Source organism: Asterias amurensis, chromosome 8 (genome assembly GCF_032118995.1).
Source record: "Asterias amurensis chromosome 8, ASM3211899v1".
NCBI classification, from domain to species: Eukaryota; Metazoa; Echinodermata; class Asteroidea; order Forcipulatida; family Asteriidae; genus Asterias; species Asterias amurensis.
Genome location: NC_092655.1, coordinates 9,662,672 through 9,806,850, shown reverse-complemented (window position 1 = coordinate 9,806,850; position 144,179 = coordinate 9,662,672). Strand labels below are relative to the sequence as shown.

At 38.2% G+C, this 144,179-nt stretch overlaps 3 protein-coding genes and 1 long non-coding RNA gene across 5 annotated transcripts; 2 read left to right on the top strand and 2 right to left on the bottom strand.

The window, feature by feature from the left end:
• Positions 1 to 8,710: 8,710 nt before the first annotated feature.
• LOC139941218 (uncharacterized) lies at positions 8,711 to 22,229 on the bottom strand. Its single transcript, XR_011786570.1, has 3 exons — positions 22,145 to 22,229; positions 10,164 to 10,272; positions 8,711 to 8,828 (listed from the first exon to the last, which is right to left on the bottom strand). It is a non-coding gene; the product is annotated as an uncharacterized lncRNA (long non-coding RNA).
• Positions 22,230 to 29,877: 7,648 nt separating this feature from the next.
• On the top strand, positions 29,878 to 38,441 carry LOC139940701 (ribonuclease H2 subunit A-like). Its single transcript, XM_071937066.1, has 8 exons — positions 29,878 to 30,093; positions 31,759 to 31,830; positions 32,693 to 32,819; positions 33,796 to 33,883; positions 34,472 to 34,609; positions 35,035 to 35,122; positions 35,689 to 35,812; positions 36,317 to 38,441. Exons 1-8 carry the CDS (start codon positions 29,967 to 29,969, stop codon positions 36,450 to 36,452), a joined length of 900 nt encoding a protein of 299 aa, XP_071793167.1. The 5' UTR covers positions 29,878 to 29,966; the 3' UTR covers positions 36,453 to 38,441.
• Positions 38,442 to 39,899: 1,458 nt separating this feature from the next.
• On the bottom strand, positions 39,900 to 56,782 carry LOC139940700 (rho GTPase-activating protein 19-like). The gene is made up of 12 exons (XM_071937065.1): positions 56,430 to 56,782; positions 53,703 to 53,920; positions 52,977 to 53,075; positions 51,862 to 52,071; positions 50,749 to 50,999; positions 44,386 to 44,478; positions 43,447 to 43,542; positions 42,813 to 42,974; positions 42,057 to 42,170; positions 41,365 to 41,436; positions 40,666 to 41,049; positions 39,900 to 40,013 (listed from the first exon to the last, which is right to left on the bottom strand). Exons 2-12 carry the CDS (start codon positions 53,911 to 53,913, stop codon positions 39,921 to 39,923), a joined length of 1,785 nt encoding a protein of 594 aa, XP_071793166.1. The 5' UTR covers positions 53,914 to 53,920; positions 56,430 to 56,782; the 3' UTR covers positions 39,900 to 39,920.
• A 534-nt stretch (positions 56,783 to 57,316) lies between these two features.
• Positions 57,317 to 143,465, top strand: LOC139941003 (nucleoplasmin-like protein ANO39). Of its 2 annotated transcripts, XM_071937415.1 has the most exons (12): positions 57,317 to 57,515; positions 63,849 to 63,961; positions 66,661 to 66,783; positions 74,555 to 74,645; positions 77,337 to 77,476; positions 78,160 to 78,255; positions 79,610 to 79,692; positions 81,761 to 81,848; positions 107,420 to 107,491; positions 112,289 to 112,348; positions 141,519 to 141,593; positions 142,679 to 143,465. In XM_071937415.1, the coding sequence occupies exons 1-12, from the start codon at positions 57,494 to 57,496 to the stop codon at positions 142,724 to 142,726; spliced, it is 1,011 nt and encodes a 336-aa protein (XP_071793516.1). In that variant the 5' UTR covers positions 57,317 to 57,493; the 3' UTR covers positions 142,727 to 143,465. The 2 variants fall into 2 exon arrangements, with proteins under 2 accessions (XP_071793516.1, XP_071793517.1); XM_071937416.1 differs by lacking the exon at positions 78,160 to 78,255.
• Positions 143,466 to 144,179: the final 714 nt, after the last annotated feature.

The window sequence follows — 144,179 nt, the reverse complement described above, 5'->3', positions numbered from 1 at the left end:
CAAAAATCAGACAAGACGAACGTTTGCTACTAAAACATCCAGGACAAAGATTGTTCTAATGGTAGCAATAGAAGCTCGATACCATCAAAGCTGCTATCTGCAAGAGTTGACCTGTTTCGCTTGTTCGATCTTAACTAGTGCGCCATCAAACAAGTTCAACTAATACAAGAGGGAGATCTTGTCAGTGCACCTAAGGCCTCAGAAATAACCTTGTTTGGTCAACCATGACAAGAGGCCCTTCTTGAAGAGGGGGATTAATGATACAAAAACCTTCAAAAAGTCCAAGATTAAGTCCAAGTACAAAGAACATGTATGCAGGGATGCAAGTGACTCTTTCCTTCAGAGCCTAAATTTTTTTGCAGCGCAGAGAGGGGGTCATAGAGAGTTTTTTTAACATACCTCAGAAAATCCAGACTTCTTTTAGTTAGTTGATACATGTACTGCAACAAAGGAACAAGGCAACTTACCCGAGCCACTCTCCGGTAACATCAATCTCTAAGTGTTCTCCAGTGACCTGCAACAGGAATGATCAAAATGTGTACACATTATTAGTCTCTTAAAACACATTTTAAAAAGAATTAACTTCAGTTATAAATTGTTAACTTCAGTCATTAATATGTCACAAAAATAATTTTCTTCTCAGGAGACGATTATTATTTTAGCATAAAACGTAATTTCATGACATTGTTTTACTCATTTCTCAAAGACTACAGAACCTCAGCAAGTAATATTTTAAGGTACGCTTTCTACTTGTTACCTTCATACTATGTAAACCTGTGGACAAGATGTTTCGTGTTACAAAAGGCACCCACATCCTTTACAGACTAACTAATAACATAAAACTTCATCGGCAACAAAATCGGATGCAATGAATTGAAGAGGACAAGCCAATTACAATAATGTTATGAAATCCAAGAAAGTTACGAATGAATGACTTCAATAAACAACCTTGGAGGAGGTGACTAGAGCTACAGGAAAGTGAAAACCTATTTTTTAAGTCATGGGTCAACAGTTCATTTCTTGATTAGTTGCGATAATGTAACCCTCCTCCTGACGGTAGCCATTGGGAGGAGGGTAGGCTATCGCAACTAGTTCTTGATGATCTTTTGTTCAGCAGTACATTTCTTTGTGGGCAAGCATTTTTTGATTTACACAATGCAAATTACCAGACAAGCTTCAGAGATGAATAAACTAGAGCCCTATTTGATAAGGTTTATCGCTTTTCAGAAACGCAATGCATTGTGGGAAGGGATAACTTTCCGTATGGCGCCACCACTTTTTCACGCATTTTTACAAAAAGGGATATCTCATTGAGGTAAATTAGATACTATATTATTTCATATCGAATGAAAAAGTGGTGGCGCCATACGGAAACTTTTCCATGGGAAGGAATATGGGGCGGTTTCTATGCAGTTTCTACGACTCGCGCACGCAACGCCTATACCTTTGTGTGGGTTCAACAGCGCCCTCTCTTGATATTTTGCTATTCGCAATAAACCTTATGGTACAAGGAAATCCAACAATATGATATTGCTCGAATTTTCTACCACTGCTGCATGCCTATATGAAGTGCCTCCTGCTGTCTCATCATAAATTCAATGGCATAATGCTTACAAATTAAAATATTGACTGCTTTCAAGATTGAATTTATTTGGATAAAAATACAGCAAGAAGATATCAAAACCCAACAACAGGAGTAAAGACCAGGAAATAAGATATAAAATAAAAACACAAGATAGTAATACTGCACAAAATTACTCAAGGACATACTCCCCCCCCAAAAAAAAAAATTAAAAAAAATAAAATAAATAAATAAATAATTACCCGCCAAAAAACTTGGTGAAATTTTGTTGTTTGGGTCAAAATAATGAAGTTGAATACAATACATGAGAGTTTGCTTACCATGTTAATGGGTGCAAGTTCACCTCTGAATAAGAATGAGATAGCGTGGTGGAACAGCTCAGTCTTCTTGCTTGTAGAATTCAAAGATGATTCGACCACTTCACCTCATTCCTCTCCTTCCTTGCTCCCACAGCCGGTCGCTTGCTGTGGGGCGCAGAGGCCATGACACGTTGCCAGACCTCATGGTATCAGCCTCGCGGTGTTCCTCCAAAAGTTTCCCGTAGACTTTCGGACGAAGCTCTGCATCCCTGCTGTCTGTGCTGCTGCGCTGGTGCTGCTGGATGAAGGCCGTTGCTTTTTTCTAGCTACACGGCTTCAATCAACTACAGTTTGTTAGTTCTGAATTCAGGCCGGTAACGACGACAGAGAGAGTAGAGACAGCATGGCTATACCCCATGGTAGTTACACTACACTGCACACAGCAGAAACCATCATGAAGTTTAGGACCGTGTTCGTGGAAGAGTACCTAAGTAACGAGTTCGTAACGGCCGCCACCAAACCGAAGCACAATGCCAACCCTTGCGTGCGGTCCGAGCATGTCCTTGCTCTTCCGTTCGTCAAGAAGACACATGTTTATCGTTCCACGTGAATAAACGGTTTCAATACATGTACACTTCAATAGACGTGAATAACCGGTTTCATTATTCGTCGTAAAGTCAATCTGACATTCCAACCTGCAGCCATGTGGTGTGCAGCGTGGATCATGTGTAGTGGCCGGCGTGTGTGAATCCATCCATCCAGGCACGTGTGACGAGCGCCCTCTGCTGTAGGAATTTGGGACAGCCAGTTGAGCATTATTTTTAATGGACTTAGTTTTGTCATGGTTTTGTCCTTCCCTTGCTCTATGGTTCTTCACATCAAACTTTGATTCAAGACACAGACAATATAAGTGTGTGATTTAAAACATAAGAAAGACTAACTTTACACAGAGACTATTCTTCGACAGGGTGAATAATCCCCTAGGAGATTCTGCCCCCCCCCCCCACCCACCCCGGACTATTGTGGCACTGCTTATTTTAAAGTTTGAAATAAAAGAAAGGAGCTAGTTACTTACACGCATAGGGCCTAAGGGATCTAAATTAGACAAAATGATACTGTGCATGTGGATATAAAAGTATATTGATTAAAATGAATAATAATAGGAGATAGACTATTATTGCTCCATGGTTAATATGATATCAAAAAATAATTGTTTGCCTAAAAACTTACTCGAAACGAGCACGAGAGTTTGTTAGTATAAAATGAACGGCTCCCACTGAAGTGCAAAGTTTTTGAGAACGAAGTAATTACTCGCGTAAGTAATTGAATTAAATCTGAGACCTCAGGTGAGGTCTCAAACTACCTAAAAGCACACAAATTGTGTGACAAGGGTGTTTCTTCTTCTCTTGAAACTTCTATGACCAATTGAGTTCAAATTTTCACAGGTTTGTTATTTTATGCTTCTTCCTCCTCAGATACACAAAGTGAGAAGCCTGGTCTTTGAAAATATTACCAAAGAAGTCCAGTCCCTTTAAAGCATAGGCCTGTTGCCCCAACTAGCACACAAGCCGTATAACAGTATTGCCAGCTGTTCAAATGTAGGTATTTTGGAATTTCAAATTGTGGTCACGAGAAACATACGGAACAGTATAAGGGAATGCTGAGCATCACAAAACACTAGTTTTTCTGGTGATGGCACCGGATTGGGACTTGAGTCAAGTCTAACTGCATGGCAAATTCAGACTGAAGCTACACTTTATTGAGATTGCGGTATTCCTCTGCATCAGCCATTAAAAATGCCCCCACAGATGCTATCCTGCGCACCAACTCGCAATGGACGGAGGTTAATCTAACCATAGGAGAGCACTAACTCAGGCAACATTGTTTACATGAACAATAATATTATGGTCAACATGACAGCCAAACCATGTCAAATCTCTATGCTTTAATGGTAAATTCTCCGTTAATTTTAAATCACCATTAAAGTGAAATGGTCACCTTTTTTCAAAAAAATAAACTTTGCGTACAAAAAAAACCCAATCTATTGGAGCTTTGGAAGTGCCAACCAACTTGTTGAGATCATAGAGCAAGGATTTCAAGATGCTGGGTTAATTTGATGACACTGGACACTATTGGCAGTTGTCAAAGACCAGTCTCCTCACTTGGTGTATCTCAACATAGGCTGTGCATAAAATAATACGAGTAAGATCTTGTTACAAAATTACAGTATGAATAATTAAAGTTGAACTTTGACATCATGTACAGGATAAAATCATTTCAGTATTGTGTTTTTTACTTCATTAAACATTACAAAACAGTCCTGCTCAAAACTTTTTAAATTTGAAAATAAACCCACCTCTTCTTGAAAACTACACTAGATGTCTTTAAAATATTACTTTTAAAGGATACTAATCTTTAAATGTTAAAAGACCAGCTCTCACTTGTTGATCCCAACGTCACTTTTGCATGACAATACCAATTTTTTGTAAAAATTTGGGCACAATTGGTAAGTGAAGTTAAAGGAAAATATTGAAAGAATATGACAACCTATTGCTCCAACTACAAACACCTGAGCAGTTTTCAAGCGAGGTCACAAAGGATTTTCAGCCCACCCTCTTCTCTAAAATCAAGTCTCAAGTAATAATTGTGTTGTTTTCCTGAGAAGTTAACAGTCAAAAAGTTTACTTTATCAGTATATTTGAAAGGAACATCATCTTTCAGTCACTTGAAAGGAAATTTCATTAGATATTGCAAAAGGCCATATATATGTGGTGATAAGCAGTTTGGAAACTTTAGAATATAATTGTTTCCTCCACACTCTTTATTGTCCTGCGTTTTTAAAACAACAAAAAACAAATGTAGTACTGGGCTGCTGTAATAGCAATAGATGTTGCCATATCCACCCCCAAACAATTTATTTTTTAAATACTGAAATTTTCCAGTAGCTTCAGGTACGTGTGGAAATAAAAAAAAAGCCAATTATTTTGTAAACAAAACTGCAAAATAGTAATAAAAAGAACAAAAACAGATCTTGAAAGTTGAACATAAGGCACCTCACGAAACTTAACTCTTCAGTCGTCATGCACCAATTTCTTTTCTTTTTATCACGATGCAATTTGTAACTCACAAATCCTGAACTAAGCACCAGTGGAATCAAACCACTCACATCTGCTCTCATGGTAGTAATACAAGAAATTGCTGCTATACCGAGAGAACTGTGTGTCAATCTGAAGTGCTTTGTTTAGTTACAAAACAGTGAGTTTAACAACAGACAAGTTTGAAACATGTTTATGGGCATACAATTGTGTTTTGTTTAAATACCAGTAGGCCTAGACCTTTCTCATGATGCCTCTATTTTGGTCTTGTTCCTCGTATCAAATAATAATATTGAATGCTAATAATCATTTTGCAAATAGGAACCAGACTATTTAGTTCTTCCAGCCTCCGTTCGGTAACATTGATATCAATGGGAGAATTTCAAGATGGCTGCACCACGATAAAGGTCTATTCTCACCCGGTGTATAATAATAGATGCATAAAATAACAAATCTGTGAAAATTTGGACTCAATTGGTCATTTAATTTGCAAGAGAATAATGACAGAAAAAAACACCCTTCTGCCCCAAAATATTTGTGTGGTTTCAAGATGCCTAATAAAAAGCTTCATCAGACATGAAGTCTTTTATTATTAAGCAAGAAATGTTACTTTACAGGGAGCTGATTCTCAGAATGTTTTACGTTATCAACAGCTCTGCATTGCTCTTTACCAAGTAAGTAAGTTTTTATGATAGCAACTATTTTGAGTAGTTACCAATAGTGTTCATAGTACCTTTAATTTACAACTTGCAGTGGAAGAGCATTGTAGTGCTGCAGGGTAGGAATACTATGGTCTGATGTTGCTTATTGCTACCTTCTTTGGTTATGCATGTCATGATGGGCATGTGCAATCTGTATAGGGGCGACTTCTTCATACTTTGGATACTTTGCAGTGAGGGAAGATGGTTGGGACAGCAGTCTGCCTAAGTAAACTTTCAGTCCTTTGGTCGAGGTTCAAATTGATCCTTGTCAAAGTGCACTTGTAAACAAATTGAACAAAAACGTAACCATTCATAAATATATTTGAAGGAATAGCATGTTGCCACAAAAGCTTTTGATAACATGTTTTATCTTTTCCAAATGCTCAAAAGATAAAAGGTTACCCTATTTGTTTCCAATATCAAACAAGGCAAAGGGGCGCATGGCTTCTGACTGGCAACTCCCAATTTCTCAATTTGTAAGGATTCTGAGGATCACACATCAGAAGTTCCACCCAAAGTTTATTTAAAACAAAAAGTCTTTATGTTTAAAATTTACAAAATTATGTATGTTTACAAACATAATTCAACAATGTTTTATTTTACTCAAAAACAAAATGCGTACAGTGACATTGTTGGTATCTTTCAAATGCATGTTTCAGTGGCTTGCTGAACAAAACCCTAAATGCTTAAAGTGGTCTTAGAATATGAAATGCATTGTTGAGCAGTTCGGTACAGTGTTAACCATCACTTGTCTCCAATTGCCGTAAATTTGTTGTTGAAAGTTTAGTTTTTAACTTACACAGTTTGAAAGTAAATGACAGTAGAAAGCTTCCCTTGAAATAGTTACTTACTGAGGTGCTGTAGTTTTTGAGAAATGAGTACAACAAATAATTTTCGTCTCAGTTTTTGCATTTTAAATAGTTTTAACCAGTTATGCTATGTTTATGGTATAATATCAAAACTGGTTAATGGGTTTTTACATGCTAAAATAATTTTCACCTCGCTGAGAAGTAAATTTTGTGACTTGTTTTACTAATTTTTCAAAAATTACAGCACTTCAGCGAGTTATATTTTATGAGAAGCTTTCTATCATCATTATCTTCAAACCCTGTAAGTTTAATTTAAAAAAAATGGCTGGACCTTTTGAAAACAAAATTGATGCTTCAATTGAAGGCTAGTCTTTGGCAATTACCAAATACCAATAGTGTCCACTGCCTTTAATATCACACTCAATTGTTGCTATCAATTGACCATAAAAAAAAGTGTTTCAAGTTTACTTTAAAGGGACACGCTGCTTGGGTAAGGCAACTTGGTGCATAAAAAGCGTTTATGTTTTTTTAATGAAACGCATATGGTAAAAAATATATTTTATAAGTAGAATATAATGAGCCACAAGAATATGCCTCCAAATCGTGTGGTTTCCTTTAACTTTGCAAAATTACATGTTCAACCGATGCTCGTCCCGCTAGTCATGGGGCATAATGTGCATGATTATATTCTACTTTCAAACATATGCATTTTATAAACGGTTACAAGCGCTTTTTATAAGATCAGTTATATTTTGAAGTTAAATGAGAATGTTGTCTCACCTCTATTTTCTCTATGAGCAAATAAATAGCAGGAATGTCAAAACAGAATCCTTTTCCCGTTGTCTTCTTACTTCCTAGTAACTGGATGATGATGATGAACCTTGACATGTGACCTGAAAGTAACAAACAATACTTCTCATTAAGAACGCTCTCGTCAGTGACAAACTGCGGATATGGTCAATGTTTTTTGGGCAAGTACCGTCATTTGCTTAACTTCAAACATACAACATATCGCTCATGCCACAAAACGACCACAGCCAAAGCTCAGTGTTTTCTGAAAAAAGGTGTGTGAAGTTTAACTTTCAAACTGCTGTTTTAGACCATGCCTTTTACTGTAAACATTTTTTGGTCATCGTACTTGAAAACGATGAAAGAAAAAATAGCCTTGTTGCAAAGATTGTGTGCTTTCAGATGACTGAAAATGGCTTCATGCCCCTGAAGCCTTTGTACTTTGTACAAATTGAACTTTTTGACAAGGTATTTAGGCTGGTAACCTTTTTCTGGTAGCACAATTTTGTTGTGCTTAGCTAGTTTTTGTGCTTAAGCAGCTTTATGAAACTTAGCCCAGCACTGTGCATGCTGCGGGGATGGAGGACACATTATTTTATAGTTGGCTTTACAGATGAGAACATGGGTCGAATATCATTAAACTAGCTGTTAATAAGCAGAAAATACTTCTTTCTCAGACAAACATCTTTGCTCGGAACAAATTACGCAGTGTAAGTGGGGCGCCAGTCACAGCAACTTGACTCATGATTTGATTTGGTTTGCTTTATGCTTTATCTAACTCATGCATACTATTAAGTCTGATAACTTACTGAGCATGACCTTGCCTCAATGTCACAACGATTGCAACTCACAGTAGATGACACTTTCCATTTAACAATCGTATTCTGAAATGATTTTTATACACTTCTTACAAGATTCTGAAGAGAAAAAAAAAATATAGCCTTGCCTGTAGTGTCGTGTTGGGTTGCAATGATGATGCCAAGCATAAAAGTGAATCACGGCAAACAATAATATAGGTTATTATTACATTCTTGTTGCTATCAATTGACCATAAGAATAGTGTTTCAAATTTACTTTAAAGGGACACGTTGCCTGGGATTGGACTTAGTTGGTGTTTAGAAATCGTTTTTTAATTTTTTTTTTATATAATATGCATATGTTAAGAAGGATGTTTTAGAATACAATGAGCCACAAGAATATGCCCCAAAATTGTGTGGTTTTTCTTTTACTTCGCAAACTAACATGGCCAACCATTTTGTGGAGTATAAAATTTGACTCCACAAGCTGGCGTGTCATGTTAGTAGAGAACATTAGAAAAACTGTGCAAATGCTGGGCATAATGTGCTTAGTTAAATTCTACTTTCAACATTTTATAAACGGTTCCAAGCGCTTTTCATAAGATCAGTAACATTTTGAAGTTAAATGAGAATGTTGTCTCACCTCTATTTTCTCTATGAGCAAATAAATAGCAGGAATGTCAAAACAGAATCCTTTTCCCGTTGTCTTCTTACTTCCTAGTAACTGGATGATGATGATGAACCTTGACATGTGACCTGAAAGTAACAAACAATACTTCTCATTAAGAACGCTCTCGTCAGTGACAAACTGCGGATATGGTCAATGTTTTTTGGGCAAGTACCGTCATTTGCTTAACTTCAAACATACAACATATCGCTCATGCCACAAAACGACCACAGCCAAAGCTCAGTGTTTTCTGAAAAAAGGTGTGTGAAGTTTAACTTTCAAACTGCTGTTTTAGACCATGCCTTTTACTGTAAACATTTTTTGGTCATCGTACTTGAAAACGATGAAAGAAAAAATAGCCTTGTTGCAAAGATTGTGTGCTTTCAGATGACTGAAAATGGCTTCATGCCCCTGAAGCCTTTGTACTTTGTACAAATTGAACTTTTTGACAAGGTATTTAGGCTGGTAACCTTTTTCTGGTAGCACAATTTTGTTGTGCTTAGCTAGTTTTTGTGCTTAAGCAGCTTTATGAAACTTAGCCCAGCACTGTGCATGCTGCGGGGATGGAGGACACATTATTTTATAGTTGGCTTTACAGATGAGAACATGGGTCGAATATCATTAAACTAGCTGTTAATAAGCAGAAAATACTTCTTTCTCAGACAAACATCTTTGCTCGGAACAAATTACGCAGTGTAAGTGGGGCGCCAGTCACAGCAACTTGACTCATGATTTGATTTGGTTTGCTTTATGCTTTATCTAACTCATGCATACTATTAAGTCTGATAACTTACTGAGCATGACCTTGCCTCAATGTCACAACGATTGCAACTCACAGTAGATGACACTTTCCATTTAAAAATCGTATTCTGAAATGATTTTTATACACTTCTTACAAGATTCTGAAGAGAAAAAAAAAATATAGCCTTGCCTGTAGTGTCGTGTTGGGTTGCAATGATGATGCCAAGCATAAAAGTGAATCACGGCAAACAATAATATAGGTTATTATTACATTCTTGTTGCTATCAATTGACCATAAGAATAGTGTTCAAATTTACTTTAAAGGGACACGTTGCCTGGGATTGGACTTAGTTGGTGTTTAGAAATTGTTTTTTAATTTTTTTTTTATATAATATGCATATGTTAAGAAGGATGTTTTAGAATACAATGAGCCACAAGAATATGCCCCAAAATTGTGTGGTTTTTCTTTTACTTCGCAAACTAACATGGCCAACCATTTTGTGGAGTATAAAATTTGACTCCACAAGCTGGCGTGTCATGATAGTAGAGAACATTAGAAAAACTGTGCAAATGCTGGGCATAATGTGCTTAGTTAAATTCTACTTTCAACATTTTATAAACGGTTCCAAGCGCTTTTCATAAGATCAGTAACATTTTGAAGTTAAATGAGAATGTTGTCTCACCTCTATTTTCTCTATGAGCAGATTAATAGCAGGAATGTCAAAACAGAATCCTTTTCCCATTGTCTTCTTCCTTCCTAGTAACTGGATATGTTGAACCTTGAAATGTGACCTGAAAGTAACAAAGAAACAATACTACTCATTAAGAACCCTCTCGTTAGTGACAAACTGCGGATTTGGTCAATGTTTTTTTCTTGGTACGTACTGTCATTTGCTTAAAACACACCTCTGCCCACTGTTCTAAACAGGGATCGGCACGGGAAGCCGGGCAGTAGGAGTTTGACTAGGAGAGGCTATTTGAGACGCTGGCCATATAGAATGTTTCATGAGTGAGAAGTTGCTCAATACTTCACACACATTCTTGGCCGTTCCTAGCCCTTTGATCCCCACGATAAAAGTAACCGGCCAACAAATCTGATTAAAAACACAACAACATTTAAATTTATTTAGTTACACAGGGTTAAGAAAAGGGAAATGATAAATAAACCAGCACAATCTACACACAAACACAAAAAATTAAAACATCAAACATAGGTAAAAACTGGTAAAACAAGTAATTGAAAATAAAAGATTCTTAAAAAAAAAAAAGCAAGAGAGTGCCAGTCTACCTACTAACCACTGTAGGTTCTCTTGGTGGATCGAGGGGACTTCTCGCTATTAACGTCGCTAGCTCGGAGTGAGTTTTTATTATTTTTCATAATCCCAAATTTTCAAGCCCTCGCATCATAGGGTTTGGTTAGGTAGAGTGCCTGTCTACCAGCTACTACCGCAGAGTAGGTTCTCTAATGGATCCAGTGGACTTCTCGCTCAGAACGTCACTTCCCTGGAGTGAGTTTTTATTCCTTCAATATATTCCCATAATCGCTAGTATCATAGGGTTTTGTTAGTTAGAGTGCCAGTCTACCTACTACCGCAGAGTAGGTTCTCTTAAAGGATCGAGTGGACTTCGCGTTCTTAACTTTACAGAGTTAAGATAAGTGGAATGAACAATTAACCGGCACCATCTGCACACAAACACAAAAAATTGTTGTTAAGGGAAATTTTAAAAAAGGCAAAAACTGGTAAAAACATGTCATTAAAAAAAAAAAAAAGATTCTTAAAAAAAAAAACCAAGAGATTGCCAGTCTACCTACTACCCACTGTAGGTTCTCTTGGTGGCTCGAATGGACCTCTCGCTCAGAACGTCACTGCACCGGAGTGAGTTCTTATTCCTTCAATATGTTCCCATATTCGCAAGTATCATAGAAACTTGTTAAGTAGAGTGCCAGTCTACCTACTTCCGCACCATAGGTTCTCTTATTGGATCAATCAGACTTCTCGCTTAGAACGTCACTGCACCGGAGTGAGTTCTTATTCCTTCAATACAATCCCATATTCGCAAGTGTCATAGGAAATTGTTACGTAGAGTGCCAGTCTACCTACTACCGCAGAGTAGGTTCTCTTATTGGATCGATCGGACTTCTCGCTCAGAACGTCACTGCACCGGAGTGAGTTCTTATTCCTTCAATACAATCCCATATTCGCAAGTGTCATAGGAAATTGTTACGTAGAGTGCCAGTCTACCTACTACCGCAGAGTAGGTTCTCTTATTGGATCGATCGGACTTCTCGCTCAGAACGTCACTGCACCGGAGTGAGTTCTTATTCCTTCAATACAATCCCATATTCGCAAGTATCATAGGAAATTGTTACGTAGAGTGCCAGTCTACCTACTACCGCAGAGTAGGTTCTCTTATTGGATCGATCGGACTTCTCGCTCAGAACGTCACTGCACCGGAGTGAGTTCTTATTCCTTCAATATATTCCCATATTCGCAAGTATCTCAGGAAATTGTTACGTAGAGTGCCAGTCTACCTACTACCGCAGAGTAGGTTCTCTTATTGGATCGATCGGACTTCTCGCTCAGAACGTCACTGCACCGGAGTGAGTTCTTATTCCTTCAATACAATCCCATATTCGCAAGTATCATAGGAATTGTTACGTAGAGTGCCAGTCTACCTACTACCGCAGAGTAGGTTCTCTTATTGGATCGATCGGACTTCTCGCTCAGAACGTCACTGCACCAGAGTGAGTTCTTATTCCTTCAATACAATCCCATATTCGCAAGTATCATAGGAAATTGTTACGTAGAGTGCCAGTCTACCTACTACCGCAGAGTAGGTTCTCTTATTGGATCGATTCGGACTTCTCGCTCAGAACGTCACTGCACCGGAGTGAGTTTTTATTCCTTCAATAAAATCCCATATTCGCAAGTATCATGGGAAATTGTTACGTAGAGTGCCAGTCTACCTACTACCGCAGAGTAGGTTCTCTTATTGGATCGATCGGACTTCTCGCTCAGAACATCACTGCACCGGAGTGAGTTCTTATTTCTTCAATACAATCTCATATTCGCAAGCATCATAGGAAATTGTTACGTAGAGTGCCAGTCTACCTACTACCGCAGAGTAGGTTCTCTAAGTGGATCGATCGGACTTCTCGCTCAGAACGTCACTGCACCGGAGTGAGTTCTTATTCCTTCAATACAATCCCATATTCGCAAGTATCATAGGAAATTGTTACGTAGAGTGCCAGTCTACCTACTACCGCAGAGTAGGTTCTCTTATTGGATCGATTCGGACTTCTCGCTCAGAACGTCACTGCACCGGAGTGAGTTTTTATTCCTTCAATACAATCCCATATTCGCAAGTATCATGGGAAATTGTTACGTAGAGTGCCAGTCTACCTACTACCGCAGAGTAGGTTCTCTTATTGGATCGATCGGACTTCTCGCTCAGAACATCACTGCACCGGAGTGAGTTCTTATTCCTTCAATACAATCTCATAATCGCAAGCATCACAGGAAATTGTTACGTAGAGTGCCAGTCTACCTACTACCGCAGAGTAGGTTCTCTAAGTGGATCGATCGGACTTCTCGCTCAGAATGTCACTGCACCGGAGTGAGTTCTTATTCCTTCAATATATTCCCATATTCGCAAGTATCTCAGGAAATTGTTACGTAGAGTGCCAGTCTACCTACTACCGCAGAGTAGGTTCTCTTAGTGGATCGATCAGACTTCTCGCTCAGAACGTCACTGCACCGAAGTGAGTTCTTATCCTTCAGTACAATCCCATACTCGCAAGTATCTTAGGAAATTGTTACGTAGAGTGCCAGTCTACCTACTACCGCAGAGTAGGTTCTCTTAGTGGATCGATCGGACTTCTCGCTCAGAACGTCACTGCACCGAAGTGAGTTCTTATCCTTCAGTACAATCCCATACTCGCAAGTATCTTAGGAAATTGTTACGTAGAGTGCCAGTCTACCTACTACCGCAGAGTAGGTTCTCTTATTGGATCGTTCGGACTTCTCGCTCAGAACGTCACTGCACCGGAGTGAGTTCTTATTCCTTCAATACAATCCCATATTCGCAAGTATCATAGGAAATTGTTACGTAGAGTGCCAGTCTACCTACTACCGCAGAGTAGGTTCTCTTATTGGATCGATCGGACTTCTCGCTCAGAACGTCACTGCACCAGAGTGAGTTCTTATTCCTTCAATACAATCCCATATTCGCAAGTATCATAGGAATTGTTACGTAGAGTGCCAGTCTACCTACTACCGCAGAGTAGGTTCTCTTATTGGATCGATCGGACTTCTCGCTCAGAACGTCACTGCACCAGAGTGAGTTCTTATTCCTTCAATACAATCCCATATTCGCAAGTATCATAGGAAATTGTTACGTAGAGTGCCAGTCTACCTACTACCGCAGAGTAGGTTCTCTTATTGGATCGATTCGGACTTCTCGCTCAGAACGTCACTGCACCGGAGTGAGTTTTTATTCCTTCAATACAATCCCATATTCGCAAGTATCATGGGAAATTGTTACGTAGAGTGCCAGTCTACCTACTACCGCAGAGTAGGTTCTCTTATTGGATCGATCGGACTTCTCGCTCAGAACATCACTGCACCGGAGTGAGTTCTTATTCCTTCAATACAATCTCATATTCGCAAGCATCATAGGAAATTGTTACGTAGAGTGCCAGTCTACCTACTACCGCAGAGTAGGTTCTCTAAGTGGATCGATCGGACTTCTCGCTCAGAACGTCACTGCACCGGAGTGAGTTCTTATTCCTTCAATACAATCCCATATTCGCAAGTATCATAGGAAATTGTTACGTAGAGTGCCAGTCTACCTACTACCGCAGAGTAGGTTCTCTTATTGGATCGATTCGGACTTCTCGCTCAGAACATCACTGCACCGGAGTGAGTTCTTATTCCTTCAATATATTCCCATATTCGCAAGTATCTCAGGAAATTGTTACGTAGAGTGCCAGTCTACCTACTACCGCAGAGTAGGTTCTCTTAGTGGATCGATCAGACTTCTCGCTTAGAACATCACTGCACCGAAGTGAGTTCTTATCCTTCAGTACAATCCCATACTCGCAAGTATCTTAGGAAATTGTTACGTAGAGTGCCAGTCTACCTACTACCGCAGAGTAGGTTCTCTTATTGGATCGATCGGACTTCTCGCTCAGAACGTCACTGCACCAGAGTGAGTTCTTATTCCTTCAATACAATCCCATATTCGCAAGTATCATAGGAATTGTTACGTAGAGTGCCAGTCTACCTACTACCGCAGAGTAGGTTCTCTTATTGGATCGATTGGACTTCTCGCTCAGAACGTCGCTGCACCGGAGTGAGTTCTTATTCCTTCAATACAATCCCATATTCGCAAGTATCATAGGAAATTGTTACGTAGAGTGCCAGTCTACCTACTACCGCAGAGTAGGTTCTCTTATTGGATCGATTCGGACTTCTCGCTCAGAACGTCACTGCACCGGAGTGAGTTTTTATTCCTTCAATACAATCCCATATTCGCAAGTATCATGGGAAATTGTTACGTAGAGTGCCAGTCTACCTACTACCGCAGAGTAGGTTCTCTTATTGGATCGATCGGACTTCTCGCTCAGAACATCACTGCACCAGAGTGAGTTCTTATTCCTTCAATACAATCTCATATTCGCAAGCATCATAGGAAATTGTTACGTAGAGTGCCAGTCTACCTACTACCGCAGAGTAGGTTCTCTAAGTGGATCGATCGGACTTCTCGCTCAGAACGTCACTGCACCGGAGTGAGTTCTTATTCCTTCAATATATTCCGATATTCGCAAGTATCTCAGGAAATTGTTACGTAGAGTGCCAGTCTACCTACTACCGCAGAGTAGGTTCTCTTAGTGGATCGATCGGACTTCTCGCTCAGAACGTCACTGCACCGGAGTGAGTTCTTATCCTTCAGTACAATCCCATACTCGCAAGTATCTTAGGAAATTGTTACGTAGAGTGCCAGTCTACCTACTACCGCAGAGTAGGTTCTCTTATTGGATCGTTCGGACTTCTCGCTCAGAGCGTCACTGCACCGGAGTGAGTTCTTATTCCTTCAATACAATCCCATATTCGCAAGTATCATAGGAAATTGTTACGTAGAGTGCCAGTCTACCTACTACCGCAGAGTAGGTTCTCTTATTGGATCGATTCGGACTTCTCGCTCAGAACGTCACTGCACCGGAGTGAGTTTTTATTCCTTCAATACAATCCCATATTCGCAAGTATCATGGGAAATTGTTACGTAGAGTGCCAGTCCACCTACTACCGCAGAGTAGGTTCTCTAAGTGGATCGATCGGACTTCTCGCTTGGAACATCACTGCACCGGAGTGAGTTCTTATTCCTTCAATATATTCCCATATTCGCAAGTATCATAGAAACCTGTTAGGTAGAGTGCCAGTCTACCTACTTCTGCACCATAGGTTCTCTTATTGGATCGATCGGACTTCTCGCTTAGAACATCACTGCACCGGAGTGAGTTCTTATTCCTTCAATATATTCCCATATTCGCAAGTATCATAGAAACCTGTTAGGTAGAGTGCCAGTCTACCTACTTCCGCACCATAGGTTCTCTTATTGGATCGATCGGACTTCTCGCTTAGAACATCACTGCACCGGAGTGAGTTCATATTCCTTCAATGTATTCCCATATTCGCAAGTATCATAGAAACCTGTTAGGTAGAGTGCCAGTCTACCTTATTCCGCACCATAGATTCTCTTATTGGATTGATCAGACTTCTCGCTCAGAACGTCACTGCACCGGAGTGAGTTCTTATTCCTCCAATATATTCCCATATTCGCAAGTATCATAGAAACCTGTTAGGTAGAGTGCCAGTCTAATTACTTCCGCACCATAGGTTCTCTTATTGGATCGATCGGACTTCTCGCTCAGAACGTCACTGCACCGGAGTGAGTTCTTATTCCTTCAATACAATCCCATATTCACAAGTATCATAGAAACTTGTTAGGTAGAGTGCCAGTCTACCTACTTCCGCACCTTAGGTTCTCTTATTGGATCGATCGGACTTCTCGCTCAGAACGTCACTTCACCGGAGTGAGTTTTTATTCCTTCAATATATTCCCATATTCGCAAGTATCATAGAAACTTGTTAGGTAGAGTGCCAGTCTACCTTATTCCGCACCATAGATTCTCTTATTGGATTGATCAGACTTCTCGCTCAGAACGTCACTGCACCGGAATGAGTTCTTATTCCTTCAATATATTCCCATATTCGCAAAAATCATAAAAACTTGTTAGGTAGAGTCCCAGTCTACCTACTACCGCACCTAAGGTTCTCTTATTGGATCTCTCTATAGTTCTCTCTATTAACGACACCGCCTCATAAAGAGTTTGTATCCCTTCAATATATTCCCATATTCGCAAGTATCATAGAAATTTGTTACATAGAGTGCCATTCTACCTACTACCTCAGGGTAGGTTCTCTTATTGTATCAATGGACTTCTCGCTATTAACAGCACTGCCTCATTAAAAGTTTGTATCGTTTCAATATATTCCCATATTCGCAAGTATCATAGGAATATGTTAGGTAGAGTGCCAGTCTACCTACTACCGCACCTAAGGTTCTCTTATTGGATCAATGGACTTCTCGCTATTAACGTCACTGCCTCATTAAGAGTTTGTATCCCTTCAATATATTCCCATATTCGCAAGTATCATAGGAATTTGTTACATAGAGTGCCAGTCTACCTACTACCGCACCTAAGGTTCTCTTATTGGATCAATGGACTTCTCGCTATTAATGTCACCGCCTCATAAAGAGTTTGTATCCCTTCAATATATTCCCATATTCGCAAGTATCATAGGAATTTGTTAGGTAGAGTGCCAGTCTACCTACTACCGCACCTAAGGTTCTCTTATTGGATCAATGGACTTCTCGCTATTAACGTCAACGCCTCATAAAGAGTTTGTATCCCTTCAATATATTCCCATATTCCCAAGTATCATAGAAACTTGTTAGGTAGAGTGCCAGTCTACAACTACTACCGCAGGGTAGGATCGAGTTGGAACAACCTGTTTTGGGAATAAAGTTTTGTTAACATTGCATATATGATAACATAGGTAACAGTGTATAAGATATATAATGCCCACCTAACTAGAACCGACCAGTTCGCTTAGCTGCGCAGAGCGCTCCATACATCAAAGGGCCTCGTCCTGATTGACAACAAAAAGAATACAGTTAGTAACCAGGGAAGACGAGGGAGCTTTGGATCCAGGCAACCTGTTAAGGGACTAAAGTTTTGTTAACATTGCATATATGATAAAGTAGGTAACAGTGTATAAGATATTTAATGCCCACCTAACTAGAACCGACCAATTCGCTTTGCCGCAAAGAGCGCTCCATACATCAAAGGGCCTCGTCCTGCTAGACAACAAAAAGAATACAGTTAGTAACCAGGCAACCTGTTTAGGGACTAAAGTTTTGTTAACATTACATATATGATAAAGTAGGTAACAGTGTATAAGATATTTAATGCCCACCTAACTAGAACCGACCAATTCGCTTTGCCGCAAAGAGCGCTCCATACATCAAAGGGCCTCGTCCTGCTAGACAACAAAAAGAATACAGTTAGTAACCAGGCAACCTGTTTAGGGACTAAAGTTTTGTTAACATTACATATATGATAAAGTAGGTAACAGTGTATAAGATATTTAATGCCCACCTAACTAGAACCGACCAATTCGCTTTGCCGCAAAGAGCGCTCCATACATCAAAGGGCCTCGTCCTGCTAGACAACAAAAAGAATAGTTAGTAACCAGGCAACCTGTTTAGGGACTAAAGTTTTGTTAACATTACATATATGATAACATAGGTAACAGTGTATAAGATATTTAATGCCCACCTAACTAGAACCGACCAATTCGCCTAGCTGCAAAGAGCGCTCCTTACATCAAAGAGCCTCGTCCTGCTAGACAACAAAAAGAATAGTTAGTAACCAGGCAACCTGTTTAGGGACTAAAAGTTTTGTTAACATTACATATATGATAACATAGATAACAGTGTTTAAGATATTTAATGCCCACCTACACCTAACTAAAACGGATCGATAGCCTTGGCCGCGTAGAGCGCTCCATATACGAGGGGCCTAATGGTTGACACCACTAAGAAAATGGTTATCAGTGTTTCAAGTTCATACGTCCATGGCCATTAATAGATGAGGTGGGTGACTTCGGCATTCCAAAAGTGTCGTGGTTGGAGAGGAGAACGATCCATAGAAAGTTAGTTGATGCTATGCAAACAGATGACTGTGATCCATAGAGAGTTCTCTAACAACGTCATCACCACGTAGGACTCAACAAATGCATCGAATTAAAGGTAATTTATTTTTACTATTATTATAAGGTATTACATGAAATCTCACAATGCTTTACATTCACAAGGTTACAGGAAAACCAACAAATCAGTAAGCAAATAATGAAGCAGTTATATGAAAATGAAGAAATAATCCAGGGTCATATAAAAAAGAGATTGGCACAATGTGTTTTTATTGTTCAATTGGCTGATGACATAAATACACTGAATTAGAACCAAATAAAATGTTTATTTAAAAGCGAAAACAGTGGATAAAAAAACACACAAAGCGAATACAATACTAAATTTGTCTGAAACACGAGTTCAAAATTTTATTTCACTCTGTCAGAACCAACCCACAAAAAATGACCAGTAGAGACTATTTAACAGTGACAGTTACAAGGTTAACCAGTTAACTGACCAACATCCGCGTAACAATATTTATTTTTGACTGTTCAGCTAAATAACGTCCGTCGATATATCGAAAATACTTAATACACAACGTTTTTTTGAGATAGATACCGCGGATGTAACATTTTTAATCATATCGAAATATAGAAAATGTTGATATATCACAATTTGTTCAATATTATCGGCAATTTTGTTTAAGCAAAAACCTGGCATGCAAACCTCCAGCGGAATTTTTTTTCCCACTGCTCGCGTGTACCGAAGCTAACCATTTGTCTGGCTCCCCCAACATACCCTTATAAATACAAAAAGGGAATAAAAAATACAGGAGCCAGACTAAGCCAGTGTAGAGGGTATGCTAAACGAGGAGAAATGTGTCCTAGCCGCATAATGGGACCTTTACGCGTCTGGTTCCCCCTCAATTGCCTTACACATCGAACAATGAAAACACTACAGAGCCAGATTGTGCAAAAATAGTGTAGAATGTATGCACATTGAGGATAATCGTGTCCTAGCCCCACAATGGGACATTTGTGTTTTAGACAAACTACCCGGCGGGAGCCGCAGCATGCCTAATGCAGGGAACCCCAGGGGTCGTTACCTCTTGCCTATAGCAAGCTGTAGCACCAATGGTAATCACATCTTTTTCTCATTGTTCTAACAAAAAATACGTCTAACAATAAGTGCGAAGGATGAACGGCAGTGACATCAGGGGGGCCGTTGCCCCCCCCCCCCACCACATTTGAAAAGGGTCAATTTGGCCCCCTTACTTTATACTGAGCTTTTAAAAACACACAAAGATTTTGCTGACAACCCTGTTTGTTTAATATAATACACCTTTATATTTCTCAAGATAACCTTATTCATATAACAAAAAACACCAGTTTACGCCGATCGTTTGCTCGATTGGTCAGTGCGCTGGTTTGTGCGGTGTGAGTGTGTCCCGCAGATGGCCGCGCCATACACCGCCACGCACGACGTGTGTCTGTGCATACTACAGTACACTGCCCCGTGTACAGTTTACAATTTCATCAAAGCAGAGGGTTGGTTTGTAAAGCCATTCTATCAAAACGTTAACATTTACATGAATATTGAGCCAATAAAAGACTGGCACGCCCTACTGACTTGGTGTTCAGTTCGAACATCTCTTGACATCCCAAGGTTATAAAAATATCCAAGGTGACCCAATAAAGCTTATTTCCATTGGGGTCCCAATGAAATACCTAATGTGGTCCTTAAAGTACACATAGCACAGAGGTACACCGCGCAGAGCAGCACGCTACTATCAAGTTGCCTATACAATTACTATCATTAAAAATATAAACAGGCCCTGCAGTCGTGTTATATTTACAAATTGAAACAGACGATTGGAACCAAATGTCTTCACTGACATCTAGCAAACTGACTCAAACAAGGGAGTCTCTCTATGAAGAAACTCATGTAAACCAATATACGCTTATAAATATTAACAGCGACTTTTTTTTATTAAATAACACAGGTAGACCAACAAGAACATGTTTGCACCAATGACCATGGTAGAACAAATTTATTATCCACTGATAACAGTTCCTTAAAAACATCCCACAAATGAACATTTATTTTTCAGGTCGACAATAACAATTTAAGCATACACTAGAAAACAAATATTTATGAACATAAAAATGAAGGACGGATGCAATGTATACAATTTGAAGGGAATAACTACAGATATTAGGATAATTTCTACAGACAGACAAGGACTAGGATGACAAGGACAAAAAACAAAAGCAACCAAAAACAGAAAGTAAAAAAAAATAAAACAAATAAAAAAATAAAAAATGACACGGACCAGACTAATCAATAAAAATACCTATCGACACCACAGTCTTTGTACAATTAGTGTATATACTACAATTACATACCCTGCCGAGAACAACATTTTGATTTGATTTGATTTGTATTTATTCAGATAAAAAAAAAAATTCAAAACACAAACACAACAATAGGAGAAAAGACGATGAAATAAGAAAATTTAGTTTAGAAACACAATAAAAATAGAACACCAAAATAAACAAGGATAACCAAATAAAGCCAATATCTGTGGCTTAGTTCCGTTGGGCTCCTATGAAATACCCAACTTGGTGCTTAATAAAGTACACACAGCACAGAGGGAGACCGCGCAGAGCATGCCAAGCTACTATCATTGACTTGGTTTGATTTGATTTGAATTTATTTGGATAAAAACATGTCAAAAATACATACACAGCAATCGGAAACAGACGATGAAATAAGATAAATTAATTTTGAACACAATAAAAATAGGACACAAAAATAAACAAGGATAACCCAATAGTTAGACAATATCTTTGGCTCATTTCCGTTGGGCTCCTATGAAAAACCCAACTTGGTGCTTAATAAAGTACACACAGCACAAAGACACCGCGCAGCATGCCAGGTTACTATCAATCATTGACATAACTTGCATTTGATTTGAATTTATTTGGATAAAAACATGTCAAAAATACACACACATCGCAATCGGAAACAGACGATGAAATAAGATAAATTAATTTCGAACACAATAAAAATAGGACACAAAAATATACAAAACAAGGACAACCCAATTAAGCCATTTTTTATCTTTGGCTTATTTCCGTTGGGGTCCCTATGAAATACCTCACAATTGGTCCCTAGTATTTATATAGCAAGAGGAACACCGCGCCGAGCATGCCAGTTGCCTGTCACTATACTTAGTCGTGCTATGTCATGTCAGATACATGTATACGTATGATCGTGCTAATTTACAAATTGAAACCAACGATTGAAATCGAACGTCTTCACTGACATTCACATCCCTATCTACAACACCATAGTAAGCACGTACATGTATACAATATAAGTGAATATTAAGGTTTAAACATACTTATTTTCCATTTCGTATCCGGAAATATGACGATTGAAATCTCCACAAGATGTATGACGTTCGCACTTGTCTTGAAACCCCGCCGTCGAATGAAGCTATCGGCGGCGGGAAAAGGCGCCCGCAATAAGTGATAACCCATTCCCCCATGGTTCCCTACACGTTCTGTGTACAAAATTCTTTCAAGACCACAGGGCGCAACTTCATAGCTCTGTTTATCGCCAAATTCTGCGATAATCGTAGAATTGTGGACAAGTCGTTTATGGTCCCACGCAGTGAGATAGTCGAGTTGCAGTGGGTGCTCTCTGCTGGTTGCGCGACTACTGCGCGCTGCCCGACTCTACTTCCCATAATGTAGAGTAGAAGTCGGATGCCACGGGCATCTTCCGTTTCTTGCGGTGTATGTGTGTTTTGCCTGTTGGTAACCATGTGATAACCGTGAACACACACGGACAAACTGCAAGAAAGAAAAACCCACAGCATCAGATGATATTGAAGATGATAAACCGGGAACCCATCTCTATGCACCGAAACAAATCTGACCCAGAAGAAACAAAATTTAGTTATAGAAACCGACACAACTACAGGGTCCCCCATCTACACATTATTGTCAATTAGTGTTTTCCTTGGGGATGGAAACATGCGGGGAAATTTGCATGAAACAAAATAAAACCCGGCAATTCATGCTCCTTCGCTTTGCTTATACGCATGAAAAATACTTTTACTCTATCGGACGACATAATAATAACACTGACACATCGATCTGATTTCATAAGTATTTAATATTCAAAGCATGGGTAGCGGTAGCCCTGGCGGCCTTACACTTTCGTATTGTACTGTGTACTAGAGGAAGAGTCCTATATAGGGCTAGGGTAGCGGCCGCCTTGACCAAAGAGTTACACATATTTTCGATCATCATGTTTTTATATAGAGTAGTAACCAAGTTCGTAATAAATTAGCCACACTTCTGCTCTACTATTAGAGCACTGCCTTTAAAGCCAGTGGACACTATTGGTAATTTAATTACTCAAAATAATGGTTAGCATAAAACCTACGAGTAATGGGGAGACGGGTTGGTGGTATAAAACAATAAAACATTGTGAGAAACAGCTCCCTCTGAAGTGACGTAGTTTTGGAGAAAGAATAATTCTCCACATATTTGATTTCGAGACCTCAGATTTAGAACTTGGGGTCTCGAAATCAAGCATCTAAACGCACAAAACTTCGTGTGACAAGGGTGTTTTTTTCTTTCATTATTATCTCGCAACTTCGACGACCAATTGAGCTCAAACTTTCACAGCTTTATTTTATGCATATTTTGAGATACACCAAGTGAGAAGACTGGTCTTGAACAATTATACCAATAGTGTACAGTTTCTTTAATTTAGGCTCTCGGACACTTCAGTCCGTCTTGGTAGTTCGTACCTTCCATCTTTCCCTTATGTGTTTAAATCTGTACACTCAACCTGCGATATTGATGTTTGGCTCACGAACACCCTAATGCACTTAAAAGGATATAACATGAGCTAAGCTTCCCTTCACCCGCTGGGTATGAATCTTTGGGTGAAACTATTTAACAACAATCTCTTATGTTGAACAGAACTAATCGGGTTGTCTGATGTCCAAGATGTGGTGTATACATTAGCGTGTTGTTAACAACCACACCTTGTGTCAGAGCCTCTAGGCACCCTACAGCATGTCTTCAGCTGTTAAAATGCCCAAACGAGTTCGTGCATCACGGGATTCGATAGAGGATCTTCTCTGTGGGAAGTTTTTTTGACACTGACATGTTGAGATTGGAACGTTCTCTTTCACATCTAAAACTCGTTGCGTGTTATTTTTGTAAGACGTTTGGCTTTCTTGTGATGATGAGCGTCAATCTGTCTTGCAAGATGGGTGACATCGTTATAGTCAGCATTTACCTTGTGGGGTCCGGGCCCGTTTTGCGGCCCGGGAAAATATTAGGTCGTAGATGCTCTCTGGTGCAATCAAGGTCTTTTCACAGACAACTTTTGACCTTTTAAATTCATCTGAAATGATTTAATGTTAAATGCAGTACAATATACTTCAAAGTGAAACGATGCAAAATGGTTTAAACATGCTTATGTAGGCTAGGCGTCCACCCCAAGTAAATTTGACCGCCATTCATTTTAAGGGTGGTTACCAAATACCAATTCCCCCTTAAAACTGGACACTGAACTGAGGTGCGTTTTCGCAACTGTAATCGATAACTCTTGCAGTCATTGGTCAGTGATTATCTAATGGTCAGTTCAACCGAAACAGTTATTGGTTATGAACATGACCGCCAAAACGCACTCCTGAGTTGAGACCAAAACACTTGCATGATTGTGTCCATCGTTACATTTTGATTTTGTCTATTGATGCATGGTATATAGTGGTCTAATGAGAAAACACTGATAGGTGCGATCATCCGAGAATGAAAGGAGGAAAATTAAATCAGTCGACACGGTGTACTGAGGACATTCACACGGTGGCCCAGTTTTAGCAAAGAGGAATTTAGACTGGTCACTGTCTTTAACCGCATGACGGGCACTGGTGGTCTAACAGGCCAAATGATTTCATTGGATAAACGTGCTGTGACGTAAGCTTTCCGTTCGTTTAGCTTCCCTGGGTCGACCCCGGTGTGTGGCGTGTTTTTTTTTCCAGGACGAATGTGGGTAATTATCTGCACACGTTCGTCCTGGAAAAAAAAACCGCCACACACCGGGGTCGACCCAGGGAAACGAACGCACCCATTATCGAATGTGTTATTGGGTGCGTTCGTTTAGCTTCCCTGGGTCGACCCCGGTGTGTGACGGTTTTTGTTCCCAGGACGAACGTGTGCAGATAATTACCCACGTTCGTCTTGGAGAAAAAAAAACCGCCACACACCGGGGTCGACCCAGGGAAGCTAAACGAACGCACCCATGGTGTCAGCTTGCACTTTGCATCGTCTGCATGCAGAGTGTGCCCAACCTTGCGTATACATTAGTGTTGTTTTATAAACAAGTGGTCATGATTTATTGGGGACCAAGGGCAAAACAAAAAGGATTCTAATAGTAATCATAATAATAATAGTATGTATTTGTAATGCGCCAAATCAATCTTTACAGATACTGACTTGGTGCATTATACTTTCGAAAGGATTCTGGTGGTCTATTGGGACTATGTTGATATGTACAAAGAAAGGACAAAATAATGCTCCACGAAGGATGCAGTTTTTAGTATGTTAGTACATAAAGGGTGAATTGACTGCGCATCTCCGTGTGAAATGAGTGCCAGATCAAAGAAACATCTGGAAAAGTTATCGGGTCAGAAGGTATGGCTTTATTCACGAGCCTAGAAGTGTGACGTCAGATGTTCAGGCTACAGCGAAGTGTTCCATTTGGTATATCGATTCTGTAACTCAAAGTAAACCACTCATCCTAAACATAGATGTTAACTTCAAAAAAATTGTCATGGTATTTTCAAAAGAACATGATTAATCATCAACGTTTCATTAGCGAAGTGGCAGCTGGTACAACATTATCATGACAGCAGCATTTGCAAACAGTCATCAACAATAAGAATCTGAGTGTATGATTCGTGCATGAATCGTTTCTCAGATTCGAATAAACTTCGATGAACAAGAGTCCATTTTCTTTTAAAGATTTGTTTTGCAAGTTGGGATAGACCAAGTGAGAATATAATCGTCTTTGACAATTTACCAAATGTGTCGAGTACCTTGAAAGATAGTAGCTTCCAGGCTTATTGCTTTAAGAAGCGATACTCATCGCTGATCAATCTTGTAGTTTCCAAATGGAATCTATTTGGGGATTGTGTATCAATAAGTATAGAACCAGCGATGTTTACCATAACGTGATTCAATTAGACATGACGTCCGCACTCAGCTAAAAATAACCTCACAGCAGCTTTGTGAATACAAGACGTATTACCCCCCCCCCCCCCCCCCCCCGTCCACTAGGGATGCCACCACTACATAGAAATACAGCTCTATGGTATCCACTATACAATGTCTATGCAAATCCTGCAGCATTATTGCCTATACTTCACTAAATAAACTCTCTATGTAAAAAAAGTGACCGTTTCACTCTCTTGTCCCGAGTGGTGTAAGTTTCACTCTTTTGGGAGTGAAAGTCAATCTGTCTCAATCTTTTTGAGATACATTGGAACGATTTTCACTCTAAATCGAGTTGAATGTACCCGTCTTTCACTCTTAAAAAGAGTTGTCCGCCATAAAAAGTATGGCTCTTTGCAAGAGTGGTACAAAACGAGTGTTTTCACTCTTTTACATTTTAGACGGTGCAAATCGACCAAGTTGAGCATCCTGAACAACTTTCTTGTGTGGAGGCAAAACCTTGGGAATTACAACTTTTTGGTGCAAAAGTGACGTCATAGTTTGACCAAAAATCGTCGATTACCGCCAAAATATAACAGTGACGGGGTTCAAATTTGCACCGGCACACTCGGGTGAGGTATCCGCAAGAAGTAATCACGCTAATTCGGCTTTTCGGCGGGGTGGCTCGAAAATTAAAAAGTTTATTCCCCGGGCAGGGAAAAGGGAAGAGCGGCCATCTTGTTTTTTCTAATAGTCAACTCTGGAAATCGCGTTTTGACGGTGCAAATCGACCAAGTTGAGCGACCTGAACAATTTTCCTGTGTGGAGGCATGCAAAATTCGCCAAACCTTGGGAATTACAACTCTTTGGTGCAAAAGTGACGTCATAATTTGACCAAAGATGGTCGATTACCGCCAAAATTTAACAGTGACGGGGTTCAATTCTGCACCGGCACACTCGGGTGGGATATCCGCAAGAAGTAATCACGCTAATTCGGCTTTTCGGAGTGGCTCGAAAATTAAAAAGTTTATTCCCCGGGCAGGGAAAAGGGAAGAGCGGCCATCTTGATTTTCTAATAGACCATGGGATGATCGCTAGAATTGTTCAAAACCGTAGTCCCCACTTTTGGACCACGCAATTTTTGTATGTAGGTATGAAATAAAATACAGAAAGTCCATTACTTGCTGTTGCTTGGCGAAAATCCTGCACCGAATCCCGAAAAGAAACAATTACGGCGACAAATAGTGATCTACAAATCCTCGGAAGCCTGCGATGTGGGTGACGTCATTCGAAGCATTATCGTGTTTCGTTCCTACACTGTACCATTATAACATACAGAGTATTTCTTCAAACCCCTGAATAAAAGGATGCCGATTTACAGGCTCGTTCGACAAAACTACAAGTTTAATATCACACAAGCGCGAGTGGAATACGAACAAAATAGTGCGCCTGCGTCCCACATCTAACTCGGCCGCGCGCGTGATAATACAAAATGTAACACACGCACGTCGTAGCAACGAAAAACAAATGGCATTGTACTTGATGTTCAGTCAATAAAAATCAAGAGTTTTTGTTGTAGGCCTTTGCATGTTTATCGGAAAGAAAAGGGGAAAATTTACATCGTTCACATTAAACACTTGGAAAAGGTTCTTGCACTGCCGTGAACGATTGGTAAATAGTCCCAGTGTATACAGACGTTATCAAAAAATACTGTATTTGACCTAAAATGACCCAAAAATTGGTCTGTTCACGAACTGTGCAGTTTAAGAGCTTTGCAACAACCAACTTCGGATTCAGTACCATTGAAAACCCTTGTGCGTCAAATTTCATGCAGTTATCCGGAGATGGGGACCACGAAACCCCCAAAATAGGCCCGTTTTTAATACCCATCCCATGGTCTATAACAGTCAACTCTTGAAATCGCGTTTTGACGGTGCAAATCGACCAAGTTGAGGATCCTGAACAACTTTCCTGTGTGGAGGCATGCACAATTCGCAAAACCTTGGGAATTACAACTTTTTGGTGCAAAAGTGACGTCATAATTTGACCAAAAATCGTCGATTACCGCCAAAATATAACAGTGACGGGGTTCAAATTTGCACCGGCACACTCGGGTGGGGTATCCGCAAGAAGTAATCACGCCAATACGGTTTTTCGGGGTGGCTCGAAAAATAAAAAGTTTATTCCCCCGAGCAGGGAAAAGGGAAGAGCGGCCATCTTGTTTTTCTAATAGTCAACTCTGGAAATCGCCTTTTGACGGTGCAAATCGACCAAGTTGAGCATCCTGAACAACTTTCCTGTGTGGAGGCATGCAGAATTCGCAAAACCTTGGGAATTACAACTCTTTGGTGCAAAAGTGACGTCATAATTTGACTTGGCTTTGTAATTGCCCATACCTTACGCTTATTCTTTGTATATAGCACAATGTACAGCGTATAGAGTACAACAACTCGTAAATTCTTCCTTGAATAAATTAATTGGGCTGAGCTAATTAGCAGACTTAACAAGTTGGGGCGCTAATCTGATATAGCCAGGGGTACGAGGAATAGATTTATGAAATAAAAATTAATAATATTTTCCAATTAAGATGGAACTCTTGGCTTTGTAATTGCCCATACCTTACGCTTGTTCTTTGTGTATAGCATAATGTACAGCGCATAAAGTAGAAAAACTCGTAAATTCTTCCCTTATTAAATTAATTGGGCTGAGCTAATTAGCAGACTTAACAAGTTGGGGCGCTAATCTGAGTTAGCCAGGGGTATAAGGAATAGATTTATGAAATAAAAATTAATAATATTTTCCAATAAAGATGGAACTCTTGGCTTTGTAATTGACATTACTTACGTGCTTGTTATCTAAGTATAAACAGCGTAACAGTATAAAAACTCGTAAATTCTTCCCTTATTAAATTAATTAGAATGAGCTAATAAGCAGACTTAACAAGTTGGGCGCTAGTCTGATATAGCCAGGGGTCTGGAAAATAGATTTATGAAATAAAAATTAAAAATATTTTCCAATTAAGATGGAACTCTTGGCTTTGTATTTGCCCATACCTTACGCGTGTGTTTAGTATATCATACAACGTATAGTAAGAAATTCGTGAATGATTCTCTTGATTAAATTAATTGGGCTGAGCTAATTAGGTAAGGTAACACGTCGAGGTGCTAAATTGATTTAGCCATGGGTATGTGGAACAAATTTATGAGATAAATAATATTAATATTTTCCAACTTAGACGGAATTCGTTTGTTTAGTTGTTGCCTATACCCCACGCATGTATTAGGCATAATAGCGTATAACTACAGTACGAAATTCGCAATTTCTTCTCTAATTGGATTAATTGGGCTGAGCTCATTAGAAAACGTTACACAATGGGGCGCTAATCTGACATAGCCAAAGGTATAAGGAACAGATTTATGAAATAAAACTAATAATATTTTCCAATTAAGATGGAACTCTTGCCTTTTTATTTGCCCATACCTTACGCATACAGCGCATACAGTACAGAAATTCGTATATTCTTCATTGACTAAATTAATTGGGCTAAGCTAATTAGCAGACTTCAAACACTGGGGCACTAATCTGATATAGCCAGGGGTATGAGGAACAGATTTATGAAATAAAAAATAATAATATTGCCCAATTAAGATGGAACTCTTGGCTTTGAATCTACCCATACCTTACGCGTGTACAATCCTTCCGCACTGTCTTCGACGGGTTATGACGGTCGTTGACAGTTACATCGAAATTTGGTGCTAGCACCCAATTTTTTTGCCATCACCAAATTTGGTGTTGGGCCCAAATTTGGTGCTCACTTCAGCCTGGTCTTTCCATGTTACACTAAAAAGACGGTCAATGCGGACAGCGCCCTCAATAGTCCATTTCCTTCTACTCTGTCTCTGGATGTCAACAAATCAAGCGCGCGAAACTCATCAGACGATCAAAAGTTCATTTTCAACGATTGGCTGACATTTTGATTGAGGTATAATGGATCTTTCAGATTTTGCCAGTGACAACAGTAAAAATATAGTTTTAAAATCCATTGTTCCTCAAGTTTGTAGAGATGAACCATGTTGTTTGGGAATAGATGAAGCTGGGAGAGGACCCGTTCTAGGTGAGTGAAATTGCACGTTTATTTTGAGCGCAATAATAACGCAACGGGATTGAACCAAATGCCAAGGCTCACGGTTGTATTAAAGTGCTCAAACTGCAGCGCAAATTGAGGATAAGCTCAAACTGTATATTTTGTTGTTGATTGATGGCTCGTAGAGTAGAGGAAACTCAGCTCAGCAGGCAGAGAGTGAGTGACAGAGTGTGGGACAGTGACACATATACCTCATAACGATGTTGTAAAATATAAATGATTGACAATAAATATGAATATTATTATAAAGATAGCGACTAATAATGATTGATTTGATTGATCTCCCTTTGCTTTCTTTGCTGATGAAGAAAAGTTTCAAAATCCTGCCACCGCTTTTTCATTTGTTATTTATGATGAAATAAAATAGTAAGTAGGCCTACCTTGGATAACTTTCCGTATGGCGCCACCACTTTTTCACTCATTTTTACAAAAAGGGATATGTCAATCAGGTAAATTAGATACTATATTATTTTATTTCAAATGAAAAAGTGGTGGCGCCATACGGAAACTTTTCCCCTACCTTACCTAATTAATTAATAAATTAATTAATTACCTAATTAATTTACCTATGGACCCATTTCACCTGACGTCATCATCAAAAAAGTCTTGAATGCGCCATACTGGTGGGCAATTTCACTGTGCGTTTTTATATATATCTCTATGATGTGCGTTATGCAGTGAAAGTGCGCGTTTTAGGCGATGCTGCATTAATACATGTAAACTAAACTAACTTGCCCACCGACATGATGAGCGCGGATCAGTCGCCGCGTGTGATGCGCGTGCAAGAGGCCAATAAAATATATTGAAAAGTTTCCGTATGGCGCCACCACTTTTTCATTCGATATGAAATAATATAGTATCTAATTTACCTCAACTCAATGAGAATATCCCTTTTTGTAAAAATGAGTGAAAAAATGAGTGAAAAAGTGGTGGCGCTACACGGAAAGTTATCCGATATATTTTTAGGCCTACGTACGTAGCCATGCCTACTAATAAATGAGATATACTTTTATGTAAACCCCTGATTGGGAACAGGGTGTTGAGGTTGAAACAGATGTCCGGTCTCCGATAAGGGGGTGGGGGGGTAGGTGGGTGCCGGGGTGATAATTGGAGTCTGATAATTGTATTCTTGCAGTTAATAACTAAAGGGTGAGGAAAGGATTGAGGCATTTACTTAGAAACTAAAACAGCAATATAAATAAGAAATGTTCCCTTAATAGTTTCAACATGAGAATGAGGCAATCATCAAAACTTCAATAAAAAAATCATCATTACTTAAATTAATCCACCTGTTATTTAATATCAGATTGAATGACTGTACGTCTAATTTAAATGAATTGTGGGAATGTGTGGGGCTGCTTTTGTGTTCTACTCTAGTGGATGTCTGGAATCTATTCTGTTTCTGCTCATTCAGCTAGCTGACAATCTTTATCATCAACCACCAGTGTTTTCTCAGCTCCAGGCTAGTTCCCTGCAACTCTGCATCTTCTGCACTGGTTCCCACTGGTCAGCTCTGACTAAATGACTGCATTTGTGGTTGATTCATCCGACCAGCGAGTGAACAAAACTTTAAGGACAGCCCCTGGTAATTATGCAGACTAAATTGCTATTCTTTATCTTTGCCTTTATTTTCAGGCCCTATGGTTTATGGAGTTAGTTTTTGCCCGGTGTCTTGTAAGGAAAGGCTGGCTGACCTAGGATTCGCAGGTTAGTGTTGTATTATTAAACGTTGAACATTCAAATAACCAATCCATGTAAACACACTTCTTCTGCAAAAATTTTTGTAAAGCTGTTAAAATGGGTTCCGTTGAGACCAACTTTGCTAAAGACCTCAAGGCCTAACATCCTATTCCAGAGGAATAAGGAACTTCAACTAATGGATATTTTGTTTTGCTAATGGACACTGTAGTTCAACATCGGACTATGTCTCAGAGCACTGATATAGACTTGGACTCAGCCTTTGGATTGCGTAGGCCTTTGCATATTGACCACAGACTTTATTTGTTTTAACCGCACATGTCAGGGTTTTCAAGTCAGTGATGGCAGTTTATGTCTGGCTGAAATAATTTCCTTTCTTGTTGAACCTTCTGTTCAGCCCTTTGCTCGAGTGATGACAGAACAAAAAATAGGCACAATCTCAGACTTGAAACAGCAGCAGGTCAAAAGTCTGTATTGCATGTATTCAAATAGAGTTTCCTACATGGTGGGACAAATAAAATTGAATTGAATTGACAGTTGGACTCTCTTATCCGGTCATTTTTCTGACAAAAACTGTCTGTATGATCAACGGTAACGATTATTGCAGTTAATGTTACATGGACTTGAGGGACTCAGAATCAGACAAAGGGGACTAAGACTGGATGAGGAGAACCTGGACTCATTCTCAGACACGAGGGACGGGATTTCAGTACACAGCAAGCAATACACTTTAAGTTTCCAATATTGGTTAAGGCTAATAGTAAGGATGAAGTCTGAAATTAAATCAGTTATTTTTTACAAAATGGTCAAAGCTATTGCAACTAAAGAATCCTTCATTACAGTAAATTTCAACTTCTTGTTTGTTTTCTAGATTCTAAGACTTTGACTGAGGAGCAGAGAGATAATCTCTTTTCTAAGATCAAGCAAGCAGATGATTTTATTGGATTTGAGGTGGAAGTTCTCTCCCCCAATTTCATATCCACAGCAATGCTGAGAAGGTATGTGAGGGCCCTTGATGACTTAGCCATTTGCTTGTTAAAATTAATTACATGACTTGTCCCTTGGTCAAAAATAGTTTGCTGAGTACCTCAGGTTAAACGCATATAAGTGCTATTTCACATGGCTTGGGAAAGATTTTGCATAGCAACCTTCAGATTGGCAGAACCAGGACACTCTTTCATGGCTAGAGCTGCTTACTGCCGAATTCTGCACTTACGATCACCATTCTCTGCTTACTTGCAAGCGCTGAATTTCTGCGCTAGCTGTGTAAGCGCAGAATGGATAGTAACGCATGGTAACATGAGGTACACACGCACATGAGCCAAAATTCCCCACAAACCTGTGCTGAAGAAAGTGAAATACGCTTGACGTAAGCACAGAATTCCCTGCTTCCGTAAGCCCCGATTCTTTGCCTATGGTAAGCAGAGCCATGAAATTGGGCCTTGGTTTGTTGCTCAATATACATACCGGTATATAGCTACACTCTGTTAGTATAGACCTTGATTGAGTAAATCATTAAATGTTTCTGTAGGGCAGTGGAAATAGCGTCTTCATCCACTGATCAGTGCACTGCGCCATATGAGATGCACAGTGCAGTGTTTTAATGCAATTTGAACCTTTTTTTCTGTTGATCAAAGAAAAATTAACTAGAATGAACCTGCATCCTCTGGCTTAATGGGCCAACTGTGCTATTAAGCACTAATTGTTTGCAATCTTGCTATTGTGTTCAGGGGTGCTAGTCAGAACCCATTCAACTTTCAACTACCATATCATGACCTAGTTTATGGTACAACCTGGGTTACAGAGTTCCACTTAAGTTATGCAGCTTTTTATTAGAGTTCAAAATATCATACAGCCGCAGGCCTGCTTTGACCATGGTGGCAGTCCCCTCTTAATGTGGTGAAATGTGTATGTACAGTTTCTGTGTGTCTTTTGTAATAATTAATACTGTCTTGTGTTATTTTTCCTGTCCAGAACTAAGTACAGTTTGAATGCAATATCTATGGACTCTGCCATTGGTTTGCTGAATCTAGCTATACAGCAAGGAGCTAACATCAAGGAGGTTTGTTTCTCACTATTTTAATCTGTTCAAAAAGCTCTTATTTAAAGGTATTCAACAGAAGACACAACACCAGTATTGGTTAGGGTTTCAAAATGATAATGGTGTCTGAAATTTTCTTGAAGCTTGTCCAAAGTCAAGTCAAAAACAACTCTTTTGTTTATTTTCAAATAATACATAAAGCATGGTGTCTCATTTTAAAACAGTGGGACCACAAAGACAGCAAGACACCCTATTGCCTCAAACCATTCACACACAGGAACAACATCATGCAAAGTGTCAACTTGTGGGTTGTTGAAATGTTGGTTTAGTTCCCTGTCATGTGGCTTGAGCATCTATCATTTTAATTGCATCAATCCACCTACCTAAATGGACAATATTATGTTGAGTTGAAAGTCAAGTAAAACTTTTTCTGTTGCACAAAGGAAGTCTCTTTTCAGTTTTTGTCCTTGTATGGCGACACTTTCTAAAGTGAATAAGGGTTGATTAAAAAAGTGATAAATTGAAACTACTTTGATGATAATCAGCGGGGTAAACTAGAGAAATTTTTGTCTAAGATTTACCGAGTGAGTTTGCTATGAATCTATGCAGGTATATGTTGACACAGTTGGAGATTCTACCAAGTACCAAGAGAAACTTCAAGGATTATTTCCTGGTTTAGATATCACTGTTACACCCAAAGCTGATGCAAAGTTTCCCATCGTCAGTGCTGCCAGTATATGTGCCAAGGTATTTACTGTTTATCTTTGCTGTTTGATTTTGTTACTGTTGAAAAAAGTCAAGTTTGTTTATAACTTATAACAAGAAAAACATCTTCAGCAGGGAAAATAGTGGGAAAATGTGTGTATCCTGCAACCACTTTTCACTCATTTTTACCAAAAGGAATATCTAAATTGAGTAAATTAGATGCATCATAACGAAAGAAAAAGTGATTGCAGGATATTGTAGGAACAAATGTTTTGTTTTGTTTAGAAAGAAACCTATATGGGTGCAATGTCTGCAGGATGGAACCTACAGGTTGTGTAGGTCAAATCTAACGGTCATGGTGACTTCACATTTGTTTGTAGCTTCACATTTGTTGAATTCATTTACAAATTATTTAAAGTCTTATTCTTGTGTTATGATGGTTATGATGCATTAACGTTTTTTTTTAGGTGATGCGAGATCAGGTTTTAAAGTCTTGGACATTCAAAGAAGGAGACGATATTGTCACAGGAAACTATGGAAGTGGATACCCTGCAGGTAATTTTCTTAGAAGAAAAGCGAGCTATGGTTCTTCACCAACAGTGTAGTGCTAGACCAATGGTCAGGTTCTAGACCTATATTGTATTCTGAAGTTCCAATCTAATTGTAACATGATTGACAAGTGGTATTGGATCAATCATAAACCACTAGACCAGGGGTCTGTTCTAAACCTCAGAGTAGGCTCAAGCTCTGACTCTGGCCTCCGTTTGATGTTGTAAAATGTACTGCTCCAAAGTTGGCGATGGAGCCGGAGCCAGAGCCCAAGCTGAGATTTGGGAAAAAGGTCTCACTTTTTAGGCTTCCTCTACAAGGTATTGATTTTTATTTTTTATTTTTAAATGCATAACTATTTATCCAGTATTTTTTTATACAAATTGAAGGTGACATTTTCTTTTGAAATGATTCAATCAGCTGTTATTTTTTTTAGATTGCAAAGTGTTGTCATCACCAATGTACATGGATTGGGTTTTTCAAAAGATACACATACTCTGTGGCAGGGTCACAATATTTTGATAAATATCTTCACTGTGATGAGTTTGATTGATAAAATAAATTTATTACAGATCCATCAACGAAGCAATGGCTAATGGACAACGTGGATAAAGTGTTTGGATATCCCCAGTTTGTACGCTTCAGCTGGTCTACAACTAGTACTATTTTAGAGAGCAAAGCCCATGCTGTACACTGGTAAGTACACTACCAACAGGATATCACAAACTTTGTCGCAAGGTTGCTATGGCCTGTTCTTTCTTTCTTCCTTTGTAATGTTGGGCTTTGCAGCCCGGCAATTCTTGAGGGCTTGATTGATTTGTAGACAACATCAGTGGCAGTCTGGTTCAGTTGACCAAACTTATTGGATAGAATGTTGTCTTTTACTAGAGAGGGCAGCGGATATTTAGTGCAGTTCATACTTCCAGTTTCTTAAAGAAGTAGATTGTGGCGGCCATGATTTACTTATAGTTACTCAGGTAAATGTGGCTTGAGTATGGGTGTGGGACCAAGAAGGTTGCGACACTAAAATTGTATAGTCTCAACTAATCCCTTCACCAGATCCTTTGGAGGGAGTTATTCAATTCAGATTTTAATACATGGTGTCAACCTGCCTGAGCCTCTCATTGCACGTTCAACATGCAAACCTCCAATTAATTCTGAAGGACTAATAAAATGTTTGTTTTTTTGTTTTGTATTCAGGGATGATGATGAGGAAGACACTGCTAAAGGATCAGCTTCTTTATTCTCATTCTTTGCTCCTAAAAATGCCGACCCAAAAGACAAACAACATTCCTTCTTTGAAGAGAGGCATCTGAAAAGAGTTGTATCATTCTGATTTCTACATGAAAAACAATGTTTCAATCTGTGTCATCATAAAATGTTAACAAACTCACTCTCACGAAAAACTCCTCTTTGAAGAGAGGCATCTGAAAAGAGTTGTATCATTTTGATTTCTACATGAAACACAATGTTTCAATCTGTGTCGTCATAAAATGTTAACAAACGTACTCTCACGGAAAACTCTTCTTTAAAGAGAGGCATCTGAAAAGAGTTGTATCATTTTGATTTCTACATGAAACACAATGTTTCAATCTGTGTCATCATAAAATGTTAACAAACTCACTCTCACGAAAAACTCTTCTTTAAAAAGAGGCATCTGAAAAGAGTTGTATCATTCTGAGTTCTACATGAAACACAATGTTTCAATCTGTGTCATCATAAAATGTTAACAAACTCACTCTCACGAAAAACTCTTCTTTAAAGAGAGGCATCTGAAAAGAGTTGTATCATTTTGATTTCTACATGAAACACGATGTTTCAATCTGTGTCATCATAAAATGTTAACAAACGTATTCTCACAGAAAACTAAAAAGGCCTTCCATGCATCAGGACTTGCTAAGGTGATCCTTATGGGCGTTCTGGTGTATAGCCTTGCCCATAAAATTCATAACACTGCGCACATCTGCTGCCTGCCCAAAGATTTTGCCACTTTTGGGTTCAAAGCTGGTATCATGTTTGTTTGTAGTTTTAAGCATTTGTTAAGATAGAAACTTAAATTTTGAGAAGACTTTTGTGATTATCAAAGAAAAACTCGACTGAAAGGAACTCCCATGGTAATCAGTGAAGCCAGTTTGTGTAAAGTGGGCATGGCCTACAGTGGAATAATGTCATGCAGCACAACCGTATGTTTTGCCTTCCTTTGATGTGTACACACAAAATCATATAGTTAAGTTGTTTCTTGACCGGCAGAGCGATGGGCCATAACGATTTGGTCTTTTCCGTAAAATAGCTCACTGTAAAATCAAAATCTGTAAACTGTGATGAACTGATTAAAGATACACAAATCTTTATTATTTTCAATTAGTACAATTGCATTGTCATCATTGACATTGTAACATTCAGCGTACAGAAAATAGTGTGGTTATAATAAAGGCAAAAAGATTAAAATAAACTAAACATTGATCACTATATATTGTAGTTTATATACCTATGTACAGAATGGTTTGTTGAGATTGAAGAACGCTTCCTGTGTTAAACACAGTGGCGTAGCTCAATGAGTAAAATAATTACAAAATGTTTGCTGTTCAGAGGCAAATTTTGAAAAAGGTAAAACAAATAAAGGCTATATTATTTGATTATTACTACGTTTTGTTCTGACTGCTAATTTTTCTGCCAATGTTAATGTATATGAAATAATAGGTGCATAGATGCTCCATCTTACTACAGTGTCCCAGATCATTCGTATAGGCATATCGACTAAATCCACATTTGTTTCCACACTTCTTGTATTGCCTGTGTCATATCAGAAAGTTAAAGTTGTGTTAAAATGCACCAATTTTCCCCAAAATTAGTAGCTTGAAATCATCAGTCAGTTAATGTCCTGAACATGTTGAAATAGCACTTGACTAGAGGTTGTCATTTGCCTATGCCTCATAAGGCTTTGTGCTTTTACCAACTAAAAGATTTGCCTCTATATTCAATCATCAATCAGAATTGGCGCAGATGGCAAGAGCTGCGAGGTTGGCAATTATTAAAAAAATCACCCAAAACAAAAACATCGATTTGTGCTTTACATAAAATAAAATAAAACATGAAATAAAATAAAAAAGATTATCCTTTTGTGAATTTAAAAATTAGTTAAGATTGAAAAATGATGCAAAATTAACCAACAAAAACAGTGTAGCCTTGCCATGACAATAACATTGTTTACCTTTTGTTAAGACTCATTTGGCTATTTTGTTGTGGGAATTAAGATTTGTCACAATATGTCACAATTGTAAAATATCCATGCTATGCCACTGGTTGAATAAAAACTGGTACTTTATATACAGTATAAATGTGTTCCCTTACCAGCAGTGAGCCTGAGAGAGACAATTAGGGCAGTTGCCTCCACTGGTCAAACTTCAAAATATTCAACTAGAAATTAAAATTCTGAAAATCCTACCTTGCTTTTCAAAGTACCCGGAGCAGTATTGTACAGGAGTTTGTACGAAGACTATTAATGTACAAATTGCAATAAATTGTTTTATATTTCACCTCCGATTTAACAAATCTGATTTAAAATTCTGAAAACTCATAGGTTTCTCAGCAGTGCTTTAACAAAATGAACAGGGGTGGATTTCACAAAGAGTTAGGACTAGTCTTATCTCGAGTTAGGACCAGTTACTCGTCCTAACTTAGGACTATCCATGCAATTTGTATATCTCCTAGGACTAGTCCTAAGTTAGGACTAGTCCTAACTCTTTGTGAAATCGACCCCAGATAATCATGTATGATAGGCATGTTGGGATTAAAAATACTGGAAAGTGTGATGCTTCATGTAAACACAAGGCACTTCTTACCATAACTTGCTACTCAAATACTGTACATGAGATGACACCTACTCGGCCTGTCATGTACATATTTATACATCAGGCTTATCTTTACATTGCAATTTACCATTTTACTAATGTATGGACATTACATTAAGTAACTGGATTAGTATTGCTTGCACTTTGTAAATCATAGCTCATTAGTGTGTAGCTGTTGATATTTCTTTATCATTTCTTCACTACAAATACCCCCAAAAATGCATCTTATACCACTGTGAGTGAGGGTCCACCAAAAATCTCTCAAAAAACAAAGTTAAGTCTCTGTACAAATTTTTACAAAGTGTCTTGCTGGACAGTTCATAGTTCAACTTGTGAGATTTTTATTTGAACAAATCCAGCAGATATGGGTGTTGCATTGGGAAATTGGGAATGAAAAAAAAACAAACTGATTCAGTAAATCTATATTACCTATAATAAACTTCAGAACCTACATTTGGTCTGTCTTTCTGCCGTTGATAGCCAAACCTCTTTCAAGAAAGTTTGGAAGCCAGGATCAATCAATGACAATGTATATACAAGTTTGTGATAAATAATAAAGAAAACAAAGTCAAAAAAGTATGAATCAATACGGGCATACCTTGGATAATAGAAATGTTCTTGTACCTGACAAGTCATGTGAATTTAAACATAACTTTTGAATCAGATTCATAAAGCAGCATAACTAAGCAGGGGATGACTGCTTATAAACATGCTATACTTCTTAGCAATATTTTCTGCTTAACAGTGTATTATGAAATAAGCAAAAATGAGCAAGAAACCAGCCTTTATAATTGCATGTAAAAACTCTGTATTTTGGCTAGTGAACTTTTCTAATTGCAAAATGTTGTTATGCTTACCTTATCTTTTGTGCTTCAGCAACTCTATGAACATTACATCTTAACTTGACCATCTACACATTTATACATTTGTTATGTTTGTAGAATGAGTGTATTCTATACCAGACTATTGAGCTCATGCTTGTTGGCTTGTCGTTGTTGGCGGCGGTGATGATGGCTGGGCCGAGCAGGCATCAATGGACTGTTTTCCTGCATAATGACAAAACAAATTTACATTTATTGGAAGTTGTGTTTTCATCAATCTGAGAAGCGATTCATGCATTGATGGATGAATCATTTCTTATATTAAAAATATTATTCAAACCATCACAACAAGGGCAACCTTGTCACCCAATATTCAACAATATCAACAGCTGCAGTGCTTCTCACCAAGTTAGTTTGTATGGTTATTATTTTGTTGAGTACTTACTAATCTATGACCCTACCATTAAACCCTAATCACTCAAGTGTACTTCCTACATGTTACACAATGCACCACCATATGAGCCACCATGAACAAATGCATGCTGTAACAATCCAAGCTTGTTTGTATTTTGCATTATTCTAAAAAGACTTTTCTCTGACATAATCAAGCCAAAGATAACATGCACAATATAGCAAGGATTTAACCGGCAGTCTCAGCTTGTTTGTGTTTTGTAATATGCATTTGCAGTTGAGATTCTAGTCAATGCATGCATTGGCAGCTGTCCCTAGTTATAAAGACATGCAAATCTATTACTACAACAAAAAAAGAACCCCAGGATGCAAAACTTGTACAGTGTTTTTCAGTTTACATTGGCACTGAAATGAAGAAAAACAAGAAACATAAATTCAGCTACATACTGCATGGTGATAATAATACCTTGACGATCCTTGGCTTTGGTACTGGTTTGATTTGACTTCTGCCAGTAGATTCTGTAGGAGTATCTGAAGGTTGCCCATCACTTCTACGCTTCCTGGTCTTTATTGAGGATCTCACTGCAGGTACAGGCTTCACCACTTCAGTCTTGGGCGTTGTGGAAACTTGCCCAAGTTCTTGAAGTTGTTTGGGAGTGAGTGGAGCTTGTCGTTTCTGCCGTGTAGTAGAAGTTGGGGTAATGGATTGTTTAGATCGGTGGTGATGAGTAGCACGAGGACTCTGGTGTCTCTCAGTAGGAGGAGTTTCCCAGGACTTGGCACAAGTCCTACGAAGTTGATCACGCATTTCATGCCTTACATCACGCATGTATCCTCTTTGTTGTGCAGTCTGTCAAAAAAAGAATAGACAAGAATTACTTTACGTGTCTTTCACTGGTCATTTTGAGCAATATGCTTACCTAATGCCAGTATTTGGGTAGACATCTTGCAATTGGTGTCCTCATATAATATATATTATGCAATTTGAAAAGCAAAATTGTAATAATAATAATCACAGCCATTACGTGCGTTCCACACAGTTTTCTGAGGATATTGTATTCAAGCTGTACATTGGTTGAACTATAGATCTTATTGACTAAATAGAAGTAGAATGTAAAAGAAACCAGACCAAGATTGATAGGGATAATCAGTCAAGATAATTTACCTCTTCATGTTCTGCAGGAGGAAGTGGAGCTGGTCTTCTTTTCTTCATATACCCAGGGGTGGAAATATGTTTCTGTTTAATCAAACACACAAATATTAGTCTTGGTGCAAGACGCTTCTCGTTTTCCTTTCACGCACAGCGCGGCCAAATCACCAACAGCGCTCGCATCTACTCACCTGACTTGTCCCACTCAAGTCAGGTGAGTGCGTACGGGCGGTCGATGTGGGCGCTGTTGGTGAGTTGGCCACGCTGTGTGTGAAAGGAAAACAAGAAACGTCTTGAACCAAGACTAGACAAATATGTACATGTATTTACATAGACACTTTTAATGCCTGAAATATTGATTTATCTAGTCTCATCCACACAATAATATGTTTGAAACACAATATCACAGGCTCATGGAGGAAATTTGAAATAAATACATGTACATTATTAACTGACATGGAGTCAATTGTGGAGGTGTATTCAGAGATTGCATCTTGTGTTGAATAATGAAAGAGCACAGGTATGTTTATATACAAACAATGAACAGGACAGGCAAACAAACAAACAAAACATAGAGCATACAGCATGTATGTACTGAAAGCTGGAGCAAAACTAGAGAAGCTATCAGGAGAGAGCAGGAAAGCATTGACATGCATCTATATTTGAAGCCATTTTGTTGTCCATTCCTGTAACCATCTGTAACTTACAACAATAACATCTCCAACTGATTTGCTTCGTGTGTGCTTGCGTTGCCTACTGTTTACAAGCACATCTTCTTTCACTCTTGTAGGTGTACCTGGCATGTTGCTATTCTTTGCAAACTGTTGATTACAGAAAAAGCATTCGTAATTGTACTTTGCACTTTAATGATTTTGCTAAACAGCATTGTATATTCAATTCCAAGTTCTTGGTCCAAGTCCTTGAGTGAGATTGAAACTCATGGCCCTTCGTGTTCTCAAGTTGTAATGAAGAATGTTTTTAATTGAACACATCTTGAAAAGGCTAAAATAGCATGTCCAGCAGAGAGCAGAGGAAACTGTGCATGGCTTAGTGCACAATGTTGTATTTTGAAATTATCAAGCTGAATTTTGATTTACCATTTCCCAGATATTTATTAGCTACTGAAGAAAGCTTAAGCATAACTTATGAGTAATAAGAGCATTATGTCTATAATTCATTTATGCATTCTTGTTGAGAATTATGCTATTTGATTACTGGACAACTTTCTGCTGGAATGAATGTTCTATGCTGAGTGTATGGCATGGGGGAAAAGAGTCTTAGTCCTTCTGCCAAGCACACGACAATGTGACTTGATTTTAAGAAGCTTGATAATGAAAGTGTTATTCCTCCTTCCAGATTATCTCGACAATAGACAGACAATGTTTTATAGCTGAATAAGTGGCCAGCATGACATGCTTAACAGAATGTTACATTAGATGTAGAACCATGAGCTTGTCACTAACCTGTTTCATAAGCTTTCTCTTCTTGGAACTAGGAGGCATCTCTTGGACGTGAGCATAGAGTTGAGCTAATGCTGCCTCCGTTTGTATCTTCTCTTTCTTGACTTCAACACTAGCTGTCTGAGGAGCACTAATGACTTGACCTCTCTTACTGTCACATTCATCCTGTTGGGTCAAGATAATCATTCAAATCAATTTGACATACTTGTCAACTCAACTCACCCAATGAAGTCCATGTACCTTATAAAAAAAATACCCTTCACACAGAATCAACTGGATGTTTCATGGTAAAAAAATACATGGTTGCATCTCATTGAAACAATCTGAAGCAGCTCACACTGGTCAATGAAAACCTACATTGATTCTCATGCATGAATTTAAAATAAGACTTCCGAAGTAAACCTTAGCATCAGCGAAGGTGTTCATTATAAATGAGATCGCAAAAAGGGATGGTCCCATACGTAAAACTTGTCATGAAGTAGCATGCAGAACATGGTCCAGTGGTTAGGACTTGCAATCACAAAAGTTGTGGGCCCGAATCCTACCAAGCCAACTACCAATTTCAAAATGACTAGATTAAATTCTGCCGTCTAGTTACAGAAATCACAATTTCTTGATGAACCAATCAAGGTGTTACCTTAGATAGTTTACGAGCAGGTTTCTCCTCTTCATCTTCAGTCAGCTTGCCATACTTAATATACTGCTCACATCGTTTTAACATCTTGGCTGGAACCTACATCAGTTTGGTAGAGGATTAACAGTTTAAGTTGTATAAAAATGCTAATTACCAAAAATGCTAATTCCCGGGAGCTATTCTACTTGTTATGCTCATTACCATTGTGCGACGTCATCCCTGGGCGCTATTCTACCTGATGCGCTTTACGATCGTGGAACATTTATAACAGATGAAACATTAATACGTGAACGATAATGGACTGAGCTAGATCCAATGCATTTTTATTCATGAATCACATCAGACTCAGTCAGTTTTGGTGTTCATAAAGTACAGAAAAAAAGAAAGAAAAAAAAAAGTGAGCTTTTATTTATTTCAGTTGTCATAGTGAAACAAATAATAACATGGTTTGAGGGTGACTAGTCGATTATTAGCTCCCCTCGGTATTGGAAGTTGACAAACTAGTTCCAATACCTCGGCAGGGGTCGAAATTAAGTGTATTTTCATGGTAGTCAGCAGGGCTAGTAACCAATAATTTTTAGTAGCCCTGATGAGATTTTGGTTGCCCGAAAGACACATTATGTCTCGCGTCACGGCTCAAACTTTATAATACACCATAGCACAGTTCTTTGTTGTTTGTAATGATGATTTTTGCATTGTTTTTCCACTAGCCCGTCGGGCTATCAAACTGGAAAAATCAGTAGCCCGGCTGTAAATCTGGTAGTCCCGGGCTAGCGGGCTAGTGGCAATTTCGACCCCTGCTCGGGGAGCTAGATATCGACCAAACACCCCCAAACCATGTTATATTTGTTTATTATGTCCACTTATTTGAACATTGGTATAAATGGCATTTGAGACATACACCTATGTGAAAAAGAAAAAACGAGGAGGTTGAAAACTTACCTTAAAAATTTTGTGAAAATGTGTGATCATGAACTCCACACCACAGTTGAGTTTATTCACAAATACCTGATCCCGAAGATCATCTGCAGTCAACTGAAAGTAAATGAAATCTTTCACTCATTATCAAATACTTGATGATAACAACATACTTCTAGACATTAAGAAATGTACAGTGAATTACAGAATATAGGCCGAGGAGCTCAATGTCTGCTAATATTAAACAAATTTCAATACATACAACTGATGGTTAAAAGAAAGCAAATGTGGAAGCTAATTTGTAGAGAAAAGCTCATACTGTTCATGGGAGTGCTAGTGCATTAGGGAAGTATGAACCAGTCATATCAGGGGTTGCCCTTAACTTTTTTTTCAACTGGCCAGCAGGACCAGTTGGCTTGATTTTTCACTGGTCCGCCAGGTTTTTGACTGGTCCGTCAAATTTTTTATATGTTTTTTTAACTAAAAAAAGACTGTTGTATACCAACTGCTCGATTTTTAATCGCCGCTATTTCAAAATTCAACATGAATTGCAACGTCAACTTAACTGCACTGGAAGCCATACTTTATTTATGTGTACCAAGTTATTGTGTTCGTAAGGGGGCTCACTAATTTGAGAGTATTTTTTCTTTAAAAAAAGTAATAACAATAATCTTATTCAAATTAATTTAAAAACAGGTCAAATTATTTGTGAGAGCAAATTGGAAAATTTAACATGATCTTTATTTAGGTAATTTTTTAGTCTACGGTTTATTGTAAGCATTGGACATCGATGTATTCTCAAGTACGAAGAACATTTGTATGAATTTGTTTTTATTGTTTTACTTAACAAAAAAAAACACTTTAAAACCGACTGTTAAAAATATTAACTTTTTATGTATTGCCTTCAAATCTACAGTGGGGAGGGTTTACGTGCGATCGCTTAAGTTATTTTATCATGTATAAACATTGCCTGTTTGTACTTTTAATATTAAGTATTCATAAACACAATACATCGTACCGATAACCAAAGTTCCCAAAATCTTCCCACTTTCGTCCAGAAAAAAACCAACAAAAAGTAGACATCAAAATAGTTGCAACATCCATGGAGAAGCATAAGGCGTTTTACGGTATTTTTTTAAATATGTGTACGGAATGGTCGGTGCCGGCGTCTGTTTTGTGAAGAAAAAATTCATTTAAAAGCAGCAAAAACAACTGCGCCTTTGTTAAACCATGGAGGTGTTGCATTCGAGAACCCAAGTATTTCTTGAAATTTGAACCCGCAAAAAAAAACCCGAAGCAACCGCGCATTATATTTGACCAATAAAACCATGGAGCAAAACTAGATCGCTCACCGATCGCCCGCAAAAAAAAAACAAGCCCCAAATAACAAAAAAATTAAGCAAAATCAGGACGGAAGAACCATACTATCCCAATTAAATACTCCTTTTTGCTCATCCAGAGTATCCTAACTTTGTAATTTTTGTTCAATGAAGCCTCACCGTCTCGCTCGTTTTTCGTAAACACGCTAGACTCTTTTCCCCACACGGAAATCTGCTCCGTTGACGACGACCATGTAGTCCAGCTGCTAAGGCCCATATGTGGACAAATTGTGCACTTTGTGGTAAAAGCATGAAACTTCCTACAGTTGTTATATACACCCTAAAGATCATTTTGAGACTTGGACCCATCTTGGATCTCACCCGTTTTAGGGGTGGGGCTACGTTTTAAGAAAGTGGGGGGTAAAAAATTTAATATGTCAGTTTTGACTATTTGAAAAACATTTCTGCTAATTTTTTTAGACTAAAATACATGATAACAGTTCAATAGTTATTTGAAAATTAATAACTGTCTTGAATTCTGCCCATTTTGTGGGCGGAGTCATATTTTTAAGAAAGAAGGGGGTAAAATGTAATAATGTTAATTTTGACTAAATTTACTTTTCTCTGCTCTTTCTTTTAGACTAAAATACATGATGACAGTTCAATAATTATTTAAAAATTAATAACTGTCTTGATTTCTGCCCCTTTAGTGGGCGGAGTCATATTTTTAAGAAAGTGGGGGGCAGAACAAATGTAATAAGTTAATTTTGACTAAATTTGCTTTTCTCTGCTCATTCATAGCTTTTATACTAAAATACATAATAACAGTAAAATAGTTATTTAAAAATTAATAACTGTCTCCCCCCTTGTGTGGGGGAGTCTAATTTTTTGAAAGTGGGGATACAATACATTAAAACCATTTCTAGCCCCTTGGTTGTTGTACTGTACGTGCAAAACCGTGTAAATACATGTATAGACATTTAATTACAATATTTCTACATTTTAAGTTGCAGTAACAGTGTTTACAGCACTTCTTTGCTCCCTCTTAAGAAGAGTAAACGACTGGGTGCTAAACAAATCAAACCAGCAGTGATGCCTCAATATTGAATATTATTACACAGTTTTTGCCTCTCCAAATTCCCACAAGAGCTCATTGGAACTGATGATGTGGCCCGACTCTACCCATCAGCCCCCAAAATGTTATACAGATACCTCAACCAGCAACACCCAAGCATCAAGTTCACCATGGGACAAGGGCAGTCTGGCAATAGCTGTCTATGCCTGATCCCCACCACAAAGAAACAAGACAACAGCCTCCACCACAGTTTCCAATGAAAAATAACCAACATTGACCGTTGTACACCAGTTCTTCTTTCATTACCTTAGCATCTAAACACACCCTCTTGTTCAAGGTTCCTACAACTTGTGTCTATGGTGTTCAATATATAGGACAGTATAGCCTTTGTCGGAGTTGTGAGTTGGTCTGATGGAGTTGTGGGTTTGCCAGTCTGAGTAATTCAATGCCGCCGTTCTGCTTCCTGTTGTCATGTCGCTCGCGTGGCTGACAACACCCCAGCTAAAAAGGCTCTTCGCATCGCCAGTAACTCCAGGGGAGGCCTAGCACCAGCTCCTGGCTGGAAATATCTAGAGACCGTCCAAGATCATCTTGAGGTAAACAACTGCCTGGCTTAGTGAAATCGACCACAAAGCTCTATAGGACGTCGACACAGGAGATCGTAGTGCGACTGACCCTTGCTGTCTCTGCAGTTGATTAATTGAGTCAGAGTGAAGAGAATTGGCTAGTTGGAGTGACGAGTTAGTGCGGAACCGGTTCAGGAGGTACACTTTACCATTGGGAAGGTCTATCCCCGCGGGAACTGGATGGTGCGATTCTTTTTTCATCAGGAACTTGTGCCGTCTGGACCTTGCCACCGCGTGCGCCGCTCTTCTGTTTTAGCTTTAGAGAACCATCACTGATATGGCACACTCTCTTTGGATCATCTGAATAGGAAAATTTGCCTTACTCAGGACTGGTAGCCAGTCAGTCTTTGTGCAGCTAACAGCACCAGCGATGGTCCTCATGGGCTGTTCAATTGAATATCGAGTAGGCTTGAGAGGTTCTCTAAACTTGATCACAATACTCAGCCCCCAGCTAGCGCCGATGAGCGAAGTGTTTTCGGCATTTGCTACCAAGAATTTACCAGTGAGATTGTGGATCGTATTGTTTCTGGTCCCAATTTTGACAGTCACTTTCTGCAGAGGAGTTTTAAAGACAATTGTAGGGTCACCGCAATCGTATGGACAGCTACAGTTTCAACCAGATTAACACCACCAAGCCGCCCCACACTTAACTATATGTTCCCATACCCAAGGTCAACCACATACCACTACTCACTCTTCCCTGTATGTTCCATCAAGCAGGCATAAGGCCAATATACCTTCCGCTAACAAGAAACTTCATCATAAAACGAGGGATTCTTTAACCGACCACCGAATTGACTATAGTGCTGCATAACTCATCACTCTCATTCAGCCTTTTATCTCTGTAATCGAGAAGCCAAATGCCAACTGAACGTCTCCTGGTCTGGGGCTCTTCTTGAAAACTGTGACCATACAGTGTATCTAGGTGTCACCCTAGACCGCTGCCTCTCCTTTAAGACCCATGTTGCGAAGACCAAAGCCAAAGTCTGTGCAAGAAACAACATTGTCAACAAACTTACTGGAACAAGATGGAGTGCCAGTCCAGACACTCTTCGATCAACAGCCTTAGCCCTTTGTTATTCATCTGCAGAGTATGCGTGCCCAGTCTGGGAAAGATCTACCCACGCTAAGAAAATTGATCTAGCCATCAATGCTACATGCCGACTCATCACTGGATGCCTCAGACCAACACCAACTGATAGTCTGTACAAACTTTCTGGTATAGCCATACCATGAGCGAAACCCTCAATTCAGCCACACACCTGCTAAGAATAGACTCGGTCCAGGAAAAGCTTCCTCAACAAAGTCAAACCAAGTGCAGAAGCCGGGGCTCTTCGAACTGTGACATGAGAGACTTGGTAAACGTCCACCTAGAACATCCATGGACATAAGTGCTTCGGAAGAACTCCCTCCTGATGCTGACACAGGTTGGGCTGAATAGAAGTGCCTCAACAGACTAAGAACATCAACTGGCCGGTGCAACGTGTCTCTCAAGAAGTGGGGATATCAAGACTCTGAAGACGTTACCTGCATATGTAAGACAGAGCCACAAACATATGGAGCAGGAATACAGAACTGAGGACCTTGCAGAGTACAACGCTCTTGCTAGGAACTGTGTCCAGTTCTGGCTGAAACACAATATATAGTGTGTGTGGACACGATAAGAAGAAGTTACCAGCACAACACCCTTCTTCAGAACATTAGTCTCCAGCTAAGTGACATTTGGCTCCTACTCTTCCTGACCAATGGATATCGACCCTCTATCCACAGCACATTTCCTAAACCCCCATTAACTTGGGTCGTACTGGTAGATTTCAATGGCCTCTCTAATGGCCTTATCAAAAACCAACTCACCACTTTTCCTTTTCCCTATACATGTTACCTATTTCAGTATTCCGACAAGTATGCTACAGCTTAATAGTGATCATTACACGTGTGTAATTTAGCGAACCCTCGTTTACTACTCTGGCCCCGCCCACAAAAGAGGGGGAAATAAAGAAACTAATTAAACTAATGGAAAAAATGTATTCTTGTATAGTATTTCTATTCAAATAACATAAATCAGCTGAAAAAAACAATGTAAAAACAGTAATTGTTCACTGAAGATAACACTTTGTTTTAAAAACGCCCACTTAGAAATATTGAAACTCCGCCCACAAAAGGGCATTTTTTCCACTAATTTATGTTCTCACTTATAATTATGACTTTCAAGTTTATATTTCTGGTCAAAAGAACAAAAAAAAATTTTTCTAAGTATGATTTTGCCCAATATTTTGTATCAAAGACCCCCCTTTTTATGCAAATGAGGCTCCGCCCCTAAATAGGCGAGACCCAAGGTGGGTCCCGGTCTTAAAGTGTTAATTAGCCCAATACCAACCATCATAGCAAATTTCATGCTTTTACCACAAAGTGCACAATTGTTCACCTTAGCAGCTGCACTAATGCTGCTGCTGACAGAATGTGTTTTGCGTTGTGGTCTTTTGTCAAGGCGATTGAAGCTAGTTTTGTAAGCTATCGCGTACTTTCACCAATAGAGGGCGTCTATTCTCACGCTATCGAATATTCTGAAACGCCCTCTAGCGATCAATGTTTCTTACACTTTTTGGCACACGTGAACTAATACGAAGACTACAAGCATTTGCGTTGCATGATGGGATTTTGCGCTGTGTGTACATGTGTATGTGTTATCGTGGGAAGTTTGCCAGCGTTCAGCGGCACTTCGGGTGATTTTTTTACGTTTTATCCAAACCTTGAGTGAATGTTTTTATGTTTTATTCGAGCCTAAAAATATTTAAATAATAGTCATAGTTCTGTAGTACCGCTGCCGATATTTTTTACTGGTCAGCCGGACCAGTTGGCAAGGTGTTTCAGCTGGTCCGCCGCGATTTCTACTGGTATTTGGCCAGCGGACCAGCGTTAAGGTCGAACCCTGCATATAATGCTGTCACACTAGGCCTAACAATCCTTCTTAAGACTACATTGCCAGACACTGACAGTTGAAATTATTACAAATCAGCATTAATTCATGCCATCTCAAATCTTGTTATGGATTCAAACATGACCATTTGAGAAAAATCTAAAGTGTTTCTAATCTGTAAACTTGTTTTATGACTGGTATAAAACTGAATGTGTAGTATGAACAAGTATCTAATGCAACCTGGGGCCAGTTTCACAGATAACCAAGATTCATTTTAAGGCAACTTAATACATTATGGTGATATGGGCAATTTATCTTCAGATGAATCTTTGTGCATTGTGAAATCAAGCCCAGAATTATCATTTGACAACAGATGCCAAAGTGGTTGTTCATTGATGATGATGTTTAAGTTGGAAGTAGATATGCAGACAATATCTAGTAAGTACTCACATATCTAGGCCAGAGAATATGTGGAGCAAACATGACCCCAAGGTTGAATGCAGACATCTTATTTAGTTGTTCATGTTCTGTGATGGAATGAAGGAGTTCCAAGAGTTCTCTCAGCATCTTTAAGTAAACTGGAGGCAGCATAAGGAATAGGTATCTCAATGCTGTGATGTGATCTCGAGTCTTCTGGTCTTTATACTGCTTGCCAAGCTCCTCCGTCAAGCATGGGACCTCATTCATTTTAAATGTCAAACCTACAGTGGACAGAAGAGATTAACACAATCAAATATCATCATATCAATGCGGATTTGTTGTGAAGTCATTAAGACTTATATGGTAAACTAGGTGCAAAAATGGCCAAGCACGTAGTAGGCATGATATTTGGTCCTATAAAAAGTAGGAATAACTTATCGCATAAAAGGGCTGACCTACACGAGTTTATATTTAAGGCTATGTAATCACAGTCTTTCAGATTTGTCCGAAGGCAAAATTAGAAACCGGACTACTACATGTAGGAAGAATATCATGCCTGATGTAGCTTGTTGTAGCTTACGTAGTTGTCTAGTGCACTGTATTCAAATTTTGTTGTTTGAGAAAAAGGGTTTGAATCCCAGACAGTTCGGTGTAGATGCTAGTGTCTTTGACCAAGACACGTTACAATAATTGTCAGATGTTTAGGCCATGGATACCATTACCAGGACAGGTTGTTGCACAATAACAAAACATTTGCCCAGATTGGCAAGGTGGTACCATTCAATTTTGTTTTAATTCTCTGTGGACCCTGGTTCAAATCCCTAACCTAGGGCAGACCTGACAAGAATGTCATCCTGATGGCCTCTGCATGTGGAGAGTGGTATGAGTGTTGATGACCTGTGCAAAAAAGGGCATCAGGCAATTTGATACACACATTAGGCACAGTGTATAAGGGTGGGTTTAGGGAAAGAATAATGTGACCGCCTTGGGCAAGGCTAAAGCCTGCAATGTTGGATTTTCAGTCTCTATCTTGATAACGTGTTCATATATTTTATTTGAAACGTTTCTCCACCATTTAAGAACTCCTTGTTTTCTTTACCATGCGTGATTAGTAATAACAAGATTACAATGTGCAATAAATACCTGCAGCTTGTACATGAGCAGGATAATGTTTGTCAGTCAGTAGAGGTTCAGGAAGATCTCCAAGGTAGGTCTTTAAGACGCAGGCTACATCATGAGCAGTGAAGACATCATTATCCAAATCAACTAGAAGACCGCTACCAATCTTGTCCTTCAGACGGCGTTGACGCTCAGAGTTGCCAGGAATGCGAAATATACCTTCCTTGCTGATATCTACAACATTTATCAAATATACTTGAGCAATAATTTACTTTTTATTAATTAAATCTTTGCTGTATTATTGATATAACATTTAACAATTAAAGGGGACTGTTGTCATGAATGCTAATGATCAAAGCAGGCTTTTATTTGTACAATGACTCTCATCCAGTAACTGCATGCACAGGGTGCACGTATGTGAGGTAACTGGGTGAGAGTTTCAGTTCCATGTCAGCCAAAGGCCTGCTTTGATCATGTGAAAATAGTCCCCTTTAAGTTTAAGAATCAATTTGTTTCACACCAAAGAGAGGTCAGACTATGGGGGTGCGTTCGTTTCAAGCTTCCCTGGGTAGACCCCCGGTCTGCCCCCGGTACGTTCGAATAGCTTTGACGTCATTCCAGAGGCTCACTCGGGTCAGCCCCCCAGTGCCCTGCTTGTGGAGTGGGTCACTTTGGGGTGACCCGAGGTGCATGACTTCACCAAAAGAGGGCGAGTGAGCTCATTCGATTAGCTCTTGTCAGGGTCTCACCTGAGTGAGCACTACGGGGTCAACACAGGGAAGCTAATCGAACGCACCCACTTTTGTCCTTTTAGCCTCGGTTCAGAAACACACTACAACAATACGTACTATTTGAGAGGAAACAAGAAACGTGTACGAAACGGCTGTGATACAGTTTACATAGAATTGCTTTGTTGCTTGCAATGTCAGTGATTTGTGAGTTCCTTTTACGCACTGTGCGTATATTTTGTTTGTGGGGTATGGCCAAACAGGCTGTTTCATCTTACTCTTATCAACTAACTGAATCTTTCTGATACTCAAGAAAACAATCCGACCTTTTTAATTAAAGAAAAGACATTTGAGGACAAGACACCCAATGGAAAATTGACGACACAGTAATCAATTGTTAGCATAACTCACAATCTTTTAGAAAATCAATTAGCTGGCGAGCCTGGCAGTAACCTTCTTCTGTCAAGGGTGCACCAAAAACTCCACAACCAACTGATGTTACACCATAACCTATCGTATCAAAACAATACATTCACAAACAGTTTAGTCAACACACTCTTGGCTCATTTCAGAAACACAGAATCTATGCACAACTGATTGGGTTTGAATTGATTAAAAAAGACGTCTAGGTACTGCAAGCCATGTGATACACGTAGTCGTCCGACTATCACACGACAAACGATACACTATCTCACGGTCCCTGTTTCTAGTAAAAAATAAAACATATCATGTGACGCGCTCTAAACCAATGAAAAGGCAGAATGTTTGTAAGGGGTGTTAAAATTCCAAATGGTCAACCACAGAAGTCAACCAATGGTCAACCAGCCTGGGATCCATTGCAAATTGAAACCATAGTTTAAAAAAAACACATTGTGCAAACTCGAATTTGCTCCTTGATGACACTACATGTGGTGGGCTTTAATAAACAAATTAATTTCAGTTTTAAAATTATTTTGAAACATTTCCAAGCAAAAATGCAATGCAACTTTAGAATGTCTCAATACTTCAAATTCGTAAATTGTGGAAAATTCTCAGATTTCTTCATTGTTATTATGATTCATTTGATCATGCTGATCAATAGATCAAACTTTAAAATTCTTTTTTTTTAAATACAATCTTACACAATAAGCCACTTACTTTTTTGTTTATTTCTGCTGAACTTCTTCACAAATGTTTTTCCCTGTCTGATATCAATGATGCCTGCTAACACCTGACCCAGACCATCGGACCCACTGAAATCTAATACATGGGACAGCTCAGTACAGCACCAGTCCTTCAGTATGGCTGGGTGTTTGTGCTTCATTGCCTCTACATAATGAAGAGGGTTGCACAAGTATTCCGTAGACATGGCTCAGCTGTAATGACAAATTGTTTAAAGAGTTAAATCTTGGCAGATGTTTTTCCAAGCAGAATTTTAACGAGGAACCACGTACTATTGTAGCGTTGACCTGGGGTTTGCAATGTACACAGTTTGAATGACACAAGGAAGAAAATACTATATAACTGGCTTCTGTCCTCATTTCTGAGCTTTATGTACATACACTCAACAAGTAATACTAAATGAAGAGAAGGCCTTAGCCAGAGGACGCCCTCTCTGGCAAGCTGGTTTCCCGTTCGGCCTGCAGGGGCTGTGGCCTGCAGGGGCTGCCAGCGGTGCTCCAATGGGGAGTCATGCTGGCACCCCCTACCAGTCGACAATACCAAAGTTGTACTACACCAAAGTTGTACTGTACCAAAGTTTAGATCAAAAAGCAAATAGAAAGGTTTCAAATATCCTGCCACCACTTGTTCATTTGTTTGTATGAAATAAAAAGTATGTAGTTTGTTAGGAGGCTACTAACAAAAGTCAAATAAAGGTATTTTGGTAAAATGAGTTAATTTAAAAAGCCTTAAAAATTGGTGGCAGGATTTAATTGGATGAAAAATACAGAAGAGAAATTTTCCAAGCAAATGCAAATATAGGCCTATGGGCTACATGTATGACTATGCTGTGCAAATTATCCAACCAATTCTTAGATAAATAAGCTATGTAATGTATGTACGCAATGTAGACCTTGACCCAGTAACTGGGGCGCTGTACTCCTTTTTTAGAAGTTGTTACGATGCTTGGATCGGTCGAGTTGGTCTTTGAAAAGCGTTTGTAACCGTTTGTTATAAAATACATGGGTAGAAATGGTTGTAAAAGTAGAATACAATGATCCACACAAACAAGCCTCTAAATTGCACGTTTTTTCTTTTACCTCGTCGACTAACATGGTTGGCCATTTATGGGAGTCAAATATTTGACTCCCATAAAAGGCCGACCGTGTTAGTTCGCACAGTAAAAGGGAAATTTGTGTGGATCATTGTATTCTACTTTTAAAACATCTTTCCAACCATATGCATTTTATAAAAACGGTTACAGACGCTTTTTATAGACCACCTCGTCCGATCCAAGGCAACGTGTTCCTTTAATGTCAGTTGTTGAGAGCCATACAAAAAACAATACTCTGGTTGAAAGCAAACATGGCAAAGAAAAATTTGAACTCATTGTCTTTCAATTGAAATTTATTCACCCCAATTTTTTTTTCTCAATTAAAAAAATCAAAGAACTTTCCGCAAACCATACGGATGAGTTGACTTGGGACCGATATGACTTGGTTGGGACCGAGTTGACTTGAACCGAGTTGACTTGGGACCGAGTTGACATGGGGCCGAGTTGACTGGGACCGAGTTGTCATGGGGCCGAGTTGACTGGGACTGAGTTGATTCATACGTGTATAACCGGATGTCGGACACTTCGTACCTTCTCAGGACACTTCGTACCGTAACCAAATTAATCACTTCGAACCGTGGGCGGGGTACGAAGTGACTATCAGCTGAGTCACCTCGTACCCTCAGCCGCGTCACTTCGTACCTTCATTAAAATGTCTATTCCTCGAAAATCTAATGTTCGTTGAGATAAAAAATAATAATACATTGGGGGCCTAATGATTTTGTATTCGTTATTTTTTTGATTGGTTCGTTGCTTTTCGTTTAACTATTGCTGTGCTTTTTGATGTTCTTGTATTTGTTGAGGTCAAATAAATAATAATAATAATAATAATAATAATAATTTTTGTTTGAATATGTGAATGTTATTTTTAATGTGAAACTAACATTTTATATGAATTAATTACCGCCAAGGACAACATCTTCCGCCAATGTTTTGTACAAATATTTTAAACTTTATTATTAAATTAAAAGTCAAACAATCACGCAATCGTCAAAATGGCTCCTTGGTCCCAACAGAATAGTTAGTAACAGTAACACTGTCACCAACAGTTGGTTTGATTTGCTTTTATTTCATATTAATTATTAATATTATTAGAAATTAATCATCTGATCACAAAGCGAAAAATAATCATATAGTAACTGATGCAGAAATCCCGAATTTGTAAAAATGTAGGAAGTGTCTCGTGAGAAGGTACGAAGTGTCTTGTAAGAAGGTACGAAGCCTGAAGTGTCCAGGTACGAAGAAGTGTCCAAAGTCACTGGGTACGAAGTGGCAAAGCCAAAGGTACGAAGTGGCAAAGGTACGGGAAAAGTTTCCGTATGGCGCCACCACTTTTTCATTCGAAATAAAATAATATAGTATCTAATTTACCTGATTGAAATATCCCTTTTTGTAAAAATGAGTGAAAAAGTGGTGGCGCCATACGGAAAGTTATCCAAGGTACGAAGTGTCCTGAAACCTTCACCATCGACCTATTTAATATTATAAATACTAAAAGGTAAACAATCATCATCATTAGATTTAGAACAATAAACAAAAAACCTCATAGTTCTCATAGGCCATATTAATTATTTTCATTATTAGGTGATACAATAGTAATACAACGTTACCGTATCTCGTCCTTGACAGTTGGGAAAGTTGTCTCATCCAAATTCCAAGTCCAATCCTCAACAAAAGATTCAATCACAAATCAAATCACTTCAAATGAATTTGAAACCTTCTGTCTGTGTTTGTTTGTGGTCCGGTTGCTGTCGATCTGGACAGACGCTACGCAGAATACCCAACGATAACAATAAAACAGTTGTTTCATGTGTTTTCTAAATCCCACTGCACGAACCAAACCAAATACAAGATTTGAATTTTTATTTAAACGAAGAAAGGCAGAAAAGAATTGCCTTCCGCCCGGCCAAACTATACTACAGTACATGTAGCTCGTCGTCGTGCTTCATGCGCAGTTACAGCCACTACACAAACGAAAACACCCTCAAATTTTGCAACCGACACTGTGATTGGTCAGATTGTCTTTGCCATCTCTCATTTATTGGCCAATCCACATCCATCTGCCGAATGAGTGGCTGGTGAATGAGGGGATGAGCATATCATATCGAGGAAGATTCTGTGAGTTCGAGATTGTACACCGAAACGATGTGAACCGGGCGATTCGCGAATCATAACATTCTTTGCAACATCAACGTCGTCTGCTAAATGTAAAAGCAAATAGAAAGTACTTTAAAAAAGGTAACACCATAAAAATAAAAGAAACATATATAACGAGACTCTCCAAAGAAAGATTTATCGTGAATTTTTGTTCGAAAAAGCTTTCTATGCATGTGTGCCAACATTTGTTAGACCTTTAATATTCAAACGGACATAATCTCGGTTCGGGCAAAAACTTGTGTTTCGTTGGTGCACAGACGTATTATTGTGATCATCAAGTAACTTTTGCTGTGAACCAGTTATGTGCAATTGCTGCGCAATCGTGATTTAAAACATTTCAACACGCCATCCACCAACAACCCTCCACACACACGTCGTCATCCACACGTGCCATTCTGTTCATTTCTTTTGCCTCGTGTGTGTGGTTCAACAAACCACTGCTTGAATAGTACAATTTATAGATTTCATCTAGTTTGTTTCTTTCTGTAGTATTTCTTAGTCTTCTATCTCTAACAAAATGTCAAAGGAATACTTTTGGGGTAAGTACCATTTGAAATGATGGACAATAATCAATGAATCCTTGATTGACAAATTTGGAGAAAAAAGGGCTACACTACAGCCAGCGTGTTTTGTCCAGAGGCTATACCGGGACGTCAATACACCGTCAACAGGAACAGTACCGTCAATACACCGTCAACACGTCCAATACATTTTAAATCGACAAAAGAAGCAAGAACTGTAATAATAGTGTAAAACTAAAGTATATGGGTGGGCCCTACCTACAGTCGCTAACACAAGTTGATTTTGCCAACTCTTATTATTCTTAGTTAAAATTCTATATAATTCTTCGACTTCGGTAAAGACCGTATTGAATAACCCCCTTTTTGCGATGGAAGTCACCATCTTGTAGGTCAAACCGTATGCGTGTCCAAACGCGTACATCAAAGAAACGCGCAGCACGCAACGTTCCCAGTTTGATTTCTACGGCACAAGCATGCACACACACACGCACACGCTCGCAGATGCCATCAAGTTGTAGGGCAAATATTTGAACGGTGACGTCATATTCAATACAGCCTATTGAATTCTTCCTAAAAATCTTACCCACACATTTTTTGGACCCATCTTGTGCCTTGAGTTGTGCACCTAATACCGATTGTGCGTGCTGGTGGTAATGCTCGCATGTCGTCGCTGGTACGCATGCAAAAGCAGTTGACAGGGGTCTTGGAAGCACAGGTCGTGTTTTTATATTGCGTCAGAATGCAAGATGTAATCTATCCCTCAATCATGGACTCCTTTCGTTTGTGTATGTGACACAAACAAAAGGAGTCTAGGTGATTTAAGGGCTTGGGTCAATCCAAAATGGTCAGACGATGGATGGAGGAAGCCTCCATACAATCAATCAATCAATGTACATTTATTTTCCATGTCGACAATTACAATTAAGCATACAGTAGAAAACAAAATAATATCAATGAGTATAATAATGAAGGACGGATGCCAAATAACTTAACAGTAGGCAGTTCCATCAAGTTGATTTCATGTGTACCAAAACACACACACACACAGCCCCGAAAAAAAAGAACGAAATATTAAATCATAACTCACATTTTGTACAACTCAAAACTATGAGACTTGAAAGCAGGCAGGAGCATTCTCTCCTCGTGCTTACATTTCAAAAATATTTGAAATCGGATGAATAGTTTCGGAGATATTGTAAAAAATAGAGAGCAACGACAGAAACAGGAGGCTTGGCCTCGCGTGCAGCGTCCATTCGTTTGTGCATGACGTCACCTATGAACCCCATGGACCACGGATTTCGGAAATCTTTGGAAAGCGCCGAAGAAGCCCGAAAACGTTTTTTTGCGATGAGGGAGCACATCTTTACACAAAATGAGATAACGATTACATCATCGTGTAGCCGATAAAATTCCGCACATGGTACATGTAGTCGCATAGCTTTTACCATAAAAACCTATTTTTGTCTGCGTTTTCCGTTTTTTGAATCAAGATTTCTTCCAGAGAAAAATCATCAAAATTGAATGCGACTTTGTCAGTGCTAATTCCCATACTTTTAAGTTTAACTTGTGAAAATTTGGTGTAATTTGATTATGTTTTCTTCGCCCTCCAAGAGGTTTTGTTCAACCATTTCTTGCAAAGTTGTCCAAAATATATGCACAATTGTACATGTACCAGTACATCTTCGTGTTTCTGTGATGTGCCACCACAAGAGGGCGTGTGTTACAATAAGTTTGATAGGCCGGGGCTCTAATTATATGTTTCGTCTTGGTTGAGGGAAAGCTGCCCGATCTTGTTTTTGGTAATTGCCTCGTTCTGAATTGATATAACAGACTGCTCATCTTGTGTCAAAAGAAACTAGTATTATTATCTATTTTCAAGGCCTATACTAATTGAAACGAAAGTAGAACAAAAAATTGATTGTATTGTAGCCACTAGTTTTTAAAAATTGTCTTTGTAAATATAACAATAATAATCGATGTGTACCAATGCCTTCATCCTCAAGTTTTTTAAAGATTGTTCTAAATGTTTACTGTATTAATACTACAATTATTACTACAAGGATCAACTATATTAAATTAAAGAAAACATTCCAGTCATAAACTCTTCAATTTTATTCCAATCTGGTTAATTTAATAATGCTATTTGTTGACATAATTAATAAAGAATATTCACACAAACACCTGCAAAACTTAACACATATTTAATTTTTATAGTTAACAATTTCCCCCACAATGCCGCTCCTCAGTTTGATTCACAAAATATCACTTTTTGCCGTTCATAAAAATCATTACTAGCGCCGCGCAGCACAGTTTGTAAACCTCCCCATTTGTAGAGGGCGCTCGTCTATAGTGCGCCCTCTATTGTCATAGGCTGTGCATTAAACTTGGCCGTAGCCGATATGAAGAAAAACATAACAATTGAACTTGAACACAGGTACGTTTTTTGCACGATCCATGCTCTTTAAAGACAGTATATATCTGCAACCAAACATCCGATTTCAAAATTTTAAATTGATTTTTACTCCTTAGAATACACCTTAACAGACCACAACTTGTCAGAGAAAAAAATCACCTGCATTAAATTTTACTGAAACTGCCTATTAACAGTAATACAGTATAGAAATTTGAAGATAATAGCTATACAGAAATTAACGTACTAATCGACATTCGGGGAAAAAGTTTAAGCAAAATGCCTTTGTCATGTTTGTGTATTTCCCTGAGACAGACAAAAAACAAAAGCAAACAAAAACAGAACAAACAAACAAAAACAAACAATGAAACGGACCAGACTAATCAATAAAAATAATTAACGACACCACAGCCTTTGTACAATTAGTGTATATACATGTACTACAGTTACAAATACATATTCAAGAGGTGCTCTTTCAATTTCTTTGAGAATGAATTAAGTGAACGAGACTTTTTAATATCAGAGTTAAGGTTGTTCCAGAATAGGGTGCCACGAGATACATTGTTGTTTTTGGAAAACGTTGTTCGGGTGAATTTTGTATACAAATCACCTTTTGAATCTCCTGCACAAGTTGAATAAGTATGGATTGATGAACACGGTGTAAAAAGATCATTAAATTCGCTAGGCAAAGAGCCACTTTTGTATTTAAACTTGAATTTATACATGAATTTATGCATGAATTATATTATTATTTAGCTTCCAACAAAGAACAAAACTCAACCTAAGTAAGAGTAAGAGCTTTTTGATCACATTTTATCTGGATTATATATAGACCAGCTTTTCTGTCTAGGGAAGCCACTTTCCAAAAGATGGGCCCTGACGACAGACATGTGGCTAAGGATTCAGAAACTCGTTGGCCACAAAAGTTGAGCTAGGGCTAAAGGACACTTTCCATTGGTTTGAGGTTAAATTGCGTTTATGACATTTTCTTTCATTTTTTTTACATAGCTAAATTGGCTGCTATCTTGCCTTTTTTACAGAGCTTGTACAACATGGACAACAGAGGGCGCCTTGCTGCAGATGGCTCTTTGTGGATTTAGTCTGGCCCAAAATATCAGTTATTGTTACCAGAAACGATTTACAATGACTCAACGAGCGCAGTACTACTTAACTACACCTCCATGATTACACTATCCGTTAGCGATCACTGACGACTTGTGCCAAGACTAATCCATAAACGGCCATCTGCAGCAAGGTGCCCTCTATTGTCCATGTTGTACAAGCTCTGTGAAAGGCAAGATGGCAGCCAACTGCTATGCCAATTATATAATGATCAAGACCTCACCATGCAATGCCACAAATCATTTAACTGCTACGCTGCTTAGAAGAGAAAACAAATTGCGTGAAAAACCCCCATAATTTTCCGTAAAATGAAATGTACCTCAACACAAAGGGAAATTCTCCTTTAGCCAATAGGGCCTACATTGTGTGTACTTGACAGTTTTAATCTATGTGTCTCTTTCACGATTTATAATGTATTGAGAGTTTGACATGGTTTTTTTTTTTTTTTTTAAACTGGAAACAAACTAATGCGGAGTATCATTCTTTCTTGGTTTATTCGTGTTATGCAAGCAACCTTTCAAACTTGATAAACGTTGCATCCGTGAACATGGTCCGAACATGGTCCGCCTAGACTTAGTCACATTTGGGGCTAATCCACTTTGTATTCTAAGCCCCAGCGCTACTGCAATCATATTTTTGTGCCCAAAGTATGATTGCGTTGGCGCTGGGGCCAAGGAGGAAACAAAGTGCATTGGCCCCAAGTGGGGCTAGCCTAGACAGCACCTCAATTGTTGGGAGTGTGACCTGGCTGTGCTATTACCATGTGCTCAGGGCCCAGGCTGTAGACTAGCTAGTCAGGTATGACTAGGGTAACGTCCGTCGATATATCGAAAATACTCAAAAACTCAATATTTTTTTGACATCGAAATCGCCAATGTCACTTTTATAATCATATCGTAATATCGGATTTTTGATATATCGAAAATTTCGATGTTTTGAAAATTTCGATGTTTTGAAAATTTCGATGTTCCTAAATGATATCGAAAATACCAAAAGAGTGTCCGATTATTTAAAAGAAATCTGTGTTTCAGTATTAGAAAAGCCGTCGTCGTTATGTAGTTTCATCATTTTGAGTTGCCCTATTAAAAAAAAAACGTTTTACAACCAAGTATGTCTGCTTGTTCTTTGTGTTTTCGCCATCAGCCGCTGGCCCGCCGCAGAAGTTTAGACCCCCCGGCGAGCGCACGGTAAAACCTCAAAAGAAACCACCGCTGCTTTGCAAAAATACCCCGCAAAAACTTCCCCAAATCAACAAGACATAACAAAACTAGGAAGAAAACAATCTTACGTTATACAGTAAAATAATCTTTCTATCAATCCAAGGTATCGTAATGGCGTCATTTTGGTCAAATAAAGCCTACACGTTGTGTTGTTTTCGTAAACAAGCTAACATTTCCGAGGAACTATATGCTTCGCAGACCACGCTGTCGGCGGCTATTGCGTGCGTACCAGCGAAGACTATGCTGTTGTACGGTTTAAGCGTGCACACCAGCGTGTGTGGTTATTGCAATTCGGGGGGAAAACCCGTTTGCCCAAGCATGCACAAACACGTGCAGTCTTTTGTCAAGGCGGTATCGCTTGATGCACTGCGTTATTTCGACAATAGAGGGCGTTCTAGCATTCAATGTTTCATGCCTTTATTATAGATTGCTAAGTGCTACGAGCCTTTATTGGAGACTATGTGACTGCATGCTGCTTGCGTTGTATATTGTGATCGCGGAGTGGTAGGTCCGTGTTTTGCGGGACTTTCTAGTGATTTTTTTTTCGATGATTATCTCAACCATTTTCAACCGTAAAGGTAGTGTTACATACCAGCGGACATTTATTATGTATCTAACAATATTGCCGTGAATTGTCGTTATTTTGGAGGGCATTAGACTCTGAAAACGTTTAGTAACTATAGAACAGCGGGCCTGTCGCACCAATTTTTTTTTTTTCCACATCGTACCAAAGATCTCAACTCAAAGCCGCCGTCGGACAACTTGATTGACACTTCTACGTCAATGCATCGGCAACTGACACCTTAATGTCGGCGGACTCACAAAGGCTCTGTGTCATTTTGAGACGGCCAATCATGGCCAATCACGAATCGAGAATTGTGGTGAGCGTTCACCAATTGGCCAAGCCAGCGGTAGCGGCGATCATACTTTGTTGTAAAACCAGAAATAATCGGGACGCGGGACTACGCAATTTGAAATTTTTGAACTACAAACAAGTTCGGGGGATCAGACAAAAACAGGTTTAAATGTAACCCTATTAAACTGTCAGTCTACGGTATATATATTTCTACTCTCCATGAGTATACCAAGTGCTGTTTTTAGGCTTCATCTTGCGCGCGGGAAATACTCGATATATCGAGTATACTCGATATTAAATTTTCGATATATCGGTTATGGGAAAAAACCGATATCGACGGACTTTAGACTAGGGTAGGAACTTAGGAAGACAACTCCTAGAACTTGAGTAGGCCTACATGAGTACTCATGTACTTGGGTGTTATGACTTGAGGTCCACTACCTTCTCCTCATTTTTTGACACGTCCTTGGGCTCCGTTTTGTGTAGGAAGGGAAAGAAAGTGCATGCAATGCTCTTATATGCGAACAAACATGTACTAACAAGAACTGTCATTCAATATTTACTTAAAATTTCCAATATAAGATTAGTTATACAATGTAGAAGTGCCTGCCTCTTCCTTTAGTGAAGTCATAATTTTGGTCTCTTGCTCACTGCTTTTTGCTGAAGCAGCAGCATCATCACAGGGCTCTCTCTGTGTCAATGTACTGAAGTGACTCAACTTGGTTCTTTGTTTTCCTCTGTAGGAGATGAGCTTTCAGGGAGCAAGAAAGAAATCAAGTGGAATCCATCATTTGAAGACGATGATGATGATGATATAGACATCGAAGGCATCCAACATTTCCTCTTCCTTAAGCAGGTATTTGCCAAATCAATTGAATGAATCCCAACAGTAGGCCAAAACACATGATTTGGGATTGGTAATACACAACACAATTTTGCATTCTTCATTCGTAGTATTCATTCATACACTTGCACACATCTCTAAACTTGCAAGAAGGATGTTCAGGCCTAGAAATCCGACGCGAATCCGCGAATCGATTCGCGCGAAGATTCGCGCCCGGCGAAGACGCCGCGAATCTGAGTAGATTCGCGTGAAATTGCCAGGGGAAAATCACTTTCTCGGCTTTACATTTGGTTCAACATGAATATATTTGTACTAAGAACCTCTAGTTTTATTTATTAGTTCCGTTTATCCGACATAAAGTTAGTTTTTAAAAACATTCACGTCGCTGTCGAGTCGAGTTGTCGTCTGATCCTTAACCCTAAACGGCCGTCATCGTTCGTCACACACCACGCACTCCCTGCCTGTAATACACGATGTAGTTCGGTTGAATTTAAGTCGTTGGTAAACACAAGCCAAGGACCGGAACAGTTATTGGTTCCAGCCCAAAAACGAACCCCAGTATATTTTGTTTTATCCTGTCCGCGGATTGGTTGATAGCGCAAAAGATCCCGTTTTGGACCAATAGTCTCCCTGGATAGTAAGCTCACGGAATTAATCTGCTTTTATACACGTGGAAAAACACGATGCACAAACTACATGGTGCCGAGTATCCCATCGCTACACACACACACACGGTCGACCAAAGTTCAGTCTAACCAACATTCTGATCTGCACGCTGTGATTGGCCGTTGACGGCAGTTGGTAGTTCCATATTCACGATCTATAAAAACCCATTGTATTGTATTGTATTGTATATATATATTGATCTTCTTGACTAGAATTCAGTGCAGTACACGTTCACCAACGGAGTAAAGAAATGCTGCACGCTGTGCATTACGCCTGCAGATTGTGCACAATGCACAGCCTTGGAGGAGAAATTCTAATAACACGAACAACTTTTGCCGACGGAAGGCGTTATTGCGGGGCAAAATTAATTGAATTATTTCTCAGTGACCGATCGTTGATTCTCAAAGATTTCGTTGCAAACGGAGTTCAAGACATGTTCAAAACAACTGATCCTCAAATCTCGAATTCATAGAATTATTTTTGATGGAAAACGGATGATTTAGGGCATGAATTAAGAGATAAAATCGTCCAAAAACGCAGTTCTAAGGACTTCACTTATTACACAATTTTTTGTTTATTTATTTTTTTTATTAATTTATTTTTTACACGTTACAAAATTGGTGTATTCAATACACGCGATTGAAACAAAAAGTTAAGAGAAACCCCTGTTATGTCTTCTCATAATTGCTTTATTTTCAAAACACTTCATTTAGCAAATATTCATGTAAAAATATATGCAATAAAAAAATTCTCCCCAAAAATATGCGAGAATCCTTCCCCGAAATTTAGGAGAATCTTGGATTCTCGCGAAATTCTTCAGCGAGAATCCATTTTGATTCTCGCGGAGTCAAGCGAACTTCTAGGCCTGATGTTGAAGACTTCCTTCATGTGATCGAGTTACATTGTACCCAAAATGATGCAATAAACTCAAAAACTACAAGAATCAAACGTGAAAAGCAACAATTTTAGCCTAGTCGTTATTCAGTTATTTCTCAACAAGCTTGTACTTTTCAAAATTTCACTTAATTAAAACGATATAAATTCATCTCGATTGGCCTTTTTCCAAACCTTGTCTTGGGGTCCATCATTTTGCACATTCTTAATCAAATGGAGCCAGAGACAGAGCCTCTAGCAGAGGTTTGGAAAATGCCCAAGGTTTTAGCTTTGCTTGAATTTGATATGAATTTGACAGTCAATACACTTGCTCTTTGTTGCTTAGCCAGCCACATGCAGAGTTCCATTGTTTATGTGTTAAGTTGTCATACATTAGATAGGAGTACAGTACTTTCATGAGTATGGGACTTGTGCACACTTGTATTACAGCATAAAGTTTAATGACTTGCATAGTACATCTATCTGATATCGGCCTATTCACCATAAATATACATCCCGTGTTGGTTACACTTAAAGGCAGTGGACACTATTGGCAATTACTCAAAATAATTATCAGCATAAAACCGTTCTTGGTAACGAGTAATGGGGAGAGGTTGATGGTATAAAACATTGTGAGAAACAGCTCCGTCTGAAGTGCCATAGTTTTCGAGAAAGAAGTAATTTTCCACGAATTTGATTTCGAGACCTCAAGTTTAGAACTTGAGGTCTCGAAATCAACCATCTAAACACACACAACTTCGTGTGACAAGGGTGTTTTTTCTTTCATTCTTATCTCGCAAGTTCGATGACTGATTGAGCTCAAATTTTCACAGGTTTGTTATTTTATGCATATGTTGAGAAACACCAATTGTGAAGGCTAGTCTTTGACAATTACCAATAGTGTACACTGCCTTTAAAGGACTCTGCACTATGAAAATCTACAAGTATTTATATTGCAGATAAATTCAGGTGAAGTAAATTTATCTTTAACTTTAAAAGTCTTTCCCTGCATTACCAGTGTACAGATGTACAATATTTTATCATCATGCTTAGCCAAATCAACCATGTTTAGTGTAAAGCAGAGCTTACTGGAGCCCACAGGGTTTTGCCATGATTCTTGGCCAACTTGTGTATTATTGCTTTTGGTAACATTATGAATTACTTGACTACAGGCAGTTCTTGGAGCCAATGCTAAGGAAGGAGAGAGAAACGTTGTCGAGATCACAACCGAAAACTTTGAAGGAGACGATGTGAAACAGCCCCTCTTTTCACTCAAGCTTGGCCTCAATGAAAGTGTAAGTACTGCATGTGTCAGACCGATCGCGCTCGCGCTCCTACCGCGCTCCTGGGATTGTCTTCAGGTGCGCGATCGACAGCGCTCCTCCTTGATCATTACGGTGTATTTTACACAAAAGCAGATTTCACGCCTGTAGTCGTTGTTACTTTGCGTGCGACAATAAATAAAAGAAACATTGAACGCTAGAGGCCGTTTTGGAACAATGCACTAGCTTGATATTAAACGCCCTCTATTGGTAAAATCTACGCGAACCAGCAATAAACGCATTGAGACAAGACTCGACGTGTCATGTGGGAATTTTAGTGCATTTCCAGGTGGTGCAAATGCGAGGGCGAAGCGCATACCGTCGGCGTACGTAGCTCAATCAACATCTGTTGTGCAATCTCGAGATTGAGCAGCGCAATTAACAGATTGCTAGCTTTACAAACTCGCACGTGTACAATATGCATAATATGCATGCAGCGAACTCCCAGCCAGATACATTACTACACACACACGCTACGTCCGTCCGTCGTTGCAATACTAGTACTAGATCAACCATGGATCAACGACGCATTTTCTCGTCTAATGCTTTATATCAAATGTAAAAACATTTTAGAAAAAAGGAAACATTAAATATAAAACCTTAAAATCGTGCGGTATTTTGTCACACGGGAGTGGGATCGGGGTTGTTTTATTTTATTTTCTCTAAATTTTATTTGTGTATGTCCGACCTGACCATTTTAGTAATCATAAACTGAGTATGCTAGTCAAACAAATTGAGCTCTTGGACAATCTTAGAAGAGTGATTTTTTAGGAGCTCAAGGAGCTCAAATTGAGCTCCTGAGTATTCTCAGGAGAGTGATTAAAGGAACACGTTGCCTTGGATCGGACGAGTTGGTCAAAACAAAAGCGTTTGTAACCGTTTTCTATAAAATGCATATGGTTGGAAAGATGTTTTAAAAGTAGAATACAATGATCCACACAAGTTTGCCTCGAAATTGCGTGGTTTTCCGTTCTACTGTGCGAACTAACATGGTCGGCCATTTATGGGAGTCAAAATTTTGACCCCCATAAATGGCCGACGTGTTAGTCGACAAGGTAAAAGGAAAACCACGCAATTTCGAGGCATGTTTGTGTGGATCATTGTATTCTACTTTTACAACATCTTTCTACCCATATGCATTTTATAAAAAACGGTTACAAACGCTTTTCAAAGACCAACTCGACCGATCCAAGGCAACGTGTTCCTTTAAAAGAGCTCCTTCTATTTCTATAAATGAAGGTCTGATGTGTCTATGATTGACAGACTCCCCCCTGAAGATAGTGATTGCATTTCATGGTTTACACAGTCAACTCACCCCAAACCAAATTGCCTCATCCAAGCCCTAATAACAACTTGGCAGAGCATTGTAAAATGTTTAGTCAACTCTCGAGAGTCCCAAGACTTCCCTGAAACCAACTAGTCCCTCAACAGACTCGTCCTTCCTGAACGCATCTACAAAGCTATCTCTTTTTGCCCAACTAATGACTATGAGGTATTGTGCTGACATGATTCAAAGGTGTAGACTAGTCATTGTTAATCATGTTACTTGTTTGGTTTTTGTTTGACAATATGATATGGCTTTTTTCTAACATCCCTATTGTCCCAGATTTGTGCCCAAAGGGGGACCACATAAGGTGATGAATTTGACTTCCTTGTGCCCCAGTCTACAGGGCACATGTTCTACTGGCAGATTGCCACAGAACCGTGAGGGTCAAGTTAAAGGAACACGTTGCCTTGGATCGGACGAGTTGGTCACTCAAAAGCGTTTGAAACCGTTTGTTATGAAATATATATGGTTAGAAAGATGTTTTAAAAGTAGAATATAATGATCCACACAAGTATCACTAAAAATTGCACGGTTTTCTTTTTACGTCGCGAACTATCACGGTCGGCCATTTATGGGAGTCAAAATTTTGACTAAATGGTCGACCGTGTTATTGGACGAGGTAAAAAGAAAACCACGCAATTTCGAGGCATATTTGTGTAGATCATTGTATTCTACTGTTAAAATATCTTTCTAATCATATGCATTTTATAACAAACGGTCACAAAACGCTTTTCAAAGACCAACTCGACCGATCCCAGGCAACGTGTTCCTTTAAGTGGGTGTTACCCACTGGCTGAACAAAAACCATGTTTAAAACATCTTTTAAATTTACATGCTAGCCTGATGTTCATGTGTACTAAATAGTGTTGTATTTCAAAAGAAATTCTGTATGTTCTTGTTATTCAAGTTTGCCCTACGCCAGGCTAACAGCCTCTGTTCGTAAGGGGCTACAAGACAAACACTTTTAAGATGAAAATATAACTCGGGAATGGCTTGTTTTACACCTCGGCAAAGTGAGAGTGTATTGATGAGAACAAGCAGAAATCCTGAGGCTGTTTCCAAATCTAAGACTTAGACTCAGTCTCCATCTCTGGTATCCATTTGATGTTGGAAACACTGTGCAATATGGAGGAGCCCAAGCTGAAGTCCAAGCTGAGGTTTTGAAAAGACCTCCCAAGTTTCATGCTCAAACACCCTGATAGGGGGAATCAAATTGGACACACTATTGCACATTTACCATGAAAATATCTATAGACAAGACAAAGGCCACAGTTTTGGGAAATATTCAGCTGTTCACATCATGTTTGCCTCAAGGTGGCACTAAAGTTATGAGGTAAATCCATTGTTCTTGGAAATTTGCAAATGCTTGAAACCAAGTTAACATTACAAAATTATCTAATATGCCTGCTAATTATTGTGTCATGTTTTCTTTTGAAATAGTGTATTTTGGATCCACCTTTTAGAAATTTTTCATAAATTTTCCAATTTGCTGTTCCAATTTAAAAGAAAAAACTGCATTAAAGAACAAACAAACAATACTTGAGATTCATGGACAAATGGGACCTGAATGTATTGCTTCAGAATAATAAAGGTCAGCTCCTGGACTCTCTGACACAGCATTCAGCTGTTCTGAATGAACAGCACCCTCTATAGTCTATGAACGAACAGTCATATAGAAATAGAATTTATGCAACTAATTTACATTGGTTAGGCGGGGCTTGCACGAACCTTGTCCCAAAGGGAATAAATAGCAGTAAAATAATCTCAATAAGTTGATTCCATGTGGCAGTTTGTTTGAGAAAGAGAAGATACATGCCTCCAAGTTGTCTTAAGATTTGGATGCAAGCCAAAGTACATGTATCAGGAAGCGTGGGTGCTACTGCTATTGAATAGTTAATACCATGAACTCCCCTTACACGATTTTCAAATTTAGTTTAGTATGGAAGGATTGTGGTTGTGACAAGGTGCTGGAGAAGACCGCGATGTTGTTTATATTAGTCATAAATTTTGGTTTTTATGTTGTCAGTTTCTTTCGAATGGATTCCTTCACTTTATGTACTTTTTTGAAAAAGTTGTACAGGCGCAGATTCACACAATCTTCTGTAAATCATTTTGGGTTGAACAAAGAAAGGTTTAATAGTGTAGGACCCTTGACCCCTGGGTTAATGTGCTGCCAGTGCTGTATCAACTGAGCTATCCAGCATTGATGTTGATAATCTCCATATTTTGGTCAAAATTTTGTCAAAACTAGCTGAAATTTACCCGGTCTGTTTCACTTAGGGTTAATTAAGTACTGATTCTTCTATAAAGAAAAATTGTTGAAGTTAGCTGTGCATTTATATCTTCTAAAGTTTAGTTAACATGGAATTTTCAAAGGTCACTTTTGCGTGCATTTTTGTGCAAAATATGTTTTCCAAGTTATTGTTGGCTGCAGACCTAACATACAATTTATGTTCTTAACAAATGTACTTAATCTCCATGCTAAAGCATACATTGGATTTCAGCAGATTCACTACATGTTTGTATCACATAAAATATCAGTGTTTTAGCAAGTCAAGGTGGATGGGGCATGAAATCCCCCCTTGAACCCTCCCCTACACCCTACCCCTACCCCTACCCATGCCCTCGTACTGCACCCACAACAACATTGAGATTATAGTCACCCCATCAGTGATCAGTGGCCGACCACCTGGCAAACAAAATAAAATCAAACATGGAATCACCACTGAATATTACACACACAGTTACTTAAATAAGTCATTTGGAAAAACATCGTTCCCAAGACCTTGGGAATAAATCTTTCATGTTGAATCTAAAATGTAATCAGGAAAGACACGTTTTCACACCCTTAGGAATCACAGCTTGATGTTCATGGAATGATAATGCTTCATAACCGTCTTCAGGTTAACATCAATCATCCTATCAAACAATCAATCATAAGTTCCGCTTTAGATAAAGTATTGTGTACACGTGTCATTCAAAAGGAAGAAAGCATGAGTGATCCATGCCTTATTTCCACCTGTAGACATGCAGTGGGCCTAGTGAGTCTGCTTAAATCCTAATCCGTATGCTATCAAGCTTTATCATGGACAAAATAAATGATATAAACATTCTGTTCCTGCCTGGAATTTCATCTTTGAAAGGTCAAGGGCGTTCTCATTTTGTAAAGGGCACTTCTAAAACTATAAAGTCTATGAAAAGTCTATGAAGGGGGCACTCTGGCACAAAGGTCAAGACCAGGGCAACAAAGGTCATGGCCTCATGATCTCTGTGTAATAAACTGGATTTAAAGGTTTTTTGTTGATTTTAAAATGATTGTTTAGACCCTAAACCACATAAACAAATGTACACAATTATGAAAGTAAATTTATGCTTCATTTAGCACAAATTAAAGACGTGTGCCTCCTCAGGCATAGCACAAGCAATTATAAAACTCCTCTTATTCTTTTATTATCACCTGATGTAGCCACAGACCCAATATGTTCTTTCCCCCTGACCTTAAGGTTTGGTTCTCTGGCTTGCTTGTGGAATTTTGATCATCTTGGGGCCTTTCCCAAACAGCGCCTTGGTCTGTACTGGATCTGTCTTGCGATTTAGTAGCAGTTTTGAAGCAGTTTGCAACTTTTGTTGTGTTTTCAAAATGATGAAATGGAACCCGCAGGTTCATTGGAAAAAAATCACCTGGTTTAAAAATAAAAAAAAATTGTTTTCCAAAATGTTTTCAAGACTTTTAAGTTAAAATGACCTTAATTTTTCTTTAATTTGAACTATTTTTTATTATGGATGCAATAGGCTACAACAAAAAATGTGACTATCCATTTCATAAAAAAATATGAATGCACATTCCCTGAGAGTAATTAATCAATATATATACTGCTTCTCATTTTTCAAAAGAGCCCCAGATTGATTTCAATGGAATTTTAGAATGGAGATTCAAAAAATGTTTGCACCATTGTCCTATTTTCTTGGTACCCCCTTGCTTTCACTTTGTACATGTTAACACCTGATTTCTTGGTTTATCATTTCAAAATTAATGCAAAAATATTATATATGTGTATATGTGCCATCTTCCGATTGCTTTTCCTGAATCATTCATGTCATGAGAGATAATTTCCCTGGTGCTTAACATAATTTGTGTGGTGATTGAATACCTTCAATACTAACTTTCATTATATATTTGCATGTATTTTTTCAAGTAAAATTTTCAGGTTTGTAATAAAGATGATTATCAGTTGTTATTTATTTCCGTTGCTGTTTCTCGTCTTAATTAGTTTTTACAAATTTAGGTGACAGAGTTGTAATGGGCACTTCCTCAAAGAAAACCAACTATTATATTCCCTGCTATTTCCTGCCAAAAATGGGAAAAAATATTATGAGTGTTTTTTACTCCCAGAAAACCTTGGCCTGGTTTTGAAAATGGTATAGACATGTTAAATGTTTTCAGGCAGTTTAGTAAACACTATTCATGGTGCTGCTGATCTTTGTCTTGTTCCCATGGTGCACTAACAAATTTCATTCACCAAAAGGTGTTGAGACTGATTATCTACTCTCTACAGAGGCACCATTTTGAATGGGAGAATCTTATGATGGTTACACCACGATAGAGGTTCAATCTTGCAAGAATTGGCACAAGGAGTGGATAATATCCAGGAAAGATCTGAACCAGAGTCTGTCATCACAAGCATTTTATTTATTAAGGATTAAGTTTGCCCTATTCACCCTCAAGCAGCAGATTTGTAAATCATAAATATTATTGTATTCAAGTAAACATCCAGGGAGAACTAATCTGTAGTGCTTAGATTTTTACTGGTGATAAAAACTCCTGCCAATAGGTTTGGTTTCACAGACAGTTACGCTACGCAAAAGGGCAACTCAAATTTGTAAGAAAAGTGCATGTTCAACGAGTAATATTGAGAAAACACAAGACGGATTTGTGTTTATCTATTTTCCCATAGGGTAGTATTAAAAAATATAAGTGTGTGAAGAGAATATGTAACCATGGGAAATACACTGAAAAGGACGTTGGCTGTACGACTTTGAAAACCTGTGAAATAAGAGGGTCAAACCAAAGGTTAAATTGTGCTCTGATTTGGGGGTAACTTTGCTAATCACTCATGTAGCCTGGAGGAAAACTAAGTCTACAATGTAGATTTACCTTCAAATCTACCCCACCTCAAACCAATAAAACGGGAACGGCATATTTTATTTGACTAGATTTAACTGAGAACTGATAAACCACATGTACATGCGTAAATGTTCCCCATAATGTAGGTCAAGTGGTTCAATTATTAATTCGGGTATTTTATGGAAAAAAATGGAGCTGCCAATACCCTCTGCCTTGTGCTCAATCATAGAACAAGAAAACTACTTTATTTTGTAAAATATGTCTTTTTGTTTCAATTGAAGTATTGCGTGTAGATATGATGGGTTGTGGAAATCATAACTCTTAGTGATGCATGGAAGTGGGTTACATATCCACTGCTGATTGGCATAATTAATCAATTCATTATTTATAAGTCGGTCAAGCTTTTTAACATTTCAAACTAGATTTTACGCACATGATACTCAAAATAAGGTAAAAATAAAATTTGTCAAATAATTCAGTGTGGCTTGACTGACTGAGGTTTGTCTGTCATCAGCCGGCAGGATTCCCACCAACCTTAAAAAGAACTTTTATGTTTGGAGAATTACACCCCTTGGCATATTTGGAAGATCAAATTCAAAAACAACAATATTTTAAAAACCCTGTGGTTCAGTAAGAAAATAAAATTGTTTTGACCTAAAATCCTAGCCAAAACCACTTTGAAACAACCTTTTCACTTAAACTTTTGCATTGAATTAAAATTGCAAAATATGAGATTTCTCAGACCCTCACAAACTTGTTCTACTTTTTGACCAGATTTAAGGTAATCAGCAAGTAAGTAAAAGTAGGTTACTTACTTAGTACATTTTGTAATGAGTTAATTCATTAGGACAAAATACAAATTATTAGAACAAGCATTTTTAGTGAACTGTTGATGAATTTGGTCAAATTTAAAATATACGAAAGATGTTTGAATTATACCAGTACATTAAATTTGACGTTTGGCCTAAATGTCATTCAAGGCACACATTTGTTTGCACTGAAAGTTCTCGTAGCAAAAATGGGTTGCCATCTGAAATGCCACATCATCTACTTGTAATTCTTTAGCTTACCCATCTTACTGTTTATGTAAGTATCCCAAAATAATTACACCTTTTGTTGGAGGAACTCAATGAAATACGCCGTTGATCTTAACTGACCAAGGATGATTTGATGATTTTTTGCAGGAAGAAAACCCTTGGTATGAGCTGACTAAAACGCTGCCTGCATGGAAATAATACACTAAGAAATGCTAAGCATTGATTGAAATATGAATGATTTTGTTTTTTCCTCAGAGCATACTGGACATTGCTATCCAACCTCCTGTCACGTTGTCTTTAGTATCCGGTACTGGACCAGTGTACCTTAGTGGACAGCATATGATAGGTAATTAACCTAAACCCCTAAAGCCCCAGCTTTTCACTAAGAACCGTTGCAGAATATTGCAAGTCTGCACAGCTGTTTTTGGCTGTTTAGAGAGTATTCATCTTTTCATCTGTCTCTTGAATTTACTCTTAGACATGTGTCACATATTATTAGTTCTTTTCCCATAACTGACTAGACTGACGAGACTGATTGACTTGATGGGTTGCACAACAGACACTGATGGTGATTAAGTGTGCCAATGTCTAATTGGTTTTCTAAGTTTATCTAAACATTGACAGAGTTAATTTAATGGTTACATTTTATTTTGTTAATGTCAAATCTAATTTGTGCATAGATTTACATATCCTCTTCACATACCTGATATAAGGCATCAATGCACATTTATTTGAAATACCCAATGTTTATTTTCATAAATTGGACATTAATTTCATCAGCCCAGGGTAAATACTGATAACACTAAAAATAAATTTAATACATTGTTTGTCCCCGCAAGTTAACTATTTATTTAAATAGTTAATTCTTATTTACACCATGTCAAGCTTCAAACATCACTTACAGTAACCCTTGATATTGAATTGACAAACCTTGGTCATGTTGGTAATTGCGAGATCAATGCGGGGTCCAGTGGGAACGGGGCCTAAGACCCCCCCCCCCCCCAATGTCCAACTCCATGTCCAACTCCAAGGACAGTGATTATGTAATTGATGAGATCTCCATACTTTTTTTAAAAGCATGTTTAAAGCATGTTTAAAGCCACTTGATTGCACTTTAATCGATTAAATCCAACTGCATTCATTCAACTCTCTAGCTTTTAATAAAATTTAGGGGATGAGATTGCCAAATTGTGTGCATCAAACAAACATGTGGACAAAGGGAAAAAGGTTGATGAGTTACTCTTGCAGGTGACCCAAAATGTTAGTTGACTCGTCCAGCCGGGAGGTGAGGGAAAACTCTAGAATTATGTGTACAAAATATTTAGGTGGACAAATGCAGGTTTTGAAAGGTTTGTATACACTGTGCAAATTTTGATTTAGCTACCTTCGTTTAAATTAAGATTGAACATTACAAGACAAGTGTTGAATTTATAAAAATAAATGATACCTATCCCAAACAACACCCATCTCACTCCAAGGTTGGTTTGATTATAGTATAGTGTCATTTTTAACATCTCTTACAAAGATTGGTTAACCATGCACTAAATGATGTTTCTTACATTTGACTAAAAAGCCGCTTGAACTTGGCGTGAGTCACTGATTATTATTTTCATGCCAACCCTGCAGAGAAACACTTCTGTCTGAAATACTGTCAAGGGAATCACATTTGAAGATCCTGTTTGTGATTTTAGTTGGCACATAATGTCTGACAAATCATAAACTGTAGTTTATGAAAACAAATGAAAACCAGTTAACTGGTTTGGGTATTTAACACATCATGATCACCTTACTGTTTTCAGATTGGTTGGATCTTGTTACTCCCAAAACAAGATGTACTTTCCCTTTACATTCTTTGTTTGGTTTGAAGCCACAACCATTGTGGTTACCTGCACTTCACGTATCCACATGAAGTGTATCATTACGTCAGACTTCTGATAACCTTGAACCATTGATGTACATTGGACAACAAACAAGTACTTTCAACTTCCTAGAAAGACAGGGTACAGGAGAAAATCAGCTGCCGCAATATTCAGAACAGATCAGTTTTTATTGTGTTAAATGAGAGTAACATTGATTCATATCTAGTCCTGCCTCATATTTGTTGGTCTATGGCTGATCTCTGTTAAGATAGAACACTTGTTTGATTTGACGAGCACCTGTTGTACTTGTTTGGCACTAATCTATCTATTCTTGTAGGTATGAGACTAACTTTTAGGTCAGGCGAAGATTGTTTGAATAACCATTGCTATAAATCAGTCCATGCCTATTCAGTACTGTGGACAAACCGTGGAAGCTACACATATAGTCCACATATTTCAACTGGGCATGAATGATGAGTTACTCATTGGCAGGTTGTCTCAATTGTTGATAGGGACGAGGAGTTGACTAGCTTTATTGGAAGGGAGTTAAACTTCCTTAAACTAATTTTGTTTGTAAATCCTGTGGATCATGAAGTAACACACCTGTGGCTGTCCAAGTTGATTTGTCATTACAATTATCCAGGGCTCTTTAGTTCTTATAGTAATAGAATACTTGGAATAATAAAGGTTTATGATTGGTACTCTTAGTGTTAAAGGCAGTGGACACTATTGGTAATTACTCAAATAATTATTAGCATAAAACCTCACTTGGTAACGAGTAATGGGGAGAGGTTGATGGTATAAAACATTGTGAGAAACAGCTCCCTCTGAAGTGCCATAGTTTTTGAGAAAAAGTAATTTTCCACAAATTTGATTTCGAAACCTTAAATTAAGAACTTGAGGTCTCAAAATCAACCATCTAAACACACACAAATTTGTGTGACAAGGGTGTTTTTTTCTTTCATTATTATCTCGCAACTTCGATGACCGATTCAGCTCAAATTTTCACTGGTTAGTTATTTTATTTTATGCAACTGTGAAGGCTAGTCTTTGACAATTACCAATAGTGTCCACTGCCTTTAATCAGCTATATTCCTATTGTTGTTCCCCCTTTATAGTCCCCACTTTTTAAGCAGATACTGTGATTGTTAATAAGGTATATTTATCATTATTTCCAGAAATCAGTGCAGATGATGACGATGATGAAGATGAAATGGACGAAGAAGACTTTGAAACAAAGATAAATCCTGACAATATCATCACAAACAGCAAGAAAAGACAAATTTCTACGTCTGAAAGTATTGCCAAAAAGATGAAGGTATATTATCCGTGTCTGTTAATGAACAAACATTAATAAAACAAAATCATTAAGAGGAATATTTGCTAGATTGATGTGCAAGCCATTTGTTTTGTGGTCCACACTTTTGTCATTCGTTCACAGTTGGTGAACAGATGCTTGTGCAAGTGCCTTTTTGAACTTGTTTATTAATTTGGACTTGTTGTTAGTTGGCATTTCAAACCTGTTTAAATAGTCTGATTTCATTGACAAACTGATGTTGAAGTACAAGCACAACAAGTTTGATAATCAGAAGTGCACGATACAACTCCCGTTTTGATTTCTTGCTAATTTAGAATTATTCAGAGTCGAACAATACTGTGTCAGGTATGTATTTTGAATACTCTGTATTAAATCAACAGAACTTAAATGTTCCAAAAACTTGTAACCAGTCAGTCTTGGTATCTTTGAATAGTTCGGTTCACAGCCGCTCCCACATGCCCCTAGTCTGCCTGATTAGCAATACTGTATTAAATAAAGCGTTTATTTGTTTTCCTGAAAATGCACTTATAGAGATTATCTAGAAACTTGAACCAGTTGATTGAGGACCCTTGAGCAGGCCCCAGACCTGACTCAAACCCCCATGCCACAGAAGGCTTCTTGCTTTACACCTTGATAATTAGTTCTCTGTTGTATTGATGTTTTGGTGATTTTGTTTTGGTAAGATGTCCAAAGAAGAGCAAAATGATGGTGATGATGATGATGATGATGATGATGATGATGATGACGATGTAGAGGAAGTAGATGAAGAAATGCCAGTGGTTCGTACTATACGTGTATATCAAGAATACAATCTACACACTATTTGAATGTTAGAAATAAACAATATAAGAAAACATTGTTCAACTTGCACTTCATATAAATGGATTGTAATATCATTTGGGCACAAGTTTCTAAAAACAAACTACATTCACTAATAACCACTCAAAAAAGGGCCATCAGGATCTGCACTTCCTCACATCCCCAAGAGCACACTTAGCACTTGCAGAAATTAATGAATGTACAAATCACATAACAAACCACACCTTTATGTGCCATTCACCCGCTCATCATTCCACTTAAAAACTCTTTGTTTCTTTGGGCCGCGTCTTTCAGGTTTAAGCCAGTCTATTAGATCACAATCATCTGTGGGTTGATTTAAACGCACTTATAAAAGAGCTCTTCTCTTCCAGTATTTGACATACATAGTTGGTCTTCTCACTCTCATTTTACTATTGCTTAGTTGCCATCAAATGCATTTTTATTATTACTTTATTTATTATTATTAATAATATTGGTATTATTTTTGTTGTTGTGCAGTTATTGTTCTCATCATTGTTGTCTTCATCGTGTCTGTCTTTGTTCTAATTGTCTGTCCGTTTGTTCTTGTCTATGTTTATTGTCTGTCCCCAGGCATCCCTACATAAGCCTCGGCTTCCAGATGATGCCTCCAAACTCTATTTATTGAATTTTCTCAGCCTCATTAAATAGCTTTGTTTATTGGTTATTCTTTTAAAAGAAAAAATTTGTACTGTTTTCATGAAGTATGGAAATAAATATAAGTTCGAATAAATGAATGAATCTCAGGGGCATTTTTTAAAGTGGCTTTGACCAACATGGAAAGGGTAGGGTTGATTTCTCAAAATCATGTCCGTGTGTAAACATCCCTTTCACTTATCCAATATTGCATGGCAGAAAACAATAATTTTTTGGGGGTACTTTATCATGATTAAAAAAACAAATGTATATTTGATTTGATTTGGCAGGGGATCTTGGTGTCTCGAAAAGTAAGTTACTTGTAGTGGTATTCTTGGTAGGACCTTGATAATGTTGACAATTTCAGAGGACTCCCAAGCTATACTTATTCTCTGAAATACTTGACTGTACTCTGTTGCCACAGTAATGTCATGTCTGTCATTACTCATATTAATTACTTGTGAAGTGTCAAGTTGCATCTGTTGTGGTTCATGTTGGGTAAGTTGAATCTCTGATTAGGATGGGCAGAGTTTACTGCGGAGTCCTGATTTGACTATTACTAACAGGAACACATAATAACCAAAGCAGAAATGCACTATTTTATATGACATCCGTAATGGCAATGATAATGAAGACTGGATGTCTTGATGACTATTTTAGATGGAGGAACTGGACGATGATGATGATGAAGAAGATGATGAAGACTTTGAAGGGGAAGAAGAGGAGGAGGATGAAGAAGACAGGTGTGAATATCCGCAATTAAGGATTGAGATTACCCCTATGTCAACATTAGTTAAACATGAAGCATTGCTGCTAATAGTGCCTCCATCGGCCTACTTTAGGCTTCCTGGAGGATATATATTTACTGATATAATTGGGAACGGGGAGTCGCCTACAACTTGGAGATTATCTTCTCTTCCCAATTAAGTTTGATATGAGATTACCAGACATACGTGTACATACATGATCTCATTGGTTAAGGGGAAACTCGGACTATATTTAACTCTTTAATTAAGACTCCTTTTGGATCACTTTTAAGGCTTACTTAATGCACAGTTTTGTCAGCAGGATTGGCTTTGAAGCGGAAGTTATGACACATATATTAAAAGCACTGGACACTATCTGGGAACTCAAAATAATGTTTAGCATAAAAACCTCACTGAGCAATGGAGAGCTGTTGATGGTATAAAACATTGTGAGAAACAGCTCCTTCTGAATAAACATAGTTTTTGCGAAAGTCTTTGGTAATTTCTCAGTTGAATATTCAAACACTCCAGTCCTGAAACCTTTTATTAGGCATCCTGAAAACTGTTAATTTGTGCAACAAGGGTACTTTTTACTTCAATTATTCTCTTGCAACATGGATGACCAATTGAGTCCAAATGTTCACCAATTATTGTTATTATATGCATATTTTGGAATACACTGAGTGGGAATACTGGGGCCAATTTCATAGAGCTGCTTAAGCAAAAAAAATGCTTAAGCACGAAAATAGCTCGCTTATTTTACACATGTTACTGGCCAAAATTTCCTGCCATATACATTGCTTATGACTAGTATTAAGCTGTTGTTTACTTAGCATTACAATTGAGTGGAGTCTTGGCCGGTAATCTGATTTTACTAAGCAATGAAATTTTTGCTTAAGCAATTTTTTTTGCTTAAGCGACTCTATGAAATTGGGCCCCGGTCTTTAACAGTTACCAAAGGTGTCCAGTGCTAATTTATACGTTAATCCAGTGTAGGATCTAGCAACCATTCTCTATTCCTTGCTATTCATGTACATACTGTATATAAGATCTATTGCTATCTCCTTCTCTATCTACCTCTTCTCCTTTTCCCTGTCCTTGGTTGCCATTCCATTAGCCTTGTCCATCTGTCTGTTCTTCAGGTAGTGTGTCCAGCCCATCTTCATTTAGCCCGTTTTATTTTTTGTATCATGTCTGTAACTCCAGTTTGCCTTTAATTATGTGATCCTGTCTCTGACTGAGATGTAAAACATGTTTACTTAGTTAATTCTGCTAAAAGATTTCAACAGTAATGATTCAAAAAGTAATAACTGCAAATACTTCTTGAGAAATATTTATGGTCCAAACTGATTACATTTCAAACTAGATTTGTGGTGTGTTTATTGAAAGTTCCAAAGTACTTGATTGGAATGAAAAAACAATGATTTATCATGCCTTAAACAGCATTATGGAAATGACCGTGCCTTAAACAGCATTATGGAAATGACCGTAGGTGCCCTGGCCAGGAACCACCTTTTAAGATCCATTGCAGCCCTCTAGGCTTTGGTAATGCATAGGTTCAGACTAATCTTGCCTATTGGGAAGATTCTGGCCCAATTTAATGGCTCTGCTTACCACTGAATTCTGCAGGCTAAGCAATCACCATTTTCTGATTACTGTGCAAGTGTTGATTTTTTTGTGCTAGCTGTGTTAGCAAAGAATGCCTAGTCAGATATTGCACTAATACATTACAAGCAAACAATTCCTGCTAAGCTGTAAAATACGCTTGACATACACTAAGCAGGCAATTTGAGGAGGAACAACATTCAGTGAATCTTTCTTGCAAAGTGTGTACTTGATGCCCTTGTTTCTCATAATGTCTTAGATGATGTTTATTGGCCATATGGGGTGAAATACGTTGGGTTTAAATGATACATGTACATAGAACAAAAAGTGCCGCTCTAGGAATGCTGTCTGCTATCTGGACGTCACTAGTATTTATACAAAAGTGAAAGACCTACACGGCTAATCTCATCCTTACTTGGGTTTTAGCTCTAAACAATTCTTTTCATTTTGCTGTTTTTAGTGATGACGATGAAGAAGATGAGGAGGAGGAGGAAGATGAAGATGAAGAATCTCCAGCAAAACCTGTCAAGAAAGTCAAAGGAATGAAGGTAAGGTATAAGGATATAAAGAATAATGGACCTTTGTACATTGTATATTGCGTGTATGGGCGTATAGGGTGGGTCACAGCATTTAATTGAACGCTTTAAAATGAGGTTTTCAAATTAAATAGCGCAACTGCAAGGGTGACAAAGCTTTGGGGCAATTTGTCCAGTTTCTTTGTTTGTTAAGGCGCAATATACATGTCCAGTTGACTCTTGTTATGTGTGTTTTTGTATGGTATATATTCACCCAGTTATCCACTGTTAAACGCAGCAAACTCCTCTGTCTACATGCGTGTGCATCCATGTTTTACATTGATCTTAATATGCTGCATTAATCACAGTGTTTGGATGATACAATGCAGATGGTCAGGTAGCAGGCCTGGACGATACAGCCAATAGCAGTGCTTGTCTTAATACACTCCTGTCATCAAGTTTCATCCAGTCTGCTTTTGTAAGCTTTCTTCACCTTACTGTGCATTTTTACATCACACAATTGCTATGTTCTAATCATCCAGCCACAATAAGTTCTCTTCAATAGCTGTTTAAGTTCTTTCTACAATGTTCAGTCGAGACGATTTTGGAATGGCATTGTTAAGCTATTAAATAGGAACAGATTTAAAATATGTGGCATGAAATTTGAGATTTGCATTGAATTGAATTTGTTGAAGGATGAGTAACACAGACCTTCGTTTTTGAGGAGCGCGATCGACAGCGCTCCTCCTCGATCATTACAGTGTATTTTATTTATAACACAAAAGCAGATTTCACGCCTGTAGTCGTTGTTACTTTGCGTGCGACAATAGATAAAAGAAACATTGAACGCTAGAGGTCGCTTTGGAACGATGCACTAGTGTGATATTAAACGCCCTCTATTGGTAAAATCCACGCGAACCAGCAATAAACGCATTGAGACAAGACTCGACGTGTCACGTGGGAGTTTTAGCGCTTTTCCAGGCGGCGCAAATGCGAGGACGAAGCGCATACCGTCGGCGTATGTAGCTCAAGCAACATCTGTTGTGCAATCTCGAGATTGAGCAGCGCAATTAACAGATTGCTAGCTTTACGAACTCGCTACTATGTATACGTCGTCCGTGCAATACTAGAACTACTACTTTCAACCATGGATATCAACGACGTATTTTCTCGTAAGAAAATGTGTATTTTCTAATGCTTTATATCAAATGTGAAAACATTTTAGAAAGAAAGGAAACTTACAACCTTAAAATCATGCCGTATTTTGTCACACGGGAGTGGGAGTTGTTTTATTTTATTTTGTCTGTAAATTTTATTTGTGTACGTCCGATCCGACCTGACCATATAGTAATCATAAACTGAGTATGCTAGTCAAACAAATTGAGCTCTTGGACAATCTAAGAAGAGTGATTTTTTTAGGAGCTCAAATTGAGCTCCTGAGAATTCTCAGGAGAACAATTAAAAGAGCTCCTTCTATTTCTATAAACGAAGGTCTGGTAACAGTTATGTTGATACCCTTGTTTACATACAAGTTAATTGCAACTTATGCATTTGAAACTGAATGGCTTTTAGAATGTTTTCAGGGCTTCAGACGAACAATGTTGAAGGTAACATTTTAACATCATGATGACACCTAGTTTGATTTCACCCATTCATGACAACATATATTTCAAGTATAAGAAGCAAGGATCTTTGTGTAAAGGGATTGAATTGTTACCAAGATCAGTGTGAAATTATATGTTACTGTATCGGTTCAGTAAGAAGGTACCTATTTGACAGTCAAGACCTGAGTAGGCAGAATCAGTCTCTCAGGAATTTGTGACGTAAAAGCAACAGAAGAAACACAGTAATGCCTGATCCCATAGGCCCATTATTACTAGTTCTTCTGGTTGTTATCATACGAATCAAGGCAGTATGAAGAAGTCATCTTGATCCCCAGGTATACATGTTGCTCCGGTGTAATTAGAACAGTGTGCTCACTTTGCGATCCCAAGCTTAGTTTGTAAACGGTGTGAGTCAGCGACATGATGTCTCTGTACAGCATCATGATGACGGAGGGGAGACCGGGCAGCTATTCAAGATGACAATAATCTTTAGGGAGTTGTCTCTTGTGGCCTTGAACTACGAGGTGCTCTTACTGCTGCTATTGCTGCTCAGCGCTAAGCCAATATTTCTGCAAAGTACACCATGTGATGTGTCATCATTAGGAAACTCAAGAAGCCTCTTAAATTATCAATGAAATTCAACTGAAAATGATTGCCAAGATGTAAGTTTCTACTCATATTATATTGTTTATGTTGTTTTTTAGCTCCTTACTCTAAATGAGGTGGTATCATGCGCAGTATTTAATGAATCATCAATTTTTAAACTTCACTATTGGTCATAATTGTCATGTGACTTACTTTTGACCAATAGTAGCCATGGTTCAATACATATTTCTACACTGAAGTTAGCAAACATTGACTACATTTAACATTAGACCTGAAATTCTCATATAACAAGTTAACAAGTTAAGTATTCAACTTAATTTAAGCCTATAGAGATGGCAGCATGAGAATGTGAAAGTAGCGTGAGACTACATACATTAAAAGTGTTCCAATTAAATTAGATATTGCCACCTTGTTAATCTATCTCGCCTCCCTGAGGGATTTATGGCACAACTGCGGTACAGTTTCAACTGCTAATTAGTATCAGATGCACATTACATGGCATTTCTACTCTCGTAACTTTGTGTAAATGGAACTGTCCGGCTGTTGGCTACAACTCTTTGTTGTTAGTTGAGAATGAATGACAATCTTAAATATCATATGCCCAGACTGGATGAACATGTAAATGCCATTAGCTGCCAATTGGATCCCTTTACAGTGAATATAGGCAAGAACTTTACCTGCACTAGCTTCTAGTAATTAAATCACAGGGCTTGCCATAAGTGTATTTTAGTGCTTGGCTTTATACTGTAAGCCCCGATACAGTAATAGATAGATCTGGGGAGGAAAAATGATCCAAGTGACTCCCACTCGAAGCATGATGATAACTTTGCCAGCAGATACTTTTCAAATTTGAGTTGACAGGGTGTTTTGGGGTTTTTGTTCTGAGGATCTAGTGTTATACATTTTTATTTCATTATTGCAGGAAAGAGATTGAACACTTGTATCAATTTCATTTTCAAATTGTAAATTTAAGGATGAAAAGCTTTTGTGTGATTGCTAATGGGTATCACTACTAATGGGTATCACTACTAATCACTTTGTGAGATAAATATCTTCTTGAAATAACCAACAACAAATAAAGGCAGTGTACATATTTGTCATAAATTGTTGATTACTACTAACATGCTCATTTAAAAAGAAGTTATCATCTATTTGGTATATATTGATGTTCTGATTGAACTCTTCCAAACCTCAAATTAAACTCTTCCAAACCTCAAATTAAAAAGTAGTTGCCTTGCTTAACAGAAAGTGTTTAAATCACAAACATTTCCATGATATGTTCTTCCTTTACTATACCTGCCATGTGTCTACATGTAGGTCAATTAAATATCAGCTGCGCAACCTTGTCTTTGTTGCAAATACAGCTACTCCACCCCTCATTTCTTGATGCTTTGATTTCTCTAACCCACTTCTTGTAAGTCTTTCCCAATAACAAGTAAATAAATAGCACCTCTTGCTAAGTTTTGCTGCCAGACTTGTAATCCTCGTCAACATCCAGTCACATAACACCTGTTGCTGATGAGTCCCTTAACTGTCTGTCTGTTGAGAAACGCATCACCTTCAAAGCTCTATTGCTGGTGTCTGGCTCCTCATCTGTCTATATACAGAGTTCAATACAGGCATACATTCATCTGTTCAAACTCAGGTCATCAGATAACTCCCTTCTTTATGTTCCCAGATCCCAACACTCTTTGGGTGACTGCAGTTTTTTCCCCATGCTGGCCCAACTCTCTGGAACAGTCTTCCAAAGTGTTCCTTGGCAAGCTTCGTCTGCCAGTTCTTTCAAACAATCGCCCCAAACCTAATTGCTTGTGCTCTAATTACCCATTCTCCCAAATGTTGTTGTTATCTTACTAGTATATTTTGCCTGTTGTTGAGCATCATGAGGATCACTGTTTCACAGAATTTGTGTGCTATATGAAAGAAGCCACCATCATTACATTTTAATATATATGAATCAAGTCCAAGGCCACTGATCGCCTTCTCTTGTCAATTCTTTCCCCTTGCACATAGATCAGCCATAAGTGCTGCCAAAGTTTCTCTCAGGAAATGGTATGTTTTCTGAATAATTACCATTTGACATGTTTGAAGGAAACCCTAATTTTCAACTTGTGGTTTACTAAGTACTTTGTATACTCGGGGGACTTTCACAAGTAAAACATGTATGAAACATTACAAAAATAGAAATCAGTTCTTGTACATGTAGAAGTACCGTGTAAGAAACAGAAGTGCATGATTTTTAAGACATTGAAGGTAAATAATCCAGGTGCTTTATATGTCTGATTTTGACTAAGTTCAACCTTGCGTTTCATTTCAAATACCCGATAGGTAATAGTATTGAAATGACAAGGACTTGCAGAAGATTGGTAGTTTTTTGTTTGTGTAATCTCTGTTTGACTCTGAGATATTGAATCGTGGAATGTGAAGATTTTACATGGACATGCTATCAATGAATCATACATGTACTTTCAATTTTTAGTTTCCGTGTTCAGGATTTAAGACGATATTAAAGTGTCATCCATTGACATGTCTGCACAAGAAAATTAAGTCTCTACTGATTGTGAATTAAGATAAGGTATTTGCTGCACGAAGAGTTATTTTTCCTTTGATGAAACTTCAAAGATTGCCAAAAGGGTAATTGGATTTGGTTCAAACCTTTTTGCCGCTTCCATTTAACTTTTGTCAGTTTACAAGTGCCGACACTCCTTAGTTGTTGTTTGAGGTTTAATAAATACTACGTATGAGTTTCATGTAGCGAGTAATGCACACAGCATAAAGCGAGGTACGCAGCCCAGAGCAAAGCACGCAGCATAAAGCATTGCCACAGCATAGAGCAAGGCGTTAAGCATACAGCAAGGTTTGAGCATAAGGCGATCCGTGTGCAGATAATTCTCCGCGTTTGTCCTGAACAAAAAAAAATGCACATGCTCATCAGACGTCACGTGTCGTGACTTCGCGATGCGTTTGTCAAAGTTCGGGGACAATCAGCATTTGTAGTGTAGTGGTAAAACGGAGTAGTGGGGGACTGAATTATAGTAAGAATTTATAATTTTAAACAATTTTTGAGATTGCGGAGTGGATTCTCTGGTCGTCCCCTCGGACATTGAGACATCAAAGGACACATATAGCGAGATTAGGAAAAAAGAAGAAAAAAAGAGATTTGTGATTCCAAGATTTATTGAACCATGATTGAACCATCATCGTTTAACGCGTCAGAGATATAAACCTTTATCTTCCAGTACGCGCTAATCCACCAATCAGAAGCTCGAACTACTAGGGGGATAAAAACATATATGCTACGACCTCTGTTTTATATCCTACTTCCTTTATATACGGACAGTGAAAAAATTACATTCTAAACTTTGTGCGCGTGAAATAACGCTCTGAAGTTTTAAATTTTGCACGTTGCAAGTGAGACTGGAAGATAAATTCGTTATCACACGCACACTCGTGAAATACGAAAAAATTGCGTGCGTCTGCGTCCCATATCCAACGAGGCCGAAGGCCGAGTTGGATATGGGACGCAGAATCGCTTTTTTTTTTGGTATTCGACTCGCGCTTGTGTGATAACTTATAATGAGGTTACGGGAGACGATAGCCGGACGAAACCGAAATAGTTCTAGGAGTAAGTTTGAGCATGGAGCAAGGCACGCAGCCGGCCCAGAGCAAAGCACGCAGCATAGAGCAAGGCGTTAAGCATAGAGCAAAGTACACAACATAGAGCAAGGCGTTCAGCATATAGCAAAGCACACAGCATAGAGCAAGGCGTTCAGCATACAGCAAGGTTTGAGCATAAAGCATGACACGCAGCCCAGAGCAAAGCACGCAGCATAGAGCAAGGCGTTCAGCATACAGCATGGTTTGAGCTTAAAGCAAGGCACGCAGCCCAGAGCAAAGCACGCAGCATAGAGCAAGGCGTTCGGCATACAGCATGGTTTGAGCATGGAGCAAGGCACGCAGCAAACAAAGCACAGGTTTTGTTTTAAAACCTACATAAAAACAAATAACGACCTAAACCTGACCTCCAGCTCCCACACAAAAGCATGACAGAAGGTTCCAGAGGGTGCTATATTTGTTAGGCATCTTTTTCACTAAGATGACAGTTACTTAATCTCATATCTTTATTCGTGAGAATAAGCAGTTCTCATTTTTACCAAGAAATGGAATCTGAATTCAAATAGACCTTATGTATTGGCGCCATCCAGCCGCCATCTTGGAGGAAAAACGGTGACGAAATAACCGAGCCGCACAGTTTTTTGCGGGTGTCGCACAGAATTGGCTAATGAACTACCTCCTTGTGACCTCTAGGTGAGGGCGCCCTACTGAAATGACGACACGTGCATAAGGTCTATTGATTTGAATTGATGCAAATCAAGATGGCTACCATGATAGAGTTCTAAGTGCTGATTTCAGTGAACGGAACCATCTTGTGTAGCAACAGGATGTTACAATGTATCATCGACATTGTGACATGCTATTCCATGTGGCTGACAGTTTCTACACAGATCTGAGGGGGCCATTTGAAGCAAGACGAACGTGCAAAAAAGTTTTTAAATGAAGAGAAACACAAGTGTTAAGTCGGAAGCATACTCCCAACCAATTACCTGTACATACTTCTGAAGTGTAAAGGGGGACAGATGTCTAGAATTCTGAAGCTTTTTAACAGGCACAAAACAATGCAGTCAAGAGTAGTGGGACTTCAGGCACAAAACAATGCAGTCAAGAGTAGTGGGACTTAAAGGAACACGTTGCCTTGGATCGGACGAGTCGGTCAAAACAAAAGCGTTTGTAACAGTTTTGTATATAATGCATATGGTTGGAAAGATGTTTTAAAAGTAGAATACAATGATCCACACAAGTTTGCCTCGAAATTGCGTGGTTTTCCTTCTACTGTGAGAACTAACACGGTCGGCCATTTATGGGAGTCAAAATTTTGACCCCCATAAATGGCCGATGTGTTAGTCGACGAGGTAAAAGGAAAACCACGCAATTTCGAGGCATGTTTGTGTGGATCATTGTATTCTACTTTTACAACATCTTTCTACCCATATGCATTTTATAAAAAACAGTTACAAACGCTTTTCAAAGACCAACTCGACCGATCCAAGGCAACGTGTTCCTTTAAAGTCGCAAGTGTTGTTTTCATTTACTTTCAATACTAACTGAAGCAAGCTGGAAAGGGATGCTTTGTGTGTGTTGGTGGCCCATTGTACTTTCAATACTAACTGAAGCAAGCTGGAAAGGGATGCTTTGTGTGTGTTGGTGGCCCATTGTACTTTCAATACTAACTGAAGCAAGCTGGAAAGGGATGCTTTGTGTGTGTTGGTGGCCCATTGTACTTTCAATACTAACTGAAGCAAGCTGGAAAGGGATGCTTTGTGTGTGTTGGTGGCCCATTGTACTTTCAATACTAACTGAAGCAAGCTGGAAAGGGATGCTTTGTGTGTGTTGGTGGCCCATTGTACTTTCAATACTAACTGAAGCAAGCTGGAAAGGGATGCTTTGTGTGTGTTGGTGGCCCATTGTACTTTCAATACTAACTGAAGCAAGCTGGAAAGGGATGCTTTGTGTGTGTTGGTGGCCCATTGTGCTTTTACTATTGACAATCATTTGACACCTAATGGAGATGTCATTGAAAATAGCTCATTTAGGGATTAAGAGTAAACATTTGCTAGGTTTTAAAATGGTTTTCAGGTTGCAACAGGTGTTTAGCAAAATAGTGTATTTTAATTGTAAGCAGAGGGCCCTAGTTTGACATTCATTGACATGGCCAATGGTCAATTGTAATTTCACATTTGGAACCATGTCAAAATTAACTTTAATATTAACTGCAGTCCTCAAAATAAGGACTGGCAATATTTATTCAACTTCCGGTTTGGACGTTAAGTTTGGGTCATTGTCAGTATTTAACACATTTGTTTTCATTACATATAGAGTGTGGAAATAGCTGATGTATTTTACATGAAATAAAGAGGCTTCAGGCTTTACCTAAAACACCTTAAAATAACTAGCTAATTATAAAACAAGGGATTTACCAAATGAATCCGGAAAATTGCAATATATGACACATTGCTATTAGAACCCTGTGTAATGGACCCATGCCCTGTTTGTTGTTAACTGACCATGAGTAGGTGTGGCTCCTGGTAATTGATCATTTAACTTGGTCAATCCATTGCAATTAGACTTCCTACCTCTTACATGACAATTGCGGACATTATGTTTATCACGTAAGAAATTAAACAATTGATGTGTCAGATGCTATGGCTTATGATGGCCTTAAACATACATTAGGGATATTTCCTTTGGCTTGGCAGCAGTGTAATAAGCACATGGGAATTTACTAAGGCAATACAATGAGGCAACAATCATTTAATACAAGTACTTAAAGATAGGGGATCGGCACGCAACTTTTCAACTTTCAGCTTTCAGCTGAATTCCTCTTTATTCTTTGAAAAAAACTGGCCTAGAAAACTGAGAACTATCGTACATTTTAATTTGCATGTCTGGATGCTTGCAAAGCTATGATTTCCTACTAGGTTTTTGGATGAATAAACTGACGTGCTTTTAAACAACTGCTGCATGTTGGTTTGGAGTAAAGCTAACAATTTATGAATGTTGCTATAAGGACTGTCATCAGTTTACTTTAATTTTGTTAGCCTAAGATAAATGTAGACGTTTTTATGCTGTGGAAGGAAAGATTCCAATACAAAGTGCAAATTGTAGGACTGCCGCTAACGGTGGGAAAGTAATTGATATATCGGATGAGAGACATGATGGCTAACAGCCAATGGCATTAAATGAAAAAGGCACTGAAAGTTGTTTCTATGAAATGAGGTATTTATAAATCAACACTTATTGCCTCAAATCCTAAACACTTATCGCGTTGCAGAAAAGGGCATGACAGTAAAGTAGAAAAAAGAATGTGGGAAAACCGGCTGGGAAGAGAATACTTTTCCCAGGGGCAATACGGCAACTTGCCGCCATGTAATTCTAGGCTGTGCTTCATAAAGTTGAGCAGGAACCAAACACTATTTTGCTTTTTGTCTAAGTCTTGGAATCAAGGTATTTTAGACAAAAATTGATAAAAGTTTCAGTGTGTGAAATATGTACTTCTCTTCTTTGGTTGTGTATAGTTTTAAATGAATAGTGTGATAGAGTATATGTAAGCCAGGTTGATCATTATCTCTTGCTGGCAGTTATGCACTACTTTTATAATCTGCTCAAAGTCGTTTACAAGCAGATCTTGTTGGGCTATTTCTGGTAGTTGGACTGAGTAAATTAATTAACATGCTGAGAGTGTGTTTGATGGTGGCAGTGTGATCAGAGAGATATTGTCTGGATGTCTGGGCACCTAGGAGACATCATCTGTAGCACCCTTGGGTAAAATGTCTGGGACTCTTGATGAAATGTTATTGGGTGGATGGGGAGGGGGGGTGGATAACTTCCGCCCCTAGGGAGGGGTTTGAGAGGCTGGCGTGTTTGCCATATACCATGTCTACCAATGATTTGATATGGAGATTGGTTTAAAGCGTTCCCAACAACATCAGTTTGGACTCATTGTAGATGTGCTTAGCCTAGTTTATTACTTTGTAAACTTAGTTTTATATATATATTTAGAAAACTTAAACAAGTTTTGTTGTTTTGGAGCTTTACAGGCCATTTGCTTGTTTTTTCAAATCAGTGGAAAGATAAGAAGTAACTGTCAGACCCCGTGACAGGGGTTAAGTTTTGTTTTTTCTGTTAAAATAAGCGGAAATTTATGGTGTATGATGCAACTAACCACAAAATTACTCATCAGATCAATCATGTTTATTGACTGCTTAATTTTCCCTAATGTAGATCATTACTCCCTCCCATCCTGTCCATCGCAAACCCCCCTCCCAAGTTTTCCGTTTAGGGCCTGTTATTGTCAACTGAAAAAAATCAATGCATAGTAAAGAGTGGAATTTCAATTTGATGGCATAGTGGCATCCTCTTCAGGTCTGGTCTGTCTTATTTTAAATTATTTCAGGTTTATCTTCCCCTGAAGAGTCGTTTTGTCCTGGTTCGGAAGTTACTATTTTGCAATGTATGGTAATGAATAATTGCAGCTTTCTGGCTCTTTTCAGAGACCAGTCAAATGATTGAACTTTAGTCGCTGAAAAGAATCTGGTTTCATTTTAACATTGTGTGTTGTTGATTTTTTAAATATTATTTATTTATTTATTTAAGTGACCATGTTGTTTGTAAAAAGAAGTTAGTACATTTTGAAATAATAAGATAGGATGCTTTACATCAGTGCTGGGGTATCTCACAGTGGTGTGCCCAGCCTTAGCTTTATATCATGTTATACTCATGAATGAGGAAATATGTATTTTGAACTGTTCACGCTATTTCAGCCGCAAAGGGCCGTAGCTGCGCCAAAGCGCCAAAGTTAGTGTGACTAGCACAGGATCTATGGAGACATTGACAGCGCCCCAGGGATAGCCTCCACCCTATGTCAACCAGGGACTTAAGGGTTGAGTCACTCAGGGTTCGGGAACCTCAACTCCAAAAAGCCTGTAACATTAAAGGGAACCAGTGTAGAAACCATCGTCACCTCAGAACCTAATCCATTTTTAGAATAAATCAATGTGTGTTAATCTACCTCTCCTTATCAAACCCAACCTCCCTACCCCTCAAAAAATTCTGAATTGTTATCTCAACTTTCAGTTCTCTTTCATTTTCTGTAGTTTTCATTAACTAAACCACAAGTAATCATCATACGCCTAAACATATCACCTCAATCTGTAGATTCTTAAACTTTGATTTACACAACTTAAATCACATTGGCAATCATTGATCAATCTACTTGATATCATGCAGTGCTGGTCTCGCATCCTACAATTTGTTGATGTATGGAAAGACGTCGATGGGTGGGAGACATGTTCCCCTCACTTTTAAGACTCGTGGGGGGGGGGCACTAGCATTTCAGATGTTCCTCTACCTTTGATGGACTGTTTATCACAAATATGCAACAAAATACATAACATAAAATATTTCATAACGTATTTTTTCAAATGAAAAAAAATAAATAAAAATCTTCATTTTCATTTTTTCGTTCTGATGGAACACTCGTAGAATGTTTTTTTGGGCCTTATTCGTCCAATACAAGAATGCTGAAATCCAGCTTACATTCTTGTTTTGGGCATTAAAGTTATGACTGCCACAAAGCGTGGGTGCACAGTTATTTGCCTAGAAAAAAATTAACATCAAAATAAAACTGGAGAGTCATTATTATGCATTGGTCAATCTATTTAGTAGCTTATTAATGATGTTTAATTCCCCCTTTACGGTTGACTTGTACAATGTTGACACTAATGATGATGACAATTTTTAGCTCTTACCAAACAAAGCGTTCATTTGTCATTTGTTAACAAAATGATGATATTGTCAGAAACTAATGCCTCGGCAATTAATCAGTATGAGCCAGGTAAAATCCTGGAAAATTGTTTTCATTTTAACCTTATAAACAAATAATTGCTATAAAAATTATTTGGTAGCCATTAACAACAGACATTTATTGTTCCCTAGGGAATTACCTCTGAACATTTATTACTAAAAAAGGACACAAACTGAAAATAAATAATGAGCCTTGGCTATCTTTTGAAATTTGAACCGCAATTCCAGTAACTTACTGCCAGAATCTGATCAACTTGGCCAGAATCATACCTTTTTCAGCAAGCTTGGTGCAGGGACTAGAGGGTTAAAAGACAGTTACTTGGGCCATTACAAGATTTGTGTCTCGCCGACTGGTCAAACTAAAAAAAGGGAACAAGTGTAACACAGAAATTAGTGTATTTTTCAACCCTACTTTTCAGTAGCTATCGACACCCTTGAATATACATGTATGGTGTCAGTCAAGGGAGATGAACAGACTCCATTAAGTCCAAAATGGGGATGCTTGGCTGTACTGATATCCAGAACATCACATTACTTTTGAATTACTTCTCACTCTTTTCAAGTGCCAGCATGTCATATCTCCTCCCTACCTAATTGAACTGCTGTCATGTCATGCCCCATGTAGGCAGGGTATTCATTCTTCATCTGATATTTCTATGTTAGCATCAAATTTTGAGTACAGGTGACAAGGCTTTTTTCCATAGCTGGCCCTAGGGAATGGTACAAACTCCCTGTTTGCATCGAAGACTCTCCTTCAGCTGTCCATGAAAGCGTTTGATCTTGTTTAAGGCACTATATACATATTACATGTATATTGTAAATACCCATATCACTATTATACTTATTTTATACATGGGTGTTATAATGAAACGCAGTATCGTGTCGCAAAGTTTTTTTACCAGAGTAATGTTTCTATTGTTTTAGAAGTACGCCATTCTATGCTTGGTATGTGAGTGAATCTGGTGGTATACTTCTACATTAAGCATGATAAGTACATCATTGTCAATAACTAATGTGCAAGCTGTTGCTTAAAGGCAGTGGACACTATTGGTAATTACATGTACTCCAAATAATTACTAGCACAAAACCTTACTTTGTAACGAGAAATGGGGAGAGGCTGGTGGTATAAAACATTGTGAGAAACAGCACTCTCTGAAGTGCCATAGTTTTCGAGAAAGAAGTAATCTTCCATGAATTTGATTTCGAGACCTCAGATTTAGAACTTGAGGTCTCGAAATCAACCATCTAAATGCACACAACTTCGTGTGACAAGGGTGTTTTTTTCTTTCATTGTTATCTCGCATGTTCGATGACCGATTGAGCTCAAATTTTTACAGGTTTGTTATTTTATGCATATGTTGAGATAGACCAACTGTGAAGGCTAGTCTTTGACTACTACCAATAGTGTCCACTGCCTTTAAATTGGGTTGCTTTCTTTGAATCATGATAATGTTCAAGATAATGTCTATTGCATAGCTTAAGTAATGATGGCAAAGTCGCTGCTAATGTAACTATTATGACATGTACCCTCTGAATTACTACAGAAAAACTTTCAGAAAAGTTAAGTTTAAAGTTTAGTCATAACATGTAAGCAAATATTCAGATTGTTGTAGAAATAACTGTTTCAGGAGCTTTGAAGGATTTATTATTTTATTACCTGGGGATGAAAAGCCTAACCATAAAGCATTTTTTTCTGCACCTTATGATTCATCAAGTTGATACACTGACATTCAAAAACACATGTGTATGTACTTGTACTATATAAATTGAGTGCTACCTGCAGGGGTGACCTGCTTTTGATGATGATAATAGTCATCGTTGAAGGTTTCCCGTTTGCAGTGTACATATACCTGTGTAGTTGATTTGATTGTCCTTGCATACCGCCTACATCTAGACTGTAGCAGGTGTCTACTGCCCTCATGTGGTAGAGCTGACAACTAGTACTTGGTCAGTGGTATGCAACAGGTGGATGCTTATTGCTATTATAGTATTCTGGGTGAGTACTTGTCCCCAGTACCCAGACTATTTTGTCATTATTAAACACTTTGATGGACAGTGCTTTGCCACTTCTGTGTGACAAAGAATTGTCCCAGTCGAAGGTTGGGTAGAACTCACTCTTTCTTGAAACCCCTATACTAACTGGTCATGTAACTTGTTTGTCTGATTCTGAAGGAGAGTCAGTACAGCATGGCCAAACTGCCCATGCTGAGGGTTATCACAGTGAACAGTCTCAGATGTTGATATGCTATGAATTCTTGTGGGTTCTAGAATGTTCCTTTTTCTTTGGGTTAACATTTAAAAGGTTCCAAACTGTTTAGTGTGTACATAAGTGGTTACCTGAAAAGATGTTACGATTTTCTACTCATTACCATGTAGTGTTTATTTGATTATTTCCATCACTGTGTAAGTCTGATAGATAAAACAAGGGCAATAGTGGTAGCACTTAGCCAGAGCTACCAAAGCAAACATCAGATGCAATGAGGGGGACAAGGCAAGTCAAAAGTTGCTGTCCTTTGTGGTGCTAATAACCCCTGTCATTATTTTAACTTGCTCAATAATCAGCAAGCATAACCCAATTGAGCTAGGGTTATCTGTGGATCAGTGGTAAATGCCTTCAAGGTTACCTCACTGATTCCAGGAGTAAAGTCTTCAAGAAGTAAGATGTGTGCTTCTTAAGAATACAACGTACCCTCAGCCTGCTTTCATGTACATAATTTGATAATTATACATAGTGTGTATGATGCCCTGAGAGCTATGCTATGCCCACAATGAGATAATTTTGCCTAATGAATAACATCCGTGCAACATTTGAGATGGGAATGGCAATTTGAGCAGTCATAGCATACTCAAAGTGCACCTCAACTCCAAGGGGTAGATCAGTGAGGGTGAATCACCGCCCGAAGCCCATCTCCAAATCAGAGGCAGCTTATGGCTTCATAATTCAGCATGAAATTAATGCTGCAAATCTTTGGGGTCAAACACTAGTAATTGATGTAATCCGGATGTAAGTCTGTGGGGGTATTGTAAGACTGTATTGATGGCTTGGTTAAACTAATGGTGGGCACTCATGTGGATAAGATGATTGAATCAGGTGATCAGGAGATTATCCCTAAATCTATGTGTTCATTGGGATCACATTAGATGTCTTGTATCTATAGGTTTCTTGTAATAAGGACTTGTACATCATTGCACATTTCATTGTAAGTCCTTATAAAAGCATGTTAAAACTTTTGCTGGGTCTAAAATTGTAGTGGATTAAGTGGAATATAAATACCCCCCCCCCCAGTTTGATCAATCACTTCAGATTTTGATTTAATACAAAACCAAATTCAAGTAACATTTGAGCTATAGTGTATGTTTAGGATTTTTTCTTTACATCTTCTGCATGTAACAGAGAGCATTTGATCAAGCATTGTTACATGTATTAGAGTTTAGCCCTGCTGGGAATTATTATATTTTTGAAACATTGGAAAATACTTCAAGAATAATTAACTTTCACTTCAGTATTGTCTCTGAATTGCTAAGCAAAACAGTTGGCTGCTCCTTCAATCTGCATTCCTCCCTGACCAACTTTTATGATTCCCAGGTCATGTCATTACCTAGTAGCAGGGAGTTATTTGCATTTCATGTGCTTTCTAGGCCAGCCCTTAGCAAGTTTTCATTGGGTAGAAGTAAGAAAACATGAGCTGAACATGGTGTTTGTATACTTAAGAGTGGTGTAGAGTCGGTCTCTTCCTTTGTACCATTGTGTGCTTGTTTCTCTTTCCTTGATTCTTATTCTGGTTTTTATTCTCCCTCATATTTTTGAAGTGGGGTTGTGTACATAGCCTACAGATTACTCAAGCCAAGAAAAACAAGTGCGGGGAAAGATTTGTAAGGTACAAGCCATATCCGATAGTTAACAACGAGCTACATGGTGACGACAAGCTAGCGTTTATACAAGGTCTTGAATACAGGGATATCTCAAATACCTCAAACTGCATATTCCAAGAAGAAAGTTGACCGCAATTTGTTTTTGACCTGTTGAAAAGTTGGGTGTTTTTGTACTTTCGTATTATAACCATGACAGAAACTCTCTCTACATCCCCCCCTTGAAAAAAACTTATCATGCTCCGAACAAGAAAAACTTCAGTAGACCAATTAAAGCAAAGAAACAACATTTAAAAGGTCCAGTATTTTTTCAAGCTGCTGGACTGAGAGAAGGGCGTCACCTACACATAGCCTTTCATAAAATGCTGGTTAAATGTTACTAACAAGTAAGAACACCTGGGCACAGACCTGATTAAAGTCAAACATTGAAAATAATTTGCATTTTTGTTGCCACCCCAGAACTTGATAGGGGCAATTTACACAATACTTGTTTGTGGTTATGTTAAAAAATCAATTTATCAACCACCCACAAATTCCTGAAATTAAAAAGAAACCATAATATTAAACTTGATGCCAAATAACTGTATTTTTTTTCATTCCACAGTAGAGTTTAATCCTAATTTCCTGCCATCAATCTTTGCCATTTTCCCCAAAGGTCATAGTTGTCATTGCTGACACTCCAATGGGATCCACAAACAAACAGCGCGGTATCAATTTGACTGAAAAGATGTGCCCAGATTGACAAAGGCTAACACCCTGCTGACATTTTGCAAGGGCCATGTGGGGGCGAATAATAAGCCCAAATGCCACTTGATCAGGACAAACATCCGAGATGTGTTTGTTCTGAATAAACAGAAAGTGTTATTTTTTTTGTTCTTGAAACTGCTCAATTTACATCATATCCTTAAAGTACTGATCTTAACCATGTTTATTTTAGAATTACGCTACCATAGCAGCCAAATCATGCAGCAATCACACACACTTTTCATTTAAATGCAACTGTCAATTATTTTACCCTTCCCTGTGACAAAAACAGATTATAAAAAATTCTCCAGAATAATGAAGATTCAATTTTGGTTTTTTCTTCATGGATGCATTCTTTAATCACTTTAATGTTCTTTGTATTTGGGAAAAAATCCACTGATGCCTTGGGTAGAACCGCTGAGCTTGCTGGATGACAAGAGAGCACTAGTCATACAGTGCATTGATAAAGATCAATCTGGTACAAGAACTTTCAATCTGGTACAAGAACTTCAACACTTAAGTTAGGGTAACTGGAAAAATTCATCAAAATGTAGGTTAAAAAAATATATATAAATCCATTTATACATACTTCATGATTTGTTAAACTCATTAACTTGCTGTTCACACTCCCAAGCCCAACCAACCAACACAATGTAAGACTACGCATTTCTTAAATTTGCATTCAAAGTCAGTGGTGGTATTTAAGTATCACTGTCGTTTTAGTTTATAATGTTTTTCATCTTGTGCTACTTTTGGGTAATGTCCAAAATGTTTATATTGATATTTTTCTTGAGTGTCTCACATACTAGTCTTTTTGTGATTCCCGTGCAAAAGTGTCTCTGTCCCCCCCCCTTCCTATGTCTCTGCCTTGAAATAAGAACATTCTTGAAATGACTCAATAAGCTCATTGACCAGGCATTAGTCATGTTCTCAATGCTTTATGCCCATTGTGAACTATCTTAACAATAGGCTTTTATAAATCACATCATTCTGAACCACTACTTCTTTTAAATGCTTTCTGTGCATCCGGGCAATACCCCTGCAAAGGACACAAATAACACCTTCTGTTTGCTGGAATTCCAAGGTAAATTCCAGAATGGCTTGTCCCACAAAATAAAACCCACAAGTATTTTAGGGTTGATGACGTTTTGGGTAACAATGCTGGCAGTCATTTTAGGCCAAATATTCCTGTCTGCTTCTCTGATGTATTGTTACAGTATAACAATACAATGCCCCTGACCCTAAATACAAGCTGTAGATTACAGAACTAGTCTCCCTGTCATCAGGTATCCAAAACATTATCAATCCTCAATAAGCTGTCGATCAATTTGATTGAAGGAAATCAACAAATAACCTGTGTTTGTAATGAATAAATGTACTTTCAATCAAACGCACAAATATTTTTTGATATTGAAATGCAATTGAAGGAAATGTCAGATGAAATGGGATTGATGACCGCAAAGTTCGGGCCCTGTTCATATACACTTGTAATCTGCTAAGCACACTGAAAAAGTGCTTAAGACAGAAACTCTACTTAGCTGAAACGGGTCACTGTTACTTCGGCTTGGTACCCTCTTAATCTACTTGTTTTCATACATTAGAGCGATAAAAGAGAAAATCATTTCAAAATTCACCCACGTATTCTTAGCTATACCATGAATGTTGTCCTACTGTTGAAGTGGGATCCTAGTTGACACACACCCTCTCATCATAAAGGAGCTTTCCTCAAACCATTTCTCCATCCCAGCTAAGCAGTGACTTTTGAATGTTTTTACATCCATACTGTTGATATAAAAACATAAATCACAGTCAAGTCAAGTGATTTATTTATAAACTGTACACATACATGTACCTATGAAAACTGAATTTGTTATTCCTTGGCTTTGTATGATAAGAAGTTTGCCATCTTTGTTTTCCAAGTTCAACCAAGTTTATGGAGTTTTAAGGAAACCATTAGGAATATGAATTACATTTTCTTGCCAGAAAGTGTAATCGAATTCCTAACATTTTTAGTTGATTTATTTATTTATTATTAAAGGCAGTGGACACTATTGGTAATTACTCAAAATAATTATTAGCATAAAACCTTTCTTGGTGACAAGTAATAGGGAGAGGTTGATGGTATAAAACATTGTGAGAAACGGCAACCTCTGAAGTGCCATAGTTTCCGAGAAATTTGCCACGAATTTGATTTTGAGACCTCAGATTTAGAACTTGAGGTCTCAAAATCAACCATCTAAACACACACACCTTGGTGTGACAAGGGTGTTTTTTTCTTTCATTTATATCTCGCAAATTCGATGACCGATTGAGCTCAAATTTTCACAGGTTTGTTATTTTATGTGTATGTTGAGATACACCCACTATGAAGGCAAGTCTTTGACAATTACCAATAGTGTCCACTGCCTTTAAAGGTCTTTTTTTTCTTTTTTAGGGTGTTCATATTTATTTCGATTAATTGGTTTGTTGGATATGGTTTTTTTTAATATGAAAGAGTTGCCCTGTAAATGGATTCTTCTCACCCAGGAAGTGGTGTTATATTTTAGGGTTGAGAAGGTTCAGAGATATCAACATCACAAAAGTCAAAATACCAGGCATTTCATTATTTTGCGTAAGAAGAGCATTGACGCATAAAGCTGTGACTTATGTGACAACAGCACAAGAGGTTATTAATTAACAAGTTGCCACATTTTGGCAGTTAATAGCTACATACCCCTGTGGTTTTTGCAAACCGCAAAAATCTTTCGTGTGGTCGTTATTGTTGCGCTTTGTTCCGATACCTCACAGAGATAAAAAAAAATGAACAGTTTTCAATAAAGTGTTTTGGCCAAGCTTGAAATGCCCTCGGGAAAAATTTGAAAAATCATTCTAGCGTAAAATATGGGAATATTTTTTTGAGTGTGTGAAGTTGAAGCTTTTCAGAAGCCAGCAATTGAGAACATTTAACTTTGTCATTGTGTTGCGGTAACTTTTCTAGCATTTATTAGCCGCAAATGGGTTAAGAGCCAGTGGCAATGCTAAAGTGTCAATGACCTAGAGTCGGCCAGTGGTGGGAGGTGTTTGCCTTTTATTCCTAGTGAACTGGTTTTTTGAGCCAGCTAGTTCTACACGACTTCAATGCTGAATATAGCAACGAGTTTAGGTCAATTTATTGGTTATCTAGGAACAGATCCCTGAGTTTGAGTCTTGTACTATGCAATGACTGGACAGCTGAAGCACTGGTGTACACAATGTCTAATGAAGATATTGATCCTGAAATGTAGTGTCACAGTTACTGACGCAGGAAAAACTGAAGTAACAAACACCCACTTAAACCTGATGCTAAAATGTTTGCGTGTGTGTGGGAGGAGGGGGGGGGGGGGGCGGGTATCGGTTTGACCCAATTTAATTCAGCTACTCAGCAGATACTTTATTTTTTAACAGATGCTTGCAGTGCTAAGTAATTATTGTCCAGATTATAAAAAGTAAATTCTTCTGTTCATTCATTAAAAAAAAATAAGAATATTGTTTTGATGGTTGGTTTTTAAAGAAGCACAGTGCATCTCTAAACATGTTTCTATTCCCATGATTATTATATTTGTTAAGATAATGACTGTTGCCTAAATTGTAGTTTATATTTACCATTGATTGGTAAAAGAACTTTTCCTTTACCTCTTGGTTGAGATTCTGACTGTTTCTTTCCTTATAGCTACCACACTCTGTCATTTCTGAGTATGTGTCATCATTCCACAATATCTTTATACCACTCTTAAAAGAGGTTTTCCACCTTAGAAGAGGTTTTCCAGTCTTAGTCCCAAATTACAGAATCAACATATCGGAAGATCCTTATTGTTTCTTGGAAGCAATTTCCTTTCAGGTTTTTACCAAAATGTTTCAAGTAACTGTGCATAGAGTAATCATGGAATAACTTGCACGTACATACTGTATGCATTCACCACAGTATATCGCAGTGCAGTCTGCTACATGTAGGTTACAAGCATCAATATTTTGCAATTTATTCTGTAATTTATTGCATCCCCCTTTCATTAACTTGAAAATTTCAATCTTTCAACAACTCAAGTCATCTTTTTACTGTTAACCAAATTAATCAAATGAAGTTCCTGATTTAGAAAGCTTACCATTGATCAGATTGTCGTTAGTTGAGAATTGTGATGCATCTTCATTTCTGAGTTTGTGTCCACATGTTGTAGCCAGGGTATCCCTGATTGTGCCATGACAACCTTGATGTTGATATCCTTGTGTGATTGGTCAATAGTTTATATGTTAATCCGGTTGTAATGCTGTGTACTCCAGGGCCTTGCCCTCTTCCAGTTCTCCTAGGAGGCGGTTCATCCTCTTCTAAAGCACACTCTTCCTGATACTCTACTGACTGCAATGTAAAGGGCGTTTTGACAACGCTTGGATGTTTGTTCTGCCCCTCTCCTACTGATTCAAGATGACAGTATCAGCCACTTGTTCTTAATCCTCCTGTCAGGTTAAATTTCTTGTCTTGATGGAGGATCATCCAGTCGCAATGCCCTGACTTGGCCAAACAGCTGCCTGACACAAGGCTACTTCTAGGATTTAGATAGAGTCCATCTCATTGCTGGGACAGTTACAACTCCCTAAATACTGCTCAACTTACTTGTATGCTGACTGTTATGTTAATATTAATGTAGGACCACTCACAAACTTACCATACTTCACCTTCACATGGCATTTTGGCTTTTACATTGTTTCTACTGAACAGGGTTTTTTGCGCTTACATGTACATGTAGCAATTGTTTGCTTCAAATAACTCAATAAAACTCACCCCTGGTTTAAATATATTCCTAGGCAAAATGCGCTGGTGGCTTGTAAAGTTTGTAAAAAGCACATAATCACCTTTTTGTGCATGTTTAAGAGTTAAGTGAGATTGAATTTGGTCAGTAACGATGTGTTACTGCTATCCAAAAGACCATGGTGAGCTAGCTACTTGCATCAATCCTTCCTTACCTCTGATAGTGGTATGGGCTTGCCTGTCTGTGAGCATATAATGGTACATCTCATCCCATTGGCGTAGGTGCTCTCTAAATTGTTCCTGTGTTTAAAGGCAGTGGACACTATTGGTAATTATCAAAGACTAGCCTTCACAGTTTGAGTAACTCAACATATATGCATAAAATAACAAACCTGTGAAAATTTGAGCTCTATCAGTCATTGAACTTGCGAGATAATAATGAAAGAAAAAAACACACACCCTGTCACACGAAGTAGATGGTTGATTTCGAGACATCAAGTTCTAAATCTGAGGTCTCCAAATCGAATTCGTGGAAAATTACTTCTTTCTCGAAAACTATGGCACTTCAGAGGGAGCCGTTTCTCACAATGTTTTATACCATCAACCTCTCCCCATTACTCGTTACCAAGTGAGGTTTTATGCTAATAATTATTTTGAGTAATTTCCAATAGTGTCCACTGCCTTTAAGAGACATGCCAAATATTGGTTAATTCACAAAATTAGGGTTTACTTAAAATAGGGGTCGGTGGAGGGGTAAATAAAGGCCAATCTACAGATTTTCTGTCTTTCTGCACCAAAGCTCATCCCATGAATATGATTGGTCCATGAAAAGTAATGCTATTTTGGAAGTTGTCATTCCTGGAATATGATTGGTCCCTGAATATTACTGCTATTTTGCATGGCCATTCATAACTCAAACCATGTGAATGTGCAGCACATTACGATTGTTGCTCAGTCCCCCCTTGACACAACATTGTCCCCATAGGTAGTGCGCCAAATCAGTCCCCCCTTGACACAACATTGTCCCCATAGGTAGTGCGCCAAATCTTCCCATTGGGTATGAAAATAATATATCATGCTTAGAAAATGTCCTGGCAAGATCGAAGGCATTACGTCATATTAAATGAATCCTAGAGTGTATGCCAATCAGCTGCAAGAACATTGATTCCACTGGATGTCAACTCTGGATGTCAATTGTAACCACTCGTATCTAAGATGTTGATTTTGCAATGGTCAATTTTCTCAAGTTTTAGTACAATGAAACATTTGACAAAGTTCATTGGCATTTCAGTCACATGCAGCCAGATGCAGATAGACTGAGTTCATTTTGAGACAGAAACTTGAGAGACCGCTAGGAAGGTATTGACTTACAAACAATGTTACAATGTAACACCTGAAGATTTCAGCAGCATAAATTTGTCAGATTATTTTTATTAACAATAAATTACTGACTGAATTTTGAGTGAAACTTGGGACTTACATGTATAATGCGGACTGGGAAATTCAACCAACTGTACACTGCCCAAGTTCACCTTTCAGCAGCATAAATTTGTCTTGGTATTTTTTATTAACAATAAATTACTGATTGAAGTTTTAGTGAAATGTTTGTTGACATTACATGTATGTGGACTGGGAAACTCAACTCAACTGTGCATTGCCCAAGTTCACCTTGATCCTAAGGTTTGTTTATAGCAGCATAGACAAACTATGGCTGGCCTTAAAATTGCAGGAAGATAGGCGATTCATCTTGTAAATAATTCAATCAGAAGAAAAAATACTTGTAACCAAAATAAAAGTAGCTGAAGTAATATAAGAAATGTGTACATTACTTATGTTTATGAATACAAATAGCATACAAGATGTAACAACAATCTAAATTTTGACCTGCATGTACAGAAGATGTTGGAAGTAAAGACATGTTGACTCATCTTCAATCGTCATTGGAAGGGTAAAACTGTAGCACGCCATCTATTGTATCTGATTTGAATTTGAATTGAAGATGGTACATCACAGATCAGTGATTTTTGGAAAGGCAAAGTGTTTCAAATTTTTGATTTTAATGTAGAACACGCCTTTGAAAAAAAGTATGAAAATGTGGTGTTTTTTCCCCAAGATAGTGACTGCCAATATTTTGTCAGTGATCTGGTGCTCATTCATGGATGTACTTATTTGAGTGTTTTATATAAAAATCTAGCACAGGGCATTGTTCCATTTAATTTTTTATTTTTACCAATTGTGTAACTTTTTGGATTTTGAGTATTTTTTACTCTGAATTGTCACTATACCAAGCTGTAACTGAAGCTTGAAAGGTCTGTAAGTAGGTTGTTAGTCTGGGCTTATACGGCTACTTAGCTTTATAAAGATTGTTGAGAAGTGTGTTGGTTTGGGCATAGGGCCACTGCCTTTCATTGATGATTGATGTACTTTTTGTTAGCCTCATTTAGCATTTCCAGGTGACTTCAAAAAGCAGAAAAAACAAGCTGGCAGCGTCCGCGCCAGTGTCTGACCTACTCAGCACACCAAGGCTTAGCAGAGAGATCCAATCATGTGGAACAAATAGGCAAACTTCTGGGGCTAATATTCTAATACTCTTGTGATTGTTGTACCAGCAGTGAGCACACAACCACTGAATTGATCGTGACCGTCTTGGCGGCTTGCACTCAAGCACTTAATTTCTAATAAATTTTGTACAGCTATAGGGACTGCACCTTCAGGCTGCATTCTAGGTGATTACAGGTGCCAAGTAGGGTCTAGGCAGACTTTCTATGAATCTCTTCAACATGTGGCACTGATTTCCGTAGATATTCATTTGATGACCTAAATTTGGAGTTAAGCTTGACCGTTCATTTGAAGTTTGACGATGTTATGAATAACAGAGAAGTGAACCCTTTGGCTTGGTTCACAGAAAGTTCTTAAAAGGCTGATGAGAGGTGACTCCTTCCTGAGCACAAAATATTTGTGTGCTTTGGTAATTAGAGGATGTAGTGTTTGTGACATCATAAACAAACGTGGCTGTTTGTGGGAGGAGTCAATTTCCTGTAGGAGTTAAAAGAAATCTTTGTCTGTATTTTACAATGCCTGTCAATGTATTGCACTTAGGGTATCTCATCTGGTCCATGTATGTTTCTACTCTCCTCTTTAAACCTTAAGGGGAAGGGAGTACATATTCCCTTGGTGGGCCCCCCTCCCCTTCACCCCTTCCTCTTTCCATAGTTTTAGCTTTTCTCTTTTCGCAAAAGTATATTGCTCTAATTTCTCATGGTGGTCGTTGAATTTGACTCTTTATTGTAATCATCTGTTTGTACGCCAGGAGCAAGTTTCTTAATATAGTGCACCTGACATAGCACCTTCTATGTGTAAGGAATGCTATTTTAAGATGGGCGGTTCTCACAGGTCAGCTACTTAGATGGTGATTGGACAATGTGAGCCAGATGCATGCACATCATGTGAACAGGGCTTTATGCACACATTGTGCTACCCCGCCTTTCCTCCCAGTAGGGTTTGACATACATAAACAATAACAAATCAGTACCTTGTATCTGTACACAAGGGAGAAGCCTCAGAATAAGAAGCAATTTATAGACGAAGGACAAGCATAGGAGGAGCATTACGTGGCTGTTATTAGCTCCCTCATGTAATAACACTGTGCTAGTCTTGAGCATATTGAACCATAGGAACGTTTTTAAAGTGACTGGTTTTGTTTCCTTTACACACTTAAGGCAGAGGACACTATCTATGGGTAATTACTTATAATAATTGTAAACATAATCACTTCCTTGGTAACGAGCTATGGAGAGCTGTTTATAATATAAAACATTGTGAGAAACGGCTCCCTTTGAAGTAACGTAGCTTTTGAGAAAGATGTAAATTCTCCCTCAAATATTAAAAGACTTTGAGCCTGAAGCCTTTGTTAAGAATCTGAAAGCACACAAATTTGTGCAACAAGGGTGTTTTTTCTTTCATTATTCTCTTGCCACTTTGATGACCAATTGGGCTCAAATTTTCACAGGTTTGTCATTTTATGCATAATGATAGGATACACCAAGTGAGAAGACTGGTTTTTGACAATTACTGAAGGTGTCTAGTGCCTTTAAAGCGAAGTATGTGGGAACAAGGTTGCCAGAAATCTTTGAATATGCGCAAGACAATAGCAAATAAAACTTCCAGGGTCTAAACCCTGGTTAAAACCAACTATCCAAGTCAGAGTTATAAAAAAAAATTCAATACAACATCAAATTATCACGGTTGGTAATCAAGTGAGGTTTTTTATGCAAAAAAAAACCCCCTAAATTAAGGTTTTCTTTTATTCCACTTTTTGCGGTATCCGCCAATGCAGGCGCTCATGGCTCTTGCTAAAAAAAATCTGCACCCTAATCAGCTTAGCTCCAGGTGCACTGCTCGCAATATCTTAAAAAAAGTTATAGTCATTCTTTTAAACGTTTCATCTGAAACAAATATCTTGTTGATTGGTTTGATGTATAATGGCCTAAGAGCTATCCTCTACAATACATTGATTCCTGATATGAGGAATCTGGAACCCTTTGATTCCACATGAGATATTTACAATGTGACTTATTATAAACCAATTATCATTTCTGCAGGGTAAAATGAATGGCACAGCAACAGCTAAAGGAGACAACAAAAAGACAAAAGAAGCTACAAAATCAGTAACAGTGAGTACAGTTCATCTCAATCTTCTATCTAGAAACGTATCCATCAGTCTCTGTGCTTGGAAATACCATTAATTGCTTTTTGCATCTATACCCTTTGTTTATTGGGTGTTTGAAGACCTCTCTGTTCTCATTTTAAACATCACACTATACACACAAGCATAAAAAAAGAGCAAATAAAAACTGAAGCATAATCAAAAGCAAACATACTAAATGGCTTTAGCATCCCTGTCCCTCAAATATGGTATTATATACAAACTTGTGGTGTAAGTTATTTATCATTATTGGTGTTTAATACATTTGTTAGTTTTTAAGCTTTATGTACATTTTTAACAGCTTTCTTCAAGATGTAAAAACGGCCGCTATCAAACTTATCATGCGTGTTCATGTATTTTGACAGTTGAACTACTTAGGTGTCAAATACAGTAAGAAACTGTGTCTGTCTTCTGCATTTTTAAGGTCTGTTGATTTGAGTGTATCCCTGGGGTTATATCCCATAATCCCTCATCCCTCACTACCTATCACTAGAGGGGGTTTCAAGGAAGCCCACTTGATCTCTAAGATCGGCCAATTGTCTACCAAAGAGTGTAGGGGGGTCTAGAATGACAAGGTGTTAAGAGTATGGGACCTCTGGCATCACCACACTATTGCAGTTTTTTTGGGGTGTGCTTAGTGGAAGAAATATTTATGCTCAGATGTCAACTTGTGGAAGTTTGCTATGTTAATGATAGAGTTATATGACAAGGTAATGCATGGATAATCAATCAATAAGTATTGAGATCAGCAGGTACCTCCACCATGTTTACTGATATCTAAAATAAGAAAATAGTGAACAATATCAAATTGAAATATCAGTATATGGAACTCTATGTGGCTCAGAGTGTTGAAGGACAAGGATTGCAAAGGGCCTTTGTGTTTTTGTGCTTGTGAATGTTTGAATAGCTCAACAGTTTTGACCAGCTTAGTTCAAGAGGTAGGCCTAGGTCATTGTAAGAATTGGTTGCATCTAGTTGTATGTATGGAAAGTATGAGATGTATTGACTTCTAAGGATTGATACACTTTTGGAAAGTACCCATACGGGGAATTTCCCATTTCAAATACATCCTGGAAATGACAATTGAATTGTCATTACTAGGATATGTTTGAAATAGGACATACAATAGTAACACATTTCAACTTCATTGTGATTCAGTTTTCCACAGTTAGATTTTGTAATTGTATTGAATCTTTCTTGAAAGCTTGATAATTGAAACAGACTGCACCATTCCCCAAACTGATGATTTGTCCTACATTTTTTCATAAATGATTAATGAGCTTTCTATTCAATAACCTAGGTACTAGGAATTGACTGATTCAAATAACTGCTGATAAAAAGGTTCCGGACACCTGTACCTCCAAGATGTGTTTTTGTTCTAAGGCGTTGCCTAAACTTATTTTTATGAGGAAAGGGAAAGTCATCACAGCAAGTAATATAGTTGTCTAAAAGTAGGACACTCTATTTAATCATTTTGTTATTTCCTTTCTTAGACAAAGTTCTCAGGTTTCCCATATTTTATCAATTCACTTCATATGTCAAACTTCTCTTAGCAAATATCACTATGTACAGGATCTTATCTTGAAACTCTCGGGGAAAAGTGTCAACTAGATCAGGATCTTACTTAAAGCTTGAAATATCTCATATCCAGGAGGGATTCAGTGCATGTCCACTCTGTACTCCTAGACTAGGCCTTCACCTTGGGGCATAATGGTGTCTCTGTCAACGAGCCCTGATGGGCTTTTCTGTTGACTGTCAATAGAATGTTGACTTGTGTGGGCTGAGGATGTTTGTGGCACACTTTGACAGGTCTTGTTCGGCTGCGTAACTAGCAATATTGATTTTAGAGTGTTACTAATTATTGTAGGGGAGGTGATGGCTGGTTGCATGGTAACCCCTCCGTGGTGAAGACATTATCTGTTGTTGGAGCCCACGCACCAGATCAACGTTTCACACATGTGTGGGTGACGCTAGATACATAAGCCTAGCATTGCAGTTGCAGTTTATAAGGACATGGTCCGATGATGAGATCAAAGCAGAATCAGACACACTGCCTAATTACAAAGTGCTAACAGTCAGCAGAATGAGAAAAACACATTGATTCCTATTTTTAGTTTTGTTTAAAGACAGTGGACACTATTGGCAGTTGTCAAAGACCAGTCTTCTCACTTGGTGTATCTCAACATATGCATAAAATAACAAACCTGTGAAAATTTGAGCTTGATTGGTTGTCGGAGATGCGAGATAACTATGAAAGAAAAAAACACCCTTGTCACACCAAGTTGTGTGCGTTCAGATGCTTGATTTCAGGACCTCAAATTCTAAACTTGAGGTCTTGAAATCAAATTCGTGGAAAATCACTTCTTTCTCGAAAACTACGTCACTTCAGAGGGAGCCGGATCTCACAATGTTTTATACCATCAACCTCTCCCCATTACTCGTTACCAAATGAGGTTTTATGCTGATAATTATTTTGAGTAATTACCAATAGTGTCCACTGCGTTTAATGCAAAGGGTAAGACTAAATCCCTAAAGGGTTCACTATTGGCCATTCCCAGGATAGTGCACATCTCATGGTGTTTCCAATATGACTTAAAAGAAAAAAATTAAACATGTTTGTTTAAACGTTCTAATCACAGAATGCAATATTCATCCGCTTCACTGTCGGCTTAATCTGACAAGGATTTTAACTTAATTGAATAGTTTTAGAAGACTCGACACAAATCAACAACCTGTTATGCTGAGATAATTAGATTAGGTACGGAGAAAGGATAATTACTACTGATGAATTTGACTCCCTCAGGAATGTATCCTTGCTACTATGACTTGAACCTACATGTAACAGAGCTACATGTATGTGATCAAACTTATTGGGCTGGGGGCTTGTTGTGACAGATTCCTACAACCGATTTTATTTTATTTTTATGTGGCCAATTTGAGGCTGAGAGGACAAATTGTCGGACCCCTTTTGATATGAATGCAGTGTTGGCTAACATCAAAAGCAAGCTTGGTATACTGCTATGCGAAATCGCTGTCAAGGTTTCATTTGTCATGGCTCTGATTTTTGTCAGTCTTTGAGATGCACCTTCTTTCAAAACTCAAATGAGTAATATAGAGTTTCTGTTGACCAAAAAGCAGTATAATCATCCAGTCTCTCCATGGACTGTCCTTCTACACAATATTTGCTTCACATTTGCTATTAAATGAAAGTACTTGCTGAGTTGACCTTTGATTTTTTTCTGGCGGCCAGTGTGTGAGCGTCCAGCATAATATCAAGTTGTTTATTATTCAGTAAATGCTGGACTGCATGTAAGCAGCCTTGTAATTAATCAAAACTACACAGAAGGCTGAAGGTTCTAGACAGTAATTTGTGTGTCAAGATTCAAAGATACACACACAGCGAGCAATTCATTTGAAGTACGTACATGTACAACACCGGTCATAAAGAGTTCTCCTTTTTGGAAAACTCAGAGATTGGCCTCGCATGTTGATGAATAAATATTTTGTCTTATTCTTTGTCCGTTTTTGTGCAGACCAATCATTTTTATAGAAACATCACAATAATTATGTTAGGACATCAATACTCTTGATTTGTTTTTAGCAAAAAATTATAGAAGAGAGACATGAAAGAGGAAGTTAATTTGTTTTTATATATAAATTTAGATATTGTGCTTTGTGCTTTGTAGATGTTATGTTATTATGGGATATATTACAAAATGTCAAAAGGCCATGGGAATCTCACACATATTTGAACAGCTTGATGTTCCCATGTCTGAAGAGAAACTATTTGAATATGTACGAGACTTTGAAGGTTTTCTCCCCTTGTGTTGACTGGAAGTAAGTAAAATCTTCTGGCTGTCTGTAGCTGATGCTTTGTGCATTTAATACACATTGCTTTGGGCTACTAAAACCTCTGAGGGTTCAAGTCAACACAAGTCCCTCCAGACTCCAGACTAACCACCCATTCCTAATAAAGTTACATTGGGCGGCACTGCTTCTCTATAAAAAGATAGAATTAAAGAAACAAGCCAACCTTTCATCAGGGCAAGATGAGACACGTACTGGGCACATTTCCTACCTGTTGATCTCGGCTCTTCCTCCCTTCGTCTCACTCACAGTCGGCAGCGGCCGGTGTTACTTGTAAGAAACTTCCTCGTCGATGCCCAGTGTTCCCGAGGGAGCTTGTTTTGCGTATTGATGTTGTTGCAATGCAAATGGGTCAGGAAAGCAGGCTACTGGTTGTTACCCAGGTTTTGAATGGCATTGGCCTCACATGGCACAGCAGTATGCTGTTTCCTGTGTTTGTTGATAGATTCAAGATAATGTTACCATCTCTTGGATAGTCAAGTTGTCTATGGAGTCTGTTTGATTTCCAAGGCAGTATTGGCACTATACTTAATTGCTTTTTGCAGGAGTGGGAGCAATGTAGGAAATAACAAAGACCTTATTTTCCATATTAATTGTTTTGTGTTATTTTGTTTTGTTATTTTGTTACATGGTATATCATGAACAAATGAAAGCCACATCACTTATTAATGATACAATTTTTGATCCAGGGTTTTGATTCTCATGATAATAAAAATTGTATTTTATGGGTCATGGAGTAGCTACAACTAGTACATGACTCTTCCAGAGATCTGCAGATTTTATGTACATCAGTTGATTGGAATAAAGTGTACTAAACATGCTAAAGTAACATTTTAATTGAGTTAATGTCAATGAACCATTATTCCAACTTATGTTGTGGTTTATTAAATCCCACCAGAAACCCAAAGGAAAGAAAAAAATCGTGGGCTTAGATGAGATCAAGAAAAAGATCCAGGAGGTAAGTGGAAAATCAAACTACCAAAGACAGTTTAAACTTTACTTTGTGACATTTAATAATTGTATCAACTTTTTCTCATAAAAAAAAAAATTGTTTTTAATAGATGCTCTTTTGCATTTATTTGATCATCTTTTTATTTTAGTTGTAGGCATTAAACAAAGTACTTTGATTTGTTTTTCTCCTGTGTGTTGAAACAAAGAGAGTGAGGCTGGCTCTTTCTTTGCAGTGACCATCATTACTGTATAAATAAGAAAGATAATACCTATTCAGTGGAAAGAAACCACACCAGGTCAATATAACACAAAATAATGATATTGCCTTCTTGTACTCAAGTCCCATGCTATTACTGTCTGGCACGCTTGGCAAATTGCAATTTGAATAGATCGGTGGTAAAAACGATGGTAAGCACATTAATAAACACTGTGCCGCCTAAAAATGTGCAGAGACATGGACCTAAAATGGCGCAGACAAGATTTTTGTGATAATAACATCAGGTGAAGTTGAACGGGTTAACATTCTGTGTTTGGGTTTGGGCAACTTTCTTCACCAATACATGCTGTTATGAAATTAGTTATATTTAATAGTGAGTCATGACAACCCAGCCCCTCTTTCTTGTAAGCTTTTTGACTAAAGCAATTAAAGTTGAATTTCACTTGGGACTGATTGTCCAAGAGAACTAGGTGTAACCAGCCTGATTGATGCAGAGGGGTCAGGACTGGCAATTCCACTCACCTGTTTGCCTCCTTCACCAGTAATTGGGTTACTTTGATTTTCATTAAAGTTGCAATCTAGTTTGTGTCCATCATTAGAAACCAAAGGACTTGGCTAGTTTAATCAAGCAGCGTACCTCTAATGAAGCTCATACAAATATTGTTGTCCCAAATTTGTCCACTGTTATACATAGTTGTACTCAATTTTCTTAAAATGACAGCATCCATTCTCAAGACATGTTTAAGATTGATCTGAGTGACTGTAGGTAGGGATAATTTGTCCAAACCCTACTGAAGTTTGGTGTTTTTAGTTGGGGCTATGTTAAACTAGGTTAATGCTCGTATAAGAACAAATTATTATGTATTATTAAGATTTTTTTCTCAAGATTGAATTGAATTCAGAAGGTGGATTCTTCTTGGCTGAAACCCAACAGATTTGCTTTAATTTTGTGACCTCTGGATGAAAAGTAGGTTTTGAACATGAGCGACACTGCTATGATATAAAAGATTAGTGCAGGAGAGAAGTGATTGATTCCAACTCTGTTTATAAATCCATCTTATATCAATGTTTATGTCTGTGGGAAGCGCCTTAATTGACCAAGCATTTATCGTTTCCTCTTCCGTTCACCATCAAATTGAAGGAGAAGGAGCTGGAACCGTATCTAATGGGAGAGGGGGGGGGCACATATTAACCAAGTGAAATTGAAGGAAATAGCCAGTGGATTTGGGCAGACAGAGAGGCGCAAAATGTTAACAGAGTTAACTGACTGAGAATTCAGACTTGATGGCACGGGCTGAATGTCTGTCCCAAGATGGGTTTGCGCAATTTCATTTTAAAGAAGATTGATTCTAATGATTTTATCTTGTATGTCACCTCAACAAGTGCTCAGAAAGAGCCCAATAATTTCTGCATGGTTTACAATAACTAAAGTTTTGTATAGTAAATAAAAATTGTACAGGAAATACATAATTCTATGAACTACCATTGGCCACATCACAGGACGTGTGGGTAGAGAGGGTACATTAAACTTTTCAAACATTGATAAATCAAACAAATAAAATCATCACCTTCAATGCTTTAATCTGATATGTTGCTATAACCTTGTCCTATGGTTTGGTTGTGCAGTGGACTGAATGCATCAAACTTAAAGGTAAAGGGGTGTTTTAGGTATAAAGTTACTTAACTGTTTCAATCAAGCAAAGACATTGGGATTTCTCTTTGTAATTCACTGTATGTACCCGAACCCCTTCTTTGTAATTATGCCACTGATCTGTTACAGCTTTCCGCCTGTCATTGTATATTGAAGGGCAGTCACAAATAAGACATACCTGGAGCCATCTAAAGATGCTGATTAGCACAAGCTAAGAAATGTGTCTGTGTGCCTAATGCCGCCTTATCTGTTTGTGACAGCTTGATTTATGGTACATCTTTATTATCCCTTTTGACCTATGGACTGTGATTGCTTCTTGTTTTTGGAGAATTGTTGTCAAGTTTTATCCAACATGTTGTCTGTATCCTCGTTGACTTCACCTCAAGACAATTGGGATATGTATTCTTTATCCCCAAGTCTTGGTCCTTCCTCCCCTCTAGTTGACCCGCCGCAGGTCATCCAGGCTCTGTCCATCAATCTCTCTAAACTCAATTTCCTGACTCCTTCCTCTCTGGCCCTACGGTGTCCTCAAGACGTTGACTAGCTCTCAAATTGAGGGAAGCAGTCTCTTCCGAGCCTTTCCAGGGTTGCTTCTTTGTCTTACCATCAATGGTCTTACCATCAATGGAGATGTTTGTAGGGGAGGGAGGAGGCACTGAGAAATTGATCTGTTTAAGTCTATACTTGATGAGCTCTTGTGGTAACGGGTGGGGTTTGTGGCTTCTAGGCCAATCTGGTTGAGACAGTGACTTTTAGGAGCAGCTGTTGCCGGCTCAATGTCTCACGCTCTCTCTGACAAATTAGTTGTTTTCTTCAATCTTTAAGATTCACTGAATTCAAGCAACATCTGTAGATAGCAGCTGACTGTGGTGTTGTCTTGTCTGTGAATTGGAAACAAGTAGAATAAACACATTGCAACCTTAACTTCCGTTCTTGGTTTTCTTTTACTAATTACTCTTTTTGTTTGTTTGTTGGTTTGTTAGGGGGGTGTTTTTTTGTTTGTTTGTTTGTTTGTTTGTTTGTTTGTTTGTTTGTTTGTTTGTTTGTTTGTTTGTTTGTTTGTTTGTTTGTTTGTTTGTTTGTTTGTTTGTTTGTTTGTTTGTTTGTTTGTTTGTTTGTTTGTTTGTTTGTTTGTTTGTTTGTTTGTTTGTTTGTTTGTTTGTTTGTTTGTTTGTTTGTTTGTTTGTTTGTTTGTTTGTTTGTTTGTTTGTTTTATTTTGAATGGAAAAGTAATCAAATGTTCAAATGAATTGAACCCTTGACAATTAACCATTACAGCTGTATGTAATTTGCTTGTACCATTAAATAGGAGTAATTTGAATATTGACTTTAATACTAATAAAATTCCGTTACAGTTTTTTTTAAAGCTTGTAATGAAGCTAAGCTGAGGTTCTACATGTACTTTAACCTGGCCCTTTAACGACAAAAAGGAAGTAAAAGACTATAGCATTTATACATCATCTTTTAAAAGAATACACTGACAAACCAGTGATACTGAGCTGTAACACAGTGAACCTTCAGCTTACCGTCAAATCTTGATTTTGTAAACCCTTATACCTTTGATTAGTCATCCAAATATGTAAATAAGGATGTGTTCACAGATCTTTGTTTTATGGCATTGTTATGTATGCCAGTTTCAGGCCTATGCTGCGCACTTGGCAGTTTAACCATTCTGATTGGTCATAGGCGATTCCTGATTGACAGCCAGCGATTGGCCCAATTTGTGTTGGTACCCCACTGAGCTGTTAGGCAGCTGCATCAATTTAAGTTCATTGAATAAGTAGGTCCCAGTTTGTGATTGTAACACATTGTTTGAATCATCCTTTTGGATTATACCAACTCTGCAGTGTCATAAACAGATCCATCTCAATCTCCGGCTGTCTGTTGAGTGTGTGTCCCTTGTGAGATTGGCAAATCCACTTGAAGGAGATCAGGATAAGAGGTGCCCCAATCTTTAAGTTGTTAGATCAAAGGAAGTTTGGCCAACACAATGGAGATATGAAGGAGACCAATCTGGGGTAGTGTACATAAAAAAAAAAACTTTTTAATCCTCTTCAAACTTTTATTATTAAACGGCAAGATGATTGATGACAAGAAATGGCCAAGGCTTTGATATGAACCTGCACTGTTTTGAGCCTCGCTGTTTAGCGGCAGGCCTCCTGTACAGCCAATCACTGCTGTATTTTACACCAATTAAATTCACCCAATCAAGGGCTCAGATGTAAAACGGTCTGGCCCTGGTTGTGAATAAGTTGTCATGATGGCTAGTTTGTTTAGGTAACTTGACTGTATCTTAGTGTATTACCGGCTACCATGGTAACAGGATAGGAGAAATGGTAAGATGAATCATGCTGATGGTAGTGTTTCTCCTTAATATGTACTGGCTACAATATACACTGTAGAGGAAACTTTAGCTTTGTTGTCTCCTTTGGGAGTAGTGGTTAGTTCTTGTGATGTACATTATACTCACTCCATGGAAACATTGGATATTTGCCCATAGTACAATGTATGTTCTTTGTACTAGATACTTAAACTGAGCATTTATTCATATTTGGGGCTTCTGATGTAATTTTCTTTAGGATTACAATTTGTTTACATGAATTTAGTTTCAGAAGCCTGGAACCTGTGTCAACAAGTGAAGTTTTAGACAAAACAAATTATTGCTTTAGTTTTCCCACATTCAAGTGAACCCTGTTTAAAAAGAACTGTCTGTCATAACATGCCATTTCAGTACCCAGAAATAAGTTGCCCTTGATCCGTCAGGAACAATCTCTGGAAATAAGTTGTCAGCAGTGCAGCAGTGTTGGTCTCTCCCAACTTGAGTGTGGGGGGGATCTATTTAGAAAATGGGTGTTTACCATCAGATGGGCATTTGTAAGGAAATTTAATTTTGGTTTGGATGCCGCTACGCTGAGGCATTAAGGAAGGGGGAGTTTATAGAGTACTAAGACACTCATTGTTATACCATTTAGAGTTGAAGCTTTATCTCAATGTTGATCAATCAGAATATAGCAAACCAAATTAGGAATTAGGCAACACCCTTATGTCCTGAGGAAGGACTGTATTTGTGATGAACTTAAAGGTATGGCCTGTTTTGAGGTGTTCATAATTGACTGTACCGCCATATCACATCTCCACTACAAGATAACCACTGTAATTAATGTGTTCCTTTAAACAACAACTTCACTGGCATAGATACTGTATGTGCGTAATTTAACTTTGTTTTGTCACTGAAAGGTAGATGCCTAATGTAAGATTTAGAGCCCGTCAAACTAAACACATGTTCAAAGTAAGCCATAACCCATAAGGACTGAAAGCAAGTTGATGTGAATCAGATCTAGTTTGTTTATTTGGATTACATCACAACCGGCTAGTCTTTCTCTGACCAGTCATCAAGTTTGATCAGAGTTACTGTCAAATTGATGAGAATATAAAAATAGCAATTTTTGATTTTTCAAAATTTCTTATTTCCAGCGGCAGGGAAATTTGTTAGTTGAAAATATAATTGAAACTCCAAGAAAAGCAGAAGTGGAAGCAATAATTTCAATATCCCCCAAATAAAATTGAAGCTTCTGATAGATCTGACAGCTATCAAACTTGGTCTTTGCAAAATGAATCATTTGCTGCTTAGATTTATAACAGCTGATGTGAAGTTAACTGATCCTGAAGCTTTTGACCAGTCACTTAAGAGAGAGAGAGAAGGGGAGAAATGGAGGGGTTAGAAAACGGCTAGTTCTTCCCCAAAACACCCCACCCATTTTCACTGACAAGTAGAGAATTAATTTTTAAATTATTCATCCTGTTTGCCAAAGTATTGGAACATTTTCCCGTTCCTCGTCCTGCAGGAAAATGGATAAGAATCATTGAAAAGTGCAGCTACTTGTGAGATGTTGTGAGTAGCACCCTTTGCTATAGAGAAAGTCAGGTTAAAGGGAAGAGGGTGGTTTGAGCATCCTTATACACAAGGATGTTGTGGCTAGACAAGGTATATGGAGCTGGGTGTTGGGCAGGGATACAGACCAATGTATTGAGATGTGAGGTCTTTATTAACTGTCTCCTCTCATTGCCCTTTTCTTGCAATGTAGGGATTGGACATCGCCCTTACACCTGACCTACTTTCCTTGACTTATTGGTCAATCTAACGGTCACTAATGAGGTGTGTCACTTTAATAAAAGTCACGAAACGTGTTGTGTAATGTTGAAATCTATAGAATTCCAGTATACATAAATGATAAGGGGTAAACTAGCACTGTTAAATAAAGGGCTTGTTTTCTTTAGGTTACATACAGGTGCAAAGATGGGAGCCAAAGTACACAAATTGTATTATCATCAATTGTCTCTCCAAATCTATCTCATTTGGTCATTTGATTAGAGAGGAATCAGAGACAAATGGTTTTGCCAGAGTGAAAGTTATCTTGGTATGACTAGTGACTTTTTGCTACTGAAAAGGGCATGTTCCCCAATCATAAAAATCTTAAATTCATTTTCAGAGTGAACAACAAAAACATAAACATAGTTTTAGGTATTTAACCGCTTCACGTTGGATGACGAGTTTAAACGCAAAATATTTCTAACAGACTTATATCGGTTGGTTTTAATGCCCGGGAAAGCTTTCTTAAATTTTTCACTGACAGCCGTTTTTTATATGTTTTGTTTCACCGTTCAAAGTGTCACAACATGCCTTGAAAACTTGCAATGTAAAATCTCTTTCCAGGGGTTGTTGTGCAACCCCTTGATTTCAATACCAAAACAGCATCTTGATATCGTCTCTAAAAATCATGACAGTCTGCATCATTGTTCTCTGGTTGATTCTTTGCAAAGAACTTCAAATTGCTCATGATCTTGTAGCAGTCCTTCTACATCACATTAATTGTAACCAGTATTTGCCTTTCCCTCAAGCATCAATAGTGGAATCTTGCCAGAACACATCTGTGGAGACACAGAGTCAACCTGGAAAACACCTCTTCTTTGGACTGATTTTAAACAAAACAAAATGTGTAGAGTCTAGGTTTATAAAAACAAGAGAAGCAGGAAGGGCTTTTTATTTTCAATTTGTTGCCCTTGTAAACTTCCACTGTTTAATGTACCATAGTGTGAGATTAGACATTGAACATGCTTAAAGTTGGTTATATATTGAATGGTTATATGGCTTCTGACTGGCACCCAAACAAAAGATTGACAAATTAGGGAGACTGCCAACATAAGATTAGATAGCTCAGTTGGTTGAGCACCAGTACGTTAATCCGAGGTCTTTGGTTCAAGTCCCACTCTAGTCATTTTCGTTGTTCAACCCAAAATGGTTTTATTTTGTTAAGTAAGTATTTTTAAAAAAAATGTTGCTCACTTTCACAAGAATTTGAAGTTGGAAAATCAAAATGCTTACCTGGTATTTGTTGTCCCTGTCTTTATACTCTCAGCAAGTACTGTACGATGTTTCACTTCACCAGCCACCCAACCGTATCCAGGCAATCTATTATCCATGTATGTGACACCATGTCATAAATCCACACCATTGCCAAGAATAGTCTTTCTTTTCCTGCAGTCTTTAGCAATAAGTTGATATTCTGTATCTCTAAACTCACTGTTTACAATCTTTTTGCACTTCCAGTTACAACTGCTGGTCGTCCACATGGCGATAGAAGTCCTCTGCAACTATTGTTGTTATTATTATTAATACTTATTACTATGAATGAAGGCTGCCATTTGATGATGTGAAAATACACCACATTTTTTCTTGACTGTCTTACACCGGAAGGTTTATTACCACTGAAACAACTTTGGAGCGCCCTCAACTTTGAGCTGCTAGCTGGATGGCTGACAGGAATATCTATCCGTACCTTCCATTCTGTAGCATGCACAGGCATTCACCTACTGTGCTTCACTTTGTTAACCTGAACAAATAGGGACACCAGGTATTGGAAAACATGCTTGGTAATATCTCTTTTCCATGAGTTACTCTGTAATGCTCAAGTCCAGACCTTCGATCCTATTGTACAAATGTGGCCTACAAGAATGGGTAGGCTGCTACTATTGCTCATCTTTATAGCATTGGGCTAAATGAAAGGTCTGTCCAAACATTGCAAGATTCCAGCATACCACGGAGGTGGCTCACTGCTGTGGTTCTGTCAATCACGTGTTTGCCTCCTCATATTGTCTCACATGACAACATCAATCCCAGTGTTAATTATGACAACCTTTGTTGTATTTCCATTGTCATGGGTTTCATTATTACAAAAGAAAGACCAACTACTCAAGAAGCTCTAAAAAGCTCCGAAAATAATACTGCGGGTGGACACAGAAAATTTGTTACAATACTGACGGGTAAATCTTGACATAATTTTGCTCTTTTAGCAGACGTACTGGGAATAGTTCAAATCCACTCCTTTCTGCTTTAAAGTCTGCATCCAGTAATCCAGCCATTTTCATTATTGCAGAAATACATTGGCCTAGTGTAAATTTGTCTGGGAAGAAAGCCAAAAAATTTAAACTAGGATTGGGCTGAAATTGTCTTTGATGAAGGTATTCACTGCAGGCTAAAATAGTTCCATGAATATGAGAAATGTTGATATTAAGCTGAAGTATTTCAATGTGTGGATAGAAAATATGTTGATAAGAAAAACCACCAGTGGACAGAGACGACAGTTTATAGCCACGCCCTTCAGTTCTTGATCTATAAATGGTTTTCTCTCTAATTGTGTATGTGTTATTGCTGCAGGATATACATCATTAATGCTTTCACTCTGTCATGTCTGCTTTTCAGGAGCCCACCCCTCTTTTCCGTGTATTTTTGTGAGAACAAAAATCCGAAGAGTGAGGGAAACAACACAATACCTAACCCCACCCCACCACAAAGTCTCCATGTAGCTTAACTAAATCATCCTTGCCTGCTTGTAGTGGAAACTCAAGATTTTTCCAATGAAGCTCAATTTCCTGATATGGAAATTTCAGCAAGGTCAATGCATTTTCTAATCTGAACCATGATCAGGACACCATTAAATGACTTGTTGTAACAATCTCAAAGTTTACTCGCAGCATATTTCACATAGAATGAGTAAGATTGCCTTACCCCAGGGAACTGGTTAATGTTCAAACTGTGAACAGGTTGATTGAGTGATGATTTGCTTCCTCTTCTTTGGACACAGTTGGCTGCACTTAGTGTGAATGGGACTTGCAGCCTGTTAGCATGATGGAATGGACTTCATTTGCCGCTGCTTCTACTTGCCCTAATATCAAGTTGAGCATGGGATTTTATGTCCAAAGAACAAAGTATTCAAATGAACAAATCCTTGGACACTTTAATTTAGATTAAAAGTAAAGCATGAATTGAATTGCCTAAAAATTTGACATTACGCTTGAGACTTGTGTGAAATATGGCAAGTACAAAATACAGAATGTATACAACACAAAAAGACCATTTCTAAAGTAAAGTAAATACAGCTAATGCTTCAAAAAATGCAGGACTAGAAATTTTGTTCATTTTATGTTTGAATTATTATTTATTTTTGGTAGTTTCTCCAATACTAGCTGCCAATGCATTATAGTTTTGTTCCATGATTCTGAATAAGCAGAACCGATCTGTAGCTTGATTAATTTGTTACCATCAAGTCTCAACATGCCCGCCTTGGATGCTTCAAGGAGGCCACTATTATGTTTATAAAAGAACGTTGCAAAGGAATCCATTCTGTAACTGCTGATGCAGGCTTCCAAATGACTAAATTCTCTTATTGTCGTCTACTTTTTAAAAAACAAGGTTAAGTCAATTAAAGTCTACACCATATGTCGGAAATAATCAATAAGTCATTGGTGAAAAAGTCAAAACCTCCCCCTTCGGGAAAAAGAAATGGCCTGGATTCTCTTTTTTACAGTTTTTGTCTTCTCTTGACTTCCTTGGGAGGGGTGTTGGGTGTTGATTTCCGGTGATATTTTTATCAGCGCTCACATCAGGAAGTGAAAAATGCTTTCCATCCGCAAACTCGGGAGCAATGACTTTGGAGTATGTCCATCAAGAGAATGTCAAACTGTATGAATGTTCCGTTAACACTCCTTGGGGAAGGGGCCAATGCTTGAGCAGAATAATTCACAAATTATAAGCTAACTGTCGTCTTCCTATTTTTTCAAGGCAGCAAATATGCTATCAAGATGTAATAGAAACTTTGAATGGAAAATAAAACAGACGCCCAGGAAGGAGAACAAGTGGGAGTGTCCAGACAGGAGTTTAAGCAATTGAAAAATGAATAATATTGAAAGCCTTGTAACACATTGGTTACAGGGTTGTGTTAATGTATACCATCAAGAAACATGTATTGTGTGGTAGTTAAAGTTGACTGTACATTCATACCGACTGTTTGGATTTCAAAAACTAACACGTGAAGCTTTCTTGTTTTGTTATACAGGTTGTTTTTCTTGGATCATAGTTGCAGCTTTGGTGTTCTGTTTTAATTCAGGGTATAAGAACCAATTCCAACATGTAAACTAAACATAATTTTTTTGCAAAAACTAGACCATATCTAGACTGTTTACGCTCATTGCTAAACCATTTGCAGGTATCCATTTATCAGTTCATTTATTGGGAGCAGTCCTAAAATACATGGATTATCACACAACTACTGTGTTATACAGATCTATGTATAAGTCAGGATTGCAATTTATAAAACTAGCTGAGCACATTTGCTTAGTAAAATCATGTTACATCCATAATAAAAATAATATCATAATAACTAGTTCTTATAAAGCGCATTTTTACAATAACCGTATCAATGCGCTTTACATTAGTGCCCTTGGTATGAGGCTAATAACATGCTGTACGCTAAGAGGCAGGTAACCGTTTATACCCCTGGGTGAAGAGAAGCAATTATAGTAAAGTATCTTGCTCAAAGACACATGTGTCACGACCACGATTCGATTCCACATTCTGATAACTTAACCACCAGAACACCCAATCTTTCATCTTCTACTGCACATTTTCATGTGAGTGGTTTCTCTCTCATTCCTGCTTACCAGGTAACTCTGCTTAGCTCTATTTTCAGACAAACAGGTTGGTTGGTTGGTTGTCAGTAAGAGTCTCTGCACATGCACATGAATAAACTTTTTTCTCAAGATAAGTAACATGAACATGATCCATCAACTAATTAGTCAGCTTGTTTAATCCATTCAAGGAACTCTTTAATCAGTTTCAGCTAATCATTATTTTGTGATATGTCTTAAGAAACTGGCATTACTGCATTTTGAACTGATTCCAACTACAGTAAGCAGCATGATTTATTCCCCCATTGGGTCATTGAGGATTCAAGGAAACCGCTTAATTCAATCATTGCATTAGAAGATGAAAGATAAGAGTTTGCACGCATGACTTATCCAAAAGTTCTGTACACTATTGGTAATTAAGGCAATTTGTTCTCTCCCCCCCCCCCCCCCCCATCTTGTTTTTTTTTTCTCCTTTCCTTATTTTTGTATTTTTCTGAATTATCATCTCAGATGTCAACTTAGCACAGAATAGAGTTCAAAACATCCTGAATGTTTTTTTTTTTTTAGCCTGACACTACTTTTACTTTACAGAAGACACAGTGTCATAGCTAGAGCCAGCGATGAGATTGTTCAGACTTTTGGCTGAATTCAGACTTTTTATGTCAACCTGGTGAAGAAAATCAGACAATATTTTTTTCCACAAATAAAGAAATCCTGCTCATTGGTCTACTTCTCTAGTGCTTTGGATACTGTTTCCAAAAGCTCCTTGGAATCTATGACCCAAGGGGTAACCAACAGGCGTACATGTTTCGTTAGTAATGACTCTCACCCCTCTAGAGCTAAAGTCTCAGCCGCTGGATGAGCTGCCGATAATTTTTTAATATTTTTTTAATACAGATTTCTACTATTGAAGCAACGGCAAGAATGTGTATCTAAAGGAAAGTTTGTTTGGTATCAGTCACATGTAGTAAACATGACATAGCGTTTTGGAGGCAATTGATTGCGCCAAACACTTTTTATATTTTCTTGGCACATACAGTATTCATCTGATGGCATTTTAAACGCTGTAATTATCCATTACTTTTAATTTATTTACCCGGGTTCTTGACTTTACAAACTAACATCAAACAGATGAACTTAATGAGGAGTTTAAAGTAACACAACTTGGTAGTAATTGCTTTTACTTAACTCCTAGCTTCATCCTCCTAAAAAACAGAATTATGTTTTTTGCCAATTCATTGTTACACAACGGTTGGATGTCATGGCCGAGCAGTTTAGAGTATCAAATTCAAGTTTTGGTGGTTAAGTCATCAGAGTATGGGTTCGAATCCCGCTCATGACACGTGTGTCCTTGAGAAAGATTCTTAACAATGAATTGCTTATATTAACCCATGGGTATAAATTGGTACCTGGGGGGTACAGGTTGATATTATGTTTGAAAAAGGCCTTGGGAGCCTTGGGCTGTTTACTCCCCCGGGAGCTGAGAAAGAGTACAGAAATAATATTGAGCCAATGACCATGGCACTACTGTCAATCATTTTATACATACTTGTAAAATGCGTTATTATTATTATGAATTATAAATGTATTGTTGTTTAGAGTTAGTTTTTATAAACAACTCTTTGATTTTACTTTTTTGTGGATATTTCCCCCCTGCTGTTTGCAACAAAAAACTGGCTTCCGAGGCTCACATAAACTTAAAACTTAAAATTTTTACCTCTTCGACTAACACGGTCCGACTCCCGTGTTAGTTCGCAAAGTAAAACGAAAACCACGAAATTTCGAGGCACATTTGTGTGGATCATTGTATTCCACTTTTAAAACATCTTTCCAACTATATGCACTTATAACGAACGGTTATAAACGCTTTTTATAGACCAACTCGTCCAATCCAAGGCAACGTATTCCTTTAAAGGGTGGCTGCAGTGATTTTCTTTTAAATTTAAACGATTAAACATGACTTTTTAAACCTGAAATATTTTTGAATTTTTTTAATTAAATGCACAAGTATTTTAAAAGTGGTTTTCAAGAGATTAGGGGAACCCACCCCGCCCCTTGAAGGAAGCCTTCATGTGACGTCATGTCGGGAACCCGAGCCGTCGGGTCCCCTGGCTGTGTGCATATAGAGACGTGTGCACTGTGTGGCCTGGTACCTAGGCGCGTGTAGTTAGGAACCATACTCTTTTTGCCGACGATATGTTTGAATTCCCGACGTGACGTCGATGGTAGGGGGCAGTAACAATCCACAAAAGGGGGGGGCATGACTTATTCGCTAATACGCAAGTGAGATATGTCGGGGAAAAAACAAAACACATTTTATTGATGTTCAATACATATATCAGAAATAAATGACAGCTAAATTAACTGTTTTATTTTAATTCACTGCAGCATCCCTTTAAAGGCAGTGGACACTATTGGTAATTACTCAAAATAATTATTGTCATAAAACCTCACTTGGCAACGAGTAATGGGGAGAGGTTGATGGTACAAATCATTGTGAGAAACGGCTCCCTCTGAAGTGACGTAGTTTTCACGAATTTGATTTCGAGACCTCAAGTTTAGAAGCATTTAAAAGCACACAACTTTGTGTGACAAGGGTGTTTTTTTCTTTTATAGTTATCTCGCAACTCCCACGACCAATCAATCTCAAATTTTCACAGGTTTGTTATTTTATGCATATGTTGAGATACACCAAGTGAGAAGACTGGTCTTTGACAATTACCAATAGTATCCACTGCCTTTAAGATCCACAACGGTTGTGGTTTGAATCTTCGCATCATCCGTGAAGATTCGATGAATGCAATATTTTTATATAGTGGTGACTTGATTTGACCTTGCTTCCTGCCCAAACTGGAAGTTCCAATTAAAGAAATTATTAAGCTCTCTTTAATACTTCAATACTTGTATTCAAAATGATCAATTTGATTTTTTTAAACTTAAATGTTTACCTACAATATTTTACAAAACCTGAGTACCTAGTCTTTGGAATTCGATTCCACAAACACTGCATTTCTAGTTCTTGTTTTTGTGTTTCATGTTTCTTTTCCTCGTCATGTATTGTTACCAGTTCTGTATAGACTACGTGAACTTTGCTTACAATAGGTGTGACCTTGTACATTCTTTGAGTATTCTGGCGGGCACAATACTGCACAGGTCATATGGGAAAGTTGACATTTTGTGTCATAATTTCCACATAAACTAAGAATTATGAAAGTAAAAGCCGTCCAGACAAGATTTGAGATGTGCCCCCTTTCATCATATCAAAAGTTGATAAGAATAAGACAATGCAATCTCCATAAAAAAATATAAAACTTTATGTTGTCTTCCATTAGGCTGTGTACAAACTTTGCCTGCAGGAAGTCCAGGCTCTGTGGCTCTTTTGTAAACATGTGTTGCACAGGTCTTATCATCTAAAGTCAAAGTACAATTTTTGCTAAGCAAATCATTTGTTAATAAGCACGCTTTTCTTTTTACACAAGCAGAAAAACTATCTTACTTAGCATCAGCTAGCGGAAGGAAGGGTGGGGACTTCTAAAATGAATTCACCATCAACAAAACTGTCCCCAATGGAAGAATAGTCGGACATCCCGTCGTTATCTGCGCTAAACACGAAGCAGCGCTTGAACCTGTTCAGGGCTTGATTGAGTGGGCACGCTTTGGAATCCACTTGATTTCAAATGATGGCAATGACAAACCCCAAAGTTTGTAATACAGGCTGAATGTAATGGACAGGTGGCTTGTGAAGATTGTGGCTTCTTGTCATCCGGAAACTCTAATGATTATCAGCTTTGTCTTAATGAGTTTCCTTCTCATGCTTAATTGATTATTGCTGTGATTGGTCGCAATAATGCTTAGTCCAATTAAAACCGTTCTAACTAATCTACTAAACAATCACTTGCCAACCTTTTTTTTACCAATGTAAAAATAGTGTGCAAGAAGCAGGGATTCCAGTTGTTATTGATCAATCCTTCATTATTCTGTATAAAAGAAGGTGAGCATAATTTTATATAAACAGCAGAGTTACATCATGTATCACAATCAGTATTGAAAATATTGCATGGCTGCTTTGTTACAAGTAAAAAAGTATATGTAACGAGTTTAGCCTAAAGCAATTGCCACGAGTGCCACTTTTCTAATGGGAGAAATGCTGTACCCCTATAGAGAACAAGTTACAGGACTCAAAGAAGGAACATCAACGAATGGACATTTCTAAAAATTAACATTTTATTGTCAACATTTACCATAAACCGTTTTCTTAAAACTTCTTTGGTTTTCATCCTTACTGACAAACTCTCCAGGACAAAGCATTTCATTCATCTCTTTGTTATCTCTGGCGATATTGGCTTTGTGTCTTTGCTCTACTCCATTCTCTCCTCTGCTGCTGTGTTCTTCCTTTATATACACTCATTCTTCCTTCTCTCATTGACTGCCATATAGTGGTTATTACGCACAAGCACCATTAACCAACTTCATACCCTTATGTTCAATTCATACTGGCCAATAGAAAAAAAATACACTCTTCAAGTCTCGTGACCATACCACACTGTCACCCTTGCTGATGGTGACAATTTTCACACTGATACTTTCAGGTACAAATACACCTATAACTTTGTCCCACACATTGTAACCTCTCGTTCCTCCTATGTGAATAATACTCATGAATATAACATTAGATTTCATAACAATTTGTACATGTAGGCCTATGTACCTTTCACCTGCACATGATTCAGTAACAGTTCAATGCAGTGTTTCAGTTGACCATTTCTTTGTCAAACCAGTCTCCTCTGTGGTTAGGTTTTTAAATGTTATAAGTGTCTTTTCATTTTCTGCATTTTCTTTCTCGTAACCATCTCTTTAACTGGAAAGTGGTTAACTAATCTAGAGTTAACCTGTTACTCCAAGCTCTGCTATTATTACCGGTACCAAGATTTTTTCCTCTGAAATCCACAAACAAATGATTTTGTATGTTAATGCAACCAAAGCTGTCATTTTTGTACTTGAGTGAAGTAACCTACATTGTACCACCCTCCACCCAACTTGTAATCTGGAGGATATCAGACACACCCAGTCCAATTTTCATCGCTCATCACAAACTGTTATGGCTTACAATCCCCTGGTCTTCCTGCGATGTCCCCTTTATTTATCCACTTCAATCTTTGTACAGATCCTTCCTTGGAGTTGATAAGGGGTATTATTATACTGTGTTTGTATATCCCCACAGATCAGTGTGTTGATTGGTGGTTGTTTCCTTCAATTTGAAACTTTTCTATAGTTGAGGCGTTTCTTTTTCTATTGCAAAGACTTTATATTTAAAGAAAGCCAGCGGACCGTCTAACACACAGATTACCAGCTAATTGAAAATTGGGGATTATTTAAGAGTAAATCATTATTGACTTACTACCTACCCAACAAAGCTTTTTAATAGTTTGGGTTTGAACAAAGTAAAATTAACTGGAGCAGAACTTGGACCGCTATTCTCTGGATTAACGTCCCCACGCCCTACCGACTGAACTATTCAGCCCTTTGTTTGCTGTCTCCCTATTGTTTGTGTGTGTGTGAAATAAATTACCTTTCCCTTTTTTAGGAAAAAGTCCAGAAAGAAAAAATTATTGATGCTTCTCTGTGAAGGTCACCTTTGAGAAGAAATTTACATTTTGTCGTTGAGCATTTCAAGTGGCAACAAGCTAGGACAAATGTGACAGAGCCAAGTTGTTTACGAAGCCTGCATTGCAAACAGTCACTAAGATGGCAATGACCAGGGGCAGAGAGGCTAAGCGCCTATGGTGCCTTGATTCAGAAGGCAATGACCAGGGGCAGAGAGGCTAAGCGCCTATGGTGCCTTGATTCAGAAGGCAATGACCAGGGGCAGAGAGGCTAAGCGCCTATGGTGCCTTGATTCACAGAGTTAGGTCTGTCTTACTCTTACGGTGATCCCCCTGTATTTCACACATTCACCAATGTTGGTTCACTGAGCTGAGATGTGAATGGTAGCCTTCGTACACAATTCTCAATGCTAGACCATTATCACATTTCCCTCCTTGGATGGAAAGAAAGTTTGAGCATGCACATGAATCCGTGATTGTTAGCTTACAATATATCCAGTGACGTCCCCACTTGTTGCCATGCCAGCCCAAATTCCATCACTCCCCTCATTTATTAATACATTCTTCACATAATTCCCTATTGGGCCACATTTCAGCAATTGCTTCAACTTATGTTTGCACGCAGGGGCTGTTTATAGAGCAATCTAGGCGCATCAAAACCCCAGAGTGTTTCCTATTAGGAGAAATACCAACATCAAAAGTGGCAAAATTGAGTGCAAACAATCAGCCCAGTGGGACATTGGTAGCAATTAGGAGCCTAATTCTACCCTGGTGACAATCACTTAAACAGTATGACATATTGAACTTGTCCATTAAAAGTCATCTAAAAGGTAACATGTTCAACTATTGTAGGCCCAAGTCATTGTGAGCCCAAATTATGATAAAGGTCTGACTTGTTTGTGCCTAGTTTATTGTTGCTTGTTTTACTTTTCCTTGTCGTCATACTAAAAGCATACTGTACCTGATGCTCAAAATACATCGTAGGTTATGTCATGTGTGTATCATATATTCTTGTCTTTGTTTTTTATATGGTTAAATGTGGGTTTTTGTGAGTGTTTATGAAATGTCTCTGAATGTATCTTGGTTATAAGACAGCGTTTAAGATCATGTTAGAAAAGTGCAAAATTTAGCGATGCATGTGGGACTGCACATCAACAACCACATCTGAGGCGATTTGTACAGTAAAAATATCAAGATATAATTTGATGTTGTGGAAAGGTCTATAGATTGATTTAACAACAAGAAGCTCATAGTCAAATAGACTGCTAGCAATAGTGTTCAGCATTTTTTCATTTGTCGTTGTACAGAGGCATACACTTTTTTGTCAGGTATAGGCCTAAAGGTTAAAAAGTTTGGAAACAGCCAGAGAACAACATCCTAGTATGGCTTCATTTTAGGAGTGTGTAATTAACTTCTAATAAATTCATGAACAAACATACATGGCCTAGCAAACAATAAAAAAGGTGCAAAACATCAACAGGGGTCAAAATATAAATAATCCGTTATCCAAACATATTGCCTGGGGTTTATTGTTGTAATCTAATTATAACCTTGATCAAAACAAAGCTTACAAGACCAAGCGCTCAAAATAATATTTCTTTTCATCCAGAGTCTCGTTGATTAAGACACAAGGATCACCAATAATGCTTGAAGAATACTGACCTATTTTGTTTAAAATAGTTTGTTTAGAACCATGTTTTGTCTAAATACCCCCTAGCACATCCAAGCCCTGCCTGGTGAGATTAATCAGGTAGATACAAAGACTTGCTGGCTTTATCCACAGACTCTAAAGACATTGTGGTTGCATCTTGGGGTTAATGTGTTGATTTTCAAAACACTGAGACAAGTTTGAATCAGATTATGACCTTGTCCCTCAGCTGCACTTAAGACTCATTGGAGAACAAGACAGACTTAATAGACCACTACCAGAGTGAGCTGAAGGGGGTAAACCTAGGGTGGCTAGTGGGCTGTAATCGCCAACCAAAGACAGACTTAATAGACCACTACCAGAGTGAGCTGAAGGGGGTAGGCCTCGAGGGTGGCTAGTGGGCTGTTATCACCAACCAAAGTGCATGTATGTACCCAACTTGATGGGAGCTTCACCCTTGTGAATAGAGGTTAATACCAGATTGCTTAGGATCTTTATTGGATTACAGAGGGTATTATTTTTGGATGAAGTTGCTGGTGGCATGTTGTAACACTTTGCAAGGAATTCAATGCTATTAGGTTTCCATGGTACTCATCAAGATTTCATTTTGGAGGAATTCATATCAATGCTGAACAATTGCTCTCCATATTTGGAAAATGCATACCTTGAATTTCTTGGAATTAAAACAGTGGTCTTAGAATGTTAGAAGAGAAGTGTCTGTGGTTTGTGCAATATTTTGTTTGTTTACAGGATAGGAGTTTACTTGTAAGGTAGAAGCTCATGAGTGTGGTGCCTTGGGGATTACACTCCTTCCTGAAGAGATTGAACCATTGACAGACTGACTGCAAGTCTGCAATGTTTCCTTAAGTAACCAGTTAGCATCTCAAGGCACACTAAATTTACTGCCAACAGGAAAATAAGTGATGTTCTGACCGAATTCGGGTTGAAATGGCTGAAGGAAAGCAATCACTTCACCACAGCCACTTGTTTAGGGAGGGGTACAAACAGACCTGAGCAATTGATTCTGTTGGCTTCTTTATTGACAAGGCCATCCAAGGCTTAAAGAGAAACATTTAACCTGTGCTTATCAATTTTGACTTGATCACTTGAAAAGCTCCCCCTACAAGATCCAAGCCTGATACTGGGAAGCAGTAAGAATCCTGGCTACTCTCTGTCGATTCTAGGCCAGTGAGGATAAGACGATCAGGGACCAGGTTGTTCCTCTTCTCTGCTATGACTCACAACATTCAGGAGATATCTTAATTAAACAGCATCCTTAATGTCTTATCTGGAATCAGGGAAGGTACACACCTGCTGCATTAGTTCCACCATGGTTCCACAAACCGGTTCCACAAATGGGTTCCACAAACAGGGGGCATTCTTAAACACCTGAAATTGCTTAAGAAACAACAAAAAAAGTAAAAGTGATGACTAGGTCATAGAACATATGTGACCAATTCTAACAAAATGAGTTACAAGTCACCTAGCCCCAATTTCAACAAGCTTTCTGGCAAGTAGTCTCGGAGCATGTTACCAGCCAAACTAAGGTCGGCCTACTTCACTAAATTGATTCAGATTCCCTACTCATTTTGCTTTGAAGATAAATTTGTTGAGCAATTTCCTGCTGTTCTTAGTAATGCACCAATCACAACAGTACAAATGTAATGGTATTTTGGCTGAGAACCTGTTACTTTAAGCAAATAAATCCGTGTGCGGAGTAGCTCTGTCAAATTTGGGCCAGACCCTGATGAAACATGACTCCTGGCTTAGTTATGGATTGGCCAATGGATATCTTAGTTCTGCAAGAGAACAGAGAACAGAGTACAAAGTGTTAAGCTGTGCTCCCATTGAACTTTTTTCGTCAGAGAATCGCAACTTTTCTTTAAAATCCAATGGGGATGCATGGTAACCTGACCTCTCTGTCAACTTACCGCAACCATGATGTAAAACTTATAGGCTGAAAGAAGTCGCGGAAAATTTTTGTGCAGGAACAGTCTATTATAAGGGCCGCTAAAAAGACCACTGGGAACAGCTCCTTGCTGTAAACCCACCGCGACCACATTGTAAAACACTTTGCAACCATAACTTCCTTTATACGTCACACCTATTCACAGAATGCGCAAATTTGTTTTGGTAGTTTTGTCCTGTCTCGCATGCAATACAAAAACTACGCTCGGCCTTTTTTTCAATCTCGCCCAGATGAGCGAAAACGACTCGGCCAAATCATATCCTGCCTAGGTCAAAGGCGACTGTGCACGGGGATGTGTGACATTCTACTAGTCTCGAACAGGGAAAAAACCCAAAGCCAGTCACGGTAACTTTCAACGTGGTCACGGAGGAGAAAGTCCAAAGGGCTCACAGCTTTACTCTAATCATGTAGCAACCTGTGTCATGTCCTCACCACCACCCCTTGTGTAATCATGAAATACCTCCATGGTGTAATACAGGTGGACAATACTGGTGCTAATTTGGGTTGTAATGGAAAAAGGACCAGACAGTTTTTGCCTTTCAGCCTCGTTTTGATACCCTTTTTTTCTCTTGCATTATTTGAACCACTGATGCAGAATGAAAGTGAAGTTTAGTTTTGTTGAAATCAAGGTTGTGACTTGTGACATCATAGTTTGAAAAGAGGTTACCAAAATGTTGTCCAACTCTTTGGAATGTAACTTCTTAAAAAGGCAATATCTTGAACAATTTAATGTAGTGCACAGTTTAACTTGTCCCAGTTAATGACCTCCCTCTGCCACACTTGCACACTTATTTTCAATCTGTTAGTTTGTGGTTTTGTCTGATGCTGGGGAAGACCAATCCTGCCCCTAGGTATCAGGCTTTTGTTTGCTGGTATTTATCAGGTCATGGAAAGGTCATGTTTCAGATGAGTTCTTTACTTAGTTTGGCTAGTTGCAAGTTTTCTATCAATAGTTGTGAACAAAGAGTTTGGTTCCAATAGACATAGTATATGACTTGTATGTAGTTAATGGAATTTGTTACATTCCATCTGACAATGTGTCATATATGACCTATGGTGAACAGTTCTCTGTTATGAAATACCAAACCTTGGTCTGGACCAACTCTGGTTTTGTGAATAGTAATATTAATCAGTAGGGCTGTAACTTCATAAAGCTGATAAAAGAAAACTATGAATAGCAAACTTTGAATAGAAAAATGCAAAGATCAATCAAAGTACATTACTTGCATTTTGGATGCGTGTATGTTTCTGCTGTATAAGTGAAATTGAACTTCAACAAATAAATAGTTTTTATGAGTTTGGGAAATGATAAAACAATAAAACAGGGACCCTTAGTTGATATGCTGTACGGAATGTCTGGATACCATGAAGATATCGTGATGTTCTCTATGCAGGCACAGATTAAAGACAGTGTACACTATTGGTAATTGTCAAAGATCAGTCTTCTCACTTGGTGTATCTCAACATATGCATAAAATAACAAACCTGTGAAAATTTGAGCTTGATCGGTCGTCGGAGTTGCGAGATAACTATGAAAGAAAAAAACACCCTTGTCACACAAAGTTGTGTGCGTTTAGATGGTTGATTTCGAGACCTCAAGTTCTTGAGTTCTCGAAATCAAATTCGTGGAAAATTACTCCTTTCTCCAAAACTAGGTCACTTCAGAGGGAGCTGTTTCTCACAATGTTTTATACCATCAACCTCTCCCCATTTCTCGTTACAAAGTAAGGTTTTGTGCCAATAATTATTTTGAGTAATTACCAACAATGTCCACTGCCTTTAATATTCCTATGTAGAAATAAAAGATCCATAGCAAAAATAATATCAGTGCTAAGCTGGCAAAACTCAGCTTCATGGTATGCACGCTTTTAAAATCAAAAACTATTTTTAATGTGATTATTTATCGATAAGTTTCAATCTGAATAGATGTAATATTTGTTATTTCTCTGTTAAAGGCCATGGACACTATTGGTAATTACTCAAAATATTTATTAGCATAAAACCTCACTTGGTAACAAGTAATGGGGAGAGGTTGATGGTATAAAACGTTGTGAGAAACGGCACCCTCTGAAGTGCCATAGTTTGCGAGAAAGAAGTAATTTTCCATGAATTTGATTTCGTGACCTCAGATTTAGAACTTGAGGTCTCGAAATTAACCATCTAAACGCGCACAATTTCGTGTTACCATAGAGCAAGTAAGGTGTCACAAGGGTGTTTTTTTTTTCTTCATTATTATCTCGCAAGTTCGATGACCGAATGAGCTCAAATTTTCACAGGTTTGTTATTTTATGCATATGTTGAGATAATACACCAACTGTGAAGGCTAATCTTTGACAATTACCAATAGTGTCCACTGCCTTTAATTGAATCTTCACTTTAAGTTTGCTTTATAAGATGTTTGTTTTACAATTAAAAACAAATGGAAATGTCAGGAGACTTTTTTTCAAATGCACTTCCAACGTGACATAATACTTTTTTTATTTATAAATCAGCATTCATAAATACCTCAGACAGTTTCGCTATTACTTTTGATGGAGAGCACGTCACGTGGGTGTGTATAAACCTTTGTTTATGACCGGTAAAAAGTGTTAATTCATGGGCGTGACACGTGACCTTGCACCTGTTCTTATAAGACAGTTTCTTTATTCCTATTGGTCGAGAGCAACAGCTGAAACAGTTGTGCCACATCACGCGATACGTGCGACGCGCACAGCGTTCCCTTATTAGGAGTTGTTTACCCGAGGGCGGCGGAGGGCTTTACCATTTCATAGCTGGAGGGGTGTTGTGTTGAAAGAAATCATTTAACAATAAAAATGTTTGCATTTATTTTACTTTTTGACCAAAAAGTGATGATGTTTTTGACTGAAAAGGTATTTATGAATGGGAATCAAAGTGTGTTGAATCTGTTTTTAAGTAGTGGTTTAAACCGGCCAAGGCCTGGTTCTTGATAATTTACCTCGACTTCGTATCGGTAACATTATCAAGAACCAGGCCTCGTTGGGATTAAACCACTAGTTGAAAACCTCTTCACCACACATTGATTCCCTTATTTATTATTCTCTCTCAATGTAGATTGATATTTTTATTGGATATTTATCTTCCCAGATATCATAATCCCGGACAGTTCTGTTTTTATTATATTTGTATTTCTTTGTATATCTTTCCTATTTTGTTGAACCAATTAACAACTTTAAGACAACTATCTTGCTGACTCAATATTCCGTCTAATATTCTGCCTACTTTGATTAATTTCCATCTTCATTTCTAGATAAGCCACATTTCCCTTTTCAGTAATGTAATCAGTAATGTAGTCGGTAATGTAATCACATGATTACGTTTCTGTCACATGTATTCTGCTCTTGTAAACATGATTTTGTTTCTCCTTTGATGTCAATCTTTTTCACACCATATTAATTGTATATGATGCACACCTGCAAGTTTAAGCTTCCTCCTGCTTGAAGTCGCCTCCCATTCATTCAAACTTTAGTGTATGATTTTCAGGCACTGCTTACATTTGGTTGTCTGTTTGTTTTATTTATATCAATATAAACCACAAGGGAAACTGACTGGGTAATTTCTTTTTTATTAGTCAGATGTTTTTACCCAGAAGTGTTTTTTTTAGAAAACTTACTTAATTTGGCAGCACTTTTTATATTAGGGTCAGAGTTAAGGTTGAGTATAAAGTTTAAAAGAGTACAACTCTACAAGTGTTTGTTGCCTGCTCTGTGAATCATAGTATGGTACGCAACACCAAACCAATACATGGTAAACACTTGAGTCTTGTGTTCAATTAGCTATTAGACATGCATCTCAGCTCCCTGGATTCTCAAGGGGTCTGTTTGCTTTTGTAGTACATTGAGACCGGGTCGTCATCGGTCCTGAGATTCAACCTAGCTGTGCAACCAAAGAAAGCTTAATCTCTCTTCCTTGCTCATTCTGCCACAGTTTTCCCCCTCAGCGTCAGAGCCTGTGCACATACTATCCATCTTAAGCTTGAAGGCAGTATTTACATTGGAGGGACCTGCTGGACCTCATTTTTGATTAACTGGCAAATTTCTTTCAATTTGTCTTCTACTCTTCATGGGTCATCCCTCAGTTTTGCTTCTGGTGAATTAATACAAGGTTCAAATTGGGTTTCCTCTAAAATGCAGTGTTTTAAATGGTAATATCTCAGGGTGATTTTGCCTGTAACTGCTTTGATTTAGAGTGGAAGAGTAGTTATAGAATTGATTTATATTTCAAGGGGAAAATAAATTTCTTTTATTTACAAATAATGACCACCCATATTGTATCTAGACAGCTTTTAATAGATTCAAATTAATAATTGGGTTGGCACAAACTTATTGGCACAAACTTGCCCTTATCTCAACATTTAAACTAATTGCTAAACAGAATTGAAGTTCTTTGAATTTGTTGGGTGACAACTGTTCTTCATCAGTGATTTGGCTGATATAATGTGAACTATAAATGATAAATGACTGTACTGTATGCTAGACTTGTTGCTATTATGATTGCAAATTCAGGTCTCTATCAAGCTACACATCCTGCACTTACTGTTTGGAATTGTGTTGTCATCAGTTCATTACCAAACTCATGGAAACAATTCTCACTGGGAATAAGTTTGTATCACCTTCCATTCAGATTTCCATCAATTTATCTTTGTCATGTCCCCTGTCTGCAATGGCAATAATGTCTAATAATACTTAACTGGGGTCAGACTATATTGTGTCCTTAGGTTTGTTACATTGATTTGAAGGGGAGAAAAGGCAACAATAGCTTTAGCACCATAAACTGCAAATTGGATAGTGTGATGACACCCCACATCAAAGAATTGTTATACATGTCCAGCAAATGATATTTAAAGATAGTGCAAACAGAAGGTTAAATATAATCCAGTCATTTATAATTCCTCTCATCTCCTAAAATCGTGACCACTTTGCCAAAGTATGAAAAACAGGAAATCTCCCCTTAAACCTCTGATACGATATAGTCCATCAATAACTCACCTTACAAGAAGTTAGACAATTTTGAATCTAACCAAAATGTCATCTTTTTTTTTCCAGTTGCAAGGGCGAGAGCGTTGTATCTGAAACTTGTAATTTTAAGGGAGAAATAAGTAATTCTGTTTTATAGTGGCTTACCACAAGTTGTTTAATTGAGACTTGCGGTTGAGGCATTCCAGCCATGTTCAAACTATCGCAGTGGGGTTATTTTGACCTGAAGTAGTGTGGATGAATGACTTGATTATCATTGGTGATTGCACCATGATTACTCAACCCACTTTATTAACATGCGTGCGAAGTGCTACACAGTGTGGTCTGATCATAGGGAAATTACATCGGGACTACATGGAAGACAAATTTACTCCTTGCCAAAATGTGATGGATTCCTGGGATCATGCGTCTGGCTGCGGGGAAACTCCATCCTCTACCCTCAATCTTTATTTAAACCAGACGTCAATAATTCAGTTCCCATCATAATAAAATGAAATTACTTGCATATTTTACTGATTTATTTTGGGGAGAATTGCAGGACTAGGATGCTGTGAAATTTGTTTGTATCTACTCGTAGTTATCTTCTAAATCTCATTACACAGGAAATTAACTGACATTGCACCACAAAGGCCTATTGGCTTTAAGGGAGTGTTACACATTAGCTTCACTATAGAGGGCATTGTTTCATTCGGAAATCTCACTATCTCAATTGTTCTTGGAAAGAAGCTTGTCACCTATTACGTGTGCTAATCCCACTGATTACCAGAGCTAATCTCACCTATTACCATTGCTGATCCTACTTATTACCAAAGCTAATATAACTGAATACCAGTGCTGATCTCACTGATTACTAGTGCTGATTCCACTGATTACCATTGCTAATCTCGGTAATCACCTATGCTGATCTCACTGACTCCCAGTGCTGATTGCACTGATTTCGGCATATAGAGCTTTTTGAAGACGCACAGCGTTTCATATTTTGCTCGTATAGGATAGCCAATCAAAGACAAGGATCGGAATTTCCCTCCCAGGGGTTAGAGACGTACGCAGAGCTAGCAGGTGATCGACGCGCTGCCCATGGTAGCGAGGTTGGTGCTGATCCCACTGGTTACCAGTGCTGATCTCACTGATTACCAGTGCTGATCTCACTGACTCCCAGTGCTGATCTCACTGATTTCCAGTGCTGATCCCACTGATTACCAGTGCTGATCTCACTGATTACCAGTGCTGATCTCAATGATTACCCGTGCTGATCCCACTGATTACCAGTGCTGATCTCACTGATTTCCAGTGCTGATCTCACTGATTTCCAGTGCTGATCCCACTGATTACCAGTGCTGATCTCACTGATTACCAGTGCTGATCTCAATGATTACCCGTGCTGATCCCACTGATTACCAGTGCTGATCTCACTGATTCTTAGAGCTGATCTCACTGATTACCAGTGCTGATCCCACTGATTACCAGTGCTGATCTCACTGATTTCCAGTGCTGATCCCACTGATTACCAGTGCTGATCTCACTGATTGTCAGTGCTAATCTCACTGATTGTCAGTGCTAATCTCACTGATTACCAGTGCTGATCCCACTGATTACCAGTGCTGATCTCACTGACTCCCAGTGCGGATTTCACTGATTCCCAGTGCTGATCTCACTGATTGCCAGTGCTGATCCCACTGATTACCAGTGCTGATCTCACTGATTACCCGTGCTGATCCCACTGATTACCCGTGCTGATCCCACTGATTGCCCGTGCTGATCCCACTGATTGCCAGTGCTGATCTCACTGATTGCCAGTGCTGATCCCACTGATTACCCGTGCTGATCCCACTGATTGCCAGTGCTGATCCCACTGATTGCCAGTGCTGATCTCACTAATTGCCAGTGCTGATCCCACTAATTGCCAGTGCTGATCCCACTGATTACCCATGCTGATCTCACTGATTGCCAGTGCTGATCTCACTGATTGCCAGTGCTGATCCCACTGATTACCAGTGCTGATCTCACTGATTACCAGTGCTAATCCAACTGATTACCAGTGCTGATCCCACTGATTGCCAGTGCTGATCTCACTGATTACCATTGCTGATCACACTGATTACCAGTGCTGATCTCACTGATTACCAGTGCTGATCTCACTGATTGCCAGTGCTGATCTCACTGATTGCCAGTGCTGATCTCACTGATTACCATTGGTGATTCAACTGATTAAAATGAAAGCAGCCAGGCCTACTGTTTTTTTTATAAAGCGTGTCTTTCAATCGTCTTATCAATTGAAATTGTTAATCAACTGAATGGTTTTAAAGTCAAGTTCCTTTTCGAATTTGGAAATGTTTTGCTGTGGGATCCCACAGATTTATGCATTAGTTTCCCCCAAAAGCTTTGACATGGACAAACATGTGAAAAAGTTAACGGAACAACATGAAATGTTGAAATGTGCCCACAATTGTTCACAAACAGTTCACAAACAGTTATTTAGCATTATCTTCACATCTCAAACCATTGTGACTGTACTGTTGAGAATATCATTTTGGTAGTGTGAGGCTAGAGTAACTTAGTGCAGGAATACCTGTCCATATTGTTTGTCGCATTGAAACCTTGTTCTTGTAGTGTCCTTTAGTGTCTAATGATTGAGGATCCCTCTGCATCATTCTACATCTCATTCCTTCGCTTCTTCCTTTCTAGTCTCCCCAATCACCCACTCCGTTGCCGGGACCCATCAAGGTGTTTGCCATTGATTTTCTCTAGCATCAAAGTCCAGTGTCAAAACAGGCCTCTTTAAAACACCTGAGAAAATTTAATTCCAACACGGACAACAGAATCGACTTGCTCATCCATCTGATGATGTCTACTGCCTATCGCTCTTTTATTTTTATGAAAAACATGAAGCAAACTGATTAAGGGTTTTACAATGGGTGATGTTTTTGTATTCCTACTTTTGCTGAGAAGGGAATATAGAATATTTCTATCTTACGAAAGGAATCGAATAATCTGGTTTAACCAAAGTTGATTCCTCAGATCAGTTAGAAGCTTTGTTAATGGGTCATGAACTTCACGAGAGACAAATTATGAAATAACTGAAATTGGGTTGATTTACAGCAAACTGGGAGGGGGTTATCTCAATTCTTAGTATCAGTTAGTGTGATGGACGGATATTGGTGTTCCCAGTGTTAACTAGCTGCTCTAACTCTTTATCAGGAGTCATTCTGGAATTGGTCAGAGTCGGTCCTTAAGGAAACCAATACTTAAATCTCACAATGAATTATATGTCAATTTAAGACTTGTGAGGCCAATTATAATTGTGAAATTGATTAGGTTAATTTCTGCAACTTCCACAGTTTGTTCATGGAGTTAATTGCAACAACGGGAAATTGAGCATAAATGGCATTGTAATGATAGATGCTGTGAGTTTCTTGTGCAGCTATTGTAAATGAATGCCTCATATCCTAATCTTAATGTCTCATTGACTGGTATTGCACAATGGACATTTATCATAATACAGCCAACTTGTTTCTCCTTCATTCTGATTAATAATAACCCAATTGAGCCTGGAAGGCATGGCAATATGACCTAGTGTTCAATATCATAAGAATCTATTTCAGTTAATGCTTTTGCACAAAGGAAAAGTTACAAAGATGCAGGCATAGTGATAAGACTTTGTGTCACTTCAAGGTTTATTGATTAAAGGACTATTAGTGTACTAATATGGGAGAAGATACAATAATGAGGGTTAACAGGTTATAATTGGGGAGTTTTATTTTGACATCCAATAATCTCTGGTTGGGTATCATTTGATATCATGACCTGTACATCATGGTTCAATCTGAGCCGATCTACACTCAGTAAATCAAATGAATACTTTGTTTTGTAATGAAGTAACTTAGATGTCACCAGAGGTTTTAGTTCAGTATGAATTTATTACTGATAGTGATAACTGTATTTTGTTTTGTTGCCATCTGTTGCAAACCAAAATGACTGTAATCAGGATTGAGGATTATCATGAGCCTTCATGAACTTGTTCTCTTTATTCTTTCCAAGTTAAGGATTTCTTGTCATCTGATCAATTTAACTTCTTCCTTCATTTGAAACATTGACAATAATAAGATATTGTATCTGATTTGTTCCTTGTAGAGTTCAGGTGTGCCCAAAAAAGAAGAAAGGTTCAAGAACTACATCCGCTCAACATTTCACATGTCAGACTTAAAGGTAAGCCCTCTCCATTGCAGTATAGACTTAAGGACAAAATTAATCTCTTTGTGTTGCATTCCCCTCAAGATTTAACTTTGGTTCTAAATTTGTTTTGAGTGGGCAGAATAAATTCTGGTGTAAGGGGGAAGTTCAAGTGTGTGTGTAGGTTGGAATGTCCGCTTTGAATTTTATCAATGAAAATAATTGTCATCTTTGAAGATCAATCTAATAATTATGACTGAATAATAGAAATAAATTTGGCTGTTGTTATCGGTGTTGATAGCATTGCGTGGGATCAACCTTGTACCCAAGAGCGTCAACACTTGAGAAAGATCATTTACACCCCCAAATCATTACAAGGTTTCAAATTAATTCCGTTTTTCATTTCTGTATTAAAAAGTATTAAGTGTAAAAATTGCTTGAAAGGTCTCATGAATCATGATAATGTCAGAGAGTGTTTGAAGTACCGCTCCGACATTGTCTTGAATTATATGAGGAACTATGTGACAAAGTTTGATTACTTTTTAAATGGAGAAGCATAAATCAGGATGCGATGAAGGTTCTCTTTAGCATTTGCAGAAGGTTGCAGATTAAAGGCAATGGACACTATTGGGAATTACTTGTTACAAGTTGTGTCCTTGTTGTTTGATCTTGGTTGTATTTCGAATTACATCATTTGCAAAGTGCACGGCCTATTTTCAGTTGATCTTTTTGTTGAATTAAAAAAACAGTATATTATTTCCAAAAAAGAAAATGTAACAGCCCTTTTATAGCTTAGAAAATGTCATTGATAATCATCAATGCCATTGTCCTTAGCCATAAATTAAAGGGCCGTTACATTTTTGATTGGGAAAATTATTATGCCAGAAACTGTTAAGCCTGACCAGGTTGTCTGTGACCATTCCATTGAATAATGCTCTTTTTATTTATAAATGTTTCTCGGTAAGCAGGTTTCTTGATGTCTGCATTTCAGACACAAGCATTTCTCTGGACAATTGGTAGTACTAAAGTAACACTAAAGTTTGTTGATTTAGTTTTCAAGTAGTCACCTCAAAGTTCACCATGTCGTAATAACATTGTCTCTTTTGATTTCTTCCTTGTAGAAACTGAGCGATGTATGGAGCTGGTACAAAGCCTCATTGCAGAAATGAACCACCCCCCCCCCTACACCTGGCTGCTACACAGAATCAAGTCCTACTCACCCTGAGTCATACCTGAAGATTTCCTCTCTGTCACAATCCCTTGTTCCCTTTCCTCTTCAGATAAGAAGACATTCATTTCTTCATGTGTTCTTCAAACTCCTTACAGAGATCAGTGGCAAGCCAAAGGTATAATTATGTTGGCCTTAACAAGATACAAATCTTATTTTAGTTGTTTTCTTGCCCTTTATTGTATTCATTATTCAAACAGTGAAAAGGAAAACTGTGGGTGTTTTTTGTGCAAGTATTATAATTTGCATTCCTTTTCTATGGTACTAGGTTAACGTTCTGAAGATAATAAGTTGATTTAAAAAGGTAAACTTGTCAATACACACTCAAGACAGTTTAATAGTTGGTTACAATACATGGGATAGGTTCCAAGTTTCCAAGTTCATCATGTCCAATTGATTCATTTATTTCAGTATATTTTACTTGTAGCATATACATGAACAATTTATGATATGTTGGTTTTTGGGGTCCTTAATTATGTGCTCGTTCATAAGCATTTATTACTGTGTAATTGTGTTGAGGAAGGCCAGTGTACCACATCTTTGTTTAAATCATGATAACTAAGAATTCTTGAAAATGCAAATATTATTTTAAATATGGAGATAATCTCCAGGGTAAAATACTTTGACTATCAAAACATAATTATTTTCTCTTGAAATAAAAGTTCATAATTTTGCATAAATGTTGTACTTAAATTTATTTTGAATTATTTCAGTGGTCTAGATTCAGTTATCCCTTTAAAGTAACATTTTCACTTTGGAAATGTAATACTATCATTGAATCAAGATGAAGTACCTGAACAGCAGACCATTGAAGTTCTCGGACAGAAACAAGTGAATATATTGATAAATAGGTTGCAAGAAAATGGATTTAGCTGCAGCTATGACCACTAAAACACTATTCCTTTTCTGAATGTTGGAAGGCGGTCCTTTGCAACTATTGCTCTGTGGGGACAAGTTACTTTCCGAAAAACCTTATCTGTCGATTTTCCAGTGGTCTTGCCCTGGTTATTTTGCCCTGGTTATTTTGCCCAGGTTATTTTTAAACCATGTCGATGTTGGATCAAACCTGCCCAGGTAGGATCAAACCTGCCCACTTTCAAACCTGCCTAGGTAGTATCAAACATGCCCAGGTAGGATCAAACCTGCCCAGGTAGGATCAAACCCTGCCCAGATAAGATCAAACCTACCCACTATCAAACCTGCCCAGGTAGGATCAAACCCTGCCCAGGTAGGATCAAACCCTGCCCAGGTAGGATCAAACCCTGCCCAGGTAGGATCAAACCCTGCCCAGGTAGGATCAAACCCTGCCCAGGTAGGATCAAACCCTGCCCAGGTAGGATCAAACCCTGCCCAGGTAGGATCAAACCCTGCCCAGGTAGGATCAAACCTGCCCA

What these genes read in the sequence shown, in the direction of transcription:
- LOC139940701 (XM_071937066.1), top strand. Translation starts at nt 29,967, where the DNA reads ATGGATCTTTCAGATTTTGCCAGTGACAACAGTAAAAATATAGTTTTA. An exon ending in AAGGAGCTAACATCAAGGAG is followed by an intron (nt 33,884 to 34,471) that starts GTTTGTTTCTCA and finishes GAATCTATGCAG; the next exon opens with GTATATGTTGACACAGTTGG. An exon ending in AAAGCCCATGCTGTACACTG is followed by an intron (nt 35,813 to 36,316) that starts GTAAGTACACTA and finishes TTTTGTATTCAG; the next exon opens with GGATGATGATGAGGAAGACA.
- LOC139940700 (XM_071937065.1), bottom strand. Translation starts at nt 53,913, where the DNA reads ATGTCTACGGAATACTTGTGCAACCCTCTTCATTATGTAGAGGCAATG. An exon ending in ATTTTCACAAAATTTTTAAG is followed by an intron (nt 43,543 to 44,385) that starts GTAAGTTTTCAA and finishes AAACTGATGTAG; the next exon opens with GTTCCAGCCAAGATGTTAAA. An exon ending in CTCCTGCAGAACATGAAGAG is followed by an intron (nt 41,050 to 41,364) that starts GTAAATTATCTT and finishes TTTTTTTGACAG; the next exon opens with ACTGCACAACAAAGAGGATA.
- LOC139941003 (XM_071937415.1), top strand. Translation starts at nt 57,494, where the DNA reads ATGTCAAAGGAATACTTTTGGG. An exon ending in GTCAAAGGAATACTTTTGGG is followed by an intron (nt 57,516 to 63,848) that starts GTAAGTACCATT and finishes TTTCCTCTGTAG; the next exon opens with GAGATGAGCTTTCAGGGAGC. An exon ending in GAGGAGGATGAAGAAGACAG is followed by an intron (nt 79,693 to 81,760) that starts GTGTGAATATCC and finishes TGCTGTTTTTAG; the next exon opens with TGATGACGATGAAGAAGATG.